The sequence below is a fragment of the Lissotriton vulgaris genome, chromosome 2_1, assembly GCF_964263255.1.
Source record: "Lissotriton vulgaris chromosome 2_1, aLisVul1.2, whole genome shotgun sequence".
NCBI classification, from domain to species: domain Eukaryota; kingdom Metazoa; phylum Chordata; class Amphibia; order Caudata; family Salamandridae; genus Lissotriton; species Lissotriton vulgaris.
The window spans coordinates 2,082,724,820-2,082,868,998 of NC_141687.1; positions in this window are offsets into that span (position 1 = coordinate 2,082,724,820).

A 144,179-nucleotide genomic window follows, 5' to 3' on the forward strand; every position below is an offset into this window, starting at 1 on the left:
ACATTATGTTTTAAACATGCATTATTACCACTCTTTACACAAGTATTTTCGAAAAGTGAATGTACATAAATTATAACCACATCACATATACATTTTTCGTACTTTAAATCGAATTACTTGAGTTGTATTTATATATATGTATCTAACGCTACGCCTTTACTGGCTGTAAACAAAAGGACTGTCCAGGCCACAAAGTTCGATAAAGCACGTTTATTTTCAAAGTCGCTCCACTCAATGCGTTTCGAAGGGCAAGCCTTCTTCCTCACGAGTGCAAGTGCATAGTTGTGACATCATTAAGTACAGGTCACATGATTTTCAATTTGTAAACATAAACAACAGACTAGCTGAAGTCTTTAAATGACGGAGCTAGAAACTACACTTCTGGCAGTAAGAAAAGAGAATGAAAGAAATCAATCATTTCAGTTCAATATTACAAATAATTGGCGATCATGAGTAATAATATTCATACTCAAGGAAATAATTATCAAAACATGCAAATACCGCTCCAACATAAATAACGCCAAAAAATAATATTAATAATGGTGATATTGAGAGATGATAATGTGCAGACTGTATAGCATGACAATTCACAAAGACAATATCAGTTCACTATACAAAATAAATTGTTTAAACACATATTATTTGTGTAAACACATATTTGATAGCCCAAGTGGGCATTTGAAATACATCGAACGGTCTCATGATGTAAACACGGCCAAGATAACACCAACAAATAGTAATGGTGATATTGAGGCATGATAAAGTGCAGACTGTATAGCATGGCAATTCATAAAGACATAATTAGTTCAGTGTGCAAAGTAAATTTTAAAAACATATTATTTGTTTACACACATGTTTGATAGCCCAGGTGGACATTTGGAATACATTGAATGCTCTCATGATGTAAACACGGCCACAGTGCCTGCATATTGTTCATTGGCCATTATTAAAGCCGCAGTAAATCCAGCCCCAGTTGGCAAACAGTTCATTATTCATGATGGTACAGTCATACCCCACAAATTCAGTAGTCTTATGCTCAGAATAGTGTCACAGTCATACCCCAACTGTCATTCGTGCTTCAGATTACTGGTGCCAAAAGCGTGTTATAGAACTCTCCTACTAGGACTTCCCAAAGATCTGCAAAAAATTAAGAAAAAATAACATGTGACTAAGTGACTGTGTAATCATATTTAAAACAACATACATCTCACATGCAACAGTTAAAAATAAGAAAGAAGCGGGGAAAGCTCTAGTACTCTAGAAGAGGATGCATCCTTAGCCAAGGTGTACAGCCAATTTGTCATCAAGATTGTAATTTAGATTCCAACTTTCTGAGTTCTTGTACTCTGTCTCCCCCTCTCTCTCTACTGGGTACAGTTTCAAGAACACAGAATGACAGCATGCAGGTGTTGCTTTTATGGTGTGTTGCGAAATGTCTAGCTATAGGGTATTGTTTATCACCTTTAGCAATGGCTCACAGATGTTCCAGCACTCGCTTTTTCGCTGGATGTATAGTGCTGCCAATGTAGTATAATTGGCACGGATCAGTTTGACATGTGACATGTTTGAGAATGTTAAATATTTCACAGTTTTTAGAGAGTTCGACTTCTCTAACATTTTTGCTATATCTACAAGCGTTGCATTTTTCGCAAACATAACAGGATTTTTCTTGACTGCAGTAGGGATGAGTGTTTTGCAGACCATATCTTTTAAGGATCTCGGTCTGTGTTAAGTGATTTGAAGGTGTTCACTAATTCCCTTTGCTATGTCTTTGTCTAGTTTCAGGACATCCCAACATTTCCCAATGGCTCTCTTAACATTCCAGGATTGTCGATGGTACTCTGTAATAAACCTGGAAGTTTCTTGTCCAGATGGATCAGTATTTTTGTCTTTCTCACTGCTGAGGCTTTTTCTATCCCTTGAATTAACTGACTTGATGGCTGAGTCAATGCATTTACGACTATAGCCTTGGGCATGTAAGTGGCTGTTTCCCTCAGTTCCTTTTTCAAAACAAAGTGGTGGTCAGTACATTGACCTCAACTATTATTTTCAAATCAAAAAAGTCAACCATAGTGTCATCAATGTGACTGGTGAACGAGAGATTTAAGGCATTGGTGTTCATGACATCCACAAACCTTTTAGCCTCTTCAGCAGTTCCATTACATATGACAAAAATGTCATCCATATAGCGGAGCCATTTAATGACCTGTGTGCAATACTGTGGGAGCTGCCAGACCACCTGCTCTTCCCACCAGCCCAGGTACAACCCAGGGAAGCTAGGGGCGAAGCAGGTGCCCATCGCAGTCCCGAGTAGCTGATGGTAAACATCCCCATTAAATACAAAAAGGTTTTGTGTTAAACACAATAATGCCATGTCCAATACCATTGTCGCATTCTAATCTAGGACCCCGATCAATACTGTGACCTTATGCCCCTATACGGCTATAATCCATTTGTACCCCTATAATGGCATAAACGATCAAGAGTGATATTTCAGAAACTCGTCTCTGGCCTAACACAATCAGAGCCACATTTCAGAATCGCTTCCTCTGCAGCTCATTAGAGCCAATGACACAGCAGAAGTCACTATCTAAGATTCCTAGATTACACTCCGAGTTCTTCAACAAGATAAAAACTGAGCAACCTGGGAAAGCCCCGCTTGCTATGTTTTGATTAGTAATAGAACTCTAATGAGCACTGAGAGATGATCGCTTCCTAGTGACATCTTTATTGACGTCTTATGTCCAAAAACTTACGTCAAACAAGGCACCTTTCAGGTATAAATATTACCAACGTTGCCTTAAGCAAACGCTGCCTCAATGACATCGATGATAGCGATGGTGTGGTGAAGACAGGAGCAGAACAGCTGTCCCTTACAGAGCTCAGCAGATGCAAGCTGCCCACGGACGCTGCCCTTCCTCCTCCTCGACGCGCTGAGAGAGACGCTGTCTTTTCTCCTGCCGAGAAAATCCAGCTCCGGCGTTTCCAGCCTACTCTTCCAAGTGACTGGGATATCGAGTCCTGGAAGGAGATACAAGACCTTCAACATTCAATTTCAGAGGTATGGTGTTGACTAAACCCTTCGAGAGAATTCTTGAAGCAAACCTTGGCAAAACCAACTTAACTAAAACTGCTACTTACTTACTCCCTCCCAAGTATTAGGCTTAGGTCAGGTACACTGGGGTAGGCGTAGTTGGAAGCACCAGTTGAGTACGTTAGTCAAATGTATATATGAATGTATATATTTTATTCATTTTAACCATTGTATGGCTAAGAAACCATATCAATGCTTTTACAGTATTATTTCGCAATCCTCATTTTACTGTACGCACTTTTTATAATAACTAGTCTTGCAATTGTGGCAATTCATTTCTCTTGCATGAGAAGAAAGACTGTTCAATAAATAATACCTTTTTATTGAAAACGCCCGTCTCTCTATTTCTCTGCAGCTTGATGAAAGTAATCTGCACAACTGACTGAGTGAAATAGCTGTCTATTGTTTCACACGACTCTTGAGATTGACTCTTATTCTAAGGAGCAAAGTTGTCATGTTTATGCGGTTGTTGGAAAACTGAATCCCTTCTTGTCTGTACCAGGGAAGCTGATCACTTCCTATTCAGTCAAGAAAGTTTCCAGTGACCTCTGTGCTAGTTGGTAACAAACCCAATTAAGTTTAGCATAGTCAGTAGAGACCTGGAAGACCGCACTTCTACGTCAAACTGCTGTTTATGTTATTCCAATGCGCAGGGCCTATAGGGAAAATAGGAACTACACTACAACATCTCTGTATGAAACAGATGTGATATCGACCGGTTTCTCAAAAAATGTCTGCAAGCCTCAATCCCTAGTTGGTGGGGGATGCAAGTATAGAGGCTATTGACATCAAGTGTCATTAATAGCCATTCTGGTTTCCACCCCACGCCCTCAATTTTGCGTAAGAAATCTCCAGAGTCTTTAAGGTAAGATGGTAATTCCTGCACTAATGGCTGCGGATAAAAATTAACAAACCTTGACTTGTTTTCCCAGCAACTGCCCCTTGAGGAAATAATAGGTCTTCCTGGTGGCTTTATCATATTTTTATGCATTTTGGGGAGCAAATAGAGGGCCAGTATTTTAGGATGTTTACATTTGAGAAAATTAAATTCATCAATCTCAATCAGGCCCCTATCTTTCCAATCTGAGATTTGTTCCTGATATTTGGTCATGTTGGCATTGTATGTTTGTTTGTTACTCCTTTCGTATTTGCTGGTATCACTCAACTGGGAGAGACCTTCATAATATACATCTCTCGGGGTAAAACAAAAATCTTCCCCCCCTTTATCTGATTTTTTTTGGTGTTATCCTTACTCAGATTGTCTATAGCGTCAAATTGGGGTTTGGTAAGGTTGGCTCTAACAAAAATAGATTTTTTAGACATTTTCACAAATTCCTTCATGACACTTTTTTCAAAAATGTCAATTGCTTCTTTGGTAATCTGGGAGAGAAAAACAGATTTGGTTTGACACCACTCTGATGATTCAAATCGAGTCTTATATTTTCAATAATTAAATTCAGAATATGATTTTCAATAAAGTTTGGACTGCCTCCTAGGTCATGTAGAAGATGCAAAATCTCAGGATCTTCAATAACAATGTTACTGGGTTCTCTCGGGGTTTCCTCTAGGCCCGTTGTGACCTTGGTGGCAAACCACTTCCTAAGTCTTCATTTACGAGTAAAGTAAAACAAGTCTATTCTGCTTTGAGTATAGTCGAATGAGGAGGATGAACAGAAAGATAAACCGAAAGAAAGTACCTCAGTTTCAGCTTCACTGAGTTCTCATGTTGACAAATTAATAAATGTCTTCAAATCTTTCATTTCTCCTTTCTTTGGCCCCTCGTTCTGGATCTCACTGGGCTTGATATTTCATTTCTGATTGTCACATTTGGCCTTCCTGCACCTCTGCCGCCTTGACCGCGTCCTCTTTGTCCTCCGGCGTTGGCTTTGTTCTGGGCAGCTAGTCTTCCTTGCGCTACCAATGTAAATTCCTTTAAAATTAGTACTTTTGGGCTTAGTAACCCAGGGCTCTTCGGTTGCTGGGCCTCACTGGGTGTGTTGTTTACTTCATCATGCTGTTCACCCGTGGTAGATCCAGCTGACTCTAACTCAATATTGGATACTGCAGTGGTTTTTACTGTTTCCTCGTTCGATTTGCTTCGCAGGTGGTCATATTTCCTACCGAAAATTAGTACTTGACCGCGTTCGTAGTCAACTCGGTCCCTTGTAAATTTCTTTTCTTTTTTCTCACGGATATCCTTCTCAATTTTTTCGAGTTTAGCCTCCATTTTGGCCATCTCAATGTCGAATTCACCATTGTTGTCATAGAGTGATTTCAGTTTGACTGTTAGTTCATCAATTTCCACTGCCAGTTTATTACATTCTTTTGAAGCATACTTAACAAGTAATTTAAGCATTATCAAAGAGTATTTGTGACTGTTATTGGCCCACTCCTCCACAAGGTCTGGATCAGGCTCATTGAAAGTAGGAGTTGTGTAAATGCGTAGGCCTCGCGGTACTCTATTGGCCTCAATATATTTCTGAAGTGTTGTCGCCTCCCACCATTTGTTCTGTTCAACCTTCAGAAGTTTCCACAGTTTATTCCATAATTCCTGTTTGCTTTGTGCCCCTCCTGCAACCGTCACTTGGCAGGTGCTGTTAACAGGGCCCCTAAGCTTCGACCTGAAAACATCTTATTCGCCGCTTCATTTCTTTTAACATTCCTGTTTGAAGCCATATTTTGAAATAATAATGAATGTTTTAACCAGACACGATCTGTGTGTTTCTGCGCACTAGTTACGATCGAGATTGCAGCCTTGACTCTTATTCTAAGGAGCAAAGTAGTCATGTTTATGCGGTTGTTGGAAAACTGAATCCCTTCTTGTCTGTACCAGGGAAGCTGATCACTTCCTATTCAGTCAAGAAAGTTTCCAGTGACCTCTGTGCTAGTTGGTAACAAACCCAATTAAGTTTAGCATAGTCAGTAGAGACCTGGAAGACCGCACTTCTACGTCAAACTGCTGTTTATGTTATTCCAATGCGCAGGGCCTATAGGGAAAATAGGAACTACACTACAACATCTCCGTATGAAACAGATGTGATTTGGACCGGTTTCTCAAAAAATGTCTGCAAGCCTCAATCCCTAGTTGATGGGGGATGCAAGTATAGAGGCTATTGACATCAAGTGTCATTAATAGCCATTCTGGTTTCCACCCCACGCCCTCAATTTTGCGTAAGAAATCTCCAGAGTCTTTAAGGTAAGATAGTAATTCCTGCACTAATGGCTGCGGAAAAAGTTAACAAACCTTGACTTGTTTTCCCAGCAACTGCCCCTTGAGGAAATAATAGGTCTTCCTGGTGGCTTTATCATATTTTTATGCATTTTGGGGAGCAAATAGAGGGCCAGTATTTTAGGATGTTTACATTTGAGAAAATTAAATTCATCAATCTCAATCAGGCCCCTATCTTTCCAATCTGAGAGTTGTTCCTGATATTTGGTCATGTTGGCATTGTATGTTTGTTTGTTACTCCTTTCGTATTTGCTGGTATCACTCAACTGGGAGAGACCTTCATAATATACATCTCTCGGGGTAAAACAAAAATCTTCTCCCCCTTTATCTGATTTTTTTTGGTGTTATCCTTACTCAGATTGTCTATAGCGTCAAATTGGGGTTTGGTAAGGTTGGCTCTAAAAAAAATTGATTTTTTAGACATTTTCACAAATTCCTTCATGACACTTTTTTCAAAAATGTCAATTGCTTCTTTGGTAATCTGGGAGAGAAAAACAGATTTGGTTTGACACCACTCTGGTGATTCAAATCGAGTCTTATATTTTCAATAATTAAATTCAGAATAGGATTTTCAATAAAGTTTGGATTGCCTCCTAGGTCATGTAGAAGATGCAAAATCTCAGGATCTTCAATAACAATGTTACTGGGTTCTCTCGGGGTTTCCTCTAGGCCCGTTGTGACCTTGGTGGCAAACCACTTCCTAAGTCTTCATTTACGAGTAAAGTAAAACAAGTCTATTCTGCTTTGAGTATAGTCGAATGAGGAGGATGAAAAGAAAGATAAACCGAAAGAAAGTACCTCAGTTTCAGCTTCACTGAGTTCTCGTGTTGACAAATTAATAAATGTCTTCAAATCTTTCATTTCTCCTTTCTTTGGCCCCTCGTTCTGGATCCCACTGGGCTTGATATTTCGTTTCTGATTGTCACATTTGGCCTTCCTGCACCTCTGCCGCCTTGACCGTGTCCTCTTTGTCCTCCGGCGTTGGCTTTGTTCTGGGCAGCTAGTCTTCCTTGCGCTACCAATGTAAATTCCTTTAAAATTAGTACTTTTGGGCTTAGTAACCCAGGGCTCTTCGGTTGCTGGGCCTCACTGGGTGTGTTGTTTACTTCATCAGGCTGTTCACCCGTGGTAGATCCAGCTGACTCTAACTCAATATGGGATACTGCAGTGGTTTTTACTGTTTCCTCGTTCGATTTGCTTCGCAGGTGGTCATATTTCCTACCGAAAATTAGTACTTGACCGCGTTCGTAGTCAACTCGGTCCCTTGTAAATTTCTTTTCTTTTTTCTCACGGATATCCTTCTCAATTTTTTCGAGTTTAGCCTCCATTTTGGCCATCTCAATGTCGAATTCACCATTGTTGTCATAGAGTGATTTCAGTTTGACTGTTAGTTCATCAATTTCCACTGCCAGTTTATCACATTCTTTTGAAGCATACTTAACAAGTAATTTAAGCATTATCAAAGAGCATGTGTGACTGTTATTGGCCCACTCCTCCACAAGGTCTGGATCAGGCTCATTGAAAGTAGGAGTTGTGTAAATGCGTAGGCCTCGCGGTACTCTATTGGCCTCAATATATTTCTGAAGTGTTGTCGCCTCCAACCATTTGTTCTGTTCAACCTTCAGAAGTTTCCACAGTTTATTCCATAATTCCTGTTTGCTTTGTGCCCCTCCTGCAACCGTCACTTGGCAGGTGCTGTTAACAGGGCCCCTAAGCTTCGACCTGAAAACATCTTATTCGCCGCTTCATTTCTTTTAACATTCCTGTTTGAAGCCATATTTTGAAATAATAATGAATGTTTTAACCAGACACGATCTGTGTGTTTCTGTGCGCTAGTTACGATTGAGATTGCAGCCTTGACTCTTATTCTAAGGAGCAAAGTAGACATGTTTATGCAGTTGTTGGAAAACTGAATCCCTTCTTGTCTGTACCAGGGAAGCTGATCACTTCCTATTCAGTCAAGAAAGTTTCCAGTGACCTCTGAGCTAGTTGGTAACAAACCCAATTAAGTTTAGCATAGTCAGTAGAGACCTGGAAGACCGCACTTCTACGTCAAACTGCTGTTTATGTTATTCCAATGCGCAGGGCCTATAGGGAAAATAGGAACTACACTACACCATCTCCGTATGAAACAGATGTGATATGGACAGGTTTCTCAAAAAATGTCTGCAAGCCTCAATCCCTAGTTGGTGGGGGATGCAAGTATAGAGGCTATTGACATCAAGTGTCATTAATAGCCATTCTGGTTTCCACCCCACGCCCTCAATTTTGCGTAAGAAATCTCCAGAGTCTTTAAGGTAAGATGGTAATTCCTGCACTAATGGCTGCGGAAAAAAGTTAACAAACCTTGACTTGTTTTCCCAGCAACTGCCCCTTGAGGAAATAATAGGTCTTCCTGGTGGCTTTATCATATTTTTATGCATTTTGGGGAGCAAATAGAGGGCCAGTATTTTAGGATGTTTACATTTGAGAAAATTAAATTCATCAATCTCAATCAGGCCCCTATCTTTCCAATCTGAGAGTTGTTCCTGATATTTGGTCATGTTGGCATTGTATGTTTGTTTGTTACTCCTTTCGTATTTGCTGGTATCACTCAACTGGGAGAGACCTTCATAATATACATCTCTCGGGGTAAAACAAAAATCTTCCCCCCCTTTATCTGATTTTTTTTGGTGTTATCCTTACTCAGATTGTCTATAGCGTCAAATTGGGGTTTGGTAAGGTTGGCTCTAACAAAATTAGATTTTTTAGACATTTTCACAAATTCCTTCATGACACTTTTTTCAAAAATGTCAATTGCTTCTTTGGTAATCTGGGAGAGAAAAACAGATTTGGTTTGACACCACTCTGGTGATTCAAATCGAGTCTTATATTTTCAATAATTAAATTCAAAATAGGATTTTCAATAAAGTTTGGATTGCCTCCTAGGTCATGTAGAAGATGCAAAATCTCAGGATCTTCAATAACAATGTTACTGGGTTCTCTCGGGGTTTCCTCTGGGCCCGTTGTGACCTTGGTGGCAAACCACTTCCTAAGTCTTCATTTACGAGTAAAGTAAAACAAGTCTATTCTGCTTTGAGTATAGTCGAATGAGGAGGATGAACAGAAAGATAAACCGAAAGAAAGTACCTCAGTTTCAGCTTCACTGAGTTCTCGTGTTGACAAATTAATAAATGTCTTCAAATCTTTCATTTCTCCTTTCTTTGACCCCTCGTTCTGGATCCCACTGGGCTTGATATTTCGTTTCCGATTGTCACATTTGGCCTTCCTGCACCTCTGCCGCCTTGACCGCGTCCTCTTTGTCCTCTGGCGTTGGCTTTGTTCTGGGCAGCTAGTCTTCCTTGCGCTACCAATGTAAATTCCTTTAAAATTAGTACTTTTGGGCTTAGTAACCCAGGGCTCTTCGGTTGCTGGGCCTCACTGGGTTTGTTGTTAACTTCATCATGCTGTTCACCCGTGGTAGATCCAGCTGACTCTAACTCAATATTGGATACTGCAGTGGTTTTTACTGTTTCCTCGTTCGATTTGCTTCGCAGGTGGTCATATTTCCTACCGAAAATTAGTACTTGACCGCGTTCGTAGTCAACTCGGTCCCTTGTAAATTTCTTTTCTTTTTTCTCACGGATATCCTTCTCAATTATTTCGAGTTTAGCCTCCATTTTGGCCATCTCAATGTCGAATTCACCATTGTTGTCATAGAGTGATTTCAGTTTGACTGTTAGTTCATCAATTTCCACTGCCAGTTTATCACATTCTTTTGAAGCATACTTAACAAGTAATTTAAGCATTATCAAAGAGCATTTGTGACTGTTATTGGCCCACTCCTCCACAAGGTCTGGATCAGGCTCATTGAAAGTAGGAGTTGTGTAAATGCGTAGGCCTTGCGGTACTCTATTGGCCTCAATATATTTCTGAAGTGTTGTCGCCTCCCACCATTTGTTCTGTTCAACCTTCAGAAGTTTCCACAGTTTATTCCATAATTCCTGTTTGCTTTGTGCCCCTCCTGCAACCGTCACTTGGCAGGTGCTGTTAACAGGGCCCCTAAGCTTCGACCTGAAAACATCTTATTCGCCGCTTCATTTCTTTTAACATTCCTGTTTGAAGCCATATTTTGAAATAATAATGAATGTTTTAACCAGACACGATCTTTGTGTTTCTGCGCGCTATTTACGATCGAGATTGCAGCCTTGACTCTTATTCTATGGAGCAAAGTAGTCATGTTTATGCGGTTGTTGGAAAACTGAATCCCTTCTTGTCTGTACCAGGGAAGCTGATCACTTCCTATTCAGTCAAGAAAGTTTCCAGTGACCTCTGAGCTAGTTGGTAACAAACCCAATTAAGTTTAGCATAGTCAGTAGAGACCTGGAAGACCGCACTTCTACGTCAAACTGCTGTTTATGTTATTCCAATGCGCAGGGCCTATAGGGAAAATAGGAACTACACTACACCATCTCCGTATGAAACAGATGTGATATGGACCGGTTTCTCAAAAAATGTCTGCAAGCCTCAATCCCTAGTTGGTGGGGGATGCAAGTATAGAGGCTATTGACATCAAGTGTCATTAATAGCCATTCTGGTTTCCACCCCACGCCCTCAATTTTGCGTAAGAAATCTCCAGAGTCTTTAAGGTAAGATGGTAATTCCTGCACTAATGGCTGCGGAAAAAAGTTAACAAACCTTGACTTGTTTTCCCAGCAACTGCCCCTTGAGGAAATAATAGGTCTTCCTGGTGGCTTTATCATATTTTTATGCATTTTGGGGAGCAAATAGAGGGCCAGTATTTTAGGATGTTTACATTTGAGAAAATTAAATTCATCAATCTCAATCAGGCCCCTATCTTTCCAATCTGAGAGTTGTTCCTGATATTTGGTCATGTTGGCATTGTATGTTTGTTTGTTACTCCTTTCGTATTTGCTGGTATCACTCAACTGGGAGAGACCTTCATAATATACATCTCTCGGGATAAAACAAAAATCTTCCCCCCCTTTATCTGATTTTTTTTGGTGTTATCCTTACTCAGATTGTCTATAGCGTCAAATTGGGGTTTGGTAAGGTTGGCTCCAACAAAATTAGATTTTTTAGACATTTTCACAAATTCCTTCATGACACTTTTTTCAAAAATGTCAATTGCTTCTTTGGTAATCTGGCAGAGAAAAACAGATTTGGTTTGACACCACTCTGGTGATTCAAATCGAGTCTTATATTTTCATTAATTAAATTCAGAATAGGATTTTCAATAAAGTTTGGATTGCCTCCTAGGTCATGTAGAAGATGCAAAACATCAGGATCTTCAATAACAATGTTACTGGGTTCTCTCGGGGTTTCCTCTAGGCCCGTTGTGACCTTGGTGACAAACCACTTCCTAAGTCTTCATTTACGAGTAAAGTAAAACAAGTCTATTCTGCTTTGAGTATAGTCGAATGAGGAGGATGAACAGAAAGATAAACCGAAAGAAAGTACCTCAGTTTCAGCTTCACTGAGTTCTCGTGTTGACAAATTAATAAATGTCTTCAAATCTTTCATTTCTCCTTTCTTTGACCCCTCGTTCTGGATCCCACTGGGCTTGATATTTCGTTTCTGATTGTCACATTTGGCCTTCCTGCACCTCTGCCGCCTTGACCGCGTCCTCTTTGTCCTCCGGCGTTGGCTTTGTTCTGGGCAGCTAGTCTTCCTTGCGCTACCAATGTAAATTCCTTTAAAATTAGTACTTTTGGGCTTAGTAACCCAGGGCTCTTCGGTTGCTGAGCCTCACTGGGTGTGTTGTTTACTTCATCATGCTGTTCACCCGTGGTAGATCCAGCTGACTCTAACTCAATATTGGATACTGCAGTGGTTTTTACTGTTTCCTCGTTCGATTTGCTTCGCAGGTGGTCATATTTCCTACCGAAAATTAGTACTTGTCCGCGTTCGTAGTCAACTCGGTCCCTTGTAAATTTCTTTTCTTTTTTCTCACGGATATCCTTCTCAATTTTTTCGAGTTTAGCCTCCATTTTGGCCATCTCAATGTCGAATTCACCATTGTTGTCATAGAGTGATTTCAGTTTGACTGTTAGTTCATCAATTTCCACTGCCAGTTTATCACATTCTTTTGAAGCATACTTAACAAGTAATTTAAGCATTATCAAAGAGCATTTGTGACTGTTATTGGCCCACTCCTCCACAAGGTCTGGATCAGGCTCATTGAAAGTAGGAGTTGTGTAAATGCGTAGGCCTCGCGGTACTCTATTGGCCTCAATATATTTCTGAAGTGTTGTCGCCTCCCACCATTTGTTCTGTTCAACCTTCAGAAGTTTCCACAGTTTATTCCATAATTCCTGTTTGCTTGGTGCCCCTCCTGCAACCGTCACTTGGCAGGTGCTGTTAACAGGGCCCCTAAGCTTCGACCTGAAAACATCTTATTCGCCGCTTCATTTCTTTTAACATTCCTGTTTGAAGCCATATTTTGAAATAATAATGAATGTTTTAACCAGACACGATCTTTGTGTTTCTGCGCGCTAGTTACGATCGAGATTGCAACCTTGACTCTTATTCTATGGAGCAAAGTAGTCATGTTTATGCGGTTGTTGGAAAACTGAATCCCTTCTTGTCTGTACCAGGGAAGCTGATCCCTTCCTATTCAGTCAAGAAAGTTTCCAGTGACCTCTGAGCTAGTTGGTAACAAACCCAATTAAGTTTAGCATAGTCAGTAGAGACCTGGAAGACCGCACTTCTACGTCAAACTGCTGTTTATGTTATTCCAATGTGCAGGGCCTATAGGGAAAATAGGAACTACACTACACCATCTCCGTATGAAACAGATGTGATATGGACCGGTTTCTCAAAAAATGTCTGCAAGCCTCAATCCCTAGTTGGTGGGGGATGCAAGTATAGAGGCTATTGACATCAAGTGTCATTAATAGCCATTCTGGTTTCCACCCCACGCCCTCAATTTTGCGTAAGAAATCTCCAGAGTCTTTAAGGTAAGATGGTAATTCCTGCACTAATGGCTGCGGAAAAAAGTTAACAAACCTTGACGTGTTTTCCCAGCAACTGCCCCTTGAGGAAACAATAGGTCTTCCTGGTGGCTTTGTCATATTTTTATGAATTTTGGGGAGCAAATAGAGGGCCAGTATTTTAGGATGTTTACATTTGAGAAAATTTAATTCATCAATCTCAATCAGGCCCCTATCTTTCCAATCTGAGAGTTGTTCCTGATATTTGGTCATGATGGCATTGTATGTTTGTTTGTTACTCCTTTCGTATATGCTGGTATCACTCAACTGGAAGAGACCTTCATAATATACATCTCTCGGGGTAAAACAAAAATCTTCCCCCCTTTATCTGATTTTTTTTTAATGATGATGGTGTTATCCTTACTCAGATTGTCTATAGCGTCAAATTGGGGTTTGGTAAGGTTGGCTCTAACAAAATTAGATTTTTTAGACATTTTCACAAATTCCTTCATGACACTTTTTTCAAAAATGTCAATTGCTTCTTTGGTAATCTGGGAGAGAAAAACAGATTTGGTTTGACACCACTCTGGTGATTCAAATCAAGTCTTATATTTTCATTAATTAAATTCAGAATAGGATTTATAATAAAGTTTGGATTGCCTCCTAGGTCATGTAGAAGATGCAACATCTCAGGATCTTCAATAACAATGTTACTGGGTTCTCTCGGGGTTTCCTCTAGGCCCGTTGTGACCTTGGTGGCAAACCACTTCCTAAGTCTTCATTTACGAGTAAAGTAAAACAAGTCTATTCTGCTTTGAGTATAGTCAAATGAGGAGGATGAACAGAAAGATAAACCGAAAGAAAGTACCTCAGTTTCAGCTTCACTGAGTTTTCGTGTTGACAAATTAATAACTGTCTTCAATTCTTTCATTTCTCCTTTCTTTGGCCCCTCGTTCTGGATCCCACTGGGCTTGATATTTCGTTTCTGATTGTCACATTTGGCCTTCCTGCACCTCTGCCGCCTTGACCGCGTCCTCTTTGTCCTCCGGCGTTGGCTTTGTTCTGGGCAGCTAGTCTTCCTTGCGCTACCAATGTAAATTCCGTTAAAATTAGTACTTTTGGGCTTAGTAACCCAGGGCTCTTCGGTTGCTGGGCCTCACTGGGTGTGTTGTTTACTTCATCATGCTGTTCACCCATGGTAGATCCAGCTGACTCTAACTCAATATTGGATACTGCAGTGGTTTTTACTGTTTTCTCGTTCGATTTGCTTCGCAGGTGGTCATATTTCCTAGCGAAAATTAGTACTTGACCGCGTTCGTAGTCAACTCGGTCCCTTGTAAATTTCTTTTCTTTTTTCTCACGGATATCCTTCTCAATTTTTTCGAGTTTAGCCTCCATTTTGGCCATCTGAATGTCGAATTCACCATTGTTGTCATAGAGTGATTTCAGTATGACTGTTAGTTCATCATTTTCCACTGCCAGTTTATCACATTCTTCTGAAGCATACTTAACAAGTAATTTAAGCATTATCAAAGAGCATTTGTGACTGTTATTGGCCCACTCCTCCACAAGGTCTGGGTCAGGCTCATTGAAAGTAGGAGTTGTGTAAATGCGTAGGCCTCGCAGTACTCTATTGGCCTCAATATATTTCTGAAGTGTTGTCGCCTCCCACCATTTGTTCTGTTCAACCTTCAGAAGTTTCCACAGTTTATTCCATAATTCCTGTTTGCTTTGTGCCCCTCCTGCAACCGTCACTTGGCAGGTGCTTTTAACAGGCGCCCCTAAGCTTCGACCTGAAAACATCTTATTCGCCGCTTCATTTCTTTTAACATTCCTGTTTGAAGCCATATTTTGAAATAATAATGAATGTTTCAACCAGACACGATATGTGTGTTTCTACGCGCTAGTTACGATCGAGATTGCAGCTCCGAAATGATACTCGCGGCTGGTTTCTATTCCGCTTGCCCCTCTATTTGTAAAACAATCTCAGACCTGGCCTAGCTTTAAATCCGGCGTTTTTACTCACCGTTTGCAGCGTTGTGAAACTTGGTGGTGATGCGAGGTTATCCAGGCTCCTCACCCGTCTAGGCAAGCTGCAGTCCCAGTGTCAGGGAATGCCGACTCACAAGCCCGGTCTTCAAGATGTTAAATCGGCCATCAGCATCTATGCCGAAAGGAGGGCGGGCGGGGCTTCTTATGTAAATCCAGATCCAAACCACAAAAGTCGCATCTGAACCCTACCACTGTCAGCGGCGGGCCCAGATGGGATTGCGAATCCCAAACAAATCCAAGGCTACGCCTTTACTGGTTGTAAACAAAAGGACTGTCCGGGCCACAAAGTTCAACAAAGCGCGTTTATTTTCAAAGACGTTCCACTCGACGCGTTTCGAAGGGCAAGCCTTCTTTCTCACGAGTGCCAGTGCATAGTTGTGACATCATTAAGTACAAGTCACATGATTTTCAATTTGTAAACATAAACAACAGACTAGCTGAAGTCCTTAAATTACGGAGCTAGAAACCACACTTCTGGCAGTAAGAAAAGAGAATGAAAGAAATCAATCATTTCAGTTTAAAATTACAAATAATTGGCGATCATGAGTAATAATATTCATACTCAAGGAAATATTTAGCAAAACAAGCAAATTCCGCTACAACATAAATAACGCCAACACATAATATTAATAATGGTGATATTGAGGCACGATAAAGTGCAGACTGTATAGCATGACAATTCATGAAGTCATAATCAGTTCAATATACAAAATAAATTGTTTAAACACATATTATGTTTTTAAACACATATTTAATAGCCTAAGTGGACATTTGAAATACATCGAACGTTCTCATGATGTAAACACGGCCACGATAACGCCAAAAAATAGTAATGGTGATATTGAGGCATGATAAAGTGCAGACTGTATAGCAAGGCAATTCATAAAGACATAATCAGTTCAGTGTGCAAAGTAAATTTTAAAAACATATTATTTGTTCACACACACATTTGATAGCCCAGGTGGGCATTTGGAATACATTGAATGCTCTCATGATGTAAACACGGCCACAGTGCCTGCATATTGTTCATTGGCCATTATTAAAGCTGCGGTAAATAAATATGTATATTTATATATATTTAATAACCATAGAGCTGCTTGGACGCCGTGACTCGCCTTGCGGTGCCGATGCCTGCGATGGTGACAGCAACCATGAATTATGTGCAACAGAATATCATTCTAGTAATCCAAAATGATACTAGCGGTCCATCAAGTGAGAAGCACAGATTTGCCATGTGCAAAACAACGCGTTTCAGCTGTGAAGCCTTTGTTAAGTTTACACAGTTTGCCCTACTCATCATAGAAATACACTTTGATGTAATGAACATAGACAAAATACTTAGGATGATCGAATGATCATTGCAATCATGCCTGTATAATTCATAATTTGTTCTAAAATAAACCACTCGTTGTAAAAAATGAATTAATTATAAAGAAACATAATTTTGCTGCAAAAAATTATACAACTCAATCATATTAAATTTCATTAGACAATCAAATTGTGAAATCAATTGCATATATTCAAAATGTAGCCCTATGTGTGACAGAAGTGCGGAATTCAATAACATGGCACTCGAATTACACACTAAAGATAGCGATACCCAATATGCCAACATTTATCCAGAAATACGGACAATAATACAGACTGGTGAGGAAAAACAAGCTCCCCATTGGATAATAAGCCTTTATTATTTTTGAAATAAGGCCCCAAGGGGTACATGCATCAAAGGAAAACACTGTTGCACCAGTATTTTTGCATTTGGGATGCATTATCCCAAATACAAAAATCGCAAATTGCGATTGCATTTAAGGAATCGCAAACTGTGATGCCTTGAATGCAAAGCAAGATGGCTTTCAAAATAGCGATTTCGCTGTTAGGGTCAGCAAAATCCTCAAAAATTAAACCTGATGGTATTTTGCGAAAACTTTGAAAAATGCACTAAAGTGCATTTTTCAAAGTTCCTTGGGTCATGTGTGTGAGCAACATGGGTGCACATATCAATTTCAGGGGTGCAACAAGGTGTCCTTTTGACGCCCTTGCACCCTTGAATTTGCATGCTCAATTTGCGAGTACCTAATGGGTTCTCGTAAATTGCACATGCAGTTCCCATTCATTCCTATGGGCGCAATTAAAGAATTTTTAGGAATCACATTTTTTTTTTTGTGATTCCTACATGCTTAGGCTTTTGCGATTCCTTATTAGCAAATCATTATTTTTCGCTAATAAGGAATCGCAAATGGCATTTTTTTATGCATGTGCCAGCAAGTAAGGGCCCTTGTCGAGTCCAAAAACGCTAACAGATGGCTGCTTCAGCCTCAAAGTAAATCATACACATTGAATAGAATTATTTAAAAATAACATCCATGGAATAACCACTATTTTTGAATCCCTGGCTGGAAGAGACATTGCCGGTTGTGGTCCAGATTTCCAAGCATCAATTTGATAATACTAAACTGTGGGCAAGAGCCTGTTTAAAGGTGATGGGTGTCTGCCTATACTAAAAGGTGCAAATTAAGTGAAAGGAAAAAGTGAGTGAACAGCGACAAGTGAATAGATAAAATATATATAATGGCGGCAGTGGTAAAAATAAACTGATTGCACTGAACCTGGGTCTGCGCTGGTCTTTTTTCGAAGAGGCATTGAAATTCAAGACGAGGTTGGATAATATATATATATGCATATATATATTCACTGAAAAAAACATAGGTTATAGACCATATATAGTTAGGAATTAGCATTTACAAAACCTCATTTTACTCACACAAAACCATTGAAATTTACATATATAGTTAGTTGCACTAACTATATATCGCGCACCCGCAATCCACTGCTGATCATGTCACATATTACATCATTCATGACATGGTCAGTGACATCACTGATGACATCACTGTTGACATCTCAAATGACATCACTGGGAGGTGACTCCTCTTAGAAACTCCTGTATTCGATTTAAAGTAGGCGCGAGCTTGGTGCAAGAAGCAAATATATGTATGGAGTTGGCCCCGAATTCAGCACATCTGGGACAGAGAGTACCTTGGCCGGCCCCCCATTTTGCTATTTTGCTAGGAGTGATATATAAGAAAAAAATTGTTTTAAAGTGCTGAGCTTGTAATTTAGCGGACAGTAAAATATTTTGTGAAAGAGTGAGCGAGTTATAGAAAACGTTTCTAGTAGAATCAAGTTTGGTAGACCATTTGCCTGCAATACTTTGCAAGTCGTCAGGAGTCTGTCTATTTAGGATGCAGTATAGGAGGCCAATTCGGGGAGTCAGAGGTTTCCGTAGGACATTAAGGAGTTCTACCTCCATAAAACCTGAGGTTCCCCCTACCTTTCTAGAGAGAAAGTCGTAGATAGACATATATTTAAAAGCGTCCTCTTTCTTAAGGCTGAATTTATCAATAAGGTCGGGAAAGGGGATAACTCCCTCGTTGGTAATTAAGTCACCTAATTTTCTAATACCAGCCCTGTACCAATCAGATAAATAGGCCCTTCCAAAGATGTCAGGGAGATTACTATTATTTAAAATAGGAGAATAGTGATTGTATCTGCCTATACCAAGGTATCTACGAATGCTTTGAAATACTTTAAATGAGTTGAGCAGGGTCTTAAATCTAACCCGTTTAAAGTATCCAAAGGTAGTTTCTCGTAGCAGACACCCCCAGTGGTGTTCCCCCACCAATAGTTGAAAGGGAGAGGGCAACATTGTAGGAAACACATCAGGACGTTCTTTAGTTAGCTCAGTACTATATTGCATGACCGTGGCCCAGTAGTACAAAGTGATGTTGGGGAAAGACCAGCCGCCTCGAACTTTAGGCAGGCATAGTTGTCTGAATGCCCTCCTAGGTTGTGAATATGCCCAAATAAACTGTGTGTAGATTTGTTGGAATTTCGTGAGGTTGGCTTTACTAAATTCTAAAGGTATGGTCCGGAAAAAATATAAAAGTTTGGGAAAATAGGTCATTTTTACGACATTGCATCTACCAACTAAAGTGAGGTGAAGGTTATTTATTTGTTTCAGTGCTTTCTTGGTTTGTACTACGAGCGGGAGCAGATTATTGGAAACAACTTCGTCCAGATTAGAAGAAATGCATACTCCTAAATATTTGGCTTTACCTACCACCCTCTGATCGATCCAGGAGATTTTGCTGTTAGTGATTATCTGAGTCTTATTCTTATTAAGAGTGTAGCCAGAGATCTTTCCAAATTTTTCTGCCTCATGTTCTAATTCCGTTATAGCTTTTAGAGGGTCTGGTGATGTAATGGCCAAGTCGTCTGCGTATGCTAAAATTTTTGTATTGAAGCCTTGGAAACTTATCGGTGGAATGTTGTGATTGTTTTCAATTTGTTTAATAAAAGGGTCCAGGTACAGGGCAAACAGCAGAGGGGAGCAGGGGCAACCCTGTCTGGTGCCTCGGGATATCTTCAGTTGCTCGGTTAGTTGACCGTTTATGGAAACACAGGCTGAGGGGTTAAGGTAGAGCGCTTTCACGGCCTGTATGAACTTCGGCCCAAAGCCCATCCTCTTCATGACTGCCCACAAGTATCTCCAGGAAACCCGATCAAAGGCCTTCTCGGCGTCAAGTAGTGTTAATGACATCGGGTCTCCTGCTGCCTGTGCGGCGTCAAATAGAGTAATGGCTCGCCTAACGTGTTCTGTGGTGCCCTTTTTTGGGATAAACCCATGTTGCCATTCTGATACCAGGGATTCCACCACAGAAGAAATTCGGTTTGCCAGTACTTTGGAATAAATCTTAGAGTCGCAGTTGATGAGTGTTATTGGCCTGTATGAGCTCATCTCGAGTGGAGACTTATCTTTTTTCGGAAAAATAGCTATCCTAGCGTTAGACCAGGAATCTGGAGGAGGAGAGGCCCCACTGAAAATAGATGTTATCAGATCAGTTAAAATTTTCTGAATTTGGGGCGCAAAGACTTTATAAAATTCCATGGGGATCCCGTCCAGACCTGCAGCTTTACAGTCGGGGAGGGACTTAAGAGATTTCTGTATCTCTTCCCAAGTAGGAATAAGTTCTAATATGTCGGCAGAATTTGTAGAAAGTGTTTCAAGATTAATCTCATTCAAGTAACTGGAGATATCGTTCTCAATTATGTCAATCGAATCTTTATTCTCCTCAGTGTACAGTTTAGCGTAAAAATCCTGAAAGCCCTTGCGTATTAAGTTAAAATCTTTGGTCTCCTCTCCTGACTGGAGTTTAATGGTGTGTATTTCGCTGTTCGACACCTGTAGTCGGGTCTTGACCGCCAAGTGGTGCCCTATACTGTCGCTGCATTCATAATTTTCTTGTCGTGTAGCGGCCCACTTTGCAGCGTTTTTTTCAGAAAAAATTGCTCCAATTTTAGCTCTGATCAAAACAACCTCGTCTTGGATAGCCTCGGTATTTAACCCTGCTTGAATGGCTTGTGTTAATTTAGTTTCGGCAGTCTTAAGCTTCTCCTGGAGATCAGAGGTAGCAAGTCTCTCCTTTTTGTTTTTACCCACTGAAAAACCAAGAGTTTCGCCCCTAATGCCTGCTTTAAGTGTGTCTCAAACTATGGTCAAGGGTGCTGTCCCCATATTTATTTCTAGAAAATCCTGTATCCATCCCTGCATATGTGTCTGATATGTTAAATCTTGCAGTAGGGCTTTCTCAAAACTCCAAGTAGTGGGAGGTCTAGGTTTTGACAACCCCTTGATGTTGAGAATAAGGGGGTTGTGATCGGACATAAAACGCGGGACTATCTCAATAGTACTGTTGTTAATAAGACAGGATGAAACGAAGAAATAATCTAGCCTGACAAGAGTGTGGTGAGGGGCAGAGTAGAAAGTATAGCAGGGGTTGGAGGGTTTCAAGCTGGCCCAAGCATCTTTCAGGCCATGCGTCTCTACCAGATTGGTCAGGGCCTGAAAGACGAGTGGTTTTCTGCCCTTATACTTCCAGGTACTATTGGTAGCCCAATCACTGGGTAAGTGTAGGTTGAGGTCGCCACAGAGAATTATTGGGATAGGCCAATGTGCTAATTCCCCTGACACTAAGTTGAGGACCCCTGGGTCATCCGTATTACTACCATAAATAGAACAGAGTGTGAAAGAGGGACTGCCAGGAAGAAGACATTCCGTTATGACCCACCTGCCGAGAGGGTCTGCTTTGGACCTGGGAGTGTTCAGAAGAAGTCTTTTTTCAGCAAGGATTCCCACCCCCCTGGTTTTTGATCCTTGAGAGGTAGCCCCCAGGATTTTGAATCCTAGAGAATCAAGCAGGTATTTCTGTGAGCCTTCGACATGTGTTTCCTGCAAACAGTAGATGTCTCCCCTCAAGGTTCTGAGGCCCTGCGAGACACTTTGTCTTTTGGAACGGTCATTTAGCCCGCAGATGTTTAAGCTAATGATTCTTAGAGTATCAAGGTTAGCCATTTAAAAAAAGAGTGTTGTTCGTCGTTCGGTGCCATGAAGTATCCAGTCTGCTTGTGTGTGTCTTCAATAATTGAGTAATGAATTAAATTAAACAAAGTATAGTTCCCATTCTTCCAATAGAAGTGCAAGTGCAAGTACCTCCCTCTTCCCCCCCTCCCCCCCAGCCCCCCCTTTTCTGAGCAATCAGGTAAACCCTGAATGATGGTAATCTACATGAGCCCCAGCCGCTAGCCACGCCGGAAAGACAGAAAAAAAAAAAAAACCAAAGCACAAATAAGCTGTCTCCTCTTGAGGGTCAGATACCAGGAATCCTTATCCTTATACAGTTGCTATGTGTGGATTGACAAATATAGGAAAAAGAAACTAAAGAAAAAGATAAGATTATAGCTTAAGGGCTTAAGGTATAAAGGCATCACTATGTGTGGCAGGAGGACCAGACATGATCAATAGTCAATAGTGAATAGTCAATAGACCACAGTCAGAGATGACTTATAATAGGTGCCTTGCCAGGATTCTTGTCGGGTGGATAGCGTTGGGTGAAGATAGAGCTAGAGCTAGAGCTAAAGCTATAGTTTGATTCATCCATTGTTTTTCTTGGACTTCAATTCTTCTAGGTATTCCCCGGCTTTTATTTCAGATAAGAAGATTTTGGTTGTTCCATTGCGTATAACCTTTAGTCTGGCGGGATTCATGAGATACACGTCTGCCCCTTGTTGTTGAAAAGGCAGGATTAATTGTCTTAGGCGCCATCTGCGCTCGACTGTCTGATGGCAAAAGTCTGGCTTTGCGAAAAAGTTTATCCCATTGGCCCCTTTTTTAGAGTTGAAACGGGCTTTATCGTAGATCATCTCTCTAAGAAGAAAGTTTCCGAAATAGACCAGGAACACCCTCGGGTGTCCTCCAGCTGAATTATGTTGTCGTTTTAGATGAAAGGGGAAACGGTGCGCCCTCTGTACCTCACGATCCCAGTCCCAGCCGGATTCTTCAGGGAAGGATTCTTGAAGTAGCTTGACGATGAAACGTCTTGGATCTTCCCCCTCCTTCCCTTCGGGAATACCAAGTAAGCGTAGGTTGTTTCGACGCTGGCGATTTTCCTGGTCCTCCATCTTTGTCATTAAATCGATCATGCAGGCTGTGTTGGACTCCCCCTGTTGTTTAGTGGTTAGTGCCTCTGTTTCCAGGTGTTCCGTTCGGGCTTCCACCATGGCGACCCGTTCGCTGATATCGGAGCAGGTCTTATTCAATCGCCTTAGCCCGCCCTGCAACTTTTTAGCAGTATTCTTAGCAACGCGATTATCTGCCCGCACTTCTTCCTGAAAGTCCTTAATGGAGGCCAGAATGGCTGCTAAAGAAGGTTCGGGGGGGTCTGTTTGCGGGTTTTTTGTGTTTCCCCACTGAGTAGAACTTGAATCTTCTTCATCCAGGGGGTAGGACACTTGAGAATCTGAATAGTCCCATTTAAGCTGACTGCGGCGCTTATTTTTGTTAATGGGTTTTTGGGACGCTGGACTGTGCCTGTATCTTTGTTTGAGACCTCACTGTCCCTTTCGCTGTCTTCCTCGGAGCCATCCTCTATAGAAGAGGTTGGGGTGCTGTCTGACACTGAGTAAAAATCTTCAGCTCCTGCTTCAGGAGTCCAGGGTATTTGGGATCCGGAAGGCACCACCAGGCTTTGAATGACTTTGCTGGTCCCTGCATCGTCAAACTCGCAGGAATTCAGTGGTCTTTCAAGTACTTCAAGTACTTCAAGTACTTCAGGGCTGTTCTCTTCTCTATTCTCCTCAGGAGTGTTCTCGATGGCTAGAGATTGTGGGGTAGGCTGGTTTAAAGAGAAAAATATATTTTATATGTATTTAATATAATTTTTTTATGTATATAAATTTATTGAGGGAACAAATTTATCAACTATCATGCTGAAGAAGAGTGTGGGGGAAAAAAACAAAGAGGAGGACTAAGAGGAAAGAACAATCAGTTCAAAAATACAATTGCTTTAAAGCATGAAGTGCTTTTCCACACATTTACATTTAAATAACCCATATTAGAACATACAAAATATCTACAGAGGAGACGGTGTACATTGAATTTTAGACTCTTCATTGGTACCTACATGTTGGTACTTACATCACCCACACAACACAACAGCTCTATTCAGAGCTACCCTACCTCAAAGCACTCTAAAATACTATTTTACTATTTCCCTTGGTTTTCACCTTGTTACGCTTTCCGGAACGCTACCCGGTGCGCGGACCGGGCGCTAACCGTGCGAAAACTTGAAAAAAAAAAGGTTTTTTTTTTTTACATATATGGGCCTCCTCAGCCACCCTCAGAAAACCTAAGGGGTCAGGATATGTCTCCCATGCCCCCTTATACCCATTCCCAACATTGTTTATCCTCCATGTTGTGACTAAATTCGTCCGAAACACAAGATGGCGGACTCCCGTTACGCTACCGGTGAGCTACCCTGTTCGCGAAAAAAAATGTATTTAATTTTTTTGCCCCGCGGGGCCCTTTAATAGCCCCCACATCAATCCTAGGGGGTCAGGAGGGGTCTACCTTGCCCCTTTCATTCATTTCTCCCTTCGTTTATTTCCACCTCTTGTCTCTCGATCCTACCGAGAGACAAGATGGCGGCCGCTCCGGACTGTTTAGAATGTTGAGAGTCACCGGAGAGCCAATCCGCTTCTCCTCGCGAAGTTCCGTTAAACATCTGGTACGCGAACCGGGGCGCTAACCGGGACGCTGTCACAGATATATATATTTTTTTGAACGTTAATTTCTCAAAATCCACTGGAGCACATATCTTGAGACCTAGCAAAGGCACATCAGGCAAACAGTCTCTACAATTTTGCCAAGCTTCATAGAAATCCATTCAGCCGTTCGAGCTAAAAGTGAGTCCAACCGCCCTATGGAAAACTCAATGTTAAAAACATGTTTTGGGACCCCCCTTTTTTCTCGGCCCCACTTGACAAAACCCCCCCAAACTTCCAGGGGACGCTCAGAAACAAAATGTGCCATTTTCCTGAAACTTTCAGCCAATTCCGTCCATCAACGCCAAAGTTATTCAACATAGAATTTTCAGAAATCCCTATTAAAAAAAATCCTAACTATATATACCTACTGGCGACCGCCAGTAGATAATATATATATATATATATATATATATATATATATATATATGTATATACACATATATATATATATATATATTTATATATATATATATACAGCTCCAAGTCCCACCTTTACCGCTGAACTCCTAGGGCGGGTGCATCGTGTTAGAGGGTGGGTTCTCCCTTAAACATCACAGCTCACTCCAAAAGGATACGTGCACTCTCGGGGTAAACCAATATTTTATTCAAAGCAGTTGTCTCAGATATGTTTCGGCGTGCTGCCTTTCTCAATGAGGAAACCTGCTAAAATATGTCATCCGATGGTTGTTAGGCTTATGAGTTCTGTTCAAGCTTCCCATTGGTGGGCTCACAGCCTATAGGAGGGCTACATTTCGTATAGCCATGATTACACAGCTGCGTAGCGTCCCAGCCCCCCGTTGTACTGGCAGTCCTGTATCAACAATAATTCACAGTTTTAATCCTTGATGGAAATGTCTTAAATCCTTGATGGATCATTGCCAGTAACAAGGTGAAGCGGTCCCTCCAAGCCCGTCATTGCAGGCTAAAGTTCGAATGGCACCGGATGAACCCCTCTCCAGCCGCTGGATTGAACAGGTAACTTTACTGCAGGCGTCGGTCATATGGATCGGCGTCCTCGGTGCTTGTATAGCCCGCTCCCTTCAATGGTCGGCAGGTCCATCACCTCAGCGGCGGTTCCACGTGGTATAACAATACACAGCTCCAAGTCCCACCTTTACCGCTGAACTCCTAGGGCGGGTGCATCGTGTTAGAGGGTGGGTTCTCCCTTAAACATCACAGCTCACTCCAAAAGGATACGTGCACTCTCGGGGTAAACCAATATTTTATTCAAAGCAGTTGTCTCAGACATGTTTCGGCGTGCTGCCTTTCTCAATGAGCAAACCTGCTAAAATATGTCATCCGATGGTTGTTAGGCTTATGAGTTCTGTTCAAGCTTCCCATTGGTGGGCTCACAGCCTATAGGAGGGCTACATTTCGTATAGCCATGATTACACAGCTGCGTAGCGTCCCAGCCCCCCCGTTGTACTGGCAGTCCTGTATCAACAATAATTCACAGTTTTAATCCTTGATATATATATGCAGACACTTCTGTTCTCTCCTCGAGGGCAAAATCATTTATCAGAGTAACAGAATGTATGGAGTAGGACACTTTGGCGCTATTCAGGCACTTGCCTTTAATTTCAGCCAAGGATGTGTTACAAATAATGTTGTCATCATAAGACTGTTACAGACCTGTTGACATTGCACACCATTGGATATCGATTTAGGCTTGCCTTTAAATTAAATTATTTTGTTCTATTTTTAAAACATTTTAAAATATTTACAAATAGGTTGTAATTATTGAATTCAACTAAATGCTCCTTTTTTTGCACATGTATGTCTTCTATATTCATTGCACATCGTTACAAGCTCTTGTACCATTGGTTACACATCATTGAAAATGGTGGTCCGGTCTCAGCGTGTCAGGTGTTCAAGATCGCGGAGGCGATCGAAACGCGTCTGAGGTGTACACTTGTCTGTTTCATTTTGGTGAACAATAAATTCACAATGAATTCTTAGAAAACCAGCCTTTGTACCTTCTTGGGAGTCATCCTGCTGTGGTCTGTGCCTGCAACCTCCCTCCGTGGATTTGGAAGGTCAGGATCTTTGTTTGATATATATATATCATTCTAAACAGTCCGGTGCGGCCGCCATCTTGTCTCTCGGTAGGATCGAGAGACAAGAAGAGGTGAAAAACGAAGGGGGAATTTAATGAAAGGGGGCAAGGTAGACCCCTCTTGACCCCCTAGGAATGATGTTGGGGTTATTAAAGGGTCCCGTGGGGAAAATTAAAAAAATTTGATTTTTCACGGTAGAAGCGCTTCTTGGTTCGCAAATTAACGGCTGAATGGATTTGCACAAAACTTGGCAAAATTATAGGGACTGTTAGCCCGATGTGCCTTTGCTGGGTCTCAATATATGTGCTCCAGTGGATTTTGAGAAATTAACGTTTAAAAAACAGGTATATCTGTGACAGCGTCCCAGATAGCGCTCCAGATCGCGTACTTTTCGCGTAACGGAGCTTTGCGTAGCGAAGCTGATTGGCTCTCCGGTGTCTGTCAACATTCTAAACAGTCCGGTGCGGCCGCCATCTTGTCTGTCGGTAGGATCGAGAGACAAGAGGAGGAGAAAAACGAAGGGGGAATTTAATGAAAGGGGGCTAGGTAGACCTCTCTTGACCCCCTAGGAATGATGTTGGGGTTATTAAAGGGTCCAGTGGGGCAAATAATAAAAATTTGATTTTTCGCGGTAGAAGCGCTTCTCGGTTCGCAAACTGGTAGCGAAACGTGAATTCGCCATTTTGTGTTTCGATTTCATTAAATTACTAGGTATAAGGGGGTACGGGAGACGTATCCTGACCCCTTTTGTTTTCTGAGGGTGGCTGAGGAGGCTCATATATGTTGATACATGTCTTCCAGCGGTTGTGCGTGAGCGTTTTTTTGTTTTTGTTGCGTGACGTCTGTTAACGTTCGATTCGATGGAAATCAGGAACTGTTGACCGCCATTTTGTCACTGCGAGTAAATATTTTGTTTTAAATAATTGTTATAAATTAATCCTTATTGATAAACATTGTCTGCGCCATCTTGTCTTTTTTGCAATGCCACACTTTTGTTGAGCACGGCAGCCATTTTAGATGCCTTGACCAGACCCACTCTCTGCACGCCGCCGATCCTCAGCATGGCTCCTCACCCTCGCAAGCATCTCCCCCAGGCACTGGTCACCTCCGCTCTCTCTCTCATGCATGGGCCAGAAACCTCCTCCCATGTGCGCTGCTCTTCCCTGAGAATCACACCCTGTGCCCGCCCGACACCACCCTTTCACCCTATTCACTACCGCACCCTCTGACACTCTTCTTCCTCTGTGTCCGATTGTTCAGGCCGGTCCCAGGCTATCACCTAGCCCCGCAGATGTAGTTTATGGCCCCAGCTGTAGAGAATCACCCCTCTTCAAAGGAGTTACAGTAGATCTGTCACACCACACGCGTTCCTACTATCTGATAACCATCCTGCATTGTGCTTGGGGAGGGGATTCTCACTGTGAGGGTGTGTGGGACCGAGCCTGAAGCGGAAGATTCCAGGGATGCCTCTTTGTACATCAAAGTTTTTACAATTATATGTCACATTATAAATATATAGTACTCCAACAAAGTAGGATTATAACACTTTAATAACTTTTAAATATATAGAACGCAACAAAAACAGTAAATACATTTAAACATTTTTTTGAATAAAGAAGCAACAATGGTCAGTAGCTGTGTTTTGTGCGAATAGTCCCAAGGCAGCACAACGTGCTGAGTTCTGGAGGGCACCCAGGTGATGTTACCTGGGTGCCGCACTGGTTTTTGGTATCCTACAATGCAGCTCCGAAAAACGGCGTGGGGCGCCCCGGGGGGTGCGCGGGGAGGCCTCGTCAGTAGCGGTCTGTTGTGCGAATAGTCCCAAGGCAGCAGAACGCGCTGAGATGTGGATGGCACCCAGGTGATGTCCAGTAAGTTGTCGCACTGGTTTTGGCATCCTACAATGCTGCTCCGAAAAACGGCGTGGGGCGCCCCGGGGGGGGGGGGGGGGAGGCGGCGTGAACGGGTCTCCCCAGGTGGAGGCTCGTCGGCTGTACTGGGGCGCCCCTTTACCGTTTCAGTTGCCATTCCGCCCGCTTTTGCTACACTGTGCCTCATCCGCCATTCAGCTGTTTATCGCCCGCTCTTGCGGCTACAGCGTCTCGCTCACCATGTAGTTGAGTTGCGCCCACTCTTGCGGTGCAGCGATAGGCGGCTGCCACAGGACTCTTAAAATGGCGGACGGCTCTTCGGATTTGGGCCTGGTCCACTAACATGGCCCTGGGACACCTTGGAACTCGGACGTCCCCTGAGCCTTGAAGATTTTACAAAAGTCTTGGGGGCTCCCGACTCCTGCAGGCTTCCGGTGGGGAGCGGCTGCCATGATTGCTCGCGGAATGACCACGACGGAGCCACGAGATGGTGGTGCTCTCAGGCTGACACCAGCTTTAGTCTGAAACATCTAGAAACAAGGTGGGGCTTTCATCGTTTGGGAAAAAAAAATGTTTTAATCCAATGAAAAGTGATATTTTTAGGTCATATGATCAAGCCTTCCATCATTAGGAAACCAAAAGTAAAATGAACCAATGAAAAGTTTTATAAAGAAGTCACATGACCTGTTATGCTTACGTTACGCGCTGCTATAAAAAGCGTAGAAAATCAGTTGGCACGTGAGGCGGCGTCAGTAGCGGACCGATGTGCGAATAGGCCGAAGGCAGCACAACGCGCCGAGATCCGGATGGCACCGAGGTGGTGTCCAGCAAGTTGCACTGGTGTGGCCATCCTACAATGCTGCGCCGAAAGTCGGCATGGGGTGCCTGGGGGGGGGGGAGGTAGCGCAAACTGGCCTCTCTCGCCTCCACAGGTGGAGGCACCTGATGTGCAGTGCGGTGCCCCTTATCTTTTCACTCGCCGTCCAGCAGAGTTGCGCCCGCACTTGCTGCTACAGTAGGCCGAAGGCAGCACAACGCGTCAAGATCCGGATGGCACCGAGGTGGTGTCCAGCTAATTGCCGCACTGGTGTGGCCATCCTACAATGCTGCGCCGAAATTCGGCGTGGGGCGCCCCGTTGGCCTGTGAGGTCGCGTCAGTCAGTGGGGGCTGTTTGAGAAAGCAATGTGATGCTGTGCGTCGCCCCCAAGATGGAGGCTCCTCGGCTGCAGTGGGGCGCCCCTTGGTGTTTCACTCGCTATCCAGCTGAGTTGCGTCCGCACTTGCGGCTACAGTAGGCCGAAGGAAGCACAACGCGCCGAGATCTGGATGGCACCGAGGTAATGTCTAGCATGTTGCCGCACTGGTGTGGCAATCCTACAATGCTGCGCCGAAAGTCCCATGGTCCGGCGGAACTTTTTTCCTTTTCCTTTCTGCATCTTGTCCCACAATCCGTTTAACCTTTAGACACGACCAGGTCCCTGAATGTGTGCAGGGGGACGCTATTGATTGAATCAAAATGGCGGCTTCACACAAAGCTGACTCAAGCGTTGCTGGTGATGCTATACAGACAAAAAATGGTTTTCAGTTTGTACATTCTTCAGGATTTTTCCATCCAAGTCTGCTTGAGAGTTTGTAGAACAATGGCTTTAGATCTTGCCCTCCCCTCTTTTGACTGTTGGTCTTGTTGCCTATCTCTTCTGTTGTCATTTAACTGAACCTTTTTTGATTGCCGAAAGGGGTTCTGGTCCGACCGCTGGTTGGTGGAGATATTTTGACTATATCCTGGACATGCCCGGCCTCGCCCAAAATGGCGCCGGTATAAATGGGACTCGTAACTTCTTGTTGTGTACTGGTTGCACAACCTTGATATCACGAGATACGTATGCAGTTTTGAAGCACATGGCGGGCGGGAATGAGAATTGATTGAATATTTCGACATCCCTATTGATATTAAGCTCTGATGTGTTATTGATTAATGTACTATTGAAAGTTCAAATTAACGTCACCCATGGTACTTGCCCGCAAATGTATATCTAGATAATTTTATTGTAAGTGGCCCTGTCGTATTTTAATTACAAAATGTACGTCCACCGATTCCGCAACTGTTAGACACCTTAGTTCTTGCAACCTAATGGCCCGCTCGTTGCGTTCCTCTACAGTGTAAATGTCTCCTCATCATATACAATTCCAGTTTGCTCCGTGGCCGGCCCACGTGGTTATAGGCCTGTATTTGTATACTGACATTTTCACAATAAAGGTTTTTTAAACAAAACATGGTAGTAGTATTTACATTGGTAAAGTTTTTAATTTTAGTTTCTGTTTTCGAATCAGTAAAAGGCAAGTGAAATAAAGCAGTCCAATTACATGACGGATAAAAGGTATAATACGCAGGAACGCAGTAAAGATAAATGGTCAAGGGCTGTTGTGTTTTTTACTCCTGCAACATAAAGTGATCGATAAGAATCTGATATTCAGGCGTATCGGCGACTAAGACAGCAGGCCGAGCATCTTTTGCTCAACGGCTCCGTCATGGGACGAAGAAACTCCCTTTTGCTAGAAAAAGGAATATATTTTACTTGCAGGACAGTTGTAAATTTTCCGGGAAAATACATTAGCCTGGAACATTATAACATATATGTTTAAGAAAAAATAATGTTCGAAAGCAATAAAAAGCGTAATTTTTAGGTCATATGACCAAGCCTTTCATCATTAGTATAACAAAAGTAAAATGAACCAATGAAAAGTTTTATTAACAAGTCACATGACCTGTTATGCTTACGTTACGCGCTGCGCGCCGCGCCCCGGATCCCTTCCGGGAAGCTGCGCTTCGCGCACTGGAGTACTTCCGGGTGCGCTAACGCGGCGTGTCATATAACGCATTACGCGACAACGTAGGTCCAGAATATAGTCAAAATGTCTCCACCAACCAGCGGTCAGAACACAACCCCTTTCAGCAGTCTAAAAAGTTCTGTTAAATGACAACAGAAGGGACAGGCAACAAGAACCATCAGTCAAAGAGGGGAGGGCAAGTTCTTCCCTACCGGGTCACGTTGGGGCGCTACCGGAACTGATCGAATTGGTAGTCTACAGTGTTTCTGGATGTTTCAGACTGAAGCTGGCGTTAGCATGAGAGCACCACCATCTCGTATCTCAGTCGTGGCCATTCCACGAGCAATCATGGCAGCCGCTCCCCACCAGAAGCCTGCGGGAGTCAGGGGCCCCCAAGACTTTTGTAGAATCTTCAAGGCTCAGTGGACGCTTTCGAGAATGGGGCCCAAGCCCTAGCAGACAAGCGTCCGAGTTCCAAGGTGTCCCATGGCCATTTTAGTGGACCACGCCCAAATCTGAAGAGGCGGCCGCCATTTTGAGAGTCCTGTGGCAGCCGCCTATAGTTGCATCGCAAGAGCGGGAGCAACTCAACTACATGGTGAGCGAGACGCAGTAGTCGCAAGAGCGGGCAGTAAACAGCTGAATGGCGGAAGAGGCACAGTGTAGCAAAAGCGGGCGGAATGGCAACTGAAACGGTAAAGGGGCGCCCCACTACAGCGTGTCTGCAGGTCAAACGGATTGTGGGATAAGGTCCAGAATGGAAGAGTCATCAAAAGGCAAAAAGTTCCGCCGGACCCCGGGAGCCGGTCGCCTATGTCGGGGGCGATCTTAGGCCACGCCAGGGCAACGCGACTTGGGGAGGGGGCAGAAGTCAAGCGCACCCTCCCAGTCCGCGCCACCACACCGTATGTTGAAAATCTGAAGCCATCGTTCTACAAACTCTCAACCAGCCTTGGATGAAAAATCTTGAAGAATGTACAAACTGAAAACCAGTTTTTGTTTGCATAGCATCAGCAGCAACGCTTGCTATCAGAATGCATGAGTTTCATGCTCGATCGATTGAACTAGCCGGATCAGGCAACAAAAAGTATAAAATAGTTATGTAAATAGTTATTTAATAAAATGTTTTACCCTGTTACTTTGCTGGTGTGTTGTATATATTTATAATATTTGCATAGAGTTTATCGTTATTTTGGGCGGGGTGGGTGGCGGAGCCGAGCTGTCTTGCAGCCATCATGGTGTGGAGCTCAGTTCATCTCACTAGTTTCGTATTTCTCATGAAGGGTTGTTCCTAATGTTTCTATTTTAGCGAGGTCAAAAAGAGATCCCATTAGTGGCCTACTGATTTTGCTCGATTTTTTTTTTTTTTTTTAACACGATTTTTCACTATCTGCAAAGACTAAACAGAGTATTGCGGCTTTGTGCTTGTTAGTAAATAGAGAATGAACCAAAGAGAATAAATTCTAAAATAGTAAATGCTTGGATAACAATCAATCAAATGGAGAGACAAGCAGGCACGACGGATTACAACGGGGGCAAAGGCCTGCGTTAACTACCCTTCACTATCTGCAAAGAGAGAGTACTTCTAAGAGAAAAGAGGGGGGGGGCAGCGTTTAAAGCACATCAGCGTGCATAAACACGAAAATGTTTTTACCTATCACGTACTTGACATTTGACAGCTTTTGATATTTCTTATTAAAAAACCATTGAAATTCAATCAAAAAACCATAGGTTTTAGCCCATATATAGTTAGGGATTAGCATTTTCAAAACTTTATTTTACTCGCATAAAACCATTGAAATTCGCATATATAGTTAGATGCGCTAACTATATATCGCGCACCCGCAATCCACTGCTGATGATGTCACATATTACATCGTTCATGACATGCTCAGTGACATCACTGATGACATCACTGATGACATCACTGATGACATCTCAAATGACATCACTGATGACATCACTGATGACAACATCCAGTGACTGTATGTTTCTGTAAAGTTAAAATATGTCTTACATATTGAAGAATGAGTGGATGTATAAGTGTCTGGATGAAGGATTTAGTAGGTGCATGACTGACTGTATTTCATCATCAGAAATAGTCGACAGATTGACATAAAATAAAGGAACGCCTATGTCAACAGGATTGAATCAGTATGAGAGACAGATGTCTGATCTCATTTGATTAAACAGCACAGAAGAGGAGATCCTAACTAGCACCACTCCATGGTGTCTAACCCAAGAGGGGACTCGGGCTGGTGCCAAAGTAACCGGCGCGATATCACTTTCCCTGCCCCCGTCCTGAAGAAGACCCGCCAAAGACCCACAACTTAGGCGTCAACAGGGTCGAAACGTCGACAAAATATCATAAGGACCAATCATCCAAGTCCGGTGTAACATAGCTAACTAATATAGCGTGTTGGATTTGAGAATTATTGAGTGAGAGATTGGCTTTCTAGTTGCTTTTCCCCCCAATACTCCCCATTCACATGTATATAAGTCACTAATTGTTTTGTCACTCAGTCACAATATTTCACTTTATGTCACAATGTTGACTGATTTGAATTGATGCGCCGTACTTGTAAATAATTTCCATGCATAATCTAAGGAGTCAGTTAAAAACAAAAAGATAAATCATGAATGAGAAATAATTCACTGATTAAAAACATGTTCTGACCCTTCCTTTGTTTGGTTTGCAATTAATGATTCAATCTAGAGTCATAATAAGTAACACTATTATTCTGTAAATATGTTTTGAGATACGCACAGTATTTGAAGCAATTTTGTACATACCCGACAGGACCATTGTTGATATTATCACCAATCCTAGTGAGGAAGCAAAAACTGAGGAGGATCAGAGTTTTCGCCTAATAATAGGTTATAGTAGACAGCACAAGGAAATTCAAAAAATTATCCAAGGGAGCTGGCCTATACTCCTCAACGACCCGATATTAGGACCCCTGCTACCGCAGAGGGCGTCCATTACTTACAGCAGGGCTCCCTCAATGAGAGATGTTTGGTGGTATCTGATCCAGAAATTATAACAAATCATGTTTGGTACCAGAACTTGAAAGGGTTCAGAAAATGCAAAACTTGTAAGGCCTGCACCCACAGAACCAACACCACGACCTATTTTAGCCCATTCAGTCCGAAACCTTACAAAATAACGAAAATGTTAACATGTAAGACTGAATATACAGTGTACGTCCTAACTTGCCCGTGTGGGCTTATATACGTGGGCGGATGTATGACGTTACAATGCATGCTTTTACCACGCATGCCGTTACAACGCAGTTTTTACAACGCATACCATTACAACGCATAGCGCTTTTGGGTGCTGGATAGTGAATAGTTTAATTTAATATTCCAACTCCAGTCCCCGTGGATAGTAGGGAAGTTGTTGGATAGTAAATTAAATATATTCCCTATCTTAGAGCGCCCCCCAGCGCAATGCGTTGTAATGGTTTGGGTTGTAATGGTTGCGTCGTAATGGTAGTGCATTGTAAAAGTTTTGTTGTAAAGGCTGTTTACCAAGTGGACAGTAAAAAGCTACAAGCCAATGTGAGAATACTCCAACACCTCCGCGCAATTACCAATATGGACAACACCTATCCGGTGGCGAGACACTTTAAGGAACACCATGGATCTAATAACAAAGGGTTGTCCTATTATTTGACTGATGCAATTTCTCCAAGTAGACGCGGAGGAGATAGAGAAAGTCAATTACACAAGTTGGAGACCAGATATATTTTATTACTGGATTCCAAACACCCACAAGGCTTGAACATAACAGAGGACATGTACACCTGCTTAGAGTAACTATGAGCCAAATTCACTAACATAATCATGCTTGTATGTCCCAGAGAGATAATTGAGAAGAACAAGAAACTTTGTCTAAAACTTCAGCTTCACTTTTATAAAATAGATATCTTGTAAATAGAATGAATTTTAATATCAAGATATTAAGAATTTTTTAATTATATTTATTTTTTGTACAGTATTTAATTGAGACATTGATATACTTGAATGAGATACAAAGTATTAATGTCAACAATGTATATAGTAAATAAAATTTGAAGGAAGCTAAGACAACAGATTAATATGAAATCCTATTAAGATAGGACTATTCTCGGATTAATTGAATTGTGGAATTGACTTAGAGTGGTCATATGAGAATTAACTTTGAATAAATCCGTAATGTGAATCAAACTACGGATTCATATAAAATCACATGATGCAAATATGATTTATTGAAAAGAATTGTACAAATCAAAGCAGGCAATAATATATAGAAAGACTTGACTGCACAATAGGTTCGTAAGAATTTATAGATGAAATATATTGGTTTTAATTTTTAATTTTTCACTAGCACTTTAGGCATTTTTAATTTTTCACTAGCACTTTAGGCACTTTTATATTTAACATTTGAGACATGCCAGGAATCATTGTTTTACTGAGTTAAATATCGACTTTGTTTGGAAGTATAGTAATTCCAAAACGGACTCATTTTTGGCAATAGGCATGACATATTTTAGGTTCAAATGTTAAACAGTACTTTACCTATATATATATATTTATTTATTTATTGCGATTTTGAACATAAATAATGTAAAGTTTTGCACATAACATTGTGAAGAAACTATGCGAAAGTATTTTTTCCATTGCGATTGAAAATGTTAATCACATGACACACTTGAATTATGCACTGGCACTTTAAAAATGTTTCCCAAATGCACAATATTTGTCGAGTGAACAAGCGGCGAAAGCCGCGAAACGCGTCTCTGACCTTTTGGGGAATAAATAATTGAAGCACCGATACTGGATCCGTGTCCTGTTTGCTGGCGGCAGCGCGTTAATGACTACGTGACGGCTGAATCAACAGGATTGTTGTATATATATATATATATATATATATATATATATATATATATATATATATATATATGCAGAGGAAGAACTCTTATCACATTTATAGGATCAGAAATTGAAAAAGTATATGGTGAGCCCTTGTCTATGCCTGAGAGAGTATCATCTCTTTTTTCTAAAAATGCTTTGAAGAAATTCAGTTGGTAGTTGGTTTATGGACCCTTTTAAGAATAATTTGATTTTCACGGATTATCAGGGAATATGGTGAATGGGATATGGGGCGTTATGGTTTGTAGTTTCAATGTTTTAGCCCATAGGGGCCTTAAGTAATTAATTTGTCAAGGGGTGTTATTAATCAGATTTTCTCTTAACCTCTACCAAAGGATATAATGAATTCAAGAGCAATACGTACAACGTTGATTTAATGAACTATTTTTCTGAACATTAGTTTAAACTGAATTGCCCATCCAGGGCAGAACAAGAAAACACAAGGCTGTTTATTAAGTGATAACTAACATCACATCAACGAATATTGCCTTTATCAATTTGTTGTAATTTGTTTGAGTTTATTTTGCCATTCCAAGATGGCGCTCATGATTTGGATCAAAATTCGTTTTCTATGTTGATGATTACTGCCTTATCAACTTCCGCCTTGCCGTCGCCAGCTGACACTGACGAAGGCAAGTGCTGAAACGCATCTGTTTTGTAAACTTGTGCAATAAACCGTATCAGGTTTAACCTACTAAGAGTGCTGTTTCTGTCTCTTTTGACTGCGGAGCTCGAAATATATATATATATATATATATATATATATATATATATATATCTACACACACATATATATATATATTAACACACGAACTCCCAACTCAACCGCCACCAGGACGACCAGAAATCAGGATATATATATATATATATATATATATACTCCATTGTCAGCAACTCCAGCTCCTCTGACAGGAAGGCTGGGTCCGTCACCTGTTTTTCCAGGCATCCTGGCTTTCAGAGTCCATAAACAGAAGCATAATTTGAGGGGGTGGTGTTGACTGGAGTGTCAGAAGGCAAGTGAGCTTTTTCTTGAATGCCGCTTACTTGTACACAATGTACACAATAATCATCCCCAGGTCGCGAAGGAGGCCCCCGTTGAAACAACAGGTCTGAGTCGGCACCAACCGGTGTCTTCACAGCAAGGATGGAAGGTGAGTGAGCACTATTCCAGTGCGTGCTCACTCCGACACTGTTTACAGCACCAAAGCAGAGTGGCATGCGGCAGATTCCCACCTCCACCCACATGGGTCTGATTAGTGTTTATTTGGAATGACTTGCGCACCCACTTGGGACATAATAACTTTGTACTACAACACCCAGGACGCCATGTGTACGGCCATGCCCCTTCAGGGGCAGGTGTTTGGCATTTATTTGAGACTGCAGCAAGTTCCTTTTTCTACACAACATGCCACAGAAGAAGGGATTTGGTTACTCCCGAAACGCGTCTGGCGACTTGAACATTGTGAAGTGGTTTCCTGAGTTTGCCTGCCACCAGCATGCTGCAAATAAATTTCGTGTTCCACTGAACTTCCTGTCACGACCACGTAGTCTCAGAATCAGGCGCTGCTATATGGGGTCCACCTCCAGACTGCCCTATGCTCAGAATTTAAATCACACAGAGCATAAAGAAATCAGGTGAGGGAAAATAAGAAACCAGGAAGGGGCTGGAACAGGAAGGGAGGCTGTAATGAGAAACAACAAAGAAAAACACAAGCATTAATAACATATCAATGCTAACTACACTCAAGTATTCTCGCTAGGACACCACCTACCACGGGCACTAGCTACAATCTCTTCATCTCCCTCTTGGTAGGTAGTGAATAAACCTTAATCCACGATGACACACTAATCTGAAATGTAATGAAGACGGTCAGCATTCAAGAATGGATTCAATCGTCCAAAACACTTCTCCACTGTTCACTACTTTCACACACACCTTCCAGCCTTCCTGGGTGATACCAACAGAAATTCCCCAAAAGTGTATTTTCTTCAATCCAAAATAAGAATAATTTGTGCACCAAAAAACAATCCGATTCTCCTCTGATTAGTTCCAAAAAATGAGCTCAAGCAAAAACACAGTTTTGTTATCACAAAGTTCCAAAGTCATAAATCCAATCGTTTATAATCCAAATGGTTTAGCAAAAAGTCCAAAGTACTAGATTGCGTTTTTAATTACGCTTGCAAGCTCCCCAGTTCGTAATTGCACTCTGAACTCACGGAATCCGGTACAGCAGAAGGTGTTCAATCCTTCCGCTTCATAGGACACCGCTAACACCAGCCGGTGCTAGAACAGCGCTCAACAGCTGTTGAACGCGACAGAAGGGAAGCCGCCGCTTCCCACACCTTCGTTTTCTCAGCCGAGAAAACACCGGCAAACTCGCAGAGCTGCTTGACTTCGCAGCCGCTTCACTCCTCGCCAGCACGCCGGAAAAGCAACTTCCAAACTCTACAATCCTGCAGAGGCACACGACAGCCGCCGCACGCTCTCTTTCCTCGGTTGAGAACTCCGCCTTGTCAGAACGTCACCAACGCGGGATACACACCAGTTCCAACTCCAATTACTGGTCAAAATCACGTACACGGCCCGCCAGCAATCAGGTACCTTTATGGAAGCTGACGCCTCCCCTTTGCTAAGCTTCCTGGGATATGTAGTTCTCTCAAATTATACAACCCAAGTAAAATGTCAAGCTTCCGGAATCTCAACCATGACAGTATATCCCTCCTTACCAGCGCCGGTTGGCCCCGGGCTTCCTCGGATGACTGGCAAAGAAGCGGCGGATCGCCCCCGGAGCATGAACCCCTGAGCTAGGCTCCCATGAATCATCCTCTGCAGCATACCCCTTCCAGGACACCAGAAACCACAACCTCCTCTGCCTGAAACGGGAATCCAATATCTTACGCACCTCGTACTCCAGATTCCCATTGCGCATTACTGGAGGAACGGCCTTCCTACGTGCAGCAAGGGCTGGTTTCAGCAAGCTACAATGGAAGACAGGATGAATCTGTAATGAAGCTGGAAGCTTTAGTTTGTAGGCAACCGGATTCACCCGTCTCACCACAGTGTATGGCCCAATGTAGCGGGGATGAAACACGCTCCGGAATCTGAAACGGATGTTTTTAGTTGAGAGCCACACTCTATCCCCCACTTTATACTCTGGCCCTTCCTTCCGATGCTTGTCTTCCCATTTCTTATACGAAGCCTTTGCCTTATCCAAAGAGGCCTGCACCTTCCGATGGATCCGTAAAAGCGCCTTCACTTGGCCCGCCACTGTTGGATGATTGGCCACATCGCAGGGTATGGTCACTGGCAGTATGTTCGCATTGAACCCAGAATTAGCCCGGAAAGGTGTTTCCCCGGTAGAACAATGCCAAGCATTGTTATAGGACAGTTCCGCTAACCATAATAGAGAAACCCAGGAATCTGCCGCCTCATCTGCATAGCAGCGTAGATACTTTTTTAGAGTTTGGTTCAGTCTCTCAGTCTGACCATCCGATTGGGGATGGAAACTGGTCGATAGAGCCGCCGAGATGTTCAAGGCCTTACACCAGGTACGCCAGAACCTGGCCACAAACTGCGGACCCCTATCTGAGATAATGACTTGTGGAACCCCATGAAGCCGAACCACCTGTGTTAGTAGCAGCTGGGCTGTTTGAGACGCTGAGGGAAGATTCCTGCAGGGAATAAAATGTCCGATCTTGGTGAAGCTATCCACCACCACCAAGATGGCGTTGTTTCCTTTATCCATGGGCAAACCCACCACAAAGTCCAAGCTAATAACTTGCCATGGCCTCGATGGTGTTGGCAACGGCATGAGTAGCCCTGCTGGCTTCGATGGAACGTTCTTGGCTCTCGCACAGGTCTCACACTGGTTCACCCACTGTCTTACATCCCGAACCAGTCCTTCCCACCAGAAATGTCTTTGCACTTCATGTACTGTTTTTTGGTGACCCTGATGACCTGCCATAAGTGCGTTATGGCACCAGTTGAATGCCATCAAACGGAGTTCATGGTTCGGAAGAAACAACCTGTTCTGCACCATTGGTAATCCATGTTTAAGGGACCGATGACCTGCCACAGCCGCCCACTCCTCCCATTGCTGCGGAGTACGCTGCTTGGCTACCACCTCCAGGAAATGTTCCACCTGAATTGAACACAACACCACCTCTGGCGATAGAATAGGTTTGAGAGCCGTTCTCTTATCACAGTCCGTATTCAAACATCGGGATAGAGAATCTGCCTTTCTATTCTCCACCCCTGGACGAAAGGTGATCGTGAACTCGTACTCGGCAAAAAACAGCATCCAGCGCATTTGCCTTTGGGACAGGTGCCTGGCCGTTTTCAGGTACACTAGGTTGCGGTGATCGGAATACACGGTCACCGGATGGTTACCCCCCCACAGATAATGCCTCCACTCTTGAAAAGCCTTCTTCACTGCCAACAGTTCTTTCTCGGCAATGGTATAATTTACTTCAGCCGGATTCAGTTTTTTCAAGAGGAATGCAACCGGGTGCAACAATCCGGTTGTTTGTTCTCGCTGGGATAAAACTGCCCCAATGGCCACATCAGAGGCATCGGCTTCGACTATGAACGGCACGTCCATCTGGGGATGCATAAGAACTGGGGCTGAACTGAATGCCTTTTTCAGAAGTTCGAAGACCTCCCCGGCTTCTTGTGTCCACATGAAGGTCACCCCTTTCTGTAACAGGCGAGTGATAGGTGAAACCAACTGTGAAAAATGTGATATGAATCTCCTGTAATAATTGGAGAACCCCAGGAAGCACTGGATGTCACTTACATTCAAAGGAACCGGCCACTCCAAAACCGCCCTCACCTTTCGATCAGCCATTCTGAACCCCCGAGGGTTAAGGATCACCCCCAGAAATTCCACCTCCTCCACCCCAAACTCGCATTTACTCAACTTACAGAATAGGTGATACTCCTGTAGTTTCTGAAGAATCAGTAGCACGTGACTGGCATGTTGGGCAGATGTCACAGAGTAAATCAACAAATCATCGATATAGATGATCACAAACCTGTCCAGGTACTCCTTCATGATGTCATTAATGAAGAACTGGAATGCCGCCGGGGCATTACATAGCCCGAACGGCATTACCAGATACTCATAAAGACCGAAACAGGTCTTAAAGGTCGTCTTCCACTCATCACCAGCCCTGATCCTGACCAGATGATAAGCCCCTCTTAGATCCAGGCGTGTATAAATCCTCGCCTCTCAGACTTGGTCTAAAAGGACGGCGATGAGCGGAAGTGGATACCTGTTTCGCACAGTCACCCGATTCAGCTGTCTATAATCGATGCACGCTCTCAACTCTTTATTGGCCTTAGAGATAAAAAAAAGTGGCAAGGCAGCAGGGGTGCGGGAAGGACGAATGAAGCCAAGGGCGCTAAAGTGCTCGATGTATTTCCTCAGATGCTCTGTTTCAGACACTGAAAGCGCATAAACCCTACACGAAGGTACCACCGCCCCTTCCACCAAATCGATTTGACAATCATAATCCCTATGCGGGGGCAATGTTTCCGCCTTAGCTTCACTAAAGACATCCCTGAATTGATGGTATGTAGAATGCAGTTCCACATCTTTTTCCACTGCCGTGGCGATGGAAAACCCCTGGGCTAAGGAAGAGACATGAGAAGCAGACGACTTCATACAACCTCCTTCACATTCCTCTGACTCGAATTCAACTGTCCTAGCTCTCCAGTCAATGGATGGATTGTGTTGCCACAACCAGGGCATTCCAAGAATCACCTCATATTGAGGTGCCTCGATTATGTTCAACACAATTCTTTCACGGTGTTCTCTTAACCCCCCAGGCATAACCAATTCCACATTCTCAGTATGGGCTGTAACCGGGCCAGACTTCAACTGCGTGCCATCCACAGCCAACACCATTTCAGGTTTATCAATAGGCACCTTCACCAACCCCAATCGATCCACCAACCCTTGATCTATGAAGTTGCCCGTTGCTCCCGAGTCAATCATGGGCACCACCGGATGACTCTCATAAATGGTGTTTAAGAACATGGACAACAAGATGTGAGTCTCGGACTTTTTACATGTGGGTACTTCCAATGATGGTATTTTCCACTCAGGTGATGGCTTCCGGTCCAGGGACAAAGCCTCAAGGTTGGAATATCTGACATCACTATCTACAGTTTTAGTCACTGCTAGCTGCTTCACCGGAGGGGAATAGGTGGACTTTTTTGGCCTCATGGTACAGTCCCTAACATAATGCCCCTTTTTGCCGCAATACATGCAGAGGCCCATAGTTCTCCTACTCTCTCTCTCAGCTTTCGTTAAGGGTGGCCGAATCGCCCCCAACTCCATGGGTTCTGGTCCTGCATCTTTTACACTAGACTTACATCGGTGGGCCGTATCCGGTTCGATCCCCCTTCCTACGTTCTCCACCTCTATCTGACATACGATGGTCTAATCTCAAGGTAAGATTGATCAGATCTATACATGTTTTAGGTTGGGGGTCTATCTGTGCCAACACATCTTTGATGTCTTCATTTAGGCCCTGATAATATAGCGCCATCCGTTTAGCCTCAGGCCAAGACGTCTCGACTACCAATCGATTAAAAGCCGTCATATAGGTTACTAGCTCCTTTCTCCCCTGACGTAACCCCAACAACTCTTTATCCGCACTCAACGTGGTGGCCCGTCTATCAAAGACTCTCTCGAATTCCGCCCGGAATTCTTCCCAGTTGGATAACAGAGCATCATCAGATCTCAACAGTGACACAGCCCAATTGGCAGCATCCCCTGTAAGGTAAGATATTGCAAAAGCAACTTGGGAAATGTGAGTCGGGAAAGAGGCTGGCCTACACGAAAAGTGTAAGTCCACCTGGGTAAAAAAGGTCTGGCTAGTAGCCGGATCCCCCGCATACCTCTCCGGACTGGCCAATGGTATAGGGGGAGACACTGTCACCTGTATTGGCGAACCACCAGTTGTGGCATCGAACGGGTTACGCGTATGCCTATCAAACCGCTCTTTCAATGCTGCTGTTTCAGCCCTAGAAGCCTCAAGTTCATGTTGGATCACACCCAACGCATGCAACACATCATCTAGAGTGGCCATCCCAACAGCACCCCCTGACCGTGAGAATAATTATACTTGGGTACGTGATTCTGTCACGACCACGTATTCTCAGGATCAGGCGCTGCTATATGGGGTCCACCTCCAGACTGCCCTATGCTCAGAATTTAAATCACACAGAGCATAAAGAAATCAGGTGAGGGTAAATAAGAAACCAGGAAGGGGCTGGAACAGGACGGGAGGCTGTAATTAGAAACAACAAAGAAAAACACAAGCATTAATAACATATCAATGCTAACTACACTCAAGTATTCTCGCTAGGACACCACCTACCACGGGTACTAGCTACAATCTCTTCATCTCCCTCTTGGTAGGTAGTGAATAAACCTTAATCCACGATGACACACTAATCTGAAATGTAAGGAAGAAGGTCAGCATTCAAGAATGGATTCAATCGTCCCAAACACTTCTCCACTGTTCACTACTTTCACACACACCTTCCAGCCTTCCTGGGTGATACCAACAGAAATTCCCCAAAAGTGTATTTTCTTCTATCCAAAATAAGAATAATTTGTGCACCAAAAAACAATCCGATTCTCCTCTGATTAGTTCCAAAAAATGAGCTCAAGCAAAAACACAGTTTTGTTATCACAAAGTTCCAAAGTCATAAATCCAATCGTTTATAATCCAAATGGTTTAGCAAAAAGTCCAAAGTACTAGATTGCGTTTTTAATTACGCTTGCAAGCTCCCCAGTTCGTAATTGCACTCTGAACTCACGGAATCCGGTACAGTAGAAGGCGTTCAATCCTTCCGCTTCAAAGGACACCGCTAACACCAGCCGGTGCTAGAACAGCGCTCAACAGCCGTTGAACGCGACAGAAGGGAAGCCGCCGCTTCCCACACCTTCGTTTTCTCAGCCGAGAAAACACCGGCGAACTCGCAGAGCTGCTTGACTTCACAGCCGCTTCACTCCTCGCCAGCACGCCGGAAAAGCAACTTCCAAACTCTACAATCCTGCAGAGGCACACGACAGCCGTCGTACGCTCTCTTTCCTCGGTTGAGAACTCCACCTTGGCAGAACGCCACCAACGCGGGATACACACCAGTTCCAACTCCAATTACTGGTCAAATTCACGTACACGGCCCGCCAGCAATCAGGTACCTTTATGGAAGCTGACGCCTCCCCTTTGCTAAGCTTCCTGGGATATGTAGTTCTCTCAAATTATACAACCCAAGTAAAATGTCAAGCTTCCGGAAACTCAACCATGACACTTCCATTGTGGCCTTCTTCAATTGGGTTCTGGTATGTTGGATATATATATATATATATATATATATATATATATATATATATATATATATGCTTCAAAAGACAGAGCCCAACTCCGACTTACGTGCAAGATGACTTTTATTTGTCACGTGCTCAGCAGCATTAAAACACTCCTTTTCAAACCTGACCGGTTTCGGCGACCTCGCCTTGCTCACAGGTGAGTGTAGTCTGTAGCCTCCAAGTGGTCATGTGGCCCACAGTAGGATACTGCAGGTCCCAGAATGCACCATAGTCTTAAAATAATGTCTTAGTGCCCAATTTCACTTCACGTGCAAAATTAGTTCAACAAATATCACGGGCGCAATGCCCCTCGCTGCCAAGCTAGAATGGGTTTACTTGCAGTGCAGTGTCCCAGAGAGAGAAACGTCCCCCCAGTAAAGCGGAGCACCTTTGGAAACATATATATATATATATATATATATATATATATATATATATATATATATATATATATATATATATATATATATATATATAAATATATATATATATATATATATATATATATATATTACCTACTGGCGGTCGCCAGTAGGTAGTTATAGTTAGGATTTTTTTCAATGTTAAATCTCAAAATTCTATTTGGAATAACTTTGGCACCGGTTGACAAATCTGCCTGAAAATTTCCTGAAAATGGCCTCGTCGAGCTCCGGTCCTTCCTTGAAAGTTTGGGGGGGATACGTCAAGCGGGGGCCGAGATAAAAGGGGGGTCCCAAAACGCGTTTTCCCCATGTAAATTTCCATAGGGCGGTCGATTTTACTTTTAGCCCGAACGGCTGAATGGATTTCCACCAAACTTGGCAAAATTGAAGGGACTGGTAGCCCGATGTGCCTTTGCTATGTCTCAAGATATGTGCTGCAGTGGATTTTGAGTAATTTAGGTGCCAAAAAATATATATATCTATAGGCGCTCTCCGGTGCGCGCACCGGAGTGCGCTCCAGGCGCGACACGCGACTTGCGCGCAGGAAGCTGATTGGCTCTTGGGTGTCTGTAAACATTCTAAACAGTCTGGAGCGGCCGCCATCTTGTGTCTCGGTAAAATCGAGACACAAGGGGTTTGAAAAAAAAAGGGGCAAATGACCATAAGGGGGAAGAGTAGACCCCCTCTGACCCCCTAGGTTTGATGTAGGGGCTAAAATAGGGTCCTGCGGGGCATTAATTTTTTTTTTTTTTTCGTTTTGCGCGGGGGGGCATGGTACGCGCACCGGCGAAGCACGGGGAAAATCCAGGACCATATTTATGAAGGCCTTGCGCTGCCAGTTTTGCGCCTCCTGTGCGTCAATTTTTGTGACGCACCAGCGGTGTAAAAAAATGCGCATTGTTATGCAATATTTAAAAAGTGACGCATCTATCTAGATGCGTCACTTTTTAAATATAGTGCAACGAGGCACATTTTTTACACTGCTGGTGTGATGCGTCACTTTTCTGTGCGCACTCCTTATGACATTCCAGATGTGTCATATTTAATGTATGACGAATCATGTTGCAAGGAGTTACAGATACATCAGTATTTCTGACATATCTGTAAACATAAAAGTGATGCGAGGCAGGTGCAAGATTTTGACGCAACAGCATCCTAAAAGTGACGCAGAGAAATCTTATAGATTTCAGTACGTCGTTATTACCAAGCTTTTTGCGGGGGAATGCCCCCTCTGCATACATTATACCTGACGCAGATATAATGTGGCGCAGAGTTTTAAAAAGTGACCCATGTACCTAGATGCGTCACTTTTTAAAAATAGCGTCAGGTATAATGCATGCAGAGGGGGTGTTCTCCCGCAAAAAGCTTTGTAATAGCGACGCAGTGAAATCTTTGAGATTTCACTGCGTCACTTTTAGGATGCTGTTGCGTCAAAATCTTGCGCCTGCTTTACAGCAGGTGTTAGACTGACGCAAGACCTTTCACATGGTGCTTTTTCCATGTGAAAGGACACATTACTGGAGTTGCGTCACTTTTGTGACGCACTCCAGCAATGCGTTACTTGGAATGTCATAAGGAGTGCGCACAGAAAAGTGACGCATCGCACCAGTGGTGTAAAAAAATGTGCCTCGTTGCGTTATATTTAAAAAGTGACGTATCTAGGTAGATGGGTCACTTTTTAAAATCAAGCGCCACATTATATCTGCGTGAGGTATAATGCATGCAGAGGGGGTGTTCCCCCGCAAAAAGCTTTGTAATAGCGACGCAGTGAAATGTTTGAGATTTCACTGCGTCACTTTTAGGATGCTGTTGCGTCCTTTAAATATAGTGCAACGAGGCACATTTTATTACACTGCTGGTGTGATGCGTCACTTTTCTGTGCGCACTCCTTATGACATTCCAGATGTGTCATATTTAATGTATGACGAATCATGTTGCAAGGAGTTACAGATACGTCAGTATTTCTGACATATCTGTAAACATGAAAGTGACGCGAGGCAGGCGCAAGATTTTGACGCAACAGCATCCTAAAAGTGACGCAGAGAAATCTCATAGATTTCAGTACGTCGTTATTACCAAGCTTTTTGCGGGGAAATGCCCCCTCTGCATACATTATACCTGATGCAGATATAATGTGGAGCAGAGTTTTAAAAAGTGACCCATGTACCTAGATGCGTCACTTTTTAAAAATAGTGTCAGGTATAATGCATGCAGAGGGGGTGTTCCCCTGCAAAAAGCTTGGTAATAATGACGCAGTGCGTCACTTTTAGGATGCTGTTGCGCCAAAATCTTGCGCCTGCTTCACAGCAAACCTTTCACATGGTGCTTTTTCCATGTGAAAGGACACATTACTGGAGTTGCGTCACTTTTGTGACGCACTCCAGCAATGCGTTACTTTTGTGTTTACAGATACGTCAGAAATACTGACATATCTGTAACTCCTTGCAAATTGATTAGTCATATATTAAATATGACATATCTGGAATGTCATAAGGAGTGCGTCCACAAAAGTGACGCATCGCTGTTTTCACGTAGCGATGCGTCACTTTTCAGAAATGAGGCCTCCAGTTTATTCACTGTGTCATAACTTTCTTTTCTAACACTCACCTTCTTTCATTCCTCCTACTTCACTTCCTTTCACCTCTCATACCTTTCTGTTCTTTCTTACTCATTCTCCTTTCAATTATCAATGCACTATATTTCACTTACTCTTCATTTTTTTAAGAATATAGCTCTTTGATGAGAATTGGAGGTAGTTCTGAAAAGAACTTTTGGTTTTCTTCTTTTAACTGAACAGGAACAAAAACAGGGAATGGAAACTGCTCAACAGGAGCAAAAAGAAAACAAAAAATTAGGGGTGGGAAGGGCAGCGATGGTTCTCCAATGCTCGAACCATGAGCAGGACACTTTGCTCCCCATAGGTGAGGAGTTGATTGCAGTATCTGCATTTGACGACCCCATGGTTAAATGCAGGTTGTATGTTTGCCACCTGCTCCTGCGATTGCTCTCTCCCAGAAGAAATTGCTCCTCCGGTTGATGTAGAGGCCCCATCTCTGGGAACCTCTTGTGCCAGAGCCCTGACACTTTCCCGGGCAAAATTCTGGGGGTGCCTCCTCTCCACATGGCGAATCATGGTGAAGTTGCCAAAAGAGTACTTTTTTGGGGGGTTACCCCGTGACAGGACCTGTTTGCAGATCCTGCACTCTACTTTTGGTGCATTCACCTTTTTCTGGTCTGGTGGAAACTTAAAAAATTTCCAGATGAAATGCTCTTTGACCTTCGGCTGAGGAGGCTCTTCATCAATGAAATCATTGGAGTCATCTTCACTGCTGGATGGTCTGGCAGCCATGATTATCCAAGAAATATGCAAGAGCAAAAAGGCAGGTCTTTCAGTCACAAAAGTGAAAGAAGAAGTGAAGGAAATGGGTGGGGATTTCATTCATTGTAAAAAAAAACTGTTAGCAACCAATGAAAAGTGTTATTTTAGGGTCACATGACCCGACGCGTTTACGCTGCGCGCTCCGGAGCACTTCCGGGTGCGTTTACGCAGCGCGATCGTAGGCGCTTCCGGGGCGCAAACGTGGCGCGCTCGTAGGCGCTTTTGCGTGCGTTTATGCGCCGCGAACGTAGGCGCTTCCGAGGGCACTTACGTTGCGCGCCGAAGTGACGTCATCAAACTTTTACAGAAATGCATAATCATTTTCCTTATTAAAAAAAACTAATTTTATTTGTATGGTACGAAATGTTTTGCATTATTATTAACTTTTCATTCATATTTTTTTTCACGAACGACAGTTGCGCTCTGGGTGCGCTTTCAGATGAGCTCACGGAAAAGCTTACCGGAGAGCTTAGCTGAAAGCTTCCCGGAGCGCGCACCCAGAGCGCAAAAGAAAAAAATTATATAAAAAAAAAATGAATACTTTAAAAAAAACAGCAAATTGTAAAAAAAAAAAAAGGTTAGAAACTCGATATACAAATGCACTGCTGATGACATCACATATTACATCACTCATGACATGGTCAGTGACATCACTCATGACATCAATGATGACACCATCCAGTGAATGTGTGTCTTTCTGAAAAATAAATATATGTATATGTAAAAGTTGATGGAAGAATAAATGTTTAAATAAGTGTCTAAATGGATGGTTTTTAAAAATTGATTGGTTAACTGGCTTATTAAGACATCATCAGCAGTGCATTGCACGCGCAAGTTATAGTGAGTCCATCTAACTATAACGTGGGAATTTCAATGGTTTTATATCAGTAAAATTTCCAGCTAACTATAACTGGTGTGAAACCTATGGTTTTTTCAGTGAATTTAATAGGTTTTTTAAATGCTAATTCCTAACTATAACTGGTGTGAAACCTATGGTTTTTTCAGTGAATATATACATATATATATACATATATATATCTATACTACTATTATAAAGAGAGAACTTGCACCTTTTGGCCAGGTAAACTCGGGAACCACAGCGCCAATCTACACACCCGATCCATCTATGAAAACGTCAGGGTGTGTAGATGGACATAGGCTATATAAATTTAAAAAAGTAAATTAAAAAAATTAAGTTTGTAAACAAAGTAGTCCCCTGAAAGTAGCGCCGGCCGGGACCTAGCGCTGGCCGCTACGCGACGTGCGTGATGACGAAGGAGGAGGGCGGTGCAGTGACGAGCAGCTGTGCAGTGAGGAGCGGTGGCACAGGTAAGGAAAGGGAAAGTGAGACTGTGTGATGCAGGGGGAGGCAAGAAGGAGGCAGCAGTAAATGAAAATGTCGGAGCGCGAGTGAGTCGGGGCGGGAGGGGGGGCGAGTGAGTTGGGCGGGAGGGGGGTGGGAGTTAGTCGGGCAGGAGGGGGGTGCGAGTGAGTCGGGGCCGGAGGGAGTCGGTGCGGGAGGGGGTCGGGCAGGAGCGGGTGTACTGCCCCCAGCCCCTTTCTGCTGATGTCATCAGTGATGTCATCAGTGATGTCACTGACCATGTCATGAATGATGTAATATGTGACATCATCAGCAGTGGATTGCGGGTGCGCAATATATAGTTAGTGCAACTAACTATATATGTGAATTTCAATGGTTTTGTGTGAGTAAAATAAGGTTTTGTAAATGCTAATCCCTAACTATATATGGTCTATAACCTATGGTTTTTTCAGTGAATTTTCAAGGTTTTGTAAATGCTAATTCCTAACTATATATGGTCTATAACCTATGGTTTTTTTCAGTGAATTTCAATGGTTTTTTAATAGCAAATATAAAAAGCTGTAAAATGTATTCTTATTGTAATGGAAAAATATATTTTATATGTTTTTAATATAATTTTTTTATGTATATATTTTTTTTCTATTATTTTTTTTGTTTCGCTAACGGTCCGCGCACCGGGTAGCTTCCCGGTAGCTCAATTTGGTGCCGCGACCGGTCCGCGAACCGGGAAACGTTCCGTTAGCGCAACTGCCGCACAAGAAAACAACATCGTGATGCCTCGCGTAAACGCAACGTATCACGTTGCCGCGTAATGCGTCGTATGACACGCCGCGTTAGCGCACCCGGAAGTGCTCCGGAGCGCGAACCGAGGTGCGAAGCGCAGCACCCCGGAAGCGCTCCGGGTGCGTAGCGGGACGCGTAACGTAAGCATAACAGGTCATGTGACTTGTTCATAAAACTTTTTATTGGTTCATTTTACTTTTGGTTTCCTAATGATGTAAGGCTAGGTCATGTGACCTGAAAATAACACTTTTCATTGGTTCATTACATTTTTTTTCCACAAATGATGAAAGCCCCCACCTTTTTTCCTCACTCTGACTTTCATTTTTATGAGAGAAAGACCTACTTTCAAAATTTTGAAAAATGGCAAGTGTTGTAGCTGCAGCTGCTGGAGCCACTCCACCACCACCACCACCACCAAAAAAGGATGGACCACCTCCTCAGGTCCTCCTTAATCAAGAGGAGGAAGAAGAGGAAGAAGAGGAAGAGGAGCAAGTGAGCAGGCTGTTTTTGCCTGAAGAGCCAAGGAGGTCCCATGTGAAAATAAATTACATCTGGCAATTCTTCACATTTCCCCGGGGCCAAATAAAAGTAAATGCCCGTTATGTCACATGTTTGATCTGTGACAAAGAACTATCCCTGGGGATAGAAAAAAAGTACAGCTTCGGGAATTACACCATGCATCGCCACATGGAGAGGTGGCACCCTATTAATTACAGTGCTGCACAGGTACGTGACCTGCAGGAAAAAAACCCTCCTGTGGCCAGTACATCAGCCGAACAGGCAGTGACGGGGCCAGAGGCGAGGGAGACGGTCGCAAACATACAGATGAACTTCGGGAACATGAAACATACCTGTATTTTTTGCGGCAAATCAATTTCCTATGGGGAGAAAAGTATAACTCTAATCAACAGAGCTTATGAAAATCATAAATGTACAAAACGGCCCAGAAAGTAAATTATCTTTTTTTTTTTTGTTGCTCCTGTTCAGCCCTTTATAATGACTGATTTTCGTTCCCCCCCCCCAAAAAAATCAAAAAAAATATAAAACCCTTCTTAAATTACAAAAAAAGTAAAAAAAATGTTCATAAAAATAAAAAAATTAAAAAACAACAAAAACAATTAAAAAAAAGTTCTTTTCAGAACTACCTCCCATTTATAAAAAAAAATGCTAGAATGTTTAGCACTCTTGCATTCTCTTTTTATTTTGATTCGCTTCCTGGTTCGCTCCCCGGTACACGAACCGGAAGCGAACCAAAAAAAAAATGAAAAAAATATAGTGTATATAAGGGAAGGAGACAGAGAGAATAATGTTAAAAGAAAGACAGCGAGAGGGAGTAACACAGAGATACTGTATAATAGATAATAATACAAAGAAAAGTTGTAAGAGGGAAAAATTGAGAAAAAGAAAATAGGAAAGGAAGTGAAAGAAGAAAGAGTGTTGAAGAATAATAAACAAGAGTTACTTGGAGAATGTGAATGAATCTTCAAATTAAAAAGAAAGAGAGTAAAGGATGTGGAATAAGAAGTAGGGATAGAACCGGACTAAAACAACAACCCTGAGAGAAGGTGTTAAAAAAAAGAGAGTGAAAGTAAATAGGATTAAAACAAGGTGTATCATAGTGAATAAGATAAAAACATGTGGAATGACAGAGAGAAAAAACAGATAGAAGAAAAGAAGAAGTGATAGATAAAGAATAATTGAAACAGCAAAAAAATGAAAATAAGATACTGTGCATGAACTACAGAGAGAAAGCATAAAGAACAACTTGTAAAAGAGTGAAGAGACAGTGACAGTTTGTGTTAGAGAAACAGACTGAGTGAAAAGGAGTGAGGAACTGTGAGAACAGAGGGACTGAGAAAAGGAGTGGAAGGAGTAGAATAAGTAAGTAATAGAAAAGGAATGAGGGAAGTAGCAAAGGCAGGAAACGGAGGGTTAAAGAAATGAAGCAGTGGAACTAATAAAAGTTAAATGTGATAGAGATGTAACGGAAAGAGTACTAAACACTTACCTTATAATTGTCGTTAACTTAGTCACTTGTTATTTTTATACTTTCAATCTGTGAAAGAAAGAACAAAAATTTAAAAATTGATAGAAGGTAGTAAAAGATGAGTGAGCATGAGACAAGATGAGTACATATTAAAAATCACAATTCAAAGTACAGAATTAATTATACATATTAAATGGTTTATTTTTGCTGTTCTCAGAATATATCAAATTTCACTAAAAACAGTGAGTTGAAGGTATTCATCATATAACAGCGGGGAAAAAAAAACACAATCAAAATGATTGTGTTTAAAAAACCCATATAATATAACCAATCAGAAATCAGAACTCCTCAAAAGTAACTTACTTTCCATGACGTCAAAGGATGTCCTATGAACAGCTTATACTCTGTTGTGCTGTTATTATTTTCTGCCCGACACTTTCTGAAAAAAAAACTCCATTGTTTTAACAAAAATGTGACATACAAAGCAATTTAAAACAGCACACTAAATTATATCAACACCTAGAATCATTATAGTCCAGTTACCTACCCTAAATTCTCACTTCTGAAAACAAGTCAAAAGGCAACATTGCTTCATAGTCAAATGGTAATCATTGCCGAAAGACCAGCCTTTTTTACATTTCAAATAAGCTGTGTAATATCCTGATGTTGTCAAAGGACCATCATGTTATATCATAGCTGCAGTTACAAATGTTCTTCCTGAAATCGATGACTGTGTAGGCAAAACATTTTTAATTAGACTTGACAACTTATTTTCATCCGGTTTATATAGTTGGAATTGTAAAATGACATTTCACCCATAAGTTTCTATAAATAATGTGGACAGCATTGCAGACTTACATTACCTCTACTCCTTGTTTTGATCTGCTGCTTGAATTAGCTTATTAAAACAAACAGTTTTCGCTCTGTACTACACTTATCCACAAGGCTATATAGTGTAGGAGCCATTAGAACCTCTTGAAATTCCTCAGAGCAAATCCCGAGATTCCTTCCCTAAAATGTTGGTTGTAAGAACACCAGGTAAGTATTTTTAAGATGAAAAGGCAATCTTTTTTTGAAAGTTAAAACAGAATCATTGCAGAATGACCAGCCGTTTCCAGACTTCAAATAAGTTGTGTAATGTCCTGATGTCGTTGAAGGACCGTCATGATATATAATTGCTGCAGTTAGAAAAGTCCGTCCTGATATTGACAACTGAGAAGCCACAAAATTTTTAATTAAAGTTGTCAAATTTGTTCCATCAGGCCTACATCGTTGGAACATTAAAATGACATACTGGCCATATCTTCGTATAAATAATGTGGACAGCATTGCAGACTTACAATGGCTACACTCCATGTTTTGATTGGCTGCTTTTACTAGCTTATTAAAGGATACTGATTTACTGTCTGGCAAAGTTAAATATATAAATCTTTCTGAGTCTACACTAGTAGTACTTGATACCCTACAATTCTCGCAGTCATGCTGCCATTGATAAGAAAGGCCAAACAGATGATCTACATCTACATCTTCATCTTGCAATACATTAAGCATATACATTAAAAACTCCTGACAATCTTGCTGAATATTTTGAGAGAATTGTATTAGACCTGAACATTTGTCTAACAGATTTCGAATTTCAGACACACTTTCTACTCTTGTTCTATCAGCGCTACATTTCTCTAACACAAAATTCAACAAACAGCAAAAACTTTGATCCGAATTGATCACAATCTGTTCTTTTAAAGTTTCTAGAGAAAAGACAACATTAACCACTACATTAGCATAGCAGTTGACACCAGAACTATTTTCAAATTGAAAACCAACAACATCTTCAACAGAATTCATTTTCTTTCTGCTTACAATTTTGGGTTCATCGACTTTTGGTCTTTTTGCTACAACCTCCCTACTATTGGTGACATTTCTTCGTTTCCGGCCTACCACACGTTTCTCAAACAAAGGATATTGAGGCAAATGTGGCGCATACTCTCTTCTTAACCTATTGTATTCCTTAACACAATCTAGATCCGCACAAATGTTTGTGACATCACACTCAATCAAGTACAATCCTGATAAAGTTCTGACTCGTGACAATGCTACATAAGCCATACCCTCTTTGAACACAGAACTGCCAATATTCACCAAAGCACTGTCTACACTTAAACCTTGTGATTTATGGATTGTCACCGCATATGCCAAGCAAACAGGAAATTGCTTACGGCGAACATATAAGTCTTTTACAAGCAAAAACCTAGCTGTACAATGACCAATTAGCTGTACTTCCTCAATGCCATCAAATTTAATTTTTAAAAATTCAATTCCATCTCTATTTCTGTATTTCTCAAAATCAACAAAATTACCCATTGATCCATTTACCAGACCTCTTTCAACATGTAAATTCCTTCTCAAAATGATACGGCAATTTAAGCACACATTCAGAGTCTTTTCAAAACCAGCAGTTTTAGATCTAGTCTTCTCTAATGAATCCAATTTAGATTTCAAATTCTCAGACAAAATAATTGTTGCTACCATATGCTCTATTCTGTCAATAGCTTCCAGTTTCACAATCTCTTGGTTTTCTAAATTCAACATTTTGTTGTTGAAGATGGAACATTCTGCAAGAGTTGGCATCAAACATATTGCAGATTTCTTCTCAGTAATTGTCTGAAAAATATTCTCTGGCAGAACGGCTTCTTCTGGATACAAATTTGACAGTAATCGTGCATGTAAAGCTTCTTTCCCACGCTCGGTCACTTTCCCGATTCTAACATCTTGTAGAATATTCTTGTAATCTTCATCCTTCGCCTGATGCATATTTTCACGCAGCTCAGCATAATTGAAGTTTAACCATATGTTAACGTTGCCAATGCTCCCTAGGCACTTCCTGGTAGCTTCATGCGTAAGCAGTTTAAACACTGTTTGTCCTTTCACTGGTGTCAGCTGCAGAAGATCACCGAAAACAATGATGTGTTGGCCACCAAATAACACATCATACTCTGTTTTAAGAACTTCCTGCATTCTCAAATGCACAAAGGCAAGCATGACATTGGAAACCATGCTTACTTCGTCAATGATAAGAAGTTTCATCTTCTTCAGGACTCTAGATACTTCACAACAAGCATCTCCAGATAACTTGTGGTATTGTAATTTGTTATCCTGCTCCACTGGCAGCATCAGTAGCCGATGCAAAGTAATACCTTTAATGTTATGTGCTGCCAGTCCAGTTGGAGCGGTGACAACACAAGACAGCGATGACTCAGTCCTTTTCTGCAGATAACATGAAATTGCTTTAATGAGGAAACTTTTTCTAGTTCCTGCTTCTCCACTCACGTACAGTCGGACAGGCTTCAACGACGTACATGAGCACTCTTTCTTCTCATGACTTAATCCATGATCAATTTGGTTGGTAACTTCGTCATATATTTTCCTCTGCTCAACGTTGAGTTGTCTTTCCAAATCTTCTAAGTTAACTGCATCCTCCTGAGCATGTGCCATGGCTCTTTCCACTTCAATCATGGCAGTGGCAGCTTCATTTTCGATAACTGGTCCTTCTAGTGGATCCTGACTCAATGAAACAGAACTCTGACTGTCCTGAGAACTGTCTATAGCAATCTCGGCTGCAATTGTTGCTTCCTGCTCGATTTCTGCATTCAACATTTCTAGATATTTTGGAAAAACAGGACATTCTATGGACTCCTTGGCTGCATTGAAAGAGTCTACGTAACAGAGGAAATCTCCAAGCAGTTCCTCTTCTGCACGCCAAGGCTTGAAAAGTTGCAAAAAAGCTAAATAGAAAAACTCTTTTCTTTCTGGAGATTCGAAATTCAATTTTCGATGATTTACCAATAGACATTTTCTTTGCTTGACCAGACATCCCTCACTTCCAATTACAGCATACACTCCTTTATCAATATCTTCTTTGATGTTCCTCTTGAAAATGTAATTTTGTAGGAACCTCATACAGACAAACATTCTCCAGGTGACTGCTTCTATTTGGATAATATGTATCCAACATGTTGGTCTTCAAAATATCTGTACTGCTTGGCTCCTTCTCCGCCGTTGCAGCAAGACCAAGACTTGCCTAAATGATACTCCTAGATTTGGCATAGAGACTTGCTGAAGATAACCGGTCAGAACATTCGTAAGCTCCGATTTCTGGATGCGACAACATCTTCAGACTGAAACTGTACAACTTCTTACTGAGGCTGTTTTCATGGGAAATGTCCTCCCACATATCCTTCAGTTCTGTCTTTTCTTTTTTTGTGATGTAAGACGTCACATACTGAGCCACAGGCATACAGTTGTCAGCCACAAACTGTATATCCATGTTAGCATTCCACATGGACAAAATCACTGGGTTGTAGTCGTTGATGTACTTGGACTCTTCGTTTCTTTTCAAATTGTATGTATTTTTGGGTGATTTCCTCGTCACATTATGTCGCAGCGAAGACATCAAATTGTTCACTCTTCCTTTAGATATCACCGATCGTGGAAATCCAAAACGACATTTTGTGTAGTACTTGTTCTTGTTTCTGAATTTACGACGACGGTACTTTCCCCAACGATGGCTTTGAAACCGTAAAACTTGTTCTCTTAGACTTTTGTCTTCCTTTGTCTTTGGAACAGCACATGTAGAATACTGTTCTATGAAACTCATCACTAAGTCATCCGGATCTGTTCCAAATTTGGGTGCATCTTTGATCCATAGCAGCATATGTATATGAGGAGCACCTCTTGCTTGATACTCCTTTCTCCAGAAGAAATCCAACACCTCTCCAAGAGGTGGATTTTTCTTGTTGGTGATGAAAGACATCATAGCTTCAAATCAAGTACCTGCATACATTCACTGGATCCAAAGAGCACAGTTCTCCGTGTGTCTTGAATTCAATATTTTCAATGTTTCCATTTGCCTCTCGTAGAAATTCAAGTAAGTCTTCCCAGCCATACTCAGCACAGCTGAGAGTGAGGAACCATGTGGGAGTTCCTAAGTTCCTCAGCATACATTTTAAGTCACCATGACGACGGTACCAATACTCATTAGTACCACGCTGACATGCCATGAGATTAATGAGGTGAGAATCCAAAATACTGTCTTGCACATTGACTTTATCCATAAAGTCCCTTGCCGAGATATTTCGCAGTTGTACACCACTTTTCAGGATGTGGTTCACTGCATAAGACAGTCCAGACAGATCACTTTCAAACAGTAGATGAAACAAATAGGAAATGCATTGATGAAACCTAGGATCTTCTGCATACAATCGTAAAGTCCGGTATTCAGAAGCAGGAATTTGATCAGGTCGCTCATCATATCGTCCTCCTCGACCTGTGGGAAATAACGGTGGAAAACACCGAGCTACCAAACTTTCCTCCCAAACACTAATGGGACTCCCTTTGGCTTGTTTCATTTGAAACAACTCAATAGCATTCCCCATGACTTCCCTGGAATGCAAAGGATGAACACTATAATGTTCATATATTTCTTCATTTTTAGAGGCTTCTACTTTCTCAATTTGTCGAGCACACAAATCTCTGTCCTCTTCTTCACTTACTTCCTCTTCTGCAACACATACATTCTTGTAGTACTCATTGTTTTTTATCAAATACAATGTTGCCTTTTTAACTTTCCAAACATCCACTAAATCTTGCCAGATTTTCTTACTCTTTGTCGGAACCCCATTAACTAGGATAACCAGAGGTTCCTCTTCCACTTTCTCTGCTCCAATTGTATTAATGTTTTTCTTCAAATCTAAAGGCAAATAAACAACTCTTCCCTTTAATCCTCTCTGTAAATCTGATGGAGGCAATTTCCCTGTCTTTGGCTCCATTCGTACAATAGCCTGAAAGGGATGCACACTTTGAATCAAAATAGATTCATAAGTATTTAAATCCTTCAATTCAGAAGGAATGTCAACCAATTCCAGATTATTATGAACCGCTCTAGCAGGCATCCGGTTTTGGTTTAATTTGTTAAAACAATAAGTACACATACGTTGGTCCGATCCCAAATCAAAACAATTTTCTACCATCAAGTATGTGGCAAAATCCTTCCATTCACTATTGTTTTCCATTTCACTTTTTGCATATAAATCCACTAACTTAGTCTGATTCTTATAATAAGTCAGTTGACAACACTCACAAGTGAAATTAGGCCTCTCACTTGATTTCACCTGAAAGATGGAAATTTCCTTGTGAAACTTATCTATATTAGAAATCTGTACACTCTCTTCCACAATACCTTCTTCTACTGGGTCAATTTCAACATTGTTCTCTTTACTAGCAAAGTAACAGAACTCAATTTATTCACAAATATTCTACACATGTAGTTCGGAACCATGCAAAAGAGCACTGCATAATTGTTTAAGCATAATTGCTGGACTCTTAGCATAATACAACATTCTCACTAATTTCCTCACTTTATTATGATGCACTGCTAGCATCCTGAAATGATGAAAAACTCTCTGGCATACTCTTCTGGAAAGACAAGCCAGTGAATGACCATGCAAACCTGTTACTTCTCTCACTCTGCAAGGATCTAATTCTTGCAACAACTTCATTTTCTGTTTTAAACTTTTCTTATTAAATGTACGAACAAAATCACAAAGCAAATTGATGGAATCCTGTCGCACACTACAAACACTACTACACTTCCAGGTGTACACTGGACCCTTAGGACGTCTTCCTAAAACCTCATCACCTAACACCTCTTCTGCATCTGCAGACACAAGTTTTTCTTTTTCAAATGGACAACCGTCTTTCACCTCATATGCTCGACCACTGGTGTCAACTGCATGCACCAAATCATTGTCCTGGAAGTAACTCTCCTCATTGAAAAATGCCTCACAACTTGAACTATGCATCCATTCTCCTGAGAAAACTTCACAAAAATTACTACGATTTACTACTCTCTTCCATCTACTATTTGATTTGAAATCATAAATTACCTTTTTTAGTTTCCTAATTCTATTGATTACCAAAATAAATAACTTTCGCTTAATTTCGAAAGCCTGATCAATAATTTTCTCTACATTTTTCTTTTTCTTATAAAATGCCACTTTCTGTTGATCTTTCTTAATATATTTTAACAAATTGACAATTATCCTGTTGCGGAACATTCGTCTATGAATGTCCCTGAACTGATTTTCCCTTCTACTGCCATGCACAGAGTTATCTCCTGCTCTAGCAGAAACTTTCTTGACGGGCCTTTCCTTTTCCTTTAAATTGTCTCTCTTCTTCTGCACTGAAACATGTACTGTAGTGGTATTTTTTTGTCTGCAAATTCTTTTTAAAAATGATTTCATTTTCTTACCCGAAGCTTTTTTTTAGAGACTTGAAACGATTTTATAGTAGAGGACTGCTGCAAATGTTTACCAAGGTGGAGTGCAAGTCGCTTTGCTTCTTTTTGTCTCCTCTGCCTTGAGGGCATTTTTGAATTTTTCAAAAGATCTTCAGTTAAATCTGTGGAAAAATGTTTAAAAAATTGTTATTAACCACTATTACCAAACAATAAACCAATAACAGTAGGCAAACAATTAACACACTAGTTGTCAATTCTACCTACAGTAATTTAACAACATAGACAAATTTAAAACTCTCAAATAGTAGCAATGGAATGGACTGCTTCTACATATGACCTGTGCTCTGTTATATGTTAATCTCAACTAATTTTGAGACTCTATTTCACAGTTATATTAAAGACACTTCACACAGGGTGTTTTTGAAAACTTTTATATATTTTTAATTCAACATCTAGAGATTGTTCCTCATCTAGAGATTATTCCACATATGGAGATTGTTGCTCATCTAGACATTGTTCCTCATCTAGAGATTGTTCCACATCTAGAGATTGCTCCACATCAGACATTGTTGATGTTATTGTTATTGACTTAAAATTGCCAAGCACACATGAAGGCATATTTACAAGGCCCTTGCACCAGGGGGAAGTGCCTTAAAATTGCCAAGCACACATGGGGGCGTATTTACAAGGCCCTTGCACCAGGGGGAAGTGACTTGAAATGGCCAAGCACACATGGGGGCGTATTTACAAGGCCCTTGCACCAGGGGGAAGTGACTTGAAATGGCCAAGCACACATGATGGCGTATTTACAAGGACCTTGCACCAGGGGAAAGTGACTTAAAATTGCCAAGCACACATGAGGGCGTATTTACAAGGCCCTTGCACCAGGGGGAAGTGACTTAAAATGGCCAAGCACACATGGGGGTGTCTTTACAAGGCCCTTGCCCCACCTTTAAAGTCACTTTTATATTGGGGAAAATGACGTGAATGTGGCTCATAAGCCTTGTAAATATGCCCCCATGTTGACTATGTAACTCTTGCAGAACATATTGTGAAACCTAAATGACTTCAAGAAACGAGTTTTTAAACCAACAAACAAGCAAATTATTCTCCCATATTCATGGTGGGAAGTGACATATTTATTTAAAGAAGCAGACACCATTTTGTCCTTCTCATAAATGTAAAAAGCATTTCTTTTTAAAAAAAAACGATTTTCTGGTCATAATTTGAAAACACAGCACAGCTCCTATGTACAAGCACACCCTGTCAGTACTAATACTTCACATTATCTCTAATTATATTTTGTCAAAGAAGCAAAATCTTTTTGGAAAAGATAATGAAAACACTTGACACAAAACAACATTTTAAATGCACAGCTGGCTTCCTTATTTTCTCCATAAACTATACTAGTCTCTATCTAAATTAAATGAATTTTTTCTCACCTTAGCAAATGCTTTTTGAATTTCAAAACAGTCTCAGACACACACCAATTTTTCTTTAGCAGAGCAAAGGGTATGCACTCCAGAGGCTGCAACCAACAAAGGCACAGAAATGCTGTATTTCATCACACATATCTCTCATGTCACCCAATCAAAACTCTTCCCTCACTTTTTTCAAATCAACACCCTTCCCCCGCTGCCCTTTCTGCCTTTTTTCCATAGCAACTACCTCCTGATAGACCTCTCATGTTTACAAGTTCACACAACAATGTTTCAAATGAACTCTGAACTCTCAGTACACCTGCTAATCCACTGCAATGTTTCTTAAAATCATTTTTTCTTAACCATTCAAATTACATCTTTCAAAGAACACATCCATGCACCCTAACTTTCTGTTTTCAGAAATGGAAATCCACCAATCACTGCTAGTGAATCATTAGCACTGAAACGCCACAGTTTTTTTTCTTTACAAACTCCTACTATTTCAACTGCCATTTCATTCCCACACTTCATCTGACTGCAGCAGAACCTCCTCTCACCATGTTTTCTGTCTGGATTCTTGGACATAGTTACATCCACTGGGCTCACAGGTATGCTGATAACAGAAATTTACACAACCTCAATTTACAAAATGTGGAAATCAAATGGATTGGGCAGAGAGGATTGAGATCTCATCAATTGATACCATTGGTGAAAACCTTTTTGCATTTGCCAAACCCTGACCTCATAATAGTGCACTGTGGAGGAAATGATTTGGGCACTTTGACTGGGGTAGGTCTGGAAATGCTTTTAAAGGACACCTTTGAACAATTGATGGCACTTTTTCCTCAAACTGCCTTGGTGTATTCAAATATATACCAAAGACAGAAATGGAGGTGGTCCAATCAATTTTGTCCACAAATTGAGAAAGCGAGGAAGCATGTAAATAAGTCTGTTTCAGCTTACATGAGAGACCATGGAATGGGCTTCATCTACAACAATAACTTGCGTTACTACATGCAAGATATCTACAGAGAAGATGCTGTGCACTTCTCAGATGAGGGAAACAGAGTTTTCATACAAAATTTAAGACTGTGTATTGGTACCTACTTATAAGTACCTAGAACTTACACAGAACCGAAAAGCTCTTTTCAGAGCTACCTTAACTATAATTACTCTTTGAAAATTTCGAATGTACCTTTTTTCACAAATTTTCACTTATGTTCGCTTCCCGGTTCGCTACCCGGTTCGCGTACCGGCAGCTAATCACGTGAAAAATTCAAATTTTCCGACATATATGAGCCTCCTCAGCCACCATCAGAAAACCTAGGGGGTCAGGATACGTCTCCCGTGCCCCCTTATACCCATTTCCCACATTGTTTTTCCTCCATCTTGTGATTAAATTCGACCAAAACACAAAATGGCGAACTCCCGTTATGCTACCGGTGAGCTAACCGGTTCGCGTACCGGGTAGCGCTTCTACCCCGAAAAATCGAAACTTTTTTTTTTTTTGCCCCACGGGACCCTTTAATAGCCCCCACATCATTCCTAGGGGGTCAGGAGGGGTCTACCTTGCCCCCTTTCATTAATATCCCCCTTCGTTTTTCTCCACCTCTTGTCTCTCGATCCTACCGAGAGACAAGATGGCGGCCGTTCCAGACTGTTTAGAATGTTGACAGACACCGGAGAGCCAATCAGCTTCACTTCGCGAAGTTCCGTTTCGCGTCAGGTACGCGAACCGGGGCGCTAACCGGAGCGCTGTCACAGATATATCTATTTTTTAAAACGTTAATTTCTCAAAATCCACTGGAGCACATATATTGAGACATAGCAAAGGCACGTCGGGCAAACCATATCTACAATTTTGCCAAGTTTCGTGTAAATCCATTCAGCCGTTCGAGCTAAAAGTGAGTCCAACCGCCCTATGGAAAAATGAATGGGAAAAACGTGTTTTGGGACCCACCTTTTTTCTCAGCCCCCCCTTGACAAAACCCCCCCAAATTTTCAGGGGCTGCTCAGATACACAATGTGCCATTTTCCTGAAAATGTCAGCCAATTCCGTCCACAAACGCCAAAGTTATTCGACATAGGATTTTCAGAAATCCCATAGGAAAAAAATCCTAACTATATATATCTACTGGCGACCGCCAGTAGGAATATATATATATATATATATATATATATATATATATATATATATATATATATATATATATATATATATATATATATATATATATTCAATGAAAAAACCATAGGTTATAGACCATATATAGTTAGGGATTAGCATTTAAAAAACCTTATTTTATTTGCACAAAGCCATTGAAATTCCATATATAGTTAGTTGCACTAACTATATATCGCGGACCCGCAATCCACTGCTAATGATGTCACATATTACATCATTCATGACATGGTCAGTGACATCACTGATGACATCACTGATGACATCTCAAATGACATCACTGATGACATCACTGATGACATCTCAAATGACATCACTGATGACATCACTGATGACAACACCCAGTGACTGTATGTTTCTGTAAAGTTAAAATATGTCTTACATATTGAAGAATGAGTGGATGTATAAGTGTCTGGATGAAGGATTTAGTAGGTGCATGACTGACTGTATGAGAGAATGATTAAATGTGTCTCACTGAGTGCATGGGTTAGTGACTTAATTTGGCAATCATTATTTATGTTGTTCTGTAAACTGCTGCATGTTTAAATCAGTAGCTATATCAGAAACTATATGGGTTATTGAATGGTTGCCCAAGTATTTGTATGGGAGACTGAGTATGTGTGTAGGTGGCTGGGAGGTGTATAACTCTGTGCATAGATGTGTGAGCAGTTGATTCCCTAGGTGTATGGGTTCAAAAGTGCATGTAGAAACAGCTGTATGGACAGTTGACTGTGTGCATGAGTATATTGGTGAGTGAATGGATATCTCAGTGCTACATGTCAAAGTAAGTACACACTCCATGTGAGAGTTGACATATATAAATAACTGAACATAAGAGCCAGTGAATGTGAGAGTGGCTGTATGAATCATTGTGAACTTGTATCAAGGATTGTATAAGAGAGTAAATATGTGTTAGTATATGTTTGAATAAGTAAGGTGTGTATAACTGTATAGTTGAGGAAATGGAGATGTGATTGATTCTTTGCATGACTGACTAGGTGTGTGAGTAACTCCATGGATGTGTGACAGTCTGTGAGTGCCTGTTTACACTGAGTGTATCTATGGTTATATTAGAGTCTGAAGATGTATTATCACATAAATGATATCATCAGTGATGTAATCAGTAATGTCAAATGAGATGTCAGTGATGTCATCAGTGATGTCATTTGAGATGTCATCAGTGATGTCATCAGTGATGTCATTTGAGATGTCATCAGTGATGTCATCAGTGATGTCACTGACCATGTCATGAATGATGTAATATGTGACATCATTAGCAGTGGATTGCGGGTCCGCGATATATAGTTAGTGCAACTAACTATATATGGAATTTCAATGGTTTTGTGCAAATAAAATAAGGTTTTTTAAATGCTAATCCCTAACTATATATGGTCTATAACCTATGGTTTTTTCATTGAATTTTCAAGGTTTTGTAAATTCAAATTCCTAACTATATATGGTCTATAACCTATGGTTTTTTCTGTGAATTTCATTGGTTTTTTAAAAGCTAATATCTATAGCTGTAAAATATATTCTTTATTAAGTGACGTATCACGTAGCCCGTGAGACGCCTCATGATGCATCGCATATCCGTGACGTATCGTCTCTGCAGCGCAAACCAAACCCAAAACGTAAGCGCGCCAGAACACGCTTAAAGATATATATATATTTTTTTAACCTTAATTAGACAAAATCCACACGTACACATATCACAAACGTTCAAAAAACACAATATGTCGGACTCCCGTTACGCTGCCGGTTAACTGCCCGGTTAACGTACCAGGAAGCACCTTTACCGCGAAAAATCGCAATTTTTTTTTTCTTTTGCCCCGCAGGGAACTTTAATAGCCCCCTCATCAATCCTAGGGGTTCAGGAGGGGTCTGCCTTACCCCTTTCATTCATTTACACCTTTTTTATTTCCACCTCTTGTCTCTCGATCCCACAGAGAGACAAGATGGCGGCCGCTCCAGACTGTTTACAATGATAACAGCCAATCAGCTTCTCCTCAGACTCCCGTTACACTGCCGGTTAGCTTCCCGGTTAGCTGCCCGGTTAGCTGCCCGGTTCGCGTACCAAGACGCGTCTCTACGGCGAAAAAATCGGATTTTTTTTTTTTTTTTTGGCCCTGCGTGGCTTTATAATATCCCCCTCATCAATCCTAGGGGGTCAGAAGGGGTCTACCTTGCCCTCTTTCCTTCATTTCCCCCTTTGTTTTGGCCTCCTCTTGTCTCTCGATCCTACCGAGAGACAAGATGGCGGCCGCTCCGGACTGTTTACAATGTTGACAGCCAATCAGCTACTCCTCAGACTCCCGTTACACTGCCGGTTAGCTTCCCGGTTAGCTGCCCGGTTCGCGTACCAAGACGCGTCTCTACGGCGAAAAAATCGGATTTTTTTTTTTTTTTTTTGGGCCCCGCGTGGCTCTATAATATCCCCCTCATCAATCCTAGGGGGTCAGAAGGGGTCTACCTTGCCCCCTTTCCTTCATTTCCCCGTTTGTTTTGGCCTCCTCTTGTCTCTCGATCCTACCGAGAGACAAGATGGCGGCCGCTCCGGACTGTTTAGAATGTTGACAGACACCGGAGAGCCAATCAGCTTCGCTTGGCAAAGTTCCGATACGCGAAAAGTTCGCGAACCGGAGCGCTACCCGGAGCGCTGTTACAGATATATATCTTGTTTTAAACGTTAATTTCTCAAAATCCACTGAAGCACATATATTGAGACCTAGCAAAGGCACATCGGGCTAACAGTCCCTACAATTTTGCCAAGTTTCGTGGAAATCCATTCAGCCGTTCGGGCTAAAAGTGAGGCCAACCGCCCTATGGAAATTAACATGGGAAAAACGCGTTTTGGGACCCCCCTTTTTTCTCGGCCCCCCCTTGACGAACCCCCCCCCAAATTTTCAGGGGCTGCTCAGAAACAAAATGTGCCATTTTCCTGAAAATTTCAGCCAATTCCGTCCACAAACGCCAAAGTTATTAGACATAGAATTTTCAAAAGTTCCATAGAGAAAAAATCCTAACTATATATACCTACTGGCTATCGCCAGTAGGTAATATATATATATATATATATATATATATATGCATATATATATATATATTTATATATACTTCATTGCCAGCAACTCCAGCTCCTCTGACGGGAAGGCTGGATCCGTCACCTGCTTTTCCATGTATCCTGGCTTTCAGAGTCCTTAAACAGAGGCATAATTTGAGGAGGTGGTGTTGACTGCAGTGTCAGAAGGCAAGTGAGCTTTTTCTCGAATGCTGCTTACTTGTACACAATGTACACAATCATCAGCAGCGACGGTCACATCCATTGGCTGTCGTATATTTCTTTCATATATGTTAGCCTATGGATGTGTCTATCATGGAGTTTAACAAGCACTAGGAAGTCAACTTCCTCTGTGGACGTCTAATTCCAAATGTCCTGATGGCGGGGTCGGGCGCTCACGAATTTAGATGTTGAAACATTTTGTTAACCAATGTTTAGTGTACCATCACCACTCAAAATGGCGGCTTGTTCATTGACTGATACAAAATGCTAATGTTGCTCTTTCTTAACACAGAAATAGTAGCAGTACAGTTTCATTTTGTTCATTTTGTTGTTTTTAATAATGTATAATTAATTTTTAGTAGGAGGGGCGGAGGCGGGTGGCAGAGCGGAGAGGAGTTCCACTGAGTTTGTTCACAACTCTGTGGACCTACTCATAGTTCCGTTACGCCAGCTCCACCCGGTGTTTTTAATAATAAAACATGTAAAAAATGTTTTTCAAAAATAAATAAAAAATTGTTAATGTTCTTTATAATTATGTAATAATAAAATGTCTTTATTTAGAAAACTAGATGAAATTTGTGTTTAAATTAAAAAATATGTGTGCTAATTTGTTTGTTTCATTTAAATGCAGACATATGAACCTAGGGAGACTCAGTAGACAGACCTTTCCACCATAGAAGAACAGAATGTTTTTAAAAATGTCATATTGAATAGGCAAACAATACTTGATTTATGTCATCATCTGGAGACTGATCTTTTTCCTCACAATAAGAATCCCACAGCAATAACACGAAAGTTAAAATCAAGGCAGTGCTACAATTTGCGGTCACTGGATCATTCAAATACACCGTGGCAGTGTCTGGTGTAATGTCAAAGCCAACTTTTAGGGGTGTGCTACAATGAGTTCTTTCTTCAATGATGGGACACATTAACAGCTTCATCCAGTTTCAACGAAACAAGGATTTCGCCAAGGTTAAGGGAGATTTTGATGCTTTGGGCCATATACATGTATGTGGTTGGATCAATTGATGGCACACATATTACCTTAGTGCCTCCACAAGCCAGAAAACAAATCTACCACAATGACAATGTGTAATATGGCCCCAAGTCTCACTAGACATGACAAAGTCAAAGTTTCAGACCGACTGCAATGGAACGCATTGCAGCTAACCCTCGCAGTAGGCCTCAGTCAAAGTTTTATCTTTGCACTTAGAAGCTTTCTGGAGCTTTTTCTGCTTGGGTCCCTGGATGCTTTTCAACAGTCCTGGTTGAGTGAAGGTTGGCAGTCTTCTTTCCAAGGAGCTTCTGGTCAAATTTTGGAAGTCATACCTCTGGAGCTTTTTAGCGGGACGAACTAGGAGGGCATGCTGGATCTTGGTTGAAGGTCACCGGCTTGACTTTCGAGGTTGAGTCGGTCCCCCTCTGGAGCTTTTTTCAAAGGTGCTCCAAAGTTTTCTAAACTTCTGGAACTTCTTCCTGAAGTTCCTCCTGGGGTCCCAAAGAGTCCACACCACAATTCAAGGGTCTGGAATCTCCAAGATGGTCCTTGATAGGTTCGGACTTCAGTTCCCACAATGCACTTGGCAAAACCCTTACAAATCCACTGGACACACTCCATCCAAGGATTCTTGGTGGTGATGGTCATGGTGAGCTCTGTTAGCCTGTAGCTTGCAGGAAGTCTACTCTTTATTCCTCTTGAAGCAAGTTTGGTCCACATGGCTGTAGTTTCAGATTGTACAGCAGGCGCAGGCAGTCAGAGTGCAGGGCCTGGTTGGTACAAATTAAACTTCCAGAATTGACACTTCTTCTCTTAGTTTCACACAGCATATCTGAGAGGCTCTGATACGTATTCAGTGTTCTCTGGGGTCAAGCCGAAGGCTATTCATGTCTAATGAGGTGCAGGGCAAAACTCCAGAGCATGACCACTTCCTCCAAAGTGTGGCATAATGGTCTCGCAGAGAACACTATTCTTCCAAAATTCAATATGGCTGAAATCTCAGCAGAGGAGCAAGAACTAGTTAAACCACTCTCCAGTATGGCTCATTTCCATAGCTCTCTTCCACCTGACATCTGGAATTTCCTTCTTTAAACCCAACATCTGGCTATGTTCAGATGAGATGGAGGTAGATGGACCTGGACATTTCTGCCTATCCCCTTCTTCGTTTGAAGCTCAAGGTTTATGACCCCTTCCGCCTGCTCTGCAATTCCTGTGTAGCAAAGCCCTCTCCTAATAGATATCCTTTCTCCCAAGGTGCCACTTATCACCTCATCAAAGCAGCCTGGCAAATCCTGTTAACTTTGACTAATCAGGGGAGACCACAGGAAGGCTAAATTTCGGCTAAGAGACAAGAATTTATTTTTAACTTATTTTCTGTACATTTCTGGATAAATTCAACAATAGCATATTGTTGGATTTATCAATACCATTCTCCTAAGTCCTTTAATGATATTTTTTGGCAATCCCTAGCATTAGTTATGAGTTCATAAACTGTTGCCATGTTAACTGATGTGGCTTGGGACCTACAATGGGGAAAATGAAGTGTACACTTTCTCCAACACCAGAGTATATAAAACACCTTGTATAAGGGCCCTGCTTATAGCTACAGGACCTTTCATCCATGGATTCCTAGGGGAGACTTTAGGGATTTTGAATATGCAAAACTAAGGAGATCCTCACTCCACAGTGCTCCTAGCACTAAGGTCGATTTTGGGAAGAACTTTACTACAATGAGGGAAGTGAAATGTGCTATTTTTCTATCCCCAGGGAATATATAACGTCTGTTATAAGGGTCCCACTTATAAGCACCTGACCCCCACCCCTTGGACACGTAGGGGAGTACCTGGGGATACCTAATATGCACAAATATTGTAGTTGATAACCCAGTCGAGTTTGGGTACAATTTACATTTAAAAGGAGTCCTGCAACACAGGAATGATTTTAAAATCATGTCAGGCTCTCAGTCAGTGAACACAAGCAAGTGCAGAAAGGGCTGCTGGCCTCTAAGCTGCCATTCGGTACTATGTACTAGGGACTTGAAGGTAGTTTTATTCCCCCTGCCCTAATATGTACTATGGGCTTAAAGGGTAGGTCATGCCAATCATATGGGTATCCTAACACATTGGGGTCGATTCCGATTCGGGAAAAACCGCTCCGAATAGCCGTTCGGAGGGTTTTTCCCGTACGAATCGTACCCTGCAATGTCCCCCGTACATACGACGAAGTACGATTCGTACCAGGAGCCGTACTCCGTACGAGTCGTACAAGACACCGTACGACTCTAATCTCCGTACGATTCTCCCTCGTAACCTGCTGTACGCGACATCTGTACGGTTCGCGGCTGGTTTTTACGACCCAGCAAGTACGATACGTGTTGGGTACGCACCGTACGACCCTTTTTCTACGAGAGCTGAAAACAGCCGTAAAAGCAGAGTTCGTGCCGAAACAGGTACGGAACGCCCCCCCCGGTACGGTGCGTATCCCCCATGATCGCAGGGGTACGCACCGTACCCCTGCGATCATGGGGTGTACGAGCCGTACCCCATGTACGATCGGTGTACGAGCCGTACCCCATGTACGATCGGTGTACGAGCTGTACCCCATGTACGATCGGTGTACGAGCCGTACCCCATGTACGATCGGTGTACGATCGGTGTACGAGCCGTACCCCATGTACGATGGGGGTACGGCTCGTACACCGATCGTACATGGGGTACGGCTCGTACACCGATCGTACATGGGGTACGGCTCGTACACCGATCGTACAATGGGGGTACGGCTCGTACACCGATCGTACAATGGGGGTACGGCTCGTACACCCCATGATCGCAGGGGTACGTGCCGTACCCCTGCAATCATGGGGGGTACGCGCTGTACGGGGTGTATGTAAACGTGCGCTTTTCCGTACGAATCGCCCTTACCTGACATGGACCGTACGAATCGCGTCCTGATTCCCCGGTCCGGATCGTACTCGTTGGGCCGTACGGCGTGTGTACGAGTCGTACGGTTCACAGTCTCAGCCTTGCAATACGTACGGATCGCGACGATTCGGACGGATTCACGGAATGCGGATCGTACTACGTGACTCGGACGGACGGGTACGATTCGTACGGAAAGGGCTACGAATACGAATCGTACGGTGGATTTTTTTACCGGATCGGAATCGAGCCCATAGTGTACCCCAATGTGTGTGTGTGTTTTCACTGTGTCTTCACCATAGCACTGGCCCTGGGTGTGGTTAAGCAGAACCCAGGAACAGTCAGAGACAGTTACCATTAGAACCAGTCAGCACAAAATGGGGGTGCCCAAGGCACAGGATGACTTTGCAACATATTCCATTCATATGCACACATGTATATAGATCTCCAAAGACTGCCCTCTCCCTGACATACGTGGCAGCCCTTTCATAGTGCCCTTAGTTATAGTATATTGTTCAAACCATAGTATCTGGCTCTATGGACATTAGGCTTAAAGTCGATGAAGCTGGGTGTGGGGGTGTCTGAAAACAATGTGTAAGTTGTTTAACCTTCAGTGGTTCATGAAGATTTTCACTGTTCAGAAGTAGCTCTCATTACAGAGAATGTTGGAGACTCCTGACTTAGATTATGTCATTTGCCTGGATGATTACATTCAGGACACAACAAGCGATAAGGGAACTCAACAGGTTACTAAACAAATATGTGTTTTTAATTAAAAGTAATTTTTATAAAATATGGTGTTCTAATGTTTTCACAAATGCTTGTGATCAATTTCTCTAAATTGTGTTACATCAATGCAGACAAATAGAAAGTCACAACATTTGTATCCTTTATTTTTTTATTCCATACTGGTCAACACCCATAAAAGAAAGGCCTTATGGAAGCCATCGCCAAGAAGGTGCAGACCCTGGGGGTCTACAAGCGGTGCAGAATCCATTGCAGAAAGAGGTGGGAGGAACTATGATGCTGGATAAAAAGTCCAAAAGCTTAGCCAGTCCTCCCAACAAGCGAAGTGCATGCGCTGCAGGCTGACCCACATACTTATGGTGGCATATCACCAGCTTCACGGGCATATGAGAGTCCAACAGCAGTACCAGGTTAAATATATTTTTTTTTCACAGCAACAAAATACAACATCAACATTAAGGTCAACACATGTCCAATGAACAAGAAGAGTTCTTTGGAGGCATACGTTTTGCGCAAGGTGTATGATGATGTGTTAGGCACCTTGATTTGTGAAAATAGTTCCTACCAGATTTCTGATAAATCCCAAAGGACTGTTTTGAGCAGACACACTCCTGTTTAAACAACAAACATACATAAGTCCCTGTGATGTTATAAGGGACATTTTTACCGAACAGGCTGCAAGTTATAAATGTGTCAGTTGTCATGCTCCTTCACTACTGTGAATGACATTACATTAGCCATACTAAAGTGACATAGCATGATAAAATGCACTTATGATATAGTGGATGATCCAAACATCACATTGGTGAGTTGGTATGATAGACAAACAATAGTGAGCATGTGAGCCAAAATGACAAGAAACACCAGAATAAACGGCTGCATGTGTGATTATGAGCATATCAAAAAGATCTTTTTCACAAAAAATACGTTTTAATTTATGGTAACATTGATAGATTTGCACGATGTATTACTCCTTCGCAAATGTGCATGTAAACCAGTCTGTTTTTTTAATGGAATTTTGAAAGGCATACATTTTTTGAAGAAACGCACAGGAATGCATACACATTTGTGACAGAGTAACTCATGCATACATTTCCTTGGTTATGTTCAGATGATAGATCAATTATGAAAAATAAATAAAATCCTTAGAGAGACTTTGGCAGATGGAATGTTCCATCACATATGTGTTTGAGTATGCCATCTGGAAACCTCAAAATCTGGCTCAACTCAAGAATCATGAATAAATCGTAGAAATGCATCAAGATTTAATCTGTTGCATATTGTGATTTCCTTTTTATTGTTTAATTTTAAATATATATATGAATCAGTGTATTAAATATTTACTGTGATGTTGTACTAATTTGTGCGTAAATTGCAAAGGTAGTTTTGCTTTGTAAGAGTTTTTGTGACATAGGTTCGCTATTCAATTCAACAAATCCGAACCATTCAGATGTGTTAAACAGTTCCTGGAGAGAATATTAAAAGTTGAAGGCTAAAGATCATAAATGAAATAGGAGCTGTGACCAAATGGTTTCTGAAGATGTTCCCTGAATGCAGGTGATAATGATAAAAATGAACTAATGTTTGAAAAACTTAAAGCAGGTAAATTCTGATAAATGTTAAAATGTTTTGAGGAAAGACTCCATGATCTGTTCTATTTACACAGAACAATAACGTTATTGTGTATGTATTTCATCATCTTCAGGAGCAGGCAAAGGGGACAGTGACCAGGAAGGAGGGGAAGCAGCCTGCCACTGTGTTTCAGGAGCTGAGACCAAAGACACTCAATCAATCAATCAGGAAATTTTAAAGCGCACCACTCACCTCAGAGGGTCTCAAAGCGCAGGGGGAGTGCAGCTAGAAGACAGCCAAAAAGCCATGTCTTGAGGCTCTTACTGAAGGTTTGCAGAGTAGGGAAGCGTTGGATGGTGACTGGGACCTTGTTCCAGGCCTTGGTCGCGATATAGGAGAAGGCTCTTCCACCTGCTCTGGTTCTGCAGATGCGCAGGGTTTCTGCTAGGGCAAGGTCGGCAGAGCGGAAGTTTCATTTGGGTATGTGGAAGGAGACTCTTTCTTTGAGGTATTTGGGTCTAGTGTTGTGGAGGGATTTGTAGGCATTGGTGAGTAGCTTGAAAGTCACTCACTTACCGATGGGGAGCCAGTGGAAGTCTTACAGGTGTTGAGTGAGGTGCTGATGTCGTGTGATGCCGAGGACGATTCTGGCCACGGTGTCCTGGATGGTCTGGAGTTTGCATAGCAGGGCTTTGTTAGTGGTCACAGTGGATTTGAGGGTGAGGGGACTGCAACGGAGGCCACCAGATCATTATCATCATCTCCAAAGGACTCCACAAGCCAGCAGTATCTAATGGCAGTAGGTCCTACATGATCTGTAGCACTGCATCCTTGTCCACCACCCAGACACCCATCTCCACCCTCCCTCTTGCTCCCCTCCCAATTAGACAAACCCCAATATAAAAGGCCTACAGACTTCTCTGCCATAGGCAACTCACCCCCTGACCCTTTCCCCGGCTGTGCTGAGTGAGGATGCTATTGACCTCTTATGCAGCATTTCAGTAAGCCAGACTGCACTCCTGAATGCCATCCAGGGCTTTAGTTGCCAAATGCAAGAAATGGCAGCATACCAGGAAGGCACTCATTGTTCTACAGCTGACCTGCAGAGATAATTTGTGGGACCAGCCTCCTTACTGACCGCATCCTTCCAACCAACCGAACCTTGTGCCCCAACTCAGGTCCTTTCCTCATCCCAATTACAAAGTACCCCTAGCCAAACCCCACTCACTTCTTTGCATTTACCCACTCTAACACACACAAGCACCATACTCACATACATACTCCTCCTTAATTCATGTCTTACCTGTCCATAACCCCTGTCAAACCTAAAGGCACCCCTCGCACGAAAGATCCATGAGGTGCTGTTGTGTAGTTCCTACTAAGCAGTAGGATCTGCGTATTGTTTGAACAACATAAACTAAGGGCTTGGTGTCAAGACTTATTCTGGACACCCCAGCAGCATATGTTGGCCTATAGACCATCTAGCTCACAGTGCCACCATAAGCCTCCCTAACATTACCAGGGAGGAAATTGACTCTGACAACCACTGTACATCACAATACTGAACACTCAGGGATCATGGAAACAGTACAGAATCTTTCGCTCAGTTCTATATTTTATAATAAAAAGCAGCCTTCAGGATATGTGCGCTAGATTAGTGATATGTAGATAGCTCAGTCGTCCTGTGGATGAAGATAGGTCTGATAGGATGACTTTTGTGAGTAGTTCATAGAGAGGTCTAGTACATGATGGTCAAGGCATCATGATAATGTTTTGCGAAGCTGGATGTGTAAACAAAGTAGTTTTAGAGAAACTAATCCAACATCGTCGTGAATGCATATATGTGCAGAAGTGCACAGCTGAAATTTTATTTTCTAGAACATTGTAAGGAATAAGCTACCTTGCTATATGGGCCTAACTCGAGAATTTACCTGTCAGCTCTGTGCCCAGTAGATGTTCCTTCCTGAAGCGTTTCGCCTTTGGCAGTCTATTTAGTAGGCAAGTTTGGGGCAACACTCCAACATCATATTTTTGTGACATTTAGGATTTTTACTGTTTTATGTTTGGAGATAAAAAATATTGATTTGAGAGACATTTATTTTCATTTACTTTTTTAAATTATGTCGGAAAAATGGCACATTTTTTAACTGTATTATTTGAACAGTGCATGCACTAGAAATAAAAGTATGTGATTGACATTCAAAATTTGGTGTAAGCACTCATCATGATGATGGACACTTGCACCCACAAATAGATTAGTAATATTTCCTTCGTAAGTGTTAATACAGATGTGTTTATTTGTACTTGATAAGTGATGAAAATAAACACATATTAATTGCACCTTAAAATAATAATGACACAAATAATATTTCACACAAATACAGGAAAGGCACTACACAAGGGGAAATGTTAAATTGATGAATATATTCATTGATTAGAGTTTGGAAGTAGCATTGATTTTGAAGTTATTTTTAAACAAATGTTTCACCTTGTCAAGTGCAATTTCCACATTATATTGCTTTTCAATTATACCAATAATGTGTAATGCAAATGTTTATGAGTTATAGTTTAGGAAACCTAATTTACCACACCTGTATGTTCAGTTGTAGATTTTTGCTTTGATGTCCATTTTTCATAAGTGTTCATTATCACTATACAAGTGTTTCTTTATATTTCTTAAATGACAAAATTACACATATATGCATTATACATTGGTATGTTATTGCTTTTAAGAGAGATTTCAACATGCACAAGTCCAGATCAAATGATAATGAGTTATAATGGAAGTTTACCTTCAATTCTGGTGACAACAGTGTTAGTTGCTATATGGTCAAGAATGGTGCACAGATATAATATCGACTCCAAAATATTGATAGGACATAATATTGAGTTGTAAATATAGACTGGACAAAATATTGACAGGACAGAATATAGATAACCAAAATATCGTTTTTAAGGTAAGTGATTTAATATCGACTGTTAAAAATATAGAAAGTTAAAATATCGAAGTATATAATATAGATAGTTAAAAATATTGATTTTTTAATAATATCTAATTTTTTATAGTGTATTTCTATGTTATAATATGTGTGAAAAGTGTGTATTTATGTTATAATTAATTTTAATTAATGAATTTTGTTTTTATAATTATTGCGTAATTTAATTCTGTAGCGGGTTGTGGGTTTATTGGGGAATATGGTGGGAAGTAATTTAATTATAATTAATTAAATATGTAAATTTATTTATTGATAGTAATTTTTAATTAATTGTTAATTAATTTATATTTGTTAATTAATTAAATTTTAATTGGTAATTAATTTTAATTAATTGATTAATTGTTAATTATGTAAATTTTACTAATTTATTTTCTGTAGCGGGTTGTGGGTTTATAGGGGAATTGGGTGTCATTAATTAAATATGTAAAATTATTTATTGGTATATATTTAGAATTAATTATTAATTAAGTATTTATGGGTAATTATAAAAAATGTATTTGCCAATTAATTTAATTTAATTGATTAATTGGAAATATGTTAATTTTAATAATTTATTTTCTGAAGCGGATTGTGGGTTTATAGGGGAAAAGGGTGGGGAGTAATTTATTAATAATTAATTAAATAATTAAATGTATTTAAATGTATTTAATTGGAAATAATTGTTAAATAATTTTTAATTATTAAATAATTAATTGTAATAGGTGATCAATTGAAATAATTATTGGTAATTAGTAATTGTAATATATTAATTATTATATTATATACATTTTTTAATAATTTTTTATTCATTATTAATAGATATTCATTTAATTTTTTTTAAATAATATGTGAAGTATTTACTTTCCCTAATGTTGTATTCTCTGGAGTGGGAATAGTAATTTTAACCCTTATGATATCCAAAGCTTTCCCTACTGTTGCACTCTTTGGAGTGGGAATAGTAATTTTAAGCCCTACGCTATCCAATGTTTTCCCTACTGTTGCACCCACTGGAGTGGGAATAGTAATTGTAACCCCTACGCTATCCAACGCTTTTCCTACTATTGCACCCACTGGAGTCGGAATAGTAATTTTTACCCCTACGCTATCCAACGCTTTACCTACTGTTGCACTCTTTGGATTGGGAATAGTAATTTTAACCCCTACGCTATCCAACGCTTTCCCTACTGTTGCACTCTTTGGAGTGGGAATAGTAATTTAACCCCTACGCTATCCAACGCTTTCCCTACTGTTGCACCCAATGGAGTGCAAATAGTAATTGTTACCCCTACGCTATCCAACGCTTTCTCTACTGTTGCACCCACTGGAGTGGGAATAGTAATTTTAACCCCTACGCTATCTAACGCTTTCCCTACTGTTGCACCCACTGGAGTGGGAATAGTAATTTTAAACCCTACGCTATTCAACGCTTTCCCTAATGTTGCACCCACTGGAGTGGGAATAGTAATTTTAACCCCAACGCTATCCAATGCTTTCCCTACTGTTACACTCTTTGGAGTGGGAATAGTAATTTTAACCCCTATGCTATCCAACGCTTTCCCTACTGTTGCACCCACTGGAGTGGGAATAGTAAATTTAACCCCTACGCTATCCAACGCTTTCCCTACTGTTGCACCCACTGGAGTGGGAATAGTAATATTAACCCCTACGAGAACCAACGCTTTCCCTACTGTTACACCCACTGGAGTGGGAATAGTAATTTTTACCCCTACGCTATCCAATGCTTTCCCTACTGTTGCACTCTTTGGAGTGGGAATAGTAATTTTTACCCTTATGCTATCCAAGGCTTTTCCTACTGTTGCACCCACTGGAGTGGGAATAGTAATTTTTACCCCTACGCTATCTAACGCTTTCCCTACTGTTGCACCCACTGGACTGGGAATAGTAATTTTAACCCCTACGCTATCCAACGCTTTTCCTATTATTGCACCCACTGAAGTGGGAATAGTAATTTTTACCCCTACGCTATCCAACGCTTTCCCTACTGTTGCACTCTTTGGATTGGGAATAGTACTTTTAACCCCTACGCTATCCAACGCTTTCCCTACTGTTGCACTCTTTGGAGTGGGAATAGTAATTTTAACCCCTACGCTATCCAACGCTTTCCCTACTGTTGCACCCACTGGAGTGGGAATAGTAATTGTTACCCCTACGCCATCCAATGCTTTCTCTACTGTTGCACTCTTTGGAGTGGGAATAGTTATTTTAACCCCTACGCTATCCAACGCTTTCCCTACTGTTGCACATACTGGAGTGGGAATAGTAATTTTAACCCCTATGCTATTTAACGCTTTCCCTACTGTTGCACCCACTGGTGTGGGAATAGTAATTTTAACCCCTACGCTATCCAACGTTTTACCTACTGTTGCACTCTTTGGAGTGGGAATAGTAATTTTAACCCCTACGCTATTCAACGCTTTCCCTACTGTTGCACTCACTGGAGTGGGAATAGTAATTTTAACCCGTACGCTATCCAACACTTTCCCTACTGTTGCACCCACTGGAGTGAGAATAGTAATATTAACCCCTATGCTATACAACGCTTTCCCTACTGTTGCACCCACTGGAGTGGGAATAGAAATTTTTACCCCTACGCTATCCCATGCTTTCCCTACTGTTGCACTCTTTGGAGTGGGAATAGTAATTTTTACCCTTACGCTATCCAACGCTTTCCCTACTGTTGCACTCTTTTGAGTGGGAATAGTAATTTTTACCCTTACGCTATCCAACGTTTTCCCTACTGTTGCACCCACTGGAGTGGGAATAGTACGTTTTTACCCCTACGCTATCCAACGCTTTCCCTACTGTTGCACCCACTGGAGTGGGAATAGTAATTTTTACACTTTTGTTATTGTACGTTAATAATATTGGCTATTATTTAATTATATTTTGTTACTATATATATATGTTTTAACAAATATGAATTAAAAAATGTTTTTTTAACTTTCATTAATATTTAATTATTATAAGTTAATTTAAGTATTTTTAAGTATATTTTAGTCATTAATTTTTAATATTAATTTAATTTAACATTGTTTTTAGTAAAGTCGATAGTTTTAAAAAATATTTTTTAGTAAACAATATTTTGAACTCGATATTTTTGTACTTACCTGTTTGTAGATAGAAACTCGATATTTTGTCTGTCGATATTTTTTCAACGATATTCTTGATGGTCGATATTCTGTCCCTCGATATTATGTCAGTGATCCGTCAAGAATCAGCACCAAACGCAGGACTTGCACGATCAGCTCCATGATGGAAAAGGAAGTGTGAAACTGAAAGATGGTAAGTTTCGGCCTTATATCTATTCCAATCTGCCATCACAGGTGTGGAGGTTTCACAGTTAGATCGGCGGTAAAACACATCGATATTGGCCCGGTGGAACAACTGGCTGTAAACACGCCGACAGACAATTTGCCTATGGCGCCATCAGCGCGAGTGAACAAATCTGGCGGAGACTTTGGCACTACACCGGTCTTTTGTCTATCGACCCGCCATAATCTAAATAGAGCAGGTGGGAAGCCTACTAGGCGGGTAGTGACTGATTCGGCCAAGACCTAAATCGGGCACTAAATACAAATGTACAAATCTGTATCCTGAGTCTCCTTGATGATTGGAGATGGCGCCTCCTTCTCAGACACTGCCAATTGACTTACCCTGCTGAACTCTACTGTCTTAGACATTTTTCTTCACACATCTTTCAAGTCCAAAGGTAAGCGGAGGCTGGGCCTAATCCACTTTTCTTATCTGACTCACACTCCATCATGGTTGGACATGACTTTTTACATTGACGGGTCTTATTAGACTAGATGTCTGCATTGAACTTTTAGGTTCTATTTTTAGCTCCAAACTTTAAAATGTTGTAACTCCCATTCTACTGATCAGATTTCTGTCATTTTGATATCAATGAAATTATTCAAAGCTACTCCAATTTCAGAATTTGTGTGGGATGTTTCTTGTGTTTAAGTGCTGCCTAAATACTTTACACATTGCCTCTAAGTTAAGCTTCACTTTTATTGTGCAAAGCTAGAAGTAAGCAGAGGTTAATTTAGTTCCTTTTTTTTTGGTTCACCCTGACAAGATTTGTGGCTGTCGCTGAAGAAGATTTTCACCCCTGTGTAAAGAAATATAAACCTCCTGAGGGGTTCACTGATACACCTTTTAAACCAACAAAGAAGAAAATGGCACGGAAGCTGTAATTTAAAAACAATCCATTTATTAACCTCACATGAGGGAGACTGAGTCATACGGTTCTCTTAGGAGCCAGTCTAAGAGTACAGAGAACAGGGGCCTTATATATGCATAGGTTACATAGTCAGCATAAAACAAAGAGGAGGTCATGGCAGATACAAGCATGCTTACTGACTAATATGGCTATACAAAATTTGCTTACTCAACAAAGTGGGAGGAGAGAACAAACTGAACACATCAGTAAGAATAGCCTGAGAGTTCTATACTAGTAGCAGGTGCATTCTACTAGCTAGGCCTTTCTGAGTATGTGCAAGGCTCTGGAAGAGGGGGAAAGCACATGGCTAACTAAGATGGCTGCCAAGTAGAAAATGGCTTTCAGCTCATGCTAACAGCAATTTTTGCAATCTTTAACAAATAGTCATTTTAGCATGAGCTAAAGACATGCCTTTGATCTAGCGGGAACATAGAAAATAATGAATTCATCAATATCCTAATCCATTGCTAGGTGGGCATTTTTCATTCTAAACATTTTATTAAGCAAGTATATATAAGGTATACGCAGGAGTACAAAGGGAACAGAGCACAACTCGCAACTCAATCGCGGCCCAGTTTAAGAAGAAAAAGTCTTTCAATGATCCTGTCCAGTGTCTCAGGCAGTGCACCAGTTTTCTTCACTTCAATCTAGCAGGCACCAGAGACACAGCACCTGTACCCTAAACTCAAGTCCTTCCCTGACTCCTGTATTGCTCTTCTGGCGCACTGCTCTTTTGCAGGGGCCAAAGATGGTATCCGGTATACCCAGGCACTATTGATCAACAAATGAAGGTGCAGACTTGCATTCACTTTGGAACCAGGACTCAGAGGCCTGATGCTGGGATCTCTGAACCAACCCTCATTTCAAAAGGGGGTCACCTCAAGCAAAAGCCTCCTGGACATCCTTGTCAGTCTGTGACTCTCTCAACTGGGCATCAAAAACTTGATCCACGACTTATCCTTTCTGATTTGTGACCCCGTCTTTCGCCCAAGACAGTGGCAGGTGTAAACACTTCACTTGCCAGTGCTTCCGCCTTCACTGAGGTCCTAGTTGCCAGCAACGCCTGTGCTGGTTACCTTCACCTTGGCTTCAAGCTGGACTGGTGCTGACTCCCCAGGCTGGATCTGATGTCCGGGCCCCTCTGGCAATGGTTGTAAGGCAGCAAATATATATTGGTGGACAGAACAAAAGGTCTTTAGACAAGGCACAGAAATAATCTATCAACAGAGAGGATAGTCTCTGTTGATAGTCCTAGTCTTGGGACACCCCATATATTAGCAAGGCACACAAGAACCACTTCATCTATCTGAGAGTAAAAACCCGGGACCTATTACACTATTTGAAGCAGCTGAGGAAGTCTGTGTTCATTAACTAAATTCTGAGGAAAACAGAAAAACAATACAGACATACTCTAAATCCTTACATTTGCCTATTCCTATATTATTCATCTGAGGAACCTCAAGAAAAAATGAAATGTTCTACACTTTTACTCGTAGACTTTGCATTACTTGTACAGGAATGCAGACACTTCTAAAATGATTTCTCTTAAGAAAAGCACCTACATGATATGCTTAGGACCATGCTCTCATGTTATAGGTACAGCAGGAAAATCTAAAACTGCTAATTTAACAAGGATTCCTATTACATAAAGACTAAAAAAAACTTCAACATAGTGGGTACGTAAACGTCTCCAGCAGAACATGCTGTGACAAACAAACTCCTATAAAACAATATTTTCTTCAAAAATGTTTGCTGAGGATCACATAGGCGTCTTTCCTGCATTCTACTTTTCACAATCCAAGCTATGCAACATCAGCTCTAATAAGGGCTGTCAGCTTATCTACAAAGACTAGCTAATAAAAAAACTAGCAATGCCCTTGCAAAGCTGTATATAACATGAGAATAGCTCAAACAATAATGGTGGGAAGTAACATAGCATATTTATTTATTCATTTTATTAATGCTAACAATTTTAAAACAGTATTACTGAATAGCCAATTAAATGTCTCATGGCCTTTTCCTAGACAGCTTAGACAGGCTCAAGAGAGAGCGAGAAAACATAAATTTGCCTACCCTTAATTTGTAGAGGACCTAAACTCCTTCCCCCATTTCGACAGTAGGAAAACCTGAAACAGGTTTACCTTCTGTCGACACTATCTCCTATTTTTGGCAACTGGGCACAAACAAAGTTGTAGGAGGTAAATAGCACATTTAGCCAGCTAGAAAACATTAATAACCAACCACCAATTCCTTCAGCAATTTCACTAGTGTAACATGAGGGCGCATGGATTCAAAGTAAATCCCATTGCCTCCTTATCTCAGCCCTTGCACAGTAATCTTTATGCTAAAACTATTATTTGTATATACATGGCAAAGCTATGCTCTTAATAAGAGCCCACATATACCACTATATTTCCTTTTGTTCACATGAGTGCACAAAAACTTGATTTTGCCAAAAATTTGAAGCAAAACTTTTCTTTCTCTCAATGCGCTGTCATCTCGTCTTTCAAAAAGTTTCAGAGGTTGAGTGTGTCAAAGCAAACGTTGCTCTGAACCCTGCTAGGCTGCTAAATGCAGAATTCGACCTTTAACCCTTACCAGCTGTCCTATTTTTGTGCAAGGCTTTCCATGCTGCTTTTCCAATTCAAAGCAACTTATGGAGACTCACAGCTGAAAAGCAGTCCTATTCCGTTCCTGTTTGCCAGTAATTTAGAGGTTGAATAATAACTTATGCTGATTTTGTATACTTAGTTACATTTTTGTGCAGTGTGAGGTGTGCAGTCTAGCAGTATAGAGGTCAGCTGTTTGTTCTATACTTACATGTGTACTTTACTGAAGCCTGAGATCAGTTTGATGCGATGGCACTTAAAAATGAATAACCTACAATGTTTTGGCATATTAGTCATCCCCAGAGTGTCCCCTAAATATCCCAGGAATGGGGGATGAGAAATGTATAAGGTACACCCTTATAAAAATGAGTTTTGTACTCCTGGGTAAAGTGACATTTCACATTTTAGTTTCCCCCCATTGCGGTACAGCACTGCTTAAATTCAACTTTAATTAGGCAGTATAGAGATCAAGAAACGTTTTTAGTGCACTTATTTCTAATGAATATATTTTTATTCATATTGTCAAAATTCCCCTTTTTTAATTTCTTTTAATAACACCAACCCTTTTGATGGTTCCACATATGAAAAGCAAGCCTCATTCCTTTCCTATTATATTTAAACGCATTCATGAATAACCCTAAGCACAGAAACCTTACTTGAAATATGAAAAGTCTGCACCACTTTTTAAAGGACAGTTATTATTTAACATCAGAACCACGGATGTGCTTATGTAAAAAGGCATTAGAAAGTTAATCCGTACTTTCAATCTTTTCTCTGTTATCCAAAATAATGATACTATCTTTTGTAACTTTTAAAATCAACAGTCTGGAATGCAGGCCTTTATACCAGGTTTACACTAACTTAAAATCTAGTTGACTTAGCATTTTCCCTCTGTGGCTTGGGACCAAGAATAGCCATGTATTATTGTATTGTATTGTAATTGCATTTATATAGCGCATACGAGATGTCGAAGAGCTTTTTCGGCGAGTAGCACGCTACTCCGGGACCCATAGAGGATTAGCATTGAATTAGTATAGTGAAACATGCAAGTACATTTTAAGTGGTGGATAGGTTAGTCAGTTATTTGGATTTGGAATGATAGCAGGATTGAGGTGGAAAAAGGTTTTGTATTTTTATAGCGCTTGTTGATGCACGCTATTCAGGGAGCCAATAAAGGATTAGTGGTGAATTAATATGGTGAAGTATGAAGTAATTTGAGTGGTGGATATTTAGTCAGTTATTTGGAGTGAGAAGGATAGCGGAGGGATAAAAGGGGAAGAAAGGTTAGCATTCATATAGCACTTGTTACCCCTGATGGGTGTTGAAGCGCTTTTCTGGCGAGTAGCACGCCACTCTGGAACCCATAAAGGATTAGTGTTGAAAATTAGTATAGTAAAATATGAAGTAATTCGAGTAGTGGATATGTTATTCAGTTATTTGGGTAGAGAAGGGTAGGAGGCAGGATAGAAGAGGGAAAGAGGTTTGTATTTAGCTACTCTGGAACCCATACAGGATTAGTGTTGAAGTAGTGTGGTGAAACATGGGAGTAATTTTAGTGGTGGATATGTTAGTCAATTATTTGTATTGAGAAGTGTTGGGAAGGGGTAGAAAAGGAAAAAGGTTTGTATATATATAGCACTTGTTACCCTGAAGGGGTGTTGAAACTTTTTTTTGGCGAGTAGCACGCTACTCTGGAACCCAATAAAGGATTAGTGGTGAATTAGTATAGTTGAATTTTAAATTTGAGAAGTGAACATGTTAGTCTGTTAATCTTGATTGAAAAGGATAGTTGAGGGATAAAAGAGTGAGGGATTTTTTTTAGGTCTTAGCAATAGGAGGAGGCTTTCGGGTGAGTAAAAAGGAGTTTTGGAAGGGAAGAGTTTAGAAAGGTTTGTTTTAGGGGATCGGTATAGTAAAAAGAGGTTTCAGATGATGCAAAGAGGAGTAGAGTAGGAGAGAGTCTAGAAAGGGTTATTTTGGCCATAATAGTAGTGGTATGGGGTTTGGGATAAATGAGAGAGAGTATGTAGAGGATATATTGATAGATCAAGGATAGGGTAGTGCATTGGAAAGAGTATTACAAAGAAGTTTGAGATGAGTCAGCAGGTTGGGCTAGAAGATATATTGAGCGACGTATAGGCTGAGAAATAGGGTAATGCATTGGAAATGCTAAATTAGAAGAAAGTGATAAATATATAGATCAGGGGTCTCCAACCAGTAGCTCAGGGCTACTGGTAGCTCACCAGTACCCTCAAAGTAGCTCTCAGAGGTGAAGCCAAACCAAGCCAATCCGGGAGATTCTGTGTATATTATAGAAGGCAGCACTGCTCATTTCACTACCCTTAAGAGATTCAGACAGCCAAACCAATGACAGGGCCTGTTGGTAACACTCAAACACACACTTAGGTGGCCTATCAATCAATCAATCAGGGATTTATAGATTGCACTACTCACCTGTGAGGGTCTCAAGACGATCGGGGAGTGTGTGGGGGGATTTGGGCAGCTCAGGTCTTTCGAAAAGCCCGGTCTGAATGCTTTCAGTGTGGGACTTCATCTGATGCTGTGGGGGAGTTTGTTCCAGGTCTTGGCCATGATGTAGGAGAAGGGTGCCTCCTATTCTGGTTTTTGTGGATAAAGGGGATCTCGGTCAGCCGAGCGGAGGTTTCTTTTGGGGGTGTAAAAAGGGATTCTTTAGTTGAGGTTTTGGGGTCTTGTGTTGTGGAGGGTTTTATAGGTGTGTGTGAGCAGCTTGAAGGTCTGTCTTGTTTCGACGGGAAGCCAGTGGAGGTCTCATATATGCTGGGTAATGTGGTCTTGTCATGGGATGCTGAGGATGAGTTTGGCTGTGGTGTTCTGGAGAGTCTGAAGTTTGTAGAGTAGAGATTTGTTGATTCGGTATAGAGGGCGTTCCCATAGTCCAGCCTGCTGGTGAGTGCATAGGTGACGGTCTTCCTGGATTCGAGGGGTTGGTCCATTTGGAGATCTTGCTGACTATGCGGAGGGTGTTCAAGCATGTGGAAGCTGCAGCGTTGGCCTATGGGTCTGCCAGATGAACCATCTTTATCGACTTTAAATTTACCTAAGAAAGAGATTGGCCATGTTATCCACCCTGCTCAATCAGTCGCACTGTATGTGACATCAAAGAATAGTAGCAGCAGTAATCAGGGCTGACCCACACAAAGGTGTGACTGCAAGAACCAAAGTGAAAATGTGTTAGTTGGGAGCATGATCGTCCAAAGAGCTGAGGAGAAGAGAGTATGCATTCAGGGCAGAGAAAATTAAAAGCATCACATTCATTTTTGTGTGGGTGTGTGACATTGTGTCCTTCCCAAATAAACAGTGTTGATTCCTTAAAGCTACTCCCAGCGTCAAGGACTGCCAAATATGTATGCTGGGCTCCATCATAAGAGTATTATCTCTGACCCAATTATGCCCTTTCATGGTATAATTGTGCCATGGCCATCAAATTTTCGTCCTTGACTATTTTGGGCATAAAAGTAGAGTAATTACCTACTTGCTGCCATCACTGAGACATTAAGGCATGCTTTTAGCCATTCCTTACAGAGTGGCAACCGCTTCTCCCATAATAATGGCCATAACTGATATATGTTGGGCATCCAGCTGTGTCACAGTGGTACCCCTGGTTTAATGGTGGGCATTATTAGCATACCAGAGGCATTCTTAGTGTTATGGTGAGAAACCATGGCCTATGATTCCAATACCTGGGTATTTGAAGCATAATTTGTCCATGAGAGGCATTTTTACATGGCGGTACTCAATGAAAACTAAAAGCTGATGTTTAGGGACTGTGTATTTTCTAACAATGAAAACTGATTTGACAGCTTGGAGTCCATGGTCATTCCGAGGTTTCTTACTTCCTTCAATACTTTAGGCAGTGATCCCAGTTCATTAGGCCATGAGGCAAGCGGGTTGTAATGTTTCCAATCGCCACACGTGAGTATTTCAGTTTTTTAAGCATTCAATTTGAGATGGCTCCAAGTCATCCATGGATCCATGGCTCTGAGACAGTTGAAAATTGGTGATTTTCCAATCTCTTTGGGGCATTCCAGTTGAAGGAGTATTTGCGTGTCATCTGCATATTTATAGCACGTGAGGTGAAATGTATTGATCAGTACAGGAAATGACTTCATGTAGATGTTGAAAAGCATGGGCGAGATGCTAGAACCTTGAGGGACCCCTGCTTTTGTGGAGTACGGTTTGGACGAGAAAGGTGGGGTATGGATGACATTAGTTCTGTTTTGAAGGTAGGACGCGATCCAGTCTAGAGCAGTTACCTCTATGCCGGTTTCATAGACTTTTTATTTCAGACTGTCATGGTCAACTGTGTCAAAGGCAGCTGAGAGGTCCAAGAGGAGTAGCGCAGCAACCCCGCTGCGGTCAACTGCTTTCTTCAGGTCATCACAGATGGCAAGGAGGGCAGATTCAGTGCCTCTTCCCAGATGAAATCCTGTTTGGAATTCTGAAAGTATGTCATTCTCTTCAATGAATTGTGACATCTGGGCGAACACTGCTCTTTCTATCAGTTTGCCGAGGAAAGGTCCATTTGTAATGGGTTTGTAGTTGTCAGGATTCAGCGGGTCCAAGTTTGTTTTCTTCAGTAAAGGGCGCATGTATGACGTTTTTAAGTTTTTCTGAAAATATTCCAGTAGTTAAGGAATCATTGCTGTGACCAGTAGGAGTCAAATTCTCACACCTTTCAAGCACAAATCTATTGTTCTGTAATGTCGTGTTTATTTCAGCAACAACCAATTCACTCAGATGATGTGAATGCCTTTTAATATCTAATACAATGTATCTAAGGAAAATGCTGTAACATTTTGCATGTTAGTCCTAGTTATTACAAAGCACACAATTTCGTTTTTTCCCTTCTTATGAGGCTTATTTTATTCCTATTGAATGTGAATTCAAATTTTATCTTTAGCATTGTGGCAATTTGCACACATGTATATTTTCTTACTTAGTCAATTTAATGGTAGCGTGCAGCTCTTTCTGGATTTTTGATTTATTTTTGTAATCAATTAAATGACATATTGCATAACAGTATGATGACAACAAAAACACATTGAGCTCATTCCAGACATTTACAGAAGGGGGTCATACACTCAGAACACACAATACAGCATGTTTAAGGCTAGCCATTCTTACACAAAGAGTGCAATCGCTATTTACTCACACAAGTACCAACGATGTCAAACCACAAACAGCATAGACATTCAAACACACAATCAACACACAAATCAACACTTAGGACAAGAACAAGAGACAGCCCACAGACTGTACTGAAACCAAACCATTTGTAAATACTAATTGTAAGTCATATTTACAAGAAAATCTCCTCAAACGTAGTCCAGAAAGAACTGCACCAAAACAGCCAAAGACTGTTCCATGTTCAAGAAGCCAAAATACACCAAATTCGCCAGTTTTGGCTGGCAAAATACTCATGAACCTCCAACTTACGTCCTTTGTTGCCTCAGAAAATTTGCTGGACTCCACACAATATGGTTTCTGGCATGGCACGGAGACAGTTCTGGTCATGGCAGCAGGGGGGCTTTGCTCTTCGCTCGATTCCGGTGCAAAGGCCGCCTTTATCCTTTTTGATCTCTCGAAGGCCTTTGACACCGTGAACCATGACATTCTTATTCTAACGCTACAGAAGCTGTGAGTCTCAGGGCTTAGCTTTAAGCTTACTCAAGTCCTATCTTAACAATAGGCAACAGTTTGTTCAGATTGATGACTCATGTTTCAAAGCAATTCTCACTCCCTTCTGGGGTCCTGCAGGGCTCATCTTTGAGCCCTACATTGTTTAATTTGTATGTTACCCCCTTAGGGGATGTCATCAGGCAGTTTGGCGAGTACACACTGACTAAGGCTGAATGGAAGTAAAACCGAGGTGCTTCTCTTGGGCTCTGACTCCTACATGTGGTCTGAGAAATGGTGGCCTCAGAGGATGGAAACACCTCCCAACCCAGTAAAAAAGGCCAAAAATCTAGGAGTAATTTTTGATGACGGCCTCACGTTTCAATCTCAAACCAATAAGGTCGCCACTCAGGTGCATTTAATTCTAAAATTAATTCAGAAGGTGAAACCTTATATTCTGCCAGCTGCAGTTAAAACATTGGTAACAACCTTGGCCAGACTGGACTATGGTAATGCCCTTTATTTGTGTCTTCATAAACAACACCTCCTCAAACTCCAACAGGTTCAAAACTACGCTGCTAGGATGTTACTGAATATCCCTAAGTTCCAGTCTGTGTCCCATGGCCTTAAACACCTTTACTGGTTACTGGTGAGGAAGAGAGCAGAATTTAAGGCCTTATGTCTGGCTTTCAAGGCCCTTCATGGGACAAGACCTGAATACCTTAAACAGCATCTATTACTGTATCATCCAAACAGGACACTTCGGTCAGCCACAAGCAAACTTCTTCAGGAACCCAAGTTCAGGAGGGTGTTCTAGGGAGGAAGTAGTTTTTTCTTCCACACTGTCAAACTGTGGAACAGACTTCCGATACCCAAAAAGAACAGTGCAACTCTTCTTTCCTTTAGAAAAGCGTTAAAAACCTGGCTTTTCTTGCCCTAATCTATTTTCTTTTCTGGCATTTTTCCTCCGCTGCAGCGCCTAGACGCCCTTGGGCATTCGAGCGATATATACATTTTAAATTCATTCAATCATTCACCTCCAAGAAAGAAACACATTCTACGATCTGTGCTAAGAACAGGCATGCCAAGAATATTGCAGCATATACAATATTATTCGCAAAGTAGCACTTAACTCAATGTGTGCTGTTCAAGTTTTAAAAAAGTCAGAGAAAAATCTCCTCATTACCTGTTTATATTAATTGCAATTCATATATATCCAAGCAGGTTCCAAGATTTTTGCCCAAAACAAGTAAAGAAAATGTTCTATACTAGGACCAGGTGCGTTTCACTAGCTAGGCCTTTCTGAGCATGTGCAAAGATCTGGAAGAGGGAGAAAGCACATGGAAGCACATGGCTAACAAAGATGGCTGCCAAGTACAAAATGGCTTTCAGCTCCTGCTAACAGCGATTCCTGTAATCTTTAACATGTCAACCAACAACCCAATGTTTCACATTAGTCGATTGCATCAAATAAAGATATTAACTTCTTTCCTCTCTTCCCCTCATCCCAAACAAGGTGATCCTCAGAATTGCATCCCCTGTCAAACACTATTCAATCTCTCTGTAAAAAACATCCAATGACACTGAGCTGTAAATGAAAGTCTCACCTCTAGAATATATAACAAGTCTGTTGAAAACACTAGTACACCTGAAATGATGGATGCTTTTCCAGCATATCATAATGAACCTCTAGAAAACAGAATTTCAGATGACCTCCCACTTACATGTCTCCATGCCAGAACAATCCTGGCTCAATGCAACTAATATTCTAAACTTCAAGTCATCTATTTTTAAAGAAGCAAAGTCCCTGAGATTTACGTGGACAAAAACCTAAACATCCTTACGCTTATTAATGTATTATCTAAAGAGGCCACACATCAGAGGGAAGACAATCCTTTATCTCTACTGGAGATTTTAAATTTGTTTTGCAAACAGCAGTACTTTCAAGACACAACTATAGAAACTCCCTTCTGGCGGAAACCAATGAAACTCACATGGCCCCTTTGAAAGCGGCTCTCAATGTGGCAGCCATATTTTTATCTTTCAACAAAAGATGGAACCACATTCTAGTAATCCTAATCACCCTAAACTGTGTTCCCATTGAAACCAGCAGCTTATTTAAACTGCAATGCATTGTACACAAGAATATAAATTGGAAAACTAATAACAACCTAGCTGCAAAACTATGCATCCCAGGAGGAAGGATCTTGTTCACTCAGGAGCAGATAAACTGTACTTCTGCAAATCCCAGCATTAAAACAAAGACTATGAAACAATTCTTCTGCAGTAGTGCCCACAATACATGAAATCAATCAGTCTAGCTATTCAAACAGACCCTTTTCTAGAAAACTTCAAGAACAACCTTAACAAACTACTTTTAAACGACGTTGTAAGATGTACTGATCTGTGTACGAGCAGTACCACAAGAAAGACTATGGCTGCTGGTTCTTTGGATATATGCATTTTTAGAGGATTCTAGAATGTTCTAATATTCTATTTAACTACAAGTGTTTGTTGCTGCTCTGTGTGTGAGATCAATAAAGAAGGTATGCATAATATTGGCCTTCATGCCTTGACATTAAATTAGTAACTTCCATGACAATATCAGAGTCTAATGGCTGAGCAACAGATCAGAATTTTTCGGCTGTGAAAATAATCACATGTTCTCAATTTCTGGGGGATAACCTTCAGATTATGGTACTACTGCACCAAAATCTTCTTGTACCAAAAAATACACAACCTTTTTCTTCTTATCAAGTTCCGACAAGTTTAACTTTTTGAAATTTAATGAAGCGAGTCATTTTTATATTACCAAGTAATTGCTCCCTGTGCAAACAGGAGTTTGTGTAGGAATCACAATTTAAAAGGCCACTTGTATTCAGACCCTTAGATTTAAATCTGACTCCATCCTCAATACAACATTGACCTTAGCATGTATACAATTTATATAATTACAGTTGGCCTAATGTCATGATTCTGGCTTTGGCAGTCATAGTCATGGCCCCAATACATTCAGGGCCAAAGATTTTTTTTGTGTTTCAATAGCAAACTCACAGCTTAAGTGCAGTGGTTGCACTAAAGGCTTTTAAGATCCCTGTCAGTAGCACAGTAATCTCTAAATTCGACAGGTGGTCATCTGCTATGGGAGTGACCATCATAATCTCCACTGAGCTATCTGTAAAAACCGACTATATAGCCTCCCTGCTCCTTTAAATGAGAGAACAATGTGATCTCAAGTCACTTGTCTAAAGGGGAATATGAAGGGAAATGGGTTGTTAGTTGAGGGGGAGAATACCAAACTCAAGTAGTAACCATAGCCACTGTGAAGGTGAACCCTTAATCTCACTAAATTAGCCTGAGGTAAACCCCCTGGTCATAATGGCACAGAGCAGACAGTCTAAACCTAGAGGTAAGGTATAAATATTTAGAATGCAGTACTGAAACAGTGATAACGTCAAAAGACAATAAAAGTAATAATCGGAAACCTATTTAGAAAAATAGAAAAAAAATGAATAAATAAAACAACACAAAAGATGTGGTATAACTTTTTAAATTTTAATTATCAAATTAGCACTACAAAGCCTTATGCACCAACCACAGGCTTGACTGGTACTGAGCCACAAGTTAAGGTGATCGCGATGGAGCACAGGTCAGATATAAAAACCGGGTTTGACCCAGTTGGAATTTTTACCTTCTGGCTTGAAATGGAAGTGAAAAATCCTTAGTATGGGAAGGCAGCAGGCTGTGGTTGAAGAGGACTACATGTCATCGGATAGACGCTGGACAAGATCTCGGTAAAGCTGTTGACTTTTGGCAGCATTGAAGATTTCTACGTTCATACTTAGGGACAATTTATATTTTGACAGATGAAGGTATTGCAGATAGGACAATGGAGTAATTGACTGCATTGCATTGAATGCACCTCCGTCAGCCAAGTTATGACATGAACACCAAGCAGGCTGTAATTTTTAAAGCATTGTCAGGAACAGTTTTTAATTTGTTAAATGTGAAGTAGAGGTGCTCACATTTTTGTGGGAGGCCACGCCCACTCCCTCTGTCTCCACCCACTTCCTTCACTGGCTCCACCCACATCCTCAACTGGCTCGGCTGAAAGCCACATGTAATACCCGATTTGAATTCCTACCATAGCAATCTAAATTCATTCAAGAAAGTAGTTCAGGGTGGACTAAAGTAATCAGTGAACTGGACAAAACCATTTCCAGCATGGCACCAAAGCTCTGTAACTATGGAACAAGACGAGGAAACTGTTCAGCACAGCACTTGGACTTGATTGCGGCGCAAGGAGAAGCAGTTTTAAAGCTGTGTATGTAGAGCTGAAACAGGATGTTCTTTCATCTTGGATGGAAAATTGAAGAAAGGTTCTAGACCTTTCTGGAAGGTTAAAGATGTTTCTAGAATATTTTGGAACAATGATTAAACCAAGGTAAGAGAACTTTCTGGATGGTGTTTAAAAATGATTTTACATTATAAATCTCCCTTGGTCATTTAAATGAACGTCTTTCTTCAAGATGTAGTCTTGCAGCATTTGGCCAGGCCTGACGTGGCTCCAGTACAAAACTGTTGGATAAGGGACATGATGCTCGAGCAGTGCGAGAATGCAGTGAGGGATGTATACTTGAGATAAAACCTGCTGCGGCCGGCCGCGTTGTATTTGCTCCAAAAGGCACAAAAGAAATGCGTCCTTTGCTTTTACTTCTGAATCTGAATGCCAAATATAGAATATCGATAGCTGGTGGTTAGGAAAATGTTTAGGATAATAATGGTTTGCCTCGTGGTGCCGGAATATTATTTTAAAGTGGTTTGAGATTGGGTGCAGCGCGGGTGCTTACCTAAATAGATGCTGGAGGGATGGAGATCACGGTCGTGTGCTCCTGCTACTCGACTGGGGTAGAACTAAACAATCTGTCTCCCAGGGCCTGAATGATCCAGAGCTCGCAGTTACAGGGTAATTAAATAGAGCGGGAGCAGCACAGTAACGCGCTCAGCCCCTACCCCCATCAGAACCAAAATCCACCCAGCCCAAATAAATCAGTGTGTGTATCCTGCAGCCGGCAAGTGGCAACACTGTCTGCCAGAGTCAACAGCACTGCACTGTGAAGATTTATGAATATTCTCTTGGACTTGGACTCAGCCCGTAGCTGCCGAGATTTCAGATTACTATGTGTGACACTGTCATAATTTCAGAGCGATTATGAGTGACATTACGAGGTCTATGAGTGACACTTTATTGCGTGCAAAATCAAGCAATGAAGACGAGGAAAACATTTAAATATCAGAAATTATCCCCAGTTGAACAATGAGAAACTCTAAGATCATCTTAAAACTTCTGTAAAACACCAGAAATGGAAGGGCACCAAACAGACACAGACTGTGTGACTACAGTTTTCAGTATCAGAGGGCAGGCAGGTATAGCAGCTGTAAAGAAGTTGATATCATTGATCTGCTCATTCATGACCTGCACTAGCCTAAAAAAGAAAAATTGATAACATAGCAAGTACAACTAGGTTGGTTATACAATCACTCAGTCTCAGACATTATTGGTTGCTAGTGCAATAAGATCAAAAATAATGCTGGGAAGTGCGAGTGCAAAAACCGGTGGATTTTTGCTCTTAACATGCGATAGTGCAAATGAAGTAATAAATACGAATTTCACTATCACAAAGGTGTAAAGCGAAGTCCTAAAAAAAGTTAGACATTATATTATACTGGTTTTGCACAAATTCAAAGAACGAATGTTTAGATCTATGACACGTTGTGTAGGTACTGAGCCCTTTCAAAAGAGAAAACAATTCCTTTTTTGGAATATAAAGTTATTTTAAGATTGGTTGTGTAAATGTCACTGTAAACGGACTAGCTGCTACCTCGATTATTTTAGCAATATATAGTGAGGGGAACGGCCGCACCGGGGGGAGTCCACAACGCCGTGAGGGCAACGGCAGGCAGGACTACAGCCCCCAGGTGCCCCGGCGGCGCACACCTGACGCCACCAACAGCGCGCCCGGAGGCGCTTGAAAACGAAGGAACGCCTGCCGCAGTCGTGGGACGCGCGCGGGACGCGCCGGACAAAGCCCGGACAAAGGGCGGGCCGTCTGTGGCCGTACGGGGTCGGCAGGGGACGGGACAGGCCACCCCCCTGACATTTACCAGCGCTATGGGCAAAAGAAAAAAGGTATGTGCATCTGATGACATTGGGACAAAAGCTAAACACCCTAGGAAATCGGAGTCCATAATTTCCTATCTAACATCAGCTGTGGGGGTCCTTTCAAAAGAGATTGCTAATGCCGAAAAAGAACTGGGTATTAATCCCACAGAACAAACTGACCCCATACAAAGTTTACCAATAGGCAATGACCAACCGATCCCCCTAGAGCCAAATGTGGTCATTGTGAACCGGGCCCACTCCCTTCCCAGATAATCCCACCCATTACTCAGGATGCTTCCTCAGAGTCTGTCCCACACCGGAGGTGGCTACACACAAGCCTCCACCAAAATTTAGACGGAAAAGTACTGTCATGATGGGCAGAAGAAAGCCAACAAAGACTAAGTCAGTGGGAATAGAACCTGCCCTTAAGGACTTAATTGGACACATGGTGGAAGACCTATTTATTTCACATTTGGAACCAGCCCTGGTGTCTGTAGCAAAGGATATTGTTGATACCTTAAATTTATGAGTGTCTGGGCTTTTGAAAAAATGTGAAAAAATTGATGAAATGCTTAAAAATAAAAGCAAAACGGGGGGGACTACTGAGCCAACAGTATCCTGTGACAGCCAGACAATTGCTGATACCCAGAGAACAAGTGATGGCGAAAGGGAACTGCAAATGCAGTTAGGGATGTCTCAAGGGAAAGATGTGGTGGGGGACCCCTTACACGGTCCAATTACGGGAGCTAGGCAGTCACAAGCCATGAGTAAGGGTCAACAAAACTGGCGTGGGCGCAATCTGGAATTACCCCCGGAGGCTGCACCACTGGTAGCTGTTTTTACAGGGGTACCTCCCATCAGAGGTGGCATCATTGAAACCACTGCCGAACTGATGACTAAAGCTAGGCAATGGTGCCATCAGTATAGCTCGGGTGGTGAGGAAGTTGCCCGTGCACTCACGACGGCAAGGAGGGTGCAGTGGGTGGGACATCGACCAAAAAGCATCCCCGGAGACTGTGTAGTGGTTAATTTTAGCAACATACATACCGCTCACAAGCTATTTTGGGATGGTTCTAGTATAAGCAATAAGGGAATCCGACCTCTCCCATTAGGGTTCTTTTATCCCCCAGCCGGGACTCATAATAGCAGTCAACAAATTAACAAACCATATACACGACACACCCCACGTCCCATTCACATTCCTACAACATCCTATCAGACAAGGATGGGCAATCAGGGAAGCTTAACAAATGTAGGGATCATTGCTTCTGAAAGACCAACAGCAACACTCACATAATTAGCAGTACCTAATCAAATATTGTCGACCACCCCACTAGGCTCACTAGCCTCACCTTTACCACCAGATCCCTATCCACTTCTGCCTCATAGGGAGGAGATTGAGCTATACAACCCTTTCGCTCCCCTATCGCAAATGGACCAAAATGATTGACTGGGAGGAGAAATAGGGGATCTCGAAAATGGGTCCACTGTGGCAGCTGATGTAACTAATATAACACATAACCAGGTTGACACATGTTAAATGATTAGCTGGAATGTCGCAGGTATAAAAGCAAAATGCACAGATCCAATTTGGCTAACATTTTTGAAACAGTATGATATCTTGGCATTTCAAGAAACTTGGGATGTAGATTCAGGCTTCATATTAGACGGCTACCATAGTGTTGCAATCCCGGCTGTACAGGGTTCAGCAGGGAGACCCAAGGGGGGTTTACTGTTCCTGATCTCCCTAGATCTGACAGGTACATTTAAAAATCTTAATGGGGAATCTGAAAACCTTCTTATAATTGACTGGTTGAAAGATGATCAACATTACCTTTTGATAAACTTATATAATGCCATAGGAAACTCTCCGCAAGGGGATCATTTTAATGTCTTAGATAGCTTTTTGTCAGCATACAAGTCTAAAAACTCTTTTGATTTCGGGATAATTTTTAAGGGAGATTTTCATTTACACCCCTGTCAATGGGATTGTTATGGTGAGGACATAATGGGCCTAACAAACGGGAGACTTCTCCATTTCGAACACACCAAAATGAGGGGCATTTTAGAGGATCTACTATCCAAGCTAAATCTAATTGAACCTGATAAGCAAGAGGGAGTAGATCAGGTTCCCACCTTCATGGGACGAGGTGTGGAGTCCGTGATCGACTACATTTTCATTTCCCCGGGCATTAAGGCAAAAACATGGTCGTATAAGGTTGTCGTTTCAACTTTTAGCGACCATAACCCGCTTGCACTAGAAGTCAAACTTAGATGTAAGGGCGTCACCACAGACTTAGGTAGGGCTGTTCTAATGCCCCTGTCTACAAAAGATCAAGGGAGACATATTAAGTGGGAGGTGGTAGTCCCAGAAGCCGTTTTTGAGAACCTATCGACCCAAGTGGAGCCCGACCTTGGGATTTGCCTGGACGAGAACGCTGAGGGGTCAGATATCCCATCCTCCTTTGCAGTAATCTGCAATCAAATATCTGAAAATTTACGGAAGGAGAGTAGGTCCTATAACAGCAAGGCATATAGATGGTTTGATTCATCCTGCTCTAAAGCTCATGGGGCTCTCTTAAAAGCCCTTAAATGCACCCCAAGGGATAGGATTCTTGTCTCATCCTTCCGTAAGGACTATAAACAGGCAATATATATACGGAAATGTAAAATTAAAGAAGAGGCATGGGATAATTTGCAATCAATAGACATATTGAAAGACAGTAGGAAGTTTTGGGCCACCATAAATCAATCTTATTTCTCGGATATGGTTAACCCAGACACAGATTGTGTGATTCCGGATGATGCCTGGTTAAATCATTTTAAGAACATCTACAGTGACAGGGATCATCAGGAACCACACCTTAGTGATTCTATCCCGAGACCTCAAGCACAGCCAGTGAAGTTTAGAACAGCGGAGGTAGAAAAGGCTATACGTGACACTCTGAAACATAAGGCCCCAGGCCCAGACGGGGTGCCTGCTGATCTTTATATTTTATATCCCACTTTTTGGGCAAAAATCTTAACCAATGTTTTTAATGCAGCATCTACTACGGGCTTCCCCCCCTCTTGGGCTTCATCAGTAATAGTTCCCATATTCAAAAAAGGGAGGAGAGAGGACCCCGCCTGTTATAGACCAATCTCCCTCTTGGACTCAGCGGTTAAAATCATGGGCAGAGTCATTCTGCAGAGATTGGGGGATTGGTTGACTGACAGGGGGGGGCTCTCGAATCTACAGTATGGATTCAGACAACACAGAAGCACCATGGACCAATGCTTGAACCTATACCTTTTGATTAACAAATACACTGTTGCAAAGGAGGGTTTTTAATATCTTGGGTTCATGGACCTTTCGTCAGCTTTTGACTTGGTGAATCGCTCCAAATTGTGGAACATACTGTTGGAATTGGGCATTGAAGCATCTCTAGTTTATCTTTTAAGTGATCTTCATCAGAACCTTACAGCAGCCGTGAGGGTCACTCTGTGGGGAAGGTGTACCAGCCCTTTTAACTCTAAGCGGGGCGTCAGACAAGGCTGCATCCTGGCACCCCTGTTATTCACTATATATATCAATGGCCTGGAAAAATCTTTGAATGGGGCTGGGGCAGACATTCCGCGTGAAGGGGGAGTACACATACTGGTCCTACTGTACGCGGACAACGCCGTTTTAATTTCTCAGACGGGGGTGGGCCTCCAGAGGTTGCTGGATAATTTCGGCAACTTTATGGAGTCTTTAGACCTAAAAGTTAATAGCAGCAAATCACATGTAATGATTGCGGGACGTAAAAGGTAGACTAGTAAAGTACCCACTTTCAGATGCCTTGGCAATCATCTAACAAGGGTACCTGCTTTTAATTATTTAGGTGTTCTTTTTGATGAACAAGGAAACTGGCTTCCCCAAGAAAAAATGAAAAGCAACGCTGTTTTAAGATCCACATCAGCCCTCCTTAATTCTGCAAAAAAACTGGGAGCCAGGCCCATGGAAGCAATGATAAACATATATAAATCCAAATGCTGCGCTATTGCATCCTATGGGGCATCTATTTGGGGTTATGCCTCTGTCAACAAAATCCAGCTCGTGGAAAACAGATTCCTTAGATCCCTGCTATCTGTCCCACAATCTACCCCAACTTTCTCCATTTATTCAGAACTAGGCTTAGGTTACATTACAGATCACCTAAAGACTGCACCCCTAACATGTTGGGTATCAACGTGGCTCAACGAGGAAATCACATTAAACCATTTGATCCTAAAAGATTGCCTGAAACTGGAAAATGCAGAGGGAATCCCGTGGCTGGCATACGTTAGGGCGGCGTGTGCCAGACTGGGTAGACCCGAACTCTACATGGCTCCTGAGAGCATTAAGAAGGGGGATATGGCTTGGATCAAACAAAACTTTAGATCATTGTTGGAGTGTGACAGAGAGGAAGAGGAGCTCAAAAAAAAGGGTGTAAGAAGTATTTATCTTCTACAGTCATCTCCCTCACTTGAACCCTACCTAAGGATTGTCACAAAACCTTTCCACTGCTTCTTGCTGACAAGACTTAGGTTTAATTTAATACATTTTTCTTTGGGTTCCTTTGAGCATTGGGCCAACCCGGAAGATTCTGCTCCATGCTCTTGTGATAACTTTTCACCCCAAGACACACTCCATCTAATAATGTTTTGTGAAAAGTACTCTGTGCCCCGCAAAAAAATTCTACTGCCCATATTGAGGAAAGCCGGCTTCTTGCAAGTGAGACCAGCTCTCTTGTATTTGCAGCTACTGGATAGCGTACACACTATTTTTAGTGTAGCTAGCTTCCTGGTGGCAGCAGTCAGGATTAATAAAAGTTGTGGGAACATCTGTCCACTCCAAGATGCAGGAGGGTGACATTGGGGGTAGTCATTTACTGTTATTAAGTATATAATTAGATGTGATATAAGAGCTCATTTTTGACAAAATTGTCACTTGTAACTAAGTATGTATAGTTGAATTTTGTATATCATCATACTTGTATCAAATATTTTGGGGGACTGTAAAATTTGCCCTTTGCACTTTTGGCACTTTTTGCACTTTCAAATTTGCTATTTGCACACATTTGTACATAGTATGCTCAGGTATAAACTGTATCTGTCTTGCATGTGTCTTTAATAGCTGTTATTAGTAGTATTTGCATTTATACAAAATTTGTTATTTGCACTTCAAAATTCTCAATTTGCACATATTATGCACAAGTCATGGATTGTATATACCATTGCATATGTCTTCGATAGTTGCAAAAACTAGTGTTCCCATCCCCTTTGTATATAGCTTTTTAAAAAAATGAAAACTTTTTAACTTGTATGTATGTTGTTGTTGATGCTGCTTTTATGATTTTAATTAATCGAAATAAAGACTTTTGACTGACTGACTGAATTATGCTTGTGTGGTGAAGAACTTTGTTCCAGTGTTGCCAGGAGAAAGCACCAATTCCGGGGGCCGGGCACATGCTGATGCAGGAAAAACACCTCTTGCCGGGTGGCTGGAATAAAAACAATTAACAAATTATCCTGCCTCAGCCAGCCTACGCCGACTTCCCCGCCACCTCACCCCCATGCTCCCCCGCTCTGGCAATCAATTAACATCCTGCCTGCAGAGCATTCGTTTGGACTTCAGTCCGCTCTCAGTCCCATGTGGTGCCCAGGCCCGGCCTACTGGAGCCTCCCAAAACAGAATGTGATAGGCGCTGCAGCCTCAAACATGGATCTCTTCTCAAGTGCACATAACAAATTAAATAGAGTCAACACATCGCTGTGACTCAGCTGACTCAACCCACCGCAGTTGACTACAGCAACGGGCATTTATTTTCAGGGCACTCTGGCTCAGGAGACTGAGGCACACATAGTTCACAGCTGAGCCAGGCCTGCCTGTATTATTTCAAAAACACTAGGTTAGTTGAAGCTTTACTTTCAAATTTTTAATTAACTAACCTAAAATTCAATCATTTTTAACCCTTACAACCGATCATCCCAGCCGAACGTCGCAGCCAGCCTGTCAAAGAGCTAGGCGGGTCGGAACTACATTGTGCAAGAAAGTGAAGTTCAATTGTTGGACCGGAGGCAATGGCAAGGACTCCCAGGAGAGGCCGAAACTCAGGCCTTTACATGTAAAGACAGTGAGTGCGACCGACAGCCTTAGGGCAGGCTAAGTGATTATGAAGTCTCACACAGCTGCAAGCAGTCACTGTTAACTGCCGTGACTCACAGTGAACACGCTGCGGCTGCACGGCCTGCAGAGTACAGTACAGTACATTTTAAAAAACAACAATGTGTGACATGTGCAGCAGAAACATAGACCCAGCCCTGATAATTAAGTGCCTTTGCTAAGCACCGAATGCACCGGCACAAATTAAGCACTGACTATAAGAGGATGGCACAATCAGTGCTGCAGACCTACTAGTAACATTTAATTACGGGCCCTGCACAAATGTAATGTCATTTTAATAGGGACTTATAAGTAAATTAAATATGGTCATTGGGAATAAGCAAATGTAGCCATATTTATGTTATGTTATATAGGGATTTGTAGAGCGCACTGCTTCTCAGGAATATCCTGGCGCGGAGGGAGATCAGTGACAGGAAAGACAGAAAGTTTACACAGATTGCTTGAACAGATGAGTTTTGAGGAGTTTTTTAAAGGTAGCTAGTTCCTTAGTATGTCGGAGAAGATCTGGAAGAGCATTCCACATGGTGGTGGCCTTGACCACAAAAGATTGTCCCCCAAGTTGAGCTCGTCGAAACCTGGGAATTACCAACCGTCTTCGAGAGGCAGAGCGGAGAGAATGACTGGGAAGGTAGAACGTACACCTAGAGCTCAAATAGGATGGGCATGGACCGTGAAGAGCTTTGTGTGTCAGGGTCAGAGTTTTAAAGCGCACTCGCTGAGCCACGAGGAGCCAGTGCAAGTTGTTGAGCTTCTTACGGATGCTCATTCTCCTCGAGATGTTAAACAGGAGCCTGACTGCTGCATTCTGGATAACCTGCAGCTTCACCAGTAGGTGCCCAGGGATGCTGATGTACAGGGCATTAGCATAATCAGGCGCAATAGAATGAGTGCTCTGGCCACAGTCTCCTTGGCAGGGCGGGGAAGCAGGGGAAAGAACCTCCTTAGAGCTTTGAGCGTGCCAAAGCATGTCCCTGAGAGTCGCTTAATCTGTTCATGTAAGCTCAGGTCGGCTCCGAACCAGATTCCCAGGTTCTTGGCGACACCACAGTCACCGCTAGGGCATGGGAACCCGGCGGGCCAGAGAGATTCTCTGAAAGCCGGAGGAAATTGGCCATAGAGGAGTATCTCAGATTTATCTTCATTGCATTTGAGGCTAGCCTACACCCACCAAGCAAATACAGAAGACAGAGATCGCTGGGCCACATCAGTTTGAAAATCATCACCCTTCCAGGTAAAGAGAAGCTGGGTGTCATCGGCGTATGCCTTGATTTTGGCACCCAGCTTCTCTGCCTGATAGATAAAGGGGGTAAGATATATGTTAAAGAGAAGGGGGCTCAACGTTGACCCCTGTGGGACCCCAGTGGCCACTAGACTGGTGGACGAGGAGAAAGGGGCCATCCCCACCTGTTGGGAGTGGTTATCCAAGAAAGACTTGACCCAGGACAAGGCCACATCTGTAATGCCGATATCAGACAGCTGGAGAGAAGCTGGAGGTAGGGTACTGTGTCGAACACGGCAGAGAGGTCCAACAAAATCAGCGCCACCCTACCGCCCGTGTCCAGGGACTCTCTAATAGCCCCCGTAATCTCCACCAGCGCTGTCTCTGTGCTAAAAGATGTCCAAAACCCGAATTGAGCCGGGCTGCAGAGCACCGGAAGATTCGACAAAATTCTCCAGCTGTTTAAAGGCCACCTTTTCGCACACCTTCGCTAAGGCCGGGAGAAGAGAGATGGGCGGTAGTTGGACAAAAGGGATGGTACTGCTGAGAGCTTCTTGAGGAGAGGGAGGAGTTTGGCATGTTTCCATTGGTGCGGCACTCTACCCGATTGGAGTGAATCATTAACAAGCCCTCCAACAGCAGGAGAGATTATCTCTGCCACCCCACTCAGAACCCTCGCAGGACAAGGATCCGCCGGCGAGCCTGATTTTAATGATTTCAGAATGTCTAAAACATCCTTTCCCTCCGCCAAAGTGAAGTGTGAAAAGAGTTGGCTAGGAGAGTTGATGCACCCGGCAAGGGGAAAGACAGGGAAGTGTTGGACAGGGGGTGTAGTTCTTAAACTGACCTGGATTTTATGGATCTTAGCGATGAAGAAGGTGGATAACTCCTCGAACCATTGGGAGGAAATGGGCGGGGTGGAAAGTTCTGCCGACGGTGACATAAAGCTACGGACAATAGCAAAGATTTCTTTGCTGTTGTTGTTGGCTTTTGCTATTCTGTCTGCAAAAAAGTTGCCCTTGGCTTCTCTAATAGTAGCATAATATTCTCTTTGGGCGGAGCGGAGTGCATCTTAGCCCAGGGACAATACTCCAGGCGCCAATCCTGTTCTAATTTCTTACATTCCATCTTCAGTGTTTTTAAGTGGTCAGTGAACCATGGCTTCGAGGGAGAGCCACGCGAGCAACGTCTCGCGGAGTATTGCGGGAGAGAGTTAACAGTCTGGCTGATCCAGTCTGAAAAACTCTCCACTGCTCCATCGAGGTCAGAGGCTTTGTCGGGGAGCGTAAGGGACAGTGCTCTGGCCAGAGCTGGGATGTTGATCTTGTTTGAGGGTGGTCCAAGGGCCTTCCTGCATCCAAAATGGCGCTGCCTAAGTCCCACTAAAAACAGATCAGATAGTGATCCGTCCAGGTAACCGGCTGCGGATCCCGCATAGTAAGCTTAAAATTAGAGCATACTAGGTCTAACAGGTGACCACATTTATGAGTGGTGTCGGGGACCTGCTGAGTAGAGTAGGGAGCACTCACACTTTAGCACTGGTTAGCAGTGGTAAAGTTCAGAGAGTCCTAAAGCAAAAGTAAATGAATTCAGCAAAGAAGTGGAGGGTAAAGGCAAACATTTTGGGAGTGACCCTGAAGAGGGGGCAAGGTCTAACAAGTCTTCATATATATTTTGCACAAAAGAGATTCAGGCTAAATTTTCATTCTTTTTTCCCACAATATAGCAAAATTTGTTTTATATAAAAAGTGCTGTGCAGAAAGGTTTATGTTTTACTTCCAAAAATGACATCAACAAATGTTGTAGTGCTCTGAGCACCCTCTTTTCATCTTTTAGGAAAATGCAAAGCTGTAAAGGCATTCTGAAACACAGTATTTGTATAAGTGGTAGGTGGTATTTACTATGTTTATCGTTTCTACTTGCTTGCAGTTTATGGTACAAACAGGTATGAAACCCAGAGGAGAACCTGAAAAGCTGCCCATTTCTGAAAAGTAAAAAGATTTGAATTCAGCAAGGACTTATTGGTGTAGATTGATCAATGTTTTCCAAATAAACTAACGGAGAAATAGGTGACAATACTTTTGTCTGTTATTTTTTTTATCCTGACTTATATTTGTAACATACCATTACATCTGTCAGACCCTTCAGGTTGCAGGGATATGATGTATTTGCTGGATGCGAAAAAAGCAAAAGAATGAGATTATCAGAGCCAACGACTGCGCCAACTCTTATAATGATTTTTCACTGTATTCTGACCAATCACCAATTCATACAGTAAAATCAAATGAATAGAAAACATTTGCATTTTTTAAATGCGCCAAAGATATTCAGTTTAGGAACAGTGGTTAGTAGTACATCTCTGAATTTGAACTTTACTTATACAATCAAGGGATTCAGAAGGCATTTTGAAAACTTTGTTCATTTGTTGCACACTGGCATTTGGTAGCCAAACATGGAGAGAAAGTCAATTAATAATGACAAATGTACTATTTTGCATTCTTACAATGCTCCTGTTAAAAATTATACCCGGCTTGTGTGGCCGAGTCAGCTAACCACAACAGGGAGGGCCACAAAATGCAACAAGAAGACATAAAAAATTTTGCTTTGCAGATTGACTTATTCCAGTGAAAGCGATGGGCCAGGGTTTGGTTGCCACAAAGGATAACCTACCAAACCCAGACATTTATGGAAACTAGGCAACCAGGAGTCAAGGGTGATGTGACTTGTATGGCTGCACTACATTTTCTTATCCTTATCAAGATTACACGGCACAACTCAAACTTCAGCAACACTCATAGATTTTAATAACATTCAAGTTAGGGAAAGTCCCAGAATATGCAGGATCTGCAAAATTCCAAGCATTTTAATCTCTGTTCAATAAAAAAAAGTACTCCACTTGTGCGGCTGGGCTGATTTCAACTGTTAGAAAAGGGCCCAAAATGCAACAAGGAGACATCTAGATTTCGCCTTGCAAACGGACACATTTTAGTGAAGTAGGTAGCTGATATGCTGAAATCAGGGTTGGGCCACCACCCAGGAAAACCTAACAGCCCAAGGCCTAGATGTAGGTAATTTTATCTTACCACTTCTCAAATACCGAATTTTACCAATTCGGTATTTAAGAAGTGGTAAAATAGAGGGGGGGGGTGTAGGTATTACAGACAGCACACAAGAGCAAGGAACTCTTCAACATCGTTAAAGAGCTCTCCAACCCCAACGCCGGAAACAACGACATCACCCCTTCGCAAGACCTCTGCAACTCCCTCGCCTCCTACTTCCACAACAAGATCGCGGACATACACAACAGCTTCAGCACGCAACCGACGCACGCCACGACCGAACCAGCACCCCAAACCACCACCCTCCGCGCCTGGACCCAGATCAGCACCGAAGACACCGTCCGCACAATGAACTCCATCCACTCCGGATCTCCGACCGACCTATGCCCTCACCACGTCTTCAACAAAGCCGATGCTGTCATCGCACCCTACCTGCCGGACATCATCAACACCTCCTTCGACACCGCTACCTTCCCGGAGAGCTGGAAGCACGCTGAACTCAGCGCTCTACTAAAGAAGCCATCAGCCGACCCCACCGACCTCAAGAACTACCGCCCCATCTCGCTGCTCCCGTTCCCTGCAAAAGTCATCGAGAAGACCGTCAACAAGCAGCTGGCCGCCTTCCTCGAGACGAACGGATCCCTAGACCTCTCGCAGTCTGGCTTTCGGGCCAACCACAGCACCGAGACCGCCCTGATCGCAGCCACCGATGACATCCGAGCCCTGCTTGACAACAGAGAAACAGCAGCCCTCATCCTCCTAGACCTCTCCGCGGCCTTCGACACGGTCTGCCACTGCACACTAGTGCAGCGACTCCGCAACGTCGGAATCCAGGAGAAGGCACTGGAGTGGATCATCTCCTTCCTCGCCGGAAGGACACAGAGAGTTCGCCTCCCCCCGTTCAGATCTGAAGCCACCGAAGTCATCTGCGGCGTTCCTCAAGGCTCCTCGCTCAGTCCAACCCTCTTCAACGTCGACAAGAGCCCCCTCGCAGACATCGCATGCCAGCACAACCTCAACATCATCTCCTACGCCGACGACACCCAGCTGATCCTCTCCCTCACCAACGACCCCGCCACCGCCAGAGCCAACCTCCATGAAGGGATGAAAGAGGTAGCCAAATGGATGAAGAACAGTTGCCTGAAACTGAACTCGGACAAGACGGAAGTCCTCATCCTGGGATCCTCACCCTCCGCCTGGGACGACTCCTGGTGGCCCCCCGCCCTAGGCAGCGCACCCAAACCAACAGACCACGCACGCAACCTAGGCTTCATCCTGGACTCCTCCCTCTCCATGACCAGACAAGTCAACGCCGTCTCCTTGTCGTGCTTCAACATCCTGCGCATGCTACGCAAGATCTTCCGGTGGATCCCCACCGAGACCAGGAAGACGGTCACCCAGGCCCTCGTCACCAGCCGTCTGGACTACGGCAACTCCCTCTACGCAGGAACCACCGCCAAACTCCAGAAGAGACTTCAGCGGATCCAGAACGCCTCAGCACGACTCATCCTGGACATCCCCCGTCGCAGCCACATCTCCGAACACCTGAGAGACCTGCACTGGCTCCCGGTCAACAAGAGAATCACCTTCCGCCTCCTCACCCACGCTCACAAAGCCCTACACAACCAAGGACCAGGATACCTCAACAGCCGCCTCAACTTCTACGCTCCCAAACGCCAGCTTCGATCGACCGCCCACGCCCTCACCGCCGTCCCCCGAATCCAAAGAGCCACCACAGGGGGTCGGTCCTTCTCCTACCTCGCTGCCAAGACATGGAACTCCCTCCCGACCCACCTCCGCCTGACCCAGGACCACCTCGCCTTCAGGAAGCAGCTCAAGACCTGGCTGTTCGAGCAGTAGCGGACCCCCCTCCCCTAGCGCCTTGAGTAGTGCGCTATATAAATGCTTTGATTGATTGATTGATTGACAGAATCGGTAAATACGAATCGTTAAGATTCGGTATTTACTGATTCTGTAAATACCGATTCGGTAATGCCCATTGATTCCTATGGGCATTGAAGCCCATAGGAATCAATGGGCATTACCGAATCGGTATTTACAGATTCGGTAAATACCGATTCAAGCAAGGGTGCAGGGGGGGTCACTTTGACACCATCTAGCACACCAAATACAGGCATGTGTGCCATGTGGCACACAGACATGCCCTAAGGGCATGTCTGTCTGTCACATGGCATAGGTGTGCATGCACACATGTGCATGCACACCTGGATTCGGTATTTTACCACCCAATTGGATTGGGTAGTAAAATACCGAATCTGAAAGGCCTGTGGCAGTGTAAACTGTGCCACCTACATTTGTAATTACAGAATCGGTATATTTACCGATTCGGTAATTTACCGAATCTGTAATTTTACCGAATCAGTAAATGTACCGATTCTGTATTTTTCAGCCCCCTACATCTGAAAACCCTAATCCCGGTCGGAAACGGCCATTAGGGCTCCTACATCTGGCCCCAAGACATTTCTGGAATCTAAACAACCAGGAGAGTCTGAAATAGTGTGCACTACATGGATCACATTAGGCTTTCTTACCCAGAATGCTCCACAAATGGTAAACATTGAGTATAGTCATAGATTTTCCTGACATTTCAGTGAGAAAAAATTCCAGAATCTGCAGCAATCTCCGAAATTCCTACCACCAAGTGCTCCTACACCTTTGTGGATTCTGCAGATTTCTGAAGTATGAACTATACTACTAGTGACAGGTGCACTGACCAGTGAGTCAGTCCTATCTTAATTATCTACTTTCTACTAAGATTTGACTTTCTCCTCATGTGCTGAGTGAGCCTTTGCTAATGCCTTTTCTTGCCAGCCTGATTAGGCTCACAACCTATCTTTCTTGTGTCTTTTGCACACTCACTACACTAAATCCAACTCCTCCAGGGTGAAATAAGTTGGAGGATATTTAAGAATGTCTTTTTCGTTGTATACTGACCATGCATCAATTCATACAGTAAAATCAAATGAATGGAAATGGTTTGCAATGCTGCACTTTTATATAAATATGCAAAACCTCTAATTCCCTACACTGTGATGTTTGTAATGCACTGGTAAAACTTAGGAATGAATATTCACCATGTTTTGATGGAGGATGACGTGGCAAGCAGGCCACAAGTATGATCAAAGTGTTACTAGCTATTGGAGTCAATTAACTTGAAGTGGTTCAATCTACTAACTTAGGAAGAAAGACAGTTTTGGATAATGGTACTCCTTTGGGTGAGAAGTAATAGAAAGATTTTTCAAATTAATTGGAACAATTTGAAAGGCATGCATTAAAGGTATGTATCCATACATGGCAATTTAACGTTACATACTAACTCTCGATATGACTGCCCTACTTCAGTTTCCCAGAACTTCAATTTTGTGGGGTTTAAAGTGAAGCAAGTTGGAAAGCACAGGCCGGACTGTGATGGGCACTGGTGACTGTAACATTCTTGTCTCTTACCTTGTTGAGTACAAACTCTGCATCTTCAATATGTTATTGTTTTATCCTTTCAGTTGTGTCTGACTATAGGGGATTTGATGGATAAAATCTTACAATTTTTTTGATCGGTAACAGAATTCTTTAGGTCTCAGAGATTCTGCTTTGTATCATTCTTACTGTTTCTAACCACTGTGATCTTGTTCTTCCTTTTTACCATTTTCCTTCTCTCATTTCCAACATCATTCCAAGGAGTCTTTTCTTTTGTTACATGGCCAAAATACATGAGCTGAAATACTTTGATTATAAATGAATCTGGTGAAAGTTCCAGCTTAAGGTTGTCAATAATTGATTTATTTGTTCTTTTAGCAGTTGTATCTTTGTTGTCAGTGAAGTGAAATGTATTTACTCTCTATTGTTTTGTCCAGGCTCATCATTGCTTTTCCTCCCAGTAAAAGCCATTTTCTGACTTTAGGACTGCAATCGTCATTTTAACTTTGCTGAGATTCCAAGAAAATGAAGTCTTTGATGATCTCCTTTTCTTCATAGTTACTTCACAGACTTGTTAAAGCACCTGAGCGCCCCCTTTAAAAATGATTGAATTGTCATTTTCCTAATTGTCATTTTTAACTTGTATATGAGTCTCTAGTATGATACACAATGTGCCTAGGGCCTAGAAGTTAAATGCCACCTGTGGACTAGTGGATAACAGCGCCTACTGTGCCATCCACTACTGTGGCATTGGAAACATGGCTTCAGGCCCACCCTGTGTAGCCTGTCTGCAGCAGTGAAAAAAATGAAATTCGACCTGTCAAGATAAATACCTTTGATAGGCCAAAACCTCCTTTTTAAATATTAGTAAGTCACCCCTATGTAGGCCATGTAGCCCACATGCAGGGTGCATGATATTTAAAAGTAGGACATGTAGAAATGTAATGTTAACATGTTTTTTCAGTGACTAGAACCCAAAAGTTATTTTTCACGGTAGCAGGCCTAGATGTCCAAAATGGAAAAACAGAGTATAGATTAAATTCTTGATACTGTATCCCTGAAATGGGACAAGCTAGAAAAATATTTGCACACATATGTGTACTATTCAGTAGTGTAGTCACATTTTGAATACATTTTAAGGAAAAGTAACTTTTAGAAAGTTAACTTTTCCCTGCCTGAAGTGCCAGAAGGCTAATTTACATGTGCTCTCCAACTTCTCCCAGACAGGGATTAGTATTTGAAAAGGTGCAACAAAGGTTTAAAATGCCTCCCAAGTGCTACACAATTGGTCACTGTGATTGACAGTTCAGCCTGAATTGGCAGGGATAACTTCTTTGAGCTCAGCAGAAGGGTGAAGACTTTGAGCATCTTATTGACATTATAATGTCATAGCCTGCTTGAGTGTTAAATCCTGCTTAACAGGTCTTCAGGGTTAACATATAACAGTAGAGGACACTTGAAAGGGAAAGAACAGGATGCCAAGATAATTCTTGTGCATACACTATGTGGTTGCTGGAGGGCCCTACTTTGGTCCTGCCAGACTTCTGTCTCTGAGTTTGTTGTGGGTACAGTGTCTGTCGCAAACTCGATATTAGTGTTAAATGTGGGAGGATACTAAGATTACCATAGTACACTCCCTTCATATACACCCGTCTCTCAGATCCCAAGTTGACTATGGCCAGAGACTTTAGCCATCTTTAAAATGTCCAAACTAGATATGGTTGGCCGTATTAACTTTTATCCCCTAGGTTAGTGTGTGATCAGGAGTCGCATCTCCAGGCACTCACTTCAGGACACTTCTGGATCTGAAAAAGAACAGGAGAGGTCAAGACTTGCTGTCTATGACTTGAGAGTTGTCTTGAATGACTTAATCCTCTCTCTTGGTTATCCAGGACAAACATATGGATTCCAATGGACATACTGACCTATTCAAACTACAGGTTTACAACAAGCTACAAGAAGCGTTTCCTGAAATTGCTCAGTTGACCAGTGGCAACTGGACTTGGACTGGACCCTGCTGTTGGCCTCTGCTTGGCACCATGTGAGTCTGTAAGTGCCTTCCTGGGGAGGGCAAGGGAAGGCTTTGGAAATGTATTCTCATGGTGGATTGGAACTTAAAGACTAGGTCTGAAGTTAAAGATTTTGACTAGGAGAAACCTAGTTGGTGGAGCTACACTGTACTCCTTAATGTCCAACTGCAAATAGCTCTTAGTTATCGGTCTATCTTTGATGGTAATTGACACTTCAAGGCGCTGTTCCTTTTTAAAACATAAAAATTCATCCCTATGGTTTCCTTTAATGTATTTTTATAGTTTTGGTGTAATTGTGTTTAATACATTGTACTCTGGTTTTCTTATCTGATTTGGGATATTTGTTGTTTTACACTTTGACTTTGTTACTGTTTTGGTACTGCAAAAATACTTTACACATTGCGGTAAGTTAAGCCTGTCTTCTCTGTGGCATGGATACCTGGGAGTTGGGCTCAGGTTAATTTAGTGACTTTGAGGGTTCACCTTGACAAAGGCTGCAATTGATTGTTAAGGTGGGCAGACAGCCACTCTATATAAAAATCAAATTCCTTAACCGCTTAACTGTAGTGGCAATTCAGCCTCTGTGCGGGGTTAAGCGGAGTGGGAAGGGCCGCGTCGGCCATCGGACATTTGCAGCACTATGGAGGTAGTGCTTGTGAAGGCCGTTAGCCGCCAAACGCAGCGAAGGGGCTATAGGGAGATTCTATATTTCCAGTCATGCCTCTTCCATCGTCCTAATTTTCCTGAGTGTAAATTTTCCAATGGACACATTCCGCACTTCCTGCCTGCCTGCTGAGGCAGCCATGTCATCTGGTAGGACAATAACAGCACAATGATGTTATTGATGAAGGCAGGAGGGCATGGGGCTGGCACATAAACAATTCCATGTCGGGCACTAGGAATGTTTGAGTTGGTGGAAGCTTGCAGCGTAAGTACCAGAGGTTCTCCTGCACAACCTTTGTAGGAAGAGACATTCACATCCTCTGCATTACATGAACATCACATCCTCTATAACAGAGGGATTAGTAGCTGGATGACTTTGTTAGTAATCTTCATTTCATGCTTCTTCTATTTTTGTCCCAGTAACTTATTAATGAGAAAATGCAGTTTTGTTTCTCTGGTCTGGCACTGCCAATTTCAAGCTCTTACATCATCTAGTAATCCTGGTCTGACCCTGATCATGTGCTCTCCATGCCAAGCTCAGAACTAATTTGCTGAAGAACACCCAGGCAGTTGAGGGAAATGAAATTATTGGTACTATGAAGTGAGAATGGGCATAATCAAAATACTGGTAAATCTTTCTGCCATTATTTATTCCTCACCTTCCTTGACTTCCACATTGAGGATGCACTCAAGCAGTAGGCCGTCTTCATGACCAATTTCATCTGAAGAAACCACAACAAGAATCAGGAGTAATGCAGCTCACAATTGTTTATTGAAAATAACCAATTTAAAGAAGAGAAATTCCTGACTGAACATTTGTGCCAAAAGCTAGTTCTGTTCATATATTTGGGCGATATCTAGTCTCTAACATGTGATGAACATAGAATAGCCCAGGATATGTCAGATGTCAAAGCTCCACACCTTTCTGCCCAGGAGGCTGTCATTCCAGGAACTGAGTGGGACTGAACAGATCCCAGGAAATTCAATCCAGTCGGAATATAAAATATGAAACATATCATCTTTAGACAGTGGTCCAACTTCTCTTTAGAGGATTTGTAACAACTCTTGGCCCTGCCAAAAATGATGAACAACTGAATCATCCACAGGGAGCTCTTAAGTGTCTGATCTGACGATGCTACTATAGCTAGTAAATGAATACTCAAAGTGAAGTTTTTAAACAAAAAATAATAAAAGACTCAAACCTGATACAAATTTTCTACCTCAGAAAAAATCGTAAATCTCTGCTGACAGTCTCTACATCCTGCAAATAATTCAGACTAAGATGTCTCTTTTTGGACCAAATGCAAGGTTTGCTGGGTAGGATTAATTTTGAACTGAATTCTTGCCAGAAATCTAATATTTCTCAAGTCTGTCATTGACCTGTAGACCCATGATTAATAGCTGGTAAAAGGCATTATGCAATATCACCCTGATCCTTTCCCTAGGGTAGAACTGGGATATTTACCTTTTTTATGTCAATTTAATTGATAATATGCTCCAATGCCGGACACTTTATCAGATCTGATGCCAACCAATTGGAGTGCAGTTAGAATAAGCAAACATTTAGATAAAGTCCATCTCATATCCTGCAGATACCCTCTGCTATGGTGACTTGTAATGTGCATGGCTATCAGTGCTTAGATAGGTAGGAGTTTGACAAGATCTTAACACAAATGTTCGAACTACTAACTCTTCAGGGATTTCCTTTAAATTACATATCATCGCTAGGTCTGGCAAGATTGAAGCACCAATATTCAACACTACAAGTTGGTGAAGGTAGGAATTTGAGAGGTAAAGCCACTACCCAGGAGCCCTTGAATCATCAATAAAAGGTTCCTGAGGGTCTGATCTAAGGATAGTGCCTGAAATAGTAAGTCATCCAGATAAGAATGAACTCCAGGGCTCTGATGAATACAAAAAGATGTTAAACAAAATTAAAGGACTCAAACTTGAAAATCATGTATTCCCGCACAAAACATCTGAAACCAGTGATTGCATTTTCAGATAGACCTATAGATGTAGGCACCCGACAAATCAGTTGATATCAGGAAGTCCTTGTTCGGGACCAGAGGCAAGATTTGTTGAAGAGTACTCAATGAGCTGTTGACACAAATCCATTGCTATTTGTTTTTAAGGTGATCCTTACCTATAATCCCATGATTCTTTTCTGTACACAAAAAAACCTGTTAAATACCACCTCTGATACTACTCTTGGGGTGGCAATGGAGTAAGGATTTTTTCATAGCAAGGGGTTTGATTATGCCCTTCAATGCTAGTGACTTTATCAGATCCTGAGGTCAATGCACTGGAATGAATGTGAAACATGGAAGAATTGAGCTAAAGTCTAAAAAAACTCTTAGTGATACACCATTTATTAGACACTAATCTGTTTCATGATCCCTCAAATGGCGGTTTGACCTTCTACAAGTCCTGACAGGATTTCAGCATTGTCAGCAAAATAGATTTGGATTTCATTTGGACTATGGTAGAGGACAACTGAGGAGGAACAATGGTGCAACCTTTGGTTGAAAACAGAGTACTTAGGTGACTGTATGTATGAGTTTTATTCTTATTAAAGAATATGGTACTAGGATACAACTATTGAATACCCTTTGGTTCTTATATGAATTATGCAATTTGATTCCGATTCTTTTTCAAACAATCTGCTACCTAAAATGGGCATTCTCAAAAAGCAGGCCTTCTTAGAGGTAGCCATCTTCCAACAATTCAATTGTAAATGATGAGAAGCTGCAACAATGTGATCTGATTCCATGGCCACACCTTTGACATTACCCAATGTGATATCTTTCATGAATTGTACATGGGATTCCATCTGTACTAACAACTGAGAATACTGCTCACCTTGCTGCATAGATGTACCCAGTTAATGTTAGTATTAAAAAAACGTACCTTTTGGCCACCCAGGAGTGTTGCAGCAGCTCTCCATACTTCCATCTAGCTGCTCTCTGCTCCCTGTTATAGTCCATTTGGAATTACAGCTGCCAAAAGCTAGGACGTGATAGCATCCTTCCTTGCGGCCATCTTGATATAACGAGTGTCAGATCAGAATGCGTTTTTCCTCATTTCTTCTAGCCTCTACCAGTTATATTGATAGGTAGCTTTTTTACATGCAATTACAAGTTCTTCTTGTGACCATGTACATATTTAATCCACTTAGGCATGCTTCTGAAATTACTTTTGTTGTTTCATTTCCAATACAAAACAGCTGAAACTTTTGAATATGTCATATTCTGTTTGGCACTATTTTAGCAAGATGCTGAATTGTAGCTCACTCACTGTACTTCATGGACTTTAGCTTCCAGAGATCATGTTCTTAATCATTTTCCATAATCCCTAGTACTTCACCTATTCAGCAAGAAGGTTTGTTATGGCTACCACGTTTTATCCTTCTAGCTGGATTTTTTTATGGAACATTTCTGGACTTCCTGTTATCAATCTGGTGTCTGGTACTACCTCTAAAGATAAGAGGACCTTTCTTTGAACTAAGAAGGCACTTCAAGCAACGCCCAGAAGACCTGCTCTTGACAGTGAAAGATATACTGCATATAATTCAGTTTGCATGGATATACTCAGACTAGCCTAAATTCGTTTAGAGCAGATTATCTTTTTCTGCCCACTGCACTTGAAATGACCACCTCCTTACCCAGAACCACATTTTGACAAGTTAAATTGCATTGGATCAACTATCAAAGACTAAGGCAAGTCCACTACCAAAGACAGAGGCAAGTCCTGATGATCCTTTGTCAGGAGATGAATTGAGAAACTTGACCTTAATCAGAAGCAGAGGGTAGCTGCACTTAATCAGTTTATCCACAATAGCTAACATGAGAGCTTGCCACTCATAGTAGTGTTGCAGGAGGGGGAGGCAACATTTTCCAAACAGTCAGCTGCAGCAGTTTATTTTAAGTCACTCAAGAAGAAGCAAGAATACTCGATTTAGTTACTTTTAAGAAACAATATTCCCCACTTCCAGGAGGCATCAGGCTTGAGGCATAGAGGTGACAGGACTCTCAAACTGCCACGTTTACTCTCCCTTTTTAATGAGCAGCTTCTCTTTGCAGTTGCGGTTCCTCTTTGAGCAGATAATAAGAGCAGCAGCAGGGAAACTCTCAGCTTACCGCTGACCGCATTCAACTGTCACATTTCAGAAGCGAAGACCTGCTGTGTTCATGCCAGCAGCCAATCTCCCAGCTCACCGCGTTTGACTTTCCCCTCTGCGGTGTTCCTCGAAGTGGAGACCAAGTGAAGACTGCCCAGCAGGCTTTGAGACATATGCAAGTCTCATGCGGCAGTCTTCCCGCAGGTAAGCAGACCCATATGATTGTATGCGCGATATTCGACGGTTATCGCCGGTGGCAGAGCGGTGTACCCTCAGGGTGCAGCTCTCAGCGGCGGCTGCTTTTCCCGATCCCCACAACTGGTAACCAGAGGTAAAGTGATTGTGCTCTCTGTGTTAAACATGGTTAAGCTGCCAAACAGGGAGGACCCAGCCTGGCAGTTCAGGCTGGACTGTTTCCATTGGGCGCAGGGTCAAGACTGATTTGCATATGGCTGGGTCCAAACTAGAATGGCATGGTGAGCAAAAAATTATCGATTTAGGCCCAGATCTCTGTTCTTGGGTGAATGTATGACATTTTTCTGCATTCTGTTCATCAATTGTTCTTTTTGCATACACCTGATTGGCATTAAATTTACTTATAAGTTCTCAGTATATGATAGTATATGTACTCAGGACCTGTAAATTAAATGTTACCCATGGGTGCATTATGGCACCCACTATAGTAGGACTGCTAAACCTGTCTCCAGGCCTGCCACTGCAGCCTGGTTGGGAAATGTTACCATTTTGACCTGTCAAAGTAAACTATTTGACAGGCCTAAAGCTTGCTTTTTAAATACTTATCTCACCCCTAAATTAGACCCCAATGCCTGTAGGGCAGGGTGCACGGTATTTAAAAGAAAGGAATGAATAAATGTAATCTTTTCCATGTCCTTTCAATAAAAAAGCATGAAAGCAGTTTCCCTGTAGCAAGACTGGCTCACCCACAGGTGAACAATAGTTTACACTACCACATTTAATAAGTGCTAAATTGAATTTGGAAATAAGCAGAAAACTTTTTCAAGAACTAATTTTTCATAGAAATTTAAAATCCAACTTAATGGTCAAGTAAGATTTTATTTTACTATTTTGTGAATGACACTTTTAGAAAGTTGCTATTTTTTTCTGCCTAAATCCAAAAGGCGTTCCTGCCGGTATCCTGCTGTTACCTGACCACTGATAGCTCTCTTATGGTGAGATGTGTATTTCTCCAAGACAGTGGACAAAGGGCTCAGGTGTGAGGAAAGATGGCCTGAGGGCTGTACCCACTTCTTTTCTGAGCTTCAAGTGATGCTTACTCTGTCACCGACAGATGAATATCACACCTAGGCCTGCCTCCCTTTTGTCTTTCTAGTCAGGCTGACTCTAAATACAGTGTGAGGGGAGGAACTGGCCTGAGCTTGTTTAGGGGTTGGGCATAAATTGACCTCCACCCACTGGCAGGCATTGGTGTAATTGTGGGCCCCACAGACTTCTCTTCAGAACACTCCTGAAACCAGTGAAGAATCACCAGAAGGACTGCCCTGCTGTCTGAATGCTGAAGTAAGACTGAACCTGCTGGCCTAGAACGCAGGATCCAAGAAGTGACTCCACGGGTCAGTTGGTTGACCTCCTCTGTGAGCTACAGGAACACAACAAGCTTCCAGAGACCTTTTACCTGCAATTGTCCAGCTGATCATTTATAACTAGACCTGCTGTTGGCCTCTCTAAGAGGGAGTCTCACCTCCAAGTGGTGACCCCCAGGTTGTGGACCCTTCGATGGTGCTAGAATGTCCCCAAATTGCAAGAAGTGGGTCTCAGAAACTTTTTGCCAAATTTCTGCCTGGAAAACTGATGGAGGCGAAGGTCACTGGCGAAGTCACAACCATAGACTTTGCATAACCAGTCAGCTTCATCTTGCCAATTTGCCATACTGAACCAGATGGAATTTCCAGAAAAGCTTCAAAGTCCTAACGTAGAGGCCTTCACTGGGACCAAAACCGAGCAGCATCTTATCAATGTTGAGGCCTTCCTAGGAACAAACTTCTGAATTTGCTCACTCAGAACCTTCCCGTCTTCGTTAACCACTCTAGGTTCCGCTCTTCAGCAGCCTGCTGTCACCAAGCCCAGCTTCAGATTCAACTTGCCCAGACGATGACATGTCAACAACCACTTTTCTCCACAAAAGTTTCTAAGCCAGAAGATGAATTACCAACCTGGTCCCTGCATCTGACCGGCAATACTTTACTATTGGCCTTACTCTTAACTTTGACCCAGTCCAGTGCGACCAGAAACCAGCGGTTGGCTCTAAGTGCTATTGGCGCTATTTCAAAACCAAGCTTTAAAAATTCATATCTTTGGTTCTACTTATTTCATTTTTTGTCATTTTGTTGTGTTTACACTTTATCACTACTTGAGTATTGCATAAAGACTTTACACATTGTCTCTAAGGTAAGATTGAATTCTCTGCGCCAATCATCCAGGGTGAGGAGCTCAAGTTTGTTTAGTGATTATAATACTTAACAATAACATGGATTGTGATTATTATTTGAGTTAGATTCTCAGCCCACTCAACTATTAGCACAATTTCTTATACTATGCTTTGGTGGTAGTTGGAAAATTGACAATAAATATGGCACAACTCGATACAAATCCCTCTTCTGCATATACTTGCCCCTAGGAACAGATATATCCCCACAAATGCCACCTCTGTCATCCTACTTGAGTAAGGACAGAAGAAAGTCACAGAAGAACATGATTTCACAGGTACCTGGGACATGCCTGAATGAGCAGGAGAACCAGGCGAAGAAGAAAGGATTCCCTGCTGTCAAAGTTTCCGACAAAGACCTCATGGAGCCTTGTAGTTATTTTTGCAAAATAGGCATTGGCTCTGTTCCCTAGATGAAGTTCTCCTACTGCTATAATGAATTTGCTCTGTCATAAGAAGTATCAGAGGCATGCTGCTGCATCTGGGTGTGATTTTTCCATAGTTAAACAAGAGGGACAGAAAATACATCCTCTACGCCCAAGGCACAAAATAATCCCCATGTACAGTCTTTTGCCAAAGGTGCCCATGTCATTGGCTGGTTTTTTTTTCCTTTTTAAAACTTTGACCCTGCGCAGAGATTTCTTAAATTCTTCACTGTAAATAAATTACAGTGAGCCCACAGTGACGCCTTAAACGAACAATGCTTGCATAAATATATCGTAGAAGGCAGCTGTCACTTCTGCCTCTTACCTGTTTTTCTTACAGACAATTAAATCCATAGAACCTAACTGCTCCCGGGTACACACAAATTGATTCCTGGTGATAGGACTCTACATCTCTTCTCCGACCTTACCAGCAGACACTGGGAACATATTCAATGAAGATAAATCTCATACCAGACCTGACTAAACCCACCACACTACATGTGTGACATGGCCCGATGTAATGAAGCCAGAGTAAAATCTGGCAATCTGGATAAATCGGTCTGCATTAAAAACGTAGGGGCATATTCTCAAGGACTTATCGCCGAGTTAGCAGCACTTTATTACAGCCAAAGTGGGGATAAATATATTGCCCTATTCACAAGCTGGTGCTAACGGCGATATCACCAGTTTACCTGTGATAGCAGCAGCAAAAACCATTGCCACTGATGACACGGGTAACTGACACTAATGAGATGCAGAGTAGGCGGTGCCGGGCAAAAAGCCATGACAAAACATCACTACGCAACAATTACAATGACCAGCCAGATTGACAATAAGATCACAAAACATGTGATAAGGTGCGTTAGAAGCAGGGATTTAACACCTGCTCCTACCTGGCGGACGACAACCTGCACCATGAAAGGGAGCCCAGGCCAGAGCCACACCTGAAGAACAACAGATGCCATGGAGCTACTGATCATGCAGCTCGGACACCCAAGAAGGCCACAGCATGCAGATCCACCACCCCCAAGACCCCCTCCCCCCGGGCCCCACCCTGGGCACCCCTCTGGACAAAGATATGTCACATTAACTTTACGAAATCTTGAACAAAACAATTTGCCTTCTGTCGCATATTTACAACAATTAACATTCATGTTCGGTTAGAAAAAGGAACAGCATTCATTCATCATTGAAATTCTAAACAAAATATTTCATTCAAATTTAACTCAAAATAACTATTTGGAAGAGTCATGGCGGTTCTTCCCTGGACAGTCACAGTCTTGAGCATCAGTTACCGTCTGAGCTTCCGTCTTGCATACGTCACCTGAGTCCAGAACTGGTTCCACTGTCGATCATGCATATTCGAGTGGCCCATGCATGTCTGCCTATGCAACACAACAGTAGCTGAACTGGATTATGACGTGTGTGCGCCCCCTGTTGGGTCACAACCAGGAGTGTAACCTTGATACCCGTGCATGGAATGCCTTGATATTTGGTGTATGTGCTGACAGTTGGGCATGGGAGATTGCACAACCTCTCATGTGCAGTGACCACATCGAGGCGGCCCCCTATTGGGCTTTGTTGGGGGTTGCTGAAATGGCGTGGACAGAGCACATCTGTCAGGACTAGTTAATGGATCAGCTTGTCTCGTGTTCGTTGAACTCGACAATGACTACCTCTTGGAACTGATTGCCCATGAAGCTGCGCTTTCATTCATGGATGAGTTACTACATTCCTGCAGCCATAACTGATTTTAACCCAGAGCACAGGTCCCAACACCTTATTGCTTTTTCTTGGAGGAATGGTCACATATCCCACCACAACACTGGACATGTCTGCATTCGCCTGGACTCAGAATGCATGCACCTAAGCTTGTTGACCTACACCTGTGCAAGGTGAGGCAGTCCCATGGGCGGAGCTGCACAGCGTTGTTTGGTAATGTTCCTAAATCTGACATACTGCTGGAGGGAGAGTACATACATGATAATGTAGAACTATATGTGACCTTGTTGGACCGTTTCCCCTGCACACTGTCAGCAGAGCAGACAGCCAGGGCAGTCCGGTGGTACAGAACTATACAGATCCCATGAGCTGTGAGTCGTATCCCCTGACACGGGGCAATGAGCCATCGCCAAGCTACACATGACTCGTCCAGCAAGGCAAGGTGGCTGAGAACGTTGCCATCCATAATGATTGGTGTTCAACTTTGCCTCCCCATTTCATGCACCGCTAGATGTTCCTATGCTGCCTCTTGGTGTCTGAAGTCTTGGTCTCCATGTTGTGGCCCTTGTCTTGCCCATACTGACACACACATGCTAATAAAGTCTATGCAACTTCACTAGTGTCCAACTGTGATGAATGTTGATTAGAATGAAAAATTGTGTGCCTCAAAGAGCATTGCCTGTACACAGGGAGGGACTGACTGATGCGTTTCACTTGGGGGTGAGTTACTATTGACTGGTCCACCTCTGTGAGCCAAACATTGTGGTTGGGATAGTTGCTGGTAGACCTGTGCTCCTACGTGTCTTCAGAAATGTGAGTATGGCGTCAAACTTCGTGCCATGTGGATCAATGAGATCCATCAAAACAGGCTGTGTCCACACAGTTGAGTGTGAGTAGGTATGGGAAGAGATGTTCTGTTGTCACATGTGATGGGGAACACTACTTTGGGCCTGCTACCAAATTTGACATTTTTACACACAGCTCTATTTAATACATGGATGTTGGGCTACGTTGGGTGGTTGCAAGATTGTCGTTCACACCTTCACAGTCATCTAATTGGCCATGTGGGTCAGGGTCGTCCATGCGCATTGATGTCATTTCACAGGGTGTACCTTTTTGTGCAATCAATGTCCCTTCATTCATCCATACTTTCATACTTGATTGGAAATGGGCATGACACATCTGTGTGATTTGGGATGTATTATTCACATCCTGTGAAGTGTCTGGCTGGTGCCAACCCCACATTACATGGTTGCCCAGTGGAGGGTCAACCAGAGTCCTTTGGGGAATGACAGGTTAATTGGAAGAGGAAGAGTTCAGTCTGCAGCCTGATTGCTGTGTCATTGGTAACCAGAGCAGATATGGCAGTCCATGTCCGGGTCCAGGTGAATGTCGCAGGGTGTTTCGGGGGACAGTGGAAGGTGTTTTTCCGGGGCATAATACAGAGGGCTGAAGCAAGCAGGAACAGGCCATATGGTGGGGATGAATGCTCCAACCTCCTTTACCACACAGAGTCATTACCATCCACATCTTGGTCCTCTGATATGTCTTCTGTGTCAGGTGTGTGTAGTGGTGTCATGGCTGCCTCACTCTGTGCCAATGGCACATTAGGGGGCGGAGGTGGTATGGCCGCCCACTGTGTGCCACTGACACATCAGGAGGTGGGGATGTGTGTGTCAAAGTTCCTGCTGCAGTCATCTGGGACTGGCTCTGTGGCAGCAATGGCAAGATGAGGATCTGCGGGGCATGGAAGATCCCAGCAACATCTCGCTGGTTCTCAGCCATGGCAGCCATCCTACCAGCCTGCATCGGCTCCATGTTCTCCATTGTCCTCTGCAGCTTGCCAACTCTGTGCTGTCATCTCTGGAGCCTGTTTGACTAGACAATTCTTGTATCCAAGTAATGGCTCCAGCAAGGTCAGCCAAGGATTGTTGTAGAACATGGAACTGACTGTGGGTGTCCGTTAGGGACTGTAAATGGTCCCTGATGGGACTTAGACACCCACGTATGGCATCCAGTTTGCTGCCATGTGGTTGAAACCCACCCGCACCTGTTCAGCCAGCTCGTTCTGCCAGTCTAACACACAGTGTTGGAATGCCATGTGTCTTTCGTTGAGGTGGTGGGTGCTTCCTGCTGTGTGGTCTGTGCAGGAGTTGGGGTCACATCGATGCAGCTGACCTGCCCTGCTCCTGGAGGTGGTACAAAAGGGGGTGGTAATGGACGGAGCATCTGAACCAATCAAACACTCACACCCAGTCAAAAGATCTGGGTTTAATCCATCACCATTCTTTAGCCCACCCCCTTTTGTACCGCTTTTGGCCCTTGCTCACTTTGCCACTGGATTCAAGCAAGCCGGGCTGTCTACAGTCATGTTGTTCACAATGGACTACCATATTTCCGTTCGTGTTGCCAATGACACAGTGGAGGTGAAGAACAGTTGTTGGTAGTGTTCTATCACCTCCTTGACGATGATCCGGTTTTCCTGCAGACTGAGCTCTGACTTCCTCTTCCTCTTCTCCTTGCCCTTCCCCTACCACAGGGTTCCTGGCTGGTCCTCCGTGGGGCTTGTGGCGTTCGAGTTGTCCTCTGCACTCAGTCAGGGTGCATCCATGGTGCTACGCAGTTTAGTTTGATTTTCGTATTTTTTTTGTTGCTTTTATGGTGCATTTTCTCGCATGATGCGTGGGAATTGCAGGCCTGTCACTGATGGTCACTGATTTTTGTGTCGCGATTTGGGGAATCGCAACTTTTTTCGCGTTTGTGTTTCGCATTTTTCGGCGTCATGTTGATTTTAACATGCTAATTTGGCGCACTATTATGTGATGCCGGGTTTGGAATACCACGTTAACCCAGTGTTATTTTGTCGTGATAGACTGCAGTGTGCACAGTTGCGTTAGGATAATTTTGCAATAATTATCATACATTCTTGAGAATATCCCCCGTAGTGGGGGAAGGCCTGAGGCATCGATTGATCAGCCCTGCTCCCCACAACACGTGAAAGATAAACACAAATGTAAATAGAAAGAGGTACTAAACTCCTAACCTATCAGACTATAAGGAAGACCAATCGATTGAGAGCAAATAAAAACAGGACACAATGAACGCAGAAGTGCTTACATTGCTCTCAGGGAACTGGCAGAGTTATGTGAAAAACTTAGAATGAGAAACAAGAATTGGCAAACCCAATAAATCTGTGTTTCATGCTCTCCTGCGAGAGGCATTCATACATTAAAGAGACACGCTGGAGTGAGACTGAGTAACAGAGCTAGAGGACTATAGTCTTGAAGCAGTCGCACATGCAGATCAATGTAGGTAAAAGCATACCCTCAAACAGCCAATAGCATTAGATGAGACATGCATATTCCACTGGACTGTGTGAAGACGTGACTGGCAAAGTGTAATTCCAAAGGCTGAATAAGGCTTGTTGAATAAAGTCCATTGTTAAAATGGGTAGACACAAAGCCGACTAAGTAAATGGTTAGCAAAACGTCTGTTACACAGCTGTGTTGTGTTAACCAAAACCTAAAAGAGCCTATAAAAAGGATTACCGACTAAAGAGATGGAATGGGATGAGGAAGAGGATGAGGAGGTATGAACATATCCACCAGTGAACCAGGGATGGAGGCATATAGTCCAATGTGGAAAAAATCTGTTAGCAGCAATTGAATCAAGTATTTGCAAATGGTCAACTGAAATGTCCACCACCAAGAAACAAAACTGAGATGCTGAGCAAGCCATCCCTTATATTTTAAATGCCGACCCAATTTAATACCTGTTTATCTCCAATAAATTGAATAACATGCTATAACTGTTTCCAATACACATAACGGATTTTTTTTTTCTTTTCGATATTCAAGCTATACTTTTTTACAGCCGTACATGTCAATAAAACTCCGGATCCATTAAAAGCACACGCCCACGCACAAAAAGCAGCCTTCTTGACTAGACTATAGTGAATCAAAATGTCGGCCCGTTATTGTGAGGCGAGACCCGCGTAAGGAGACCTTTCTAGCTAGGAGTCGAGCACTAGCTAGCTGAATGCCTTCCTTCCTTATTGCCCTATCGATTGCCCTCTTTCATTCACAAAGAATGCGGCATTTGAGAAGGAAGACAAATGGCTGCGAGAGGCAGCCTTGACCCCTCCCTCCCGCTAATGACTGAGGAAATGGAGAACCTTTGTTGCTACTGTAGTTTGGAGAATGCCGAACACACACACCTACTCTACTAAAGTGATGTGAAAAGAGCATCCATTTAAGAAAAAAATGTCAGAGGCTCTACGTAGGTGAACAACACGTGGTAATCAAAAATATGGAGGTCATTAGAACAGTGCAGCGCGTTTGTACGTATAGAATGAACCCGTTTTTAATATACCATCTATCTAGTAACAAAGTCGCACTAATGTTGAGATTGCTTGTTTTACACCACAGACTTTTAAATCTTAGGTAATCATTTATTTTGATTTTAAAAACGGAAGTATGTAAAAAAGTGACAGGCGTGCTATAAGATACGTTTCTGTTTTTAACGAACGCTCCTGTTTATTTTCATTCGATCGAACCACAACCTTGACAAACTGAAATGTATGCTAGGCAGAGTTGCTGCCCTACGTAGGCAGTTGCTTGTTTACTTTATACAGGCCAGGTATAACTCACTCCCTAAAGTAACTATAACTCACACTCACAGCTATTACCACACATATATTACATCATTCATGAAATGTTCTTTGATATCATTGATGACATCACTGCAACATCTTACGTGACATAATTGATGACAGCACTGCATAGTTATATTTAATTTAGGGCATGAGTATATTTACTTGACATAATGGAACTGGTGAATTTCAGTTCCTTTGTTTTTTTTTCCAGTACATATAGGTAAATATATATTAACTAAGAAAAAGAAAGGTTACAATGACCTTATAGTTAGATGAAAATGTTACTTAAAATATCTTTAGTTCCCTCTTTCTGATTTGTACGATTTTCATATCCTTTGACTCAGTAACGTTTTCGTGATTTTTCTAAATGGTTTGGGTATTTTATTTTGTTGTGTTCTCAACGTTCATGTACTTCGATACTGCTTTGACCTAGCACTGGAGACCGGGCTGTTGCTTGTTCCATAGCTGTCAGGTTACTCTGTTGTGACCTTTCAAATTGTCTTTTTAAGTTAGTAGGAGCACCTCACACCCAAATAAATAACTATGTTAGATATTGGGTTTCTAGTTGGCTTGCATATGCACCTAAGCCAGGCAGAATCCACCACTCTAGTCAGGCTAAGGGAGTTACACATCCAGGATAACCCCCTGCTCACCGCCTTGGTAGCTTGACACAAGCAGTCAGACTTATCCCAGAAGCAATGAGTAAAGCATTTGCACAAAACACCCACACAACGACACAATAAATACACCACAAAAGAGACACCACACAGTAGTATATACAAATACTTATCTGTATTGCATAAGAACTGTTAGAACCGGCTGTCTCTAGTTGGCAGAGGCATACACTCCTGACAAATAGGGACACTCCTTTTCTAGTCAGGGCAAGGGGATCACACCCTTCGATAACCCCTGCTCACCCCCTTGGTAGCTTGGCAGAGCAGAACAGGCTTATCTCAGAGGCTGTGTGTTAAGCAATTATGACCACATACAGTAATAAAGTGAATACACTACAAATGGACACGACACAGTAGTATTATAAAAATAAGTATCTTTATATAAGACTTAGCACAAGACCAAATAACGGCAAAACTGTACACAATCGGAATAAATACGTTCGGGAAGGAAAAAGGATAGTTCAAAGGTAGTTTCTTCTTTAGCACAAGAGTCTTTAGTATCAAGCAATTCTTCTTCTTGGAAACACAGTTCTTAGCAACAGGGTAACTCACACGGGAGCTACACAACGCTGGGGCAAGGATAATCCACAGGTTCGGCGTCGACCGCGAGGAGCGCTGCGCCGGGCCTGGAGTCACACGGACCCCCAACAACACAGTACCTTAGGAAATTGAAGCACACGATGATCAGCGGCGTCGAGCAATCCGGCGTCGCGTCTTCGGTGTCGATCAGGCCACAGCAGGCGTTGTCGATGATGTAGTTGCACAGAGTGAGCAGCGCTCACGGCGTCGAAGGGCACACGGTTGATGCGGTCAGCAGCGGGGCAGACACGAGGTCCTCTGGAGTTAGAGCCGTACTCCTACTCACTGGCGTTGCTGCTGGCGTCGGTCGGGCCCAGCGTCTGATCGTCGTGATGGCTGGTCCTTTCAGAGGTGCTGGATTCACACTTCCAGCGGATAGCACTTTTTAGCAGGTGAAGTCCTTTAGCCCTGTGACTTCGGCAGGAGACTGGCACTCTTCCAGTCCTTGGAGATTTTCTTAGCAAGCGTGAGAGTACACACACAGTTCCTCTCTCCTGGTTTCCTTGGCAAAAATAAAGAAGCACTGCAGGATTCCCCCAACAACAGCACACTGGCAGAAGGGGTAAGCAGTCCTTTAGATCAGCAGGCTTCTTGTCCTTGGTTACAGGGTTCCTTGTCAGAAGTGATCTGATTTCCTAGTTCAGGGGTCCTTCTCTTATACCCCTTTTCGTCTTTGATCCCTTTGTCTACGCCGGGGGTTTCCCAACATCCTGGGTCTGCGGTGGGTGGAGCTAGGCAGTCGCACCTGGCCTATTCATTGAGCCGGGCCGGGTCCTCAGACGCCCCGCAGGAGGTGGAGCCAGCATTGATACTGGCAGGAGCAGAGCTATCGCCCTCCTGGCAGGAGGTGGGGCTAGGATCGTCCCTGGCAGGCACAGAGCCATCAGTCGCTTGGCAGGAGGTGGAGCCAGCATTGTATCAGGCAAGGCAGGCTATCAACAACTACTCTCCCCCTACTCTCAACGTAAATGTCCCACTCATCCCACACTGACTCATCCAGACCTCTTGGAGCCGCCCAGCTCCTGTCACACTCACGCAAGACCAGCAGAGACCAGATATGGTTAGACAAGAAAATAGACACTTTCTAAAAGTACTAATTTCGAACCCAGAGTCCAAAAACCATCCACACCAACGGATGCGTAATTAAACCCCGAGCTCAGGGATACCAAACTCGACATTGCACCGTACTCTCCGAGCCAGCTAGGATCATAGCATTAATAATCCCGGCGGCCCATTCTATCCAACGGAGAGTAGGCTACCTCGCAATAGTGAAGCACTGAGATGGCGGCACTTCACTATCAGGACATGCCAACTTGGTCAGGCGTGTCCTACCTTACACTCACAATGCACCCTGCCCGTGGGCCTACCATAGGGGTGACTAACATGAAGTCAAGGGAAGGTTGGAGGGGCTGGCAAGTAGGTATACCTGCGCAGCCTGCGTGACAGTACAAGACTGCACGTGGGTCTCGCAATGACCGACCCGTAGACCTTCTTTTACAAGGCCGCTCCTGTGGGTGGCACAACACGTGCTGCAAGCCCACGAGCGGCATTTGTATTTACAAGCCCTGGCACTCCTGGTGCACTAGACTAGGGACTGACAGTAAACCAAATAAGCCAAACATGGATACAATGGATACATCATTTTAACAGAGGGAGCACTTGCGCTATGGCACTGATCAGCAGTGACACGGCGCCCAAAGCATATACCAGCAAAACATCGTAAAACAGTAGAGGCAAACAGAAAAATGGAGGAGAGACTCAAGCCAATGATGTCAGGTCTAACATGTGTCCCCTCCAGCTGAAATGTGGGGAGAACTACCCTTAACCTAGGGAGTCCTCATCACTAAGGCGGAAAAATCTGGACAGACCATCAGCATTGGCGTGATCTGTACCAGGGCGGTGTTCCACCGTAAAGTCCATCCCCTGTAGAGCAATGGACCACCTCAACAGTTTTGGATTCTCACCCCTCATTTGCATCAACCATCTGAGGGGCCTGTGGTCTGTCTGAACCCGGAAGTGAGTCCCAAACAGGTAGGGTCTTAGCTTCTTCAGCGCCCAGACCACAGCAAATGCTTCTCTCTCTATCGCACTCCACCTCGTTTCCCTGGGAAGGAACCTCCTACTGATGAAGGCTACAGGCAAGTCTCGGCCCTCTTCATTCACCTGAGCTAGAACAGCCCCCACGCCATGCTCTGAAGCGTCCGTCTGAACAATGAATTCTTTCGAAAAGTCGGGTGCTTGGAGTACAGGTGCTGTGCACATTGCAGTTTTCAGGGTGTCAAAGGCCGTTTGACAGGCATCAGTCCAGATCACGTTTCGTGGCTGCTTCCTGGAAGTCAGCGAAGTCAAGGGGTGCACAATGTTACCGTAATCCTTGACAAACCTCCTGTAATAACCCGTGAGTCCCAAGAAGGCTCTCACCTGTGTTTGGGTTTTGGGCGGCGCCCAAGCCAGGATGGTATCGATCTTGGGTTGCAGGGGGGCCACCTTACCACTCCCTACTTGGTGCCCCAAGTACACCACAGAACCCTGCCCAATCTGGCACTTACTGGCTTTGATTGTGAGGCCTGCTCCGCGCAGGGCCAACAACACTTCCTGGAGGTGGCGCAAGTGTTCCTCCCAGCTGGCGCTGAACACTGCGATGTCGTCCAGGTAGGCGGCGCTGAATTCCTCCAGTCCAGCCAAGACCTGGTTGACCAACCTCTGGAAGGTGGCAGGGGCATTCTTCATCCCAAAGGGCATCACCCGGAACTGGTATAGCCCATCTGGTGTGGAGAACGCTGACCTCTCCTTTGCCCCATCAGTCAAGGCGATCTGCCAGTACCCAGACGTTAAGTCAAACGTACTAAGGTACCGGGCAGCCCCCAACCGATCGATGAGCTCATCAGCTCTGGGGATGGGGTGCGCGTCAGTCTTCGTGACTGAATTGAGCCCTCGGTAGTCGACGCAGAACCGGAGTTCTGGTGAAGCACCAGGCGCTGCAGCCTTCGGGACCAAGACCACTGGGCTGGCCCAAGGACTGCTAGAGGACTCAATCACCCCTAACGCGAACATTTTGGAGACCTCCTCCTTAATGTACGCTCTGACCTTGTCAGTCACCCTGTAAGCCTTGTGCTTCACAGGAGGGCTGTCTCCGGTGTCAAAGTCATGGACACACCAATGCGTGACACCCGGAACCAAGGAAAACAGATCCGGGAATTGTCCCAACAGGTGGCGACAATCCTGTTTCTGCTCAAGGGTCAGTGTGTCAGAGAGGACCACACCATCCACTGACCCGTCTTGCTCTTTAGCATACAGGAGGTCAGGAAGAGGCTCGCTCTCCTCCTCCGTTCCATCATCTGTAGCTAAGAGCATGCCCACTTCGGACCTTTCTAAGTGGGGCTTCAAACGGTTGACATGCAGGACCCGCAAGGGGTTCCTGGGAGATTTCAAGTCCACCAAGTAGGTGACATCGCTCTTCTTCTCCACAACTTTAAACGGTCCAGTCCACCTGTCCTTGAGCGCACAAGGTTCCACAGGGGACATGACCCACACTTCCTGACCAGGCTGAAGCTCTACCAGAGTGGCATTCCGGTCGTACCATCGCTTCATCTCCTCCTGGCTGGCCTCCAGATTTGCCTGAGCAAGTTCTCTGAAGCGCCGAGTCTGGTTCCGAAAGGCCAGCATGTAGCTGTATACATCCTGGGGAGGTTTCCTGGGAGATTGCTCCCAGCCTTCCTTGACCAGACTCAAAGGCCCTCTTACCGTGTGACCGTATAAGAGCTCAAAGGGGCTGAACCCTAGAGCCTTCTGCGGTACCTCACGGTAAGCAAACAACAGGCATGGCAAGAGGACGTCCCATTTCCGCCTCATTGGTTCTTCAAGACCCATAATCATGCCTTTCAGGGTCCGGTTGAATCTCTCAACCAGCCCATTTCCTTGAGGGTGGTAAGGAGTGGTGAACTTGTAGGTTACCCCAAACTCCTTCCACAGAGACTTCATATAGTTCGAAATGAAGTTGGTGCCTCGGTCGGACACCACCTCTCTGGGGAACCCCATCCGGGAGAAAACACCCATCAGTGCCCGTCCCACCACGGGTGCCGTCACTGTCCTGAGAGGGATGGCTTCCGGGTACCTTGTGGCATGGTCCACCAAGACCAGGATGAACCTGTTGCCCAGGGCTGTCTTGGGGTCCAGGGGCCCAACAATGTCAATACCCACCCGGTCAAAGGGGGTGCTGACCACTGGAAAAGGTTGGAGGGGAGCCTTCTGCTTCCTTCCGCTTTTCCCACTTGCCTGGCAAGTGCGACAAGTCTTGCAATGGATGTCTACATCCCTACGCATCTGAGGCCAATAAAAATGGGTGACAAGCCTGTCGTAGGTCTTGTCCTGCCCCAGATGTCCAGCTAACGGTACGTCATGAGCCAAACCCAGTAGGAAGGCTCTGAAGCGCTGGGGTACCACCAGCACACGGGCTGACCCAGGCTCAGCAGCCTTAGGCTCGCTATACAGGAGGTCGTTCTCCCAGTACACAAAATGTGACCCTGACTGATCACCTGAGGATTGGGCTGAGGCCTGCTGCCTCATGCCCACAAGAGAAGGGCACACCTTCTGTTCCGCACAGAATTCCTCCCTGGAGGGACCACCATCCTGCTGCCAGTGGGTCAGCTCGGGCAGATCTCCCAGTTCGGCAATTTGTTCCCCTGTGGGCTCCAGGGCATCCCCCTCAGGGTCTACCTCCTTCTGGACCACGGGAACAACGGGGGCCGGTTTCCCGCGCCTCCTGCCTCTTCTCCTCACAGCTGGGTCCTGGGCCGTACTTTCAGGCTCCGGGACCCCATCAACACCCTTACTCGCTGTCATGGATCGAGTGGTTGCACACACCCACTCTGGTACACCCAACATTCTCAAGTGCGCCGCTCGCTCCACCTTAGCCCAAGGGGAGTCTTCCAAATCATTGCCCAGGAGACAGTCGACAGGCATGGCGGGCCTCACAGCAACCTGAATAGTACCTGAAACTCCCCCCCATTCAAAGGAAACCTGAGCCACCTCACACTCTTTCTGGGAGTTATCGGCAGCTATCACGGGGTAGAATGCGTGGGGAACCACCTGCTCTCTGGACACCAAGTGACACTTGACAGCTGTCACACTCGCTCCGGTGTCTCTGAGAGCTTCCACTCTATGGCCATTAATGGTCACCCACTGCCTATATTTACTAGTGTTACTAGGCAGAGGGGGTGGAGGGACCATTTGCATGTCTCCTAGCGAGACCAGGGACATTTCTGCGGGACCCCTCCCACCATGGACAACCATCTCCTCCCCTCCCAAGGCTACACTTGCCAACTGACGAGGGGGTGCACGCGGCGGTGCATTCGAATCCTTCTTGGGACACTGGGGGTCATAAAACCGGTGTCCCACCTGCCCACAACCGTAGCAGGTTAGGGGGCCCCTATGAACAGGTTTACCCGTCGGGGCCCCTGGCTTCTTCGCAGGGGGAGGCTGGGAACCTTTCCCTTGGTTCCCTGGGGGATTACTTTGGGGCCCTTTCTGAGACTCCTTCTGTTTACCCTTGTCCCCCCCACTCTTCTGCTGGGGACCCTGCCCACCTTTGGCTGAGTCTCCCACTGGACCCTTGTGGACCCTGGTACTGACCCAGCGGTCCGCCTCCTCAGCAAGTTTTCTAGGGTTAGATATCTTGCTATCAATCAGGTGCTGGCGCAGCTCTGGAAAACAGTTATTAGACAAGTGCTCCCACGCAAACAAATCATAGAGAGCTTCATAACTTTCCACTTTGCTGCCCTTTACCCAACCATCCATGGCTCTGCAAAAATAAGACACATATTCAACCCACGTCGTACCAGGCAACTTCTTACATTCTCTAAAAGTTTGTCTGTACTGCTCGGGGGTTAAACCATATCGCAACATTAAAGCATCTTTCATATGAGCATACGACATCCTATCCGCAACAGGCATGTCTAACAGGGTATCTCTTCCCTCATTCACAAAGCGACCCCACAACCCCGCTCCCCAATTCTTCTCAGGGACCTGGTGGGCCAACAATGCTAACTCATATGCTTTAAACCATTGACCAATATCTTCATTCTTATTGTAATCTTTGATCACATCTTTCGGGAAGTAAAATTTACTTTCTGCAGGCTCGGATGGAATGCTGCCACCAGAGGGATTCAACTCTAACTTTTTAGCTTGGATATCCAGTTCCCTCAACCTGGCTTCACGCTCCAAAGCTAACTTCTCTCGTTCAAACTCCAACTTTTTGATCTCTAAATCAGCTTCCCTTCTACCTCTTGCATTTTCTAACTCCAACTGCCCATTTATCTTTAGCCTTGCCATCTCCATGATGTAAGCTCGCTCTTTCGCCCTTTCTTCTCTTTCTTCAGGGGAAAGACCTTTGGAGGAAACACTGCTTCCGGGAGAGGGCACAGGTCCATTCACTGGCACCTCCTCATCCCCTTCCTCTGTGGGTACCACCACCACATCAGAGGGATTTCTGGATTCCCACCAGGCCTGTAATGCTTTATAAAAATCATCTTTTCTCGAGAGGCCGGTGGTAGGAACTTCAAACTGGTTGCAAAAGTGTTTCAGCTCATCTTTCTTGTATCTTTTTAGCTTACTCCTCTCGAACTCTTCAACAACAATGATAGCAGGGGCAGTGACTCCGTTGTCACTCATGGTTAAAACTGGCAGTGTTCAGAAAATCAAGTTTCAGGAAAGCGGAGAACAAAGATAGGATCCTTCCAAATCAGATTGTGACTGCGTTATGGTCTGCTTTCACTACGTAGCGCACACTAATCACTGTACATGGGTCATAAATGCAAGGTCCAAATCCTCACCGCTGCATCCAATGTTAGAACCGGCTGTCTCTAGTTGGCAGAGGCATACACTCCTGACAAATAGGGACACTCCTTTTCTAGTCAGGGCAAGGGGATCACACCCTTCGATAACCCCTGCTCACCCCCTTGGTAGCTTGGCAGAGCAGAACAGGCTTATCTCAGAGGCTGTGTGTTAAGCAATTATGACCACATACAGTAATAAAGTGAATACACTACAAATGGACACGACACAGTAGTATTATAAAAATAAGTATCTTTATATAAGACTTAGCACAAGACCAAATAACGGCAAAACTGTACACAATCGGAATAAATACGTTCGGGAAGGAAAAAGGATAGTTCAAAGGTAGTTTCTTCTTTAGCACAAGAGTCTTTAGTATCAAGCAATTCTTCTTCTTGGAAACACAGTTCTTAGCAACAGGGTAACTCACACGGGAGCTACACAACGCTGGGGCAAGGATAATCCACAGGTTCGGCGTCGACCGCGAGGAGCGCTGCGCCGGGCCTGGAGTCACACGGACCCCCAACAACACATACCTTAGGAAATTGAAGCACACGATGATCAGCGGCGTCGAGCAATCCGGCGTCGCGTCTTCGGTGTCGATCAGGCCACAGCAGGCGTTGTCGATGATGTAGTTGCACAGAGTGAGCAGCGCTCACGGCGTCGAAGGGCACACGGTTGATGCGGTCAGCAGCGGGGCAGACACGAGGTCCTCTGGAGTTAGAGCCGTACTCCTACTCACTGGCGTTGCTGCTGGCGTCGGTCGGGCCCAGCGTCCGATCGTCGTGATGGCTGGTCCTTTCAGAGGTGCTGGATTCACACTTCCAGCGGATAGCACTTTTTAGCAGGTGAAGTCCTTTAGCCCTGTGACTTCGGCAGGAGACTGGCACTCTTCCAGTCCTTGGAGATTTTCTTAGCAAGCGTGAGAGTACACACACAGTTCCTCTCTCCTGGTTTCCTTGGCAAAAATAAAGAAGCACTGCAGGATTCCCCCAACAACAGCACACTGGCAGAAGGGGTAAGCAGTCCTTTAGATCAGCAGGCTTCTTGTCCTTGGTTACAGGGTTCCTTGTCAGAAGTGATCTGATTTCCTAGTTCAGGGGTCCTTCTCTTATACCCCTTTTCGTCTTTGATCCCTTTGTCTACGCCGGGGGTTTCCCAACATCCTGGGTCTGCGGTGGGTGGAGCTAGGCAGTCGCACCTGGCCTATTCATTGAGCCGGGCCGGGTCCTCAGACGCCCCGCAGGAGGTGGAGCCAGCATTGATACTGGCAGGAGCAGAGCTATCGCCCTCCTGGCAGGAGGTGGGGCTAGGATCGTCCCTGGCAGGCACAGAGCCATCAGTCGCTTGGCAGGAGGTGGAGCCAGCATTGTATCAGGCAAGGCAGGCTATCAACAACTACTCTCCCCCTACTCTCAACGTAAATGTCCCACTCATCCCACACTGACTCATCCAGACCTCTTGGAGCCGCCCAGCTCCTGTCACACTCACGCAAGACCAGCAGAGACCAGATATGGTTAGACAAGAAAATAGACACTTTCTAAAAGTACTACTTTCGAACCCAGAGTCCAAAAACCATCCACACCAACGGATGCGTAATTAAACCCCGAGCTCAGGGATACCAAACTCGACATTGCACCGTACTCTCCGAGCCAGCTAGGATCATAGCATTAATAATCCCGGCGGCCCATTCTATCCAACGGAGAGTAGGCTACCTCGCAATAGTGAAGCACTGAGATGGCGGCACTTCACTATCAGGACATGCCAACTTGGTCAGGCGTGTCCTACCTTACACTCACAATGCACCCTGCCCGTGGGCCTACCATAGGGGTGACTAACATGAAGTCAAGGGAAGGTTGGAGGGGCTGGCAAGTAGGTATACCTGCGCAGCCTGCGTGACAGTACAAGACTGCACGTGGGTCTCGCAATGACCGACCCTTAACCTTCTTTTACAAGGCCGCTCCTGTGGGTGGCACAACACGTGCTGCAAGCCCACGAGCGGCATTTGTATTTACAAGCCCCGGCACTCCTGGTGCACTAGACTAGGGACTGACAGTAAACCAAATAAGCCAAACATGGATACAATGGATACATCATTTTAACAGAGGGAGCACTTGCGCTATGGCACTGATCAGCAGTGACACGGCGCCCAAAGCATATACCAGCAAAACATCGTAAAACAGTAGAGGCAAACAGAAAAATGGAGGAGAGACTCATGCCAATGATGTCAGGTCTAACAAGAACATAAACCAAAACCACATAAACCAATAATCACTTTGCAAACTAGGCTTTTGTCATAACATCACAGTTAGTGCAATAAGATAAAGACTTATATGTTGCATATGTCATAAAAATACCATCACTGGGCGTATAAGGACAAATCCTCAAATAAAGTCTTATATCCTGTCAGTGCAAGGATCAAAATGACATATCAAGACATGCAGGTCTTGAAATGCAGCAGGTAATGATTAAAACACATGGTTAACCATAATCACAGTGAAAAACTAGGATACATCGTTCCTGTACTCCTATTAGGCTGTATACAGTAATTTTCATAACACTTTGTGACAGGAACACCTATCACATGAATTATGGTAATTTGCCTTGTGCCGAGAGAGCCCTCAAGTATGTTTTCATCATGGATCCTTGGGACCAGGTAGGCAATTGCACCCACTAGGCCTCCCCCTTGTTTGTTCTATGTAAAAAGGGACACAATTCTCATGGGCAATGGGGAGACCTTGTTCGGTCCCCCGCCTCCAGAACCCTCAAGGCAACTGCTGGGAGCATGTGATAGAATTGCAAATTTCAGTCTTTTCCCCAAGTGGCCAGGTCACCTGCCAAAAGACTCGGGTGGCAGTTCTTCTGCTGCAGTCCTCACAGTACCTCTTGGAAATGCTTCTGCATGGCTTTGGCGAGGAAAGCTTGGCTGGTGGAGTCTTTGGCGACAAAAAGCGCGTAAAATCCTTGAAGCGCTGCTCTGTTTAGAGGGTAATGCCCCCAGCAGTGGTGCACATCCCCCCTCCCAGGAAAGACAAGATCGGTTTATCTCAGTCGGCTAGACAGTCCCAGCCCACCAGGCGTCAGCAGAGTTCCTCTGCTCCTGCTGCTCCCCAAAGTGTTCCTGCACCTGCAACTCCTCTCTTCTGCAGGAGCAGGTAGCGTGGGAGAAACGGCGGGAGAGCAGGGCATCCTGGTGCACCATGCACAGCGCTCAACATGCACTGGTTTCAGGTATAAAGATAAATGCCAATTGAAGTGCTCACTACATACTGATGCAGGAGATGCAAGGAGTAGTACACAGCACTCCGAACATGCTAAAAGGTACGAACCCAAAAGGAGGTTGTAACAGCGCTCACCATGGACAAGGGTCGTTGGAGAGCACAGGGGGCACACAAGCAGGAATGTAGGCATCAATCCAACACACAGGGTCCTTGCAGGAAAGGAGGCAGCCCTTCTAGCAGGCCAGCACAACAAAGCAAAGTCCAACTGGTGTTATTTTTCCGGCAGCACAGCAATCCTCTGGTGCAGCATGTAGAGGCAGCAGTGTTTGGTTACACGTTCCAAGCAGTATCTAAAACCATGGGGTCAGAGCCCCCGTAGTTACTCAAAGGGGCTTATTTACAAGCCTGTTGCATCACAGGTGCGTCGCTTTTTGTGACGCACCAGTGGCGCATTTTGCTGCCCCATATTTACAAAGACACATGAAGCCACCCTTCGTGCTTTTCGTGGCCTTGTAAATATGGCCACTTATCATGCATCACTATGCATGAAAGGGGTGTGCCATGGGTGTTGCTCTGGGTGTTCCCATGCAACACCCATGAATTCTGCCACATTCCCAGTATTTATGAGAAATTGTAAACCTGGGAATGCGTCAGAATACTCAGTCTCCCCAGAGGGAAGCATAGGGAGGTGCAACGGAGAGAAATGTTTTCATTTCTGCTCGTCTTTTCCTCTTTCTATGTGTGCTGCATTTTGCAACACACATAGAAAGAGGAAAACACCTCTTGTGATGGTGTCGCTTCCTGCTCAAAAACAATCATCCACACAACACAGGCACCCTTGCACCATGATGCAAGGGTGCTTGCATCAGCGCATTGCAGCCAATTGGGTACCAGCGCAGGGGAGATCATTGTAGATTTGATGCATCCCTGTGCTTTGAAAGTGACTCAGTGTGGCACAGCAAAATGGCGTGCGACACAGCGCCGAGTCACTTTCTTGTAAATAAGGCCCAAAATGTATTTTATGTGAAGTAACTTCAAACAAACTTTATAAGTGCACAACACCCCCATTCAATTCCCAACCCTGGCTCCAGACACAATACAGGAGGTTGGAGACAGCATTGTGAGAGGACAGGCACCGCTTTATTCAGGTGCAGGTGACATCTCCTCCCACCACTCTAGCTCAGGAAGACCCATCAGGATATGCACGGCACACCTCAACTCCCTTTGTGACTGTATAGAGTGAATGCACAAACAGGCCCCTGTCAGTTTAAACCAGATTGGATTTAGGAGTAATAAGCACAGAGAAATTCCCACTTTCTAAACGTGGCATTTCTAAAATAGTATTGCAAAAAATACCTTCACCAATAACCAGGATTTATCATCAGTATTCCAAATATACCAAACAGGGCAATGATACACCTTTCATATCAGAAATTAGTTCTAAACACCTATCCCAATGCAAACCTATGAGAGGAGCAGTATTCACAGCAGCGAGAAACTAAAAAGGCTGTTGTCACTACCAAGACATGCCACACAACAAGTGCAAGCTTAAAGGCAGCAATAATAGACTGTAACCGCAATCATTTGTTTCAGACCTACTGGGATGAACCCGATCAGCCTGAGGATTAAGCGAGAAGAACTTTGCCTGACCACAAGATGGCCACCACTGTTTTGCCCTCACCACGATGTACTTCTACTCCTGGACTATCAAACACTTGCTTATCGACCAGACCTTGATCCGAGCCCTCATCCTACCTGGATCCTGCACAGCCTTCATGACATTTACCCTGTAATCTTTCCCTCGACTGCTGAGACCTTGCTACCTGACCGATGCCCAGTCGAGCTACCCGAATAGCTATAGGGGAGATGGGCTTTGGAATCCCTCCTCGGCCGTCACCTACCCAGCCGGATATTGGGCAGACCTTCCTTCATCTATCCTGCTGTTATCTCCCTCCTTTCCCCTACACCCTTCCCTCTTGCTCCTATCCGACCTGGAACCTACACACCCTTCAGGACATTTACCCTGTGAACTTTCCCACGACTGCGGAGACCTTGCTACCTGACCGATGCCCGGTGGAGCTACCCCAGTAGCTATAAGGGAGATGGGCTGTGGATTCCTTCCTCGGCCATCACCTACCCAGCCGGACAAATTGGGCAGACCTTCCTTCGTCTCTTCTGCCGTTATCTCCCTCCTTCCCCCTACACCCTTCCCCCTTAGTCCTATCCGCCCTATTTATCCTTCCTCCATACTCCTTAAATGTGTTTTCATATAACCGATGTAAACTGTAACTGTTTTTAACTGTTTAATAATGTGTTTCCTAATGTAAAGCGCTCTGATACCCACGGGTCTAGCCAGCGGTATATAAAACTCATTAATAAATAAAATAAATAAATACCTTTTACCTATACAGCACCCTGCACATAGTGCAATTTAGGGCCTACCTTAGGTGTGACCTATATAAAGTAAAAGGGGAGTTCCACACTTGGCAATTAACTTTAAATGCCAAGTCACTGTGGCAGTAAACTGTGCATGCAGGTCCTGCAATGGCAGAGGTCTGAGACAAGTTTGAAAGGCTACTTCTGTGGGCTGTGCGAGCAGCACTGTTAGCCCACTAGTAGCATTTAATTTACAGGCCCTGGGTATATACAACACCACCGTACAAGGGACTTACATCTAATTAAATATGCCAAACAGGTGTAGACCAGTCATACCAATTTTAAAGGGGAAAGCACATGCACTTTAGCACTGATCAGCAATGGCAACGTGCAGAGAGTCCTAAAGAAAACAAAAACAGGACAACAAAATACAGGAGGAAGGCAAAACGTTTGAGGATAACCCTGCAAAAAGTGCCAGGTTCAACACTCAGTTTCTGATTAAATGCCTAACCTTTGAGCTCCATTTCTTGTACCTTGTCTTTCCTAAATAACTGAGGTCCCAACTTAGAGCTTGGGTGAGAGGGTACACAGTCACAAAGGACACGGAGTACCCTCTCCACCAAACTGAAGGTCAATGAGCCTCATTTGGAGTCAGGCCCTTCAATATGAAGAGGAGCCCACAACCCACATAAATTTATGAAGGTCCAACAGAGTAACGGCCATCAGAGGTTTTGCTATTTGTCTTATAACCCATTTAAAATGGGCAAACAAATGGGAAGTTTTCACTGTCCATCACTGCCAGCTAAAACCTGGCTGAGAGCGGAGGTGAAAACTGATAAATCACCCCCATGCCATGGGCGAAAACACCCATGGCAAGAGGGTCATTGTTTTTTTAATTTCCAAAAATAAAATCCTGTTTTTGGATTTTGTTTTTGAAAATTGAAAAAAACTATAGAAAATGTTCTCTATGGCTCCATTATATTGACAGAGCACTCTGGCTAATGTCCAACGCGTTGACATTTACAGCCTTGATAGTAGATATGTCTAAATTTGGCATCTGGGTACTCCTTTAGGGCAAAAGAGTGCTATACTCTGTCACCCTGATCGAGTGCATCACATCAGCTAAACTCTAAATCAGGCCCTTGGTCACTTGGCCTTCTTCATTGGATCCACAGCTTTATGCATGTAGTACCACACTGTAAGTGCACTTAAAAAGTCTGCTGCTCGCAATCCTGCTCCAAAACTCAAGGTTGCTGGCTTGTGTTGTTATGACATATGGATCAAATGGAAATGTGCTGTGGCTCGCCAGTGCAGTTTTAGTCTGCTAGCTGTCCCCTGGCTTGTGCCTGCTGCCTCACCAGAAATAAAACATTTGCAGTGAGCAATTATGAATTTTAAGATTTTGAGAGTGCGTGACCCTTTCTCTGGCAGCCACAATTGTACCTGCCAGTGAAGTAAATGGGTATGGGTAGTTTATGAAGTATGTTCATTATCAGCTGGTGCATCTTTCATTAATCATTGAGCTAAGCATAATAGTGATGGTAGAGCCATGTACTCTAAATTCTTCAAAAGCTTCTCATTCCAGGAGCTGCAATCTTTACTTTTTAAGCCATCTGGTTTGGGTAAAAAAAATATTCCGCACCTATTTGTGAAAGAAAGCCTATGTTTGTTTCTGAGTGAGCCACTGTTCACTGCAGGTTTGCAGGAGAGAAGGACTGACTTGATCAAAATCATCAGGATACATTCATTTAAGGGAAGTCCACAAAGAAAATATATTAATCCCAAAGAAATGCAAATATGACGTGGTATACATAATTAGAATCAGAATAAGCTTTATTCTATTTCAGAAATATAAAATCACAAAAGCAAACATGGCAGATAAAACAATTCAAATATACATTACGTTAAAATACAATTATACCATTCTTCTACATCTTGTACAATTACTGGTGTACTTAATCCAAGCGAGTAAACAAGTCTTAGTAAGAGATATGCAATACTTACAGGGCGATCCTTTAGATTAAATTCTGGCCTAAAAAGGATTAAACATTAATACTTTTAATACCTCTTAGTATATATACTTTTTAGAAAACTGACCTTAACTCCAATGCAATAATCATTTTCCAATAGTTGCAGGTATAGGAAAGGCAGGATCCATCTTGATCTTTCCTTACCATAACATTTACAAAATAAGATCACATGGATATTTGTTTGTGGAGACAGACCGTGTGGAGAAGTGTGGCTCAATGGTTAGAGCGGCAGACCCTGATGCAGAGGTCTAACCCGGGACCAGGGTTCGATTCCCAGCCTCGGTGGGTCTTGGGCTAAAAAATTCCACGGACCTGATCATTCTCGCCTCAGTGCCTATTCCAGTCATGGAGTCCCACTCTGCAACTCTGGGCAATAGCTTGCTTAATCTCCACATCGGCCCCAACAACGCTAAAGGAGGCCTGGCCTCCACATTGGGAGTGCCCAGGAGTGGATGCCTCACAGGGAAAGCCAGGATGGGTTCCACAGCGATATTCGTACAAGCGCCTTGAGACCCTTGCGGGTGAGTAGTGTGCTATACAAGTATCAATTTACATATACATTTATCGTCACAGGGACAACAACATAGATCTCTGGTCCAGTTATTCATCTCTGGGTAGCTAATTAATCGGTGAATAGTCCCAAAGTTAAAACGCACCCATCTCTCCCCCCTAAACAACGCAAAAGATATGGTTGGATATCATTTGTCGTTAAAATCCGTTGTTGCTGGGCTACTGTGGGTTTATTCATCTCCAGTGCAAGTCTGATTGCCTCTAAGTGGGTCATGCATGTAGCTTTAAATTTTTTCCGGGAAATAGAATTCATTGTCTCTGGGCAAGTATAGTAGTCTAAATGCCCTAGGTCGTTCATAAATTGCTTCACATATTTTAACCAAGAAATCTTGGTTGCATGGTCCAACGTCATTGAGTCACTAATTATTCAGCCCTGTGCTACTGGAGGTCAAAATCCTGTGCTAAAGTAGCACTGGTTGTGCTTTAATACCATCTGTAATAACTGGGATACCTAACTCACTATGACAATTAAAAACAGGGGAACTGGCAGGTACTGCTAAAATGAACCTTAAAAAAGCATTTTTGACATATTCAACAAGGGACAAATCATAAAAGCCCCAAACTCCCGCTTAATAGATGGCAATACTCACACATTTTACCTGATAAATCTTGAGGAGAATCCCCGGAGGCCTTTTACCCATTTTAAAAAAAAGTTACCACAGCCACAGTCGACTTTATAAACAGAAGGCGATGACTCTTGACCACCTGACTCCAAGAGCAAGTACGATCAAATAAAATGCCACATACGTAAACATGTTTGTGAATTCTACCCTATTTCCCCCAAATGGCAGGCTCCTACAATTCTGCTACCCCCTCCCACAGGACATGACATATGTTTTCTTGGCTTTCAGTTTTAAGCCAAATTTGTCCATAAAACTAGGATAATAAACTTTTTTAAGGCCTAACTAACTGCTGGCCATGAGTACTGCATCATATACGTAGAGAAGGGAGACTATCGGGTGTTTGTTAAGATACGGTGGATCCCTTGCCTTTCCCACCAATTCCTTTTGCAGGTGTTAGTGTAAAGAGTGAACAAGCATGGTCCTAAGACGCATCACTGTCTAACACTCCTTTCTACTGTAAACGACGCAGTACACTCCCCTTTGTTTCCGTATCGAACCTTAGCGGTTGCCCCAGTGTATAATTGTCGCAAAAACTGAACCAAAACTGGATTGACCTTTAAATCCATCAAAATATTCCACAATTTACAGTATATAACACAGTCAAAAGTGGTTGTGACGGTCTACAAAGGCCAAATAAAGTTTCTCTGCTTTTGCCTGAGTATATTTCCCAATTAAGATACTAAGATTGAGAATCTGTTCGTTAGTTCCTAGCCCCTGACTAAAACCATATTGAACATCGCTTAAAATATTATTTTCTTCTGCCTAAGATTGTAACCTTTCTAAAACAATCCTTCCTGCTACCTTCATCGGGGAATCTAATAACGATATTCGGGTGGTAGAAAGTAGTGTTTCCCCATTCCCCTTTTCTAAAAATTGGTATGATTATTGACTCTGACCATGTATTTATAAAACTTTTCACACTGCAGTCTTGGAAGACCCATATTAGCAGGGTCCATAGTGGAGGATTAGATTTAAACATGTTGATTGGTACCCCATCTGGGCCTGGGGCCTTTCTGCTCTTAATTGCATTTATCACCGTGGGATCACTGACATAATATAGAATACCAAAATATAGACTTACCTAAATATCGTTGACAAAATATAGAATTCAAAAATATCGAATTCCTATCTACAAACAGGTAAGTACAAAAATATTGAATCAAAAATATCGTTGTAAAAAATATAGTTAGTCAAAATATCGAATTTTTTTAAATGTCTTAAAAGTAATTTAAAATTGATGAAATAATAAATATAATTAACTAAAACATACTTAAAAATACTTAAATAACCTTAAAGTTAATTAATAATTAATTTAAGTTAAAAAAATAAAAATACAATGGATTTTTTAATACATATATATATTCACTGAAAAAAACATAGGTTTCACACCAGTTATAGTTAGGTGGAAATTTTACACGCATAAAACCATTGAAATTCCCACGGTAGTTAGTTGGACTCACTATAACTTGCGCGTGCAATGCACTGCTGATGACGTCACATATTACATCACTCATGACATGGTCAGTGAGATCACTCATGACATCACTGATGACATCTCAAATGACATCACTCATGACAACATCCTTGTGACAAAGTGGCAGACCTCCTATCAGCATAAAATAACCTTTGACACACACATTCAAAAATAGAAACTAACATTTTCTTAAAAAAGGAGAAACCAATACAAATTATAACAACTTATTAGGTAATTCCAACATCTACATACACATCCACTCATTCACCAACAGTTCTATATAGTCACTCATGCATGTACTTACTCATCATATGTACTCATACACCTATACATCCTGTTACACACTAATACTCATCCATATAGTTACTCACACACAAATTCACACATGCAAATAAACTATCAAAAAACCATTTACTTGATTATACTGCTATATACACACCACTACACATACTTCTACAGAAACGGAAACATATTTACTCTCTTAAACAATCAATTATAAAAACACATACTCACTAACCCACCCATACACACAATAATCCACCCATACAGTCTTGCACACATGCTGTCCTCAAAATACATACAAATAGTGAGTCACTCATTCATGCATCTGTGCTCTAAGTAATATCCCCCACTGAACCATACAGACACTGATACTGATACTCAAAAAAACAACTAATAACCCATATACACACTCATGTAGCTACTCACCAACCCATGCAGCCACTTATACACAAAGTGAGACACAGATACAGATATTTAAATATTTAAACATTACTCGCTAATATATGTATTCACTAAGATACATTTAATAAGTCAGTTAACCAATCAATTTTACACAAAAAAAATCCATGTAGACATTTATTCTTCCATCAACCTTTAGATATACATATATAAAAAATATTTATTTTTCAGAAAGATACACATTCACTGGATGATGTCATCAGTGATGTCATTTGAGATGTCATCGGTGATGTCATGACTGATGACATCTCACTGATGACATCCCTGATGACATCATCCAGTGACTGTGTGTTTCTGTAAAGTTTAAATATGTTTTACATATTGAAGAATGAGTGGATGTATAAGTGTGGATGAAGGATTTAGTAGGTGCGTGACTGACTGCATGAGTGAGTGATTAAATGTGTCCTACTAAATGCGTGGGTTAGTGACTAAACTGTGTGAATGTTTGCATCAGTATGTCTGTTGTTGCGTAAGCTGCTGCATGTGTTGATCAGTAGCTATATGAGTGGCTATATGGGTTAATGATTGGTTGCCCAAGTATTTGAATGGGAGATTGAGTGTGTGTGTGGGTGGCTGGGAGGTGTGTGACTCTGTGCATATATG